Here is a 144,179-nt window from a genome sequence, read left to right on the forward strand (position 1 = left end):
AGCAAGCTGCCAGGCCAAGGGCTGTGTAGCCCTTATAGTTCGCAGGTTGACTCTGAAAGAAAATAACTGCAACTTTTGGTGAAATAAGCTCACAATAACTCTGCAGAAATTTGACAGTTACTCTTTTTCTGATGAGAAGGCAATAAACATTGTATCATTCCAGAAAGTGTGATCCAAACGCAACAGAGAATGAAAAGCAGAGGCTGCCTCGCGGAGGGGCTGTGGTAATTTGGATAAAGGGCTCTTCCGATCTGCCCTGGGTGGGTGGGGGACGCAGCTGGCCTCAGGGTGAACTGGAAGCTCTGCCTTGGCCATGGTTTGTGGTCTGCAAGGAGTGTTTAGGACCCTGGTCTTGCCAAGTACCAGTTGCTCCAGTCAGGCTTCACATGCGACAAGCAAGGGCACAGGGGTCTCTTGTCAGCATAGGGACTTGCTGCTGTGGGCAAAGCACAGAGCTGGGCAACTGCAGCTGGTGAAGACAAACTCCTCCACCTTCCAGCTGCCTTCTAGGTAGTTTTCTGTGATACGGTGTGGCAAAGCAGTCAAGAACCAGTAGGAATACACTTCAGGAGCTTATCTCAATAATTCAGAAAACTATAACAGGATTGCTACAATGATTTGGGAGTTCTTGTGTGGGCTTTCCATACAAAACATAGCAATATAAGGAGTGTAGAAGTCATCTTCCTATAATGGTTTCTAAAGCACTTTTCTCTGTAACAGCCCACAAATAAAGACCAGATTTAATAAGAGAAAGTACATCTGGCTTTTTTGCATTGCAGAAACCCAGTGGAGATCCCTGGGATTTAGACTTATGAATTAGTTTGCTGGAGCTTCTACGGAGTTTCTAACTTAGGCACCTGGAGTGCAATACCCCAGTGGAACCCTTAGGGTATGCAAGACAAAGGAAAATGGAGTGTGATGGGTAGGAAAGCAATTTCTACTGTCTTTACTTTTTCCCAGTATGTGCAAACCAGACATGCTTTAAAAATGTTTAGGGAAGGGCTGATTTGTGAAGCAAATAGCTCAAGGTCTAGTGGTTTGATTAGCCACATGTTTCTTTTGAAAACAGGGCATAGCATATGTAAAGGGCTCCTGGAATAAATTACCTTAACTCCATCAATAACTTCAGTGGAGAATCTGTCCCCCTGTGTATTTCCACATCTTCTGGGGAGTCATTTAAGATGCATGGGTATGGAAGCTTAAGACAGTGTTGCAAAATTGTACATGCCTAACCACCCAACAGTGGTATTACTTTTCATAGCAGAGTAAATTATGAGAAGTTCTTGGAGTTTTCAAATGTAAATATCACTATGAGAAATGCAGGGCATACAGCATTTGTGCTTGCTCATCACAGCTAAATAAGCAAGGGTTGAAGTAACACAAAAAGCATGGTGAGAAAACAGGTAGTTAAGTCTGATCTTAACCAAAACTGTCACCAATGAGTTGCTTAGGGCTTCTCGTACTGGGTTGTTTGGAAGGAAGGGCAATTTCTTTCTCTGTCTAAAAACCCTACTGCCAGCCATCTGTTGATAATTATTGTCCAGTCTCTGCTGAGAACTTGTGATATTTAATATTTCCTCACCACTTGAACAAATAAGCGATAATAACTGCAAGGTACTTGACCACAGGAGTAGAAAGGCATACAGCATGAAAGAGTCAGTGTACACCTTGGTTTTTGAAAACAACTCAGTTTTCTATTTGTGATTAAGATGAATCTGAGTTCTTGAGTTCTTGAGGACTTGGAAAATAGGTGAGTTGCACAGTGTCCTTGGCAAAAAAAACCCCAACAAAACAGTTATCAGAAAGTTTAAAAATTGTCCATTCCTGTTTGTGTTTCTTATAATTTTTAACTTACTTTATCGTTTTTAAAGGAAAATGTTGGGCAATCTGTTTCTTTGTGTATTGAATATTTGGGGCAGGTAAGCTGAAGACATCTCAATTTTTTGCAATGCTTAGTCTTTTAAATTGTTCACATTTTATAGTTACATTGAGCCCTGCATAGCAGGAGTGATGGAGAGCAGAGATCATTACATCTAGTTTAGAAATGGTCTCTGAAAGCATACAAGAAACTGTCAGTAATTGCTGCTCTCTTTTCTTTCTTCAATTATATTAATAATACATACAAATAAACCATGCTTTTAATCCAAGTGATTGGAGCTGTACAAATAACCGTTGTCTAAACTTCATGACATCCGTGACATAATAGCTTCTAAGCTTACTTTAAAGATGGTCTGACAGAAATATGTTTGTGTTTGAGCTTTCACAATCTGACTTTTCACTGTCTCTGGAATCACATCCCCTATTAATGGCCTCGCTCAGCATTTTCCAAGACCCAAATCCAAGATTTTCCAAGCTTTTTTTCTGGACCCACAATGTCAGAACTCTTCTGGTCCCAGTGTTTTGAAAAGCTGTTCCCTGTCAAAGCACCACAGATAGACCATACTAAGCTGACAGCAAGAAAAAAGTGCTCGTTGCTTTTGAATATGTGGCTTTGAATGATTTGCTAAAATCTCAGCAGACCTTATGCATAGAATGTATGTTTTACGATTTTTTTTTTCTTATTAGTTTTGCTTTTCTACAGAGGATTCACTAGGTACAAGACTGAATGCCCTCCCCTCTAAGCTACTGAAGTTTGTAGGAAGTCTGGGTTGCAGCTACCTCCATCTCTAAGATGGTTTCCTGAGCAGATGCTCTGGAGCCTTTCCCTGCTCGCCCTCGCCTCCACTGCCTGTGCAGAGGCTGATCTCCCTGACCCCATATACAAATGGCAGAATGAAAAAAAAAAATCACAGGAATGCTGATTTTTAATCCTTAGTTGAGTATGCATTCCATATAGTTGCCAGGTGCTAGTACTAAACCCCTTCTCCCCAATAAACCTTTAAATTTTATGGGTGTTTCATTATCAAATTGAAAATAAAACCACTGAACAGGAAATAGTAATTCTTCAAGGTTCATGCAAAATCAATTATATTATCCCTTGATAATGAAAAAGGAACCACAGGTCCCTGTTACAGGGTGAATTTCTTAACAGATACGAAAGTCAGCACTTCTTTTAAAGAAATTTATTAGCTAATGTGATCCTTGAAAGTTGTTTGCATCACTAAACATTCACTTTCCATTTGCAATTATTTTTCTTGTTGCTTTAAAAAGATGAATAAAAACCAAAGAGCCAACAAAACACCAAAACTACCTGTTGGTCATAGGTGGCCTAATGTTTTTTTATATCTCTTTTCCTTGATTGTTCTGAAGGAGCAAAAGTGAAAGATTCCTGGGACGTTATGAAAAGCAACACAATGAAATAAATAGGAATAAGATAGGTGGATGGTTAGCACATGAGAGACTGGTTTCAGTCAATGATACCTTTTCTTTTTGCTCTTGGAATGTAACAAAAATTAACTGCTACTGCTCTGCTGTACTTCATTACATAAATATTTGTGTAAATTCACACTGTGAATATATGAAGTGCTTTGATGGGCAAAGAGGAGAGTTTCCCCATGTGCTAGTTTCTTCTTTATATGAAGCAACAGCACTGAACACACTAACCTAACTTCCACACTCATGCTGTTCGGCATCAGCTTGAGTTCTCAGTTCTCTTTTTTCCTCCTTCGTAACTGGTTTACTTACCAAAAACAGCTCTGTTGCAATACACCAATTCCCAAGTAAGTGTTCCAAGCCAGCACTACGGAATTTCAACTATTTTTTCTGAAACGAGCTGCTGATCTGGAGACCTTTCTATGCCCCACCTCCTTTATAAGATTAATTAATACACCATGCAAAATGCCAAGAAACTGCATGTGTTCCAACCTGTGGCATCTCTAAGTCCTCAAAGAAGAGAGTGTTTGGATCTGGGGAGTTTTAAAAACTCCACTATGCTCTGCTTCTAGCAATGAGTGTTATTTTTTTCTCTTGCCATCAGTTTTGCAAGTGTGCTAGTGGCAATGTGCATGCAGAAATCAACAGGGACTTTTTTATTAAATAACGTATTTGATTATAGTTGTACTTTTACTGGATCTGTCCCTCTGCCCCAACAATAATGTTAGTATATCTTAGGTATTGGTGCAATAAGCAAAGTCCTTCCTCTGTTGTCTAAACATCGTAGTAGCCATGGTAGTTAAGGACATTAGAAAAGCATGGCACATAGAAAGAGGAAATATTGGCATAATAAAAAATGTCATGTTCTTCCGCAAGCTTTGCTTCTTTATTATATGCATGGACTTTTATGTGTTTTTGATTCCAGTTCCACTTGCAACATAATAATAATTACAATAAAAAAGGTATGAGTATGGAATACAGGTTTCTCTCTCAAAAAAAAAAAAAAAAGAAAAAGAAAAAGGAAAAGAAAAAAGTAGACCTGTATTGTCATTATAATGTTATCTTTCACTTGGCATTAACTCAAGTGAGCTAGTCAGTATGAAAAAGTACTTAAAAGATTTGGCCTTGCTTTCTGCTAATATATTATTTTGTTTCAGCAGTTCATAGTTATATTAACTTTATTCACTCATTTTAAGTAGGGTAGGAGACATATTAGTCATGTTCTATTAGGCAGCTCTCAGCTTTATAGCTTAATCTTTAGGCAGAGAAATAAAGAAATGTTGAAGAAATTGGTATATCAATTTATATTTTAAAACTGAGAGGATAAGAATAAAGGATCTTTGTTCTGAAATTGTTTTGCCTTGGGTTTGTAGAAGTCCATATACTGCAAAACACTATGATGTGGACTGGAGCAATTGATGTCTAGCTTTTAAAATAGTTTAACAATAAAAACAGTTGGGATCTTTTATGATTGTTAAGATATGAGTCCAATCTAATGGCTACATACTAGGCTACTGGGATTATGAGTGTATTTTAAAAATCTGTTGTGACCTTCAAAAAAAATGGGAAAATACAGAAGTGGTGACTGACAAATACTCCAGTCAGATCTAAAGAGTAATAAAAATTCAGGTTTTCTCAACAAACATTTCATGATTTTGGTTAAAATAAAACAAATGAAAAGTTTGGATGCAAATTCACCATACAAAATACCTTGCAGTACATCTCTAATGGTCTTTGTGTGGTGTCTTTGTGCTGCAGAGTAGCCAGCATTGTCAGGTTTGGTGTTTGTTATGGACCTAGAATCCAGTCTTTAATGCAATGACCTAGCTGTATCTGGGTTCAGAGATCTCAGGAGTATCAAGGAGTTCAGCTCATACAATTCACTCCTCAAATTCAGGCTAATTATATTTTGTTCCCAAGAAATCAAAAGCTTTTTTCTTTTTTTCCTTGAATTTGATTATTTGGTCAAATTGAAAGAAGCAGTATATCTGTCAAATTGGTATTGTTTTTGAAGGCATTCATAGCACTTTCTACTCACTTTCCTGGCCTTTTAATTACAATATCTCGTTTTCAGTTTATAGAGGGAAACTCAGGCAATTTGAGACAAATTGGTTGATGTCTATATTGAGAAACCTGAGGTGCTTCCACCTTCTGGTGAATGAATTCTGTCTTGTTCCCTCATGACTTAGAAGAATTGAGTTCTTGACTTCGTGGAAAGGAAAATCAAGTAGGGTGGCAAACAGAGGGTTGCTGATGTCTCCAGGGGACCCTGACAGGGTCAAGCAGGGAACAGGAAAGTAGGACATGCTGTGGGAGAAATATTACACAGGCTAGAGATTCCTGTAGTTCCTGTGGCCAGGTGTGGAGAAGTAGTCCTGTGATAACTCGTATGTCATCCAGTGTGTTTATGTGGTGGGTTGACCCTGGCCAGCACCCAAATACCCACGCAGCCACTCACTCACTCCCTACCTCCCAGCAGGATGAGTTGGGGAATACATAGAGAAAAAGTGAGAAAACTTGTGAGTCAAGATAAAGACAAGTTAGTAAGTGAAGGAAAGAGAACCCCCCCCCACACAAGTGACAGAAAGGCAATCACTCACCCACGAACAGACCAGTGCCCAAACATTCTCTGAATGATGGCTACCTCGGAAGAAAAAATCCTTCACCACCTTCTGCTCAGTTCTATTGCTGAGCATGGTAATACACAGTCTAGACTACTCCATTTGTTCATTTTGGGTCAGCATATCTGGCTGTGTCCACTTTCAGTCTCTAGTGCACACCCAGCCCACCTGCTAGACAGGGCATGGGGAGAGTGGGAAAAAGAGAAAGCCTTGGTGCTGTGCAAGCACTGTTCAGCAATAACCAAAACACCAGCATGTTATCAGCACTGCTTTAGTCATAGATCCAAAACACAGCACCATACAGGCTGCTATGAAGAAAGTTAACTCCATCTCAGCCAGACCCAGTACAGGTCACCTGGAATTCACACACCAGCTGAGACAGGTATGTCAGATTACCCAGTTCCAAGTTATTCCTGCATAACCAGGGAATACTGAAGTCACTGTGAAGTTAGGCTTAGATTTGCAAAATCCATTACAGCAAAATAAAAATCTCCTTAGATATTCCCTTGAGGGAACTAACATTCTGTGCTTTGAGCTAGGATTGAAAAGTGAGTAGCAAATAAGAAAATGATAAAATACAATTTTAAGTAGTTGTACATTTGATCTGTACCATCCAAATGTGCACTTAAAGAATTCCAGTTCTCTGAAAGAGTAGTATTCAATTAAATTAATTGGGGCAATACAACATTTATATAATCAACCTAATTCTGCATTTTCTAAATTCAAGGTGTTTGGTTTTGCAGCCTTTTCAATATTATTTCAAGATAACTTTTGTCTGTGTAATACTTATCTTTACAAGGACATCAGGTAGCTTGATATAAATTACATTTCTAAAGCATTATGATAGGCTTGGGTGAAATTAATAGTTTTAGAAAGGCAATTATTTCCATAGCATGAGATAGACATGCAGACATACATTTACATGCCAAGAGACATCTGATTAAATAGTGCAACTTTGGTGTTTTAAAAGAAATATTAATGCTTCTCAATTTCCTGCTAGAAAGACAGCCAGTGTCTTTCAGGAAACAGCAGGGAAATTATTAAGGAGTAATTCAAACATTTTACACCAACTGTGACTTTCTTTATTCCTCTGTCTGAATTATTTGGATGATGGGATGTGTCAGCTTCTCATCTTCTGATAATCTTTTAGAGACTAGTTGAAGATCTTTATCTGCCTAAATCAATTTATAAGCAAATGCCTCTAAGACGGCGTACTAGTTTCTAAAATTCCCAGATAGGAAGGGTCATTTTAACATGCATTCTAAGTAGTTCCACGTTTTAGTTAGATGGAAAATTTAAAAAATGACTCAAGAATCAATCTACTATGGAGTGTAATCAAACAGCAGGCCGGCCTCAGAGGCATCCATCAGCAGAAGCAACCAACTATCACTACTACATTCATTTTAGGAGCCAACCCACAAGTCTAGGTGTTGCTGCTGGAAAACATATAATGCAGCTTCACATCAGGATCCTAGAGCTGCCAAGTATATCTCCAGAGTAACTTTAACAGTGATTACACTTGATGAAGGAGGTAGGGGAAGTATAATCATGTGCCAGCAGCACCAGGAGGATAAGGCCAATATTGAAGTTAAAGTACGTTTATGTGAATTCGTATTTGGCCATTAAACAGCAGTTTTTCATAGGATGAGCTTTGCCTACAAAAGTCTCAGGTGTTTCCGCTTAGTGCTGGTCTCTTTTTGTAAATATATGGACTTTTAATTACAACAAGTAGGCTACCTAACAAGGAAATGTTTGAAAACACTGAAGACAGTAAATCCCATAATTGTGAATTGCCTCTATGATACCATGCTAGCCTCTGAAATTCCCAAATGAGAAGGGCTGTTTTAACATGCATTAAGTAGTTTCACATTTTTGTTTGAAAGCAAAGTCAAACTTATGACAAAGTAACAGCTTAGCTGAGGATGGACGAGGAATGTTGTATGCTGCAGTCCTAAAGATTGTGGTATTGCAACAGTCAATATTGGCCAAAGAAATGCACTTTATTCTCATATTTTATTTAAGATATCTAGTGCTTGAAGTGAACACCCAGTCCATTGCAATCACAGCCAGCAAACAGATGTCTAGCCCAGAAGAGTCTACAAAACAGTTCCATATGTTCCCACTCTTCAGAATTCACATTAAAAGAACAAGCTGGAGCTTGTTAGAGAATTTCTGTCCAATTTTAACTTTCTACTACAATATATGAAATCCATACCTGTGCGGGCAGCCAAACCAAAACCTATTCTCTTATTCATGCCTACTTTGATACCTAAGTAGCCTTCCTGCTGGTGCTCTGTGGAGAAATGCCTCTCTATCCATAGACTGCATGAGAAGCATGGGAGTTTTTGCCGAAATGCCTCTTTTTAACCTGTTCTGAATTGGCATTGAAAGACTCCTTAGTAGGAATGTAGCCCTGAACTGGGAGAAAGACACTGTCCTGGAAAGAAAGCGAGGGGGAAGCCGTCTGAGAAATGAAACTGTGCTGCTTTAATGCTGGCTACATAAACAAAAACTCATCTGAACCCGAGTAAGTTACCCAGCCTTGCAAGCAGGGTTTCTTAGAGTGAAAATGTTTTCCATTAAAAAGGATGGATCAGTGATCACAGCTAAATAATGCAGCCAAAGAATTAAGCTTTCTTCATGTCTGAATTTGTGTGGATGTAGATATAACCTCCCTTTCTCTCTCTCTCTCTCTTTTTTTTTTTTTTAAACCAGGTTTATTTTGTGGTAGGCATGGTCTTTTTCTTCTGTGCTGGATCAAACCCTAGCACAATGGAGGTGTTGAGTCATGACAAAGCCTACTGCAATACCAATAGTCTGCAATTTTTCTGGAGGAAGAGTGTAAAAATAAATCTGTAAAAATCCCATTTATGAAAAACCATTTCAGTTTGTGTATGAGAAAGGCAAAATTCAAATCATTCATAATAAACAATTCTACACAGAATTAGTAGAGACAAGTGAGATTCCTCTGTCTACTGGAGAGGAAAAAACACTGTTTCAGAGAGAGAGAAACCCCCCTGCTGCAACCAGCATTCTTACTGGGAATGCATATCCTCCATTTCAGTGCTTCAGATAGAGGAACAGCTTTGAATAAACCTGGAAATGTCTTAATCAATTTTAGTGAATTTACTCCCTTAAAGGATAATACAAAAAATAGCTGTATGACCCTACATCACCCTGCTGTCCTCCTTGGTCTGGGTAATTCTGTGGTCAAAAAAAGAAAATTTCAGAAACTACTTTAAAAGGAAAGAATAAAGAGGTTCTCAGGCTTTGAGAAGCTTGGAAACCTCCGAGTTAAACAGAGTCAGCCCACAGCTATATTTATTGATCAGTCTTCTAGCATTTTCCCAAAACACAAGAAGACTGTTCACCTCCAGTAAAGTGCTGTTATGGAGGTAATGTTCTCTTCCCAGAATGTTTCTATGGTTTCATCCAGCTGATGAAAATGTAGACATTAGAAAGTTAATATGAAACGTAAGAAACCCAAAATTTAGCAGTCTGCCTTGCATACCTGCCCAGCCCCTAATGAAGGTGGGATGATAGATCACATGTGTATGTGACAAAAAAGAATAGTAGTCATTGCTTCTTTGATCATTATTCTACTTTTATTCTAAATACTGGGCCTGAATTTGCTATATAGAGGTAAGTTCGGTGTATGGCTAGCGCATTGTAGACACATTTTGCCCCTATAGCTGGTATGATTTGTTCATTGGTGGATCAGTTATGTATGTTTAAGTAGGCTATTACAATACAGAATTAACCCTTATCCTGTACTTTTGTTAAAGCTTAGAAAACTGTTTTGGTGTGCTACATCCATCAGCAAAGGAGTTTCTTTGAAACTCAGTTTTCTGGTTCAGTGCTTTGACAGTAAATATGGAAGTAAGAAGCAAATCTTTCCCGGCTAAAACACACATGGCATGGTATTGATACAGAGCAGAAATGTATCTTCAAGTAGACATGACAGAAACCAAGGCTGTAACCAGCATTCATGGGAACTGAGACATGATGTAATCTCAGACAAGGTCATCAGTGTAAAAGTGCTCTCTCTATTTATTTTTAAGATCTTTCTATAGCTGTTGATTGTAGAAGGAAGCTGCTTCTCAGAATGCTACACATCTGAATGAGTTTCTGATACGTTGTTTGAGACTTGCTGTTTTTCTATAGTCCCTGTTTAAGCCTCTGTTCAGGAAAATATTTTATACCCCCCAAAAATATTACTGAAGGAACCAGAAGTGATTTGAATGACTCAGTTTTTATCTTTAACGGTTGGTTCTACTGAGCACAGAGAATCTGTGTTCTAGTACCCCTTATGCAATCCCAGTGTGATTAATAATTCATACTAGTGTACATCCATGAAAAACTAGCTCATAATTTATTTGGCTAATGTGTTAAAGAATTATTTTCATTAATATAGTATCTAAAGTACATTTGCACACAACATTTTCAGTGTTTTTCTGGTGTTTGTTCCATTGTTTCTGAATAATTCAATTTGCACTTCACTGTCAATAAAAATGGCTATGAGATGTGACTGGCAGCACTGGCTGATATGAGCAACTGAGGTGCTTCAGGTGTTACCAGTTTTTTCCTTTATTGTTTTCGTTTTGCAGAGAGCTACTGAACTTCCTATTTAAGCTTCTGGTGTAGATATCTTTTTGTATCATTAAGGAATTGTTTGTAAGAGCTGCTTTTGAGGAAAAGCAGTGGAGACTTTTCTCAGGGCTTGCCTCTTGCAGCTTTGATATGTTTAGTCTCTTATGTCCTCTGAGAGTGATGTAAGAGGAAGACAGCAAAGAAAAGATCTCCTTTCTTCCAGTCTGTTTTAGAGAAACAAATAGGTCTATCACAGACTGCCGGTGGGGATGGGCAGCTGGGAGAAAGAAGTGAGTGGGTGGAAGAATTCCTTGAGTGAGCAAATCGGCAATTGTAAGGATGGAAGACATGCTGTTGTGCTCAGGGAGAGTTTGGAAGAGAAAATGGAGGGTTTGGATGCAGTCTTGGTGACCACTGCCCATTTCCTTAGCCTGAGGTGGAGCCAATCTGATGTAACTCCATAAACAGGATCATACTCGAGTGTTGGACCTTAAGGTGGAACATGTCAGTGGACTGCTCTCTGATAGAAACAGGGATAAAAAGGATTTTTCCTTTGAGAGCCCATTTAACAGCAGATGCATAGCACACAGTTTGAGGAAAGTCCTATTTGGGAACCTTGGATGTGAGAAAGAAATGTGTATGTCTAGAGCATTAAGACTGTCTTCTGTGGTAGTTCAAGTTAGGAAGGAGAAAACTCAGAGTGACTGGCAGCCAGAGAGGAGAAAGGGGTTAAGAGGTGAAAGGAAAGCAGAGTCTTCTGGGAGCAATTGATTTCCTTGCATTCATTTTGTTTGTGTTTTTCCATCAGTGGGAAATAGCCATAAGTCCACCTGCAGGTTTGGTCAACTCTGCATGATTTTTCAGTCTGCATACCACAGAAGCGTACGTTTCTGATTTTCAGCAACGGAACAGAGGGAAATTCCGCATAGCCTATGCAGTATCTGAAAGTGTACGTGGTGGGAAATAGGACAAAGACTTTTGGATCTAGTTCACTTATAAATGTCATATATATGCATTGGCAAAGAGTGCTTACCTTCTCCATTGTGTGTGTGTGTGGGGGGGGGGGCGGTAGCTGAAGAGACTGAGGGTCATAAAGGTGAACACCAAAGGCTTTCTTAAAAATTAATTTTTTACCCCTTTACAGTTTGCTTTATGACACATGCAAATCTGTCATATATTTGGAGAGATTCTACCTTAATCCATAAATCTAAAACATAAGCTATCCAAGAAACAGTGATGTTTAAACACTAAGGTGTCCTGTTAGGCTATCTGTTCCCATATTGAAAACATAGTCCTCTATATTTTTCATTGTTATTACCAGTTCTTGGACTCCTTTATTTACTTAACCTCTCAAATACAACTATGGAAGTTACATCATGTTATCTTTAATATATGGGCCCAGTTACTTCATCTACTGTTTTCCGCAAGAGCCTAGTTCTTCCTAACATGTAGGCAAGATTTTAAAAGATATAGAACAAGTATATTAATTGCAAGAGTATAGAATTGCAGGTGATGTACATTTTGAATGGGAAGTTAAATCTTTTGAGATTCTCCACCCCTGACTGTTACAGAACAGAATGAAATCTGAAGTGAAATGGCAGTGAAAATGATCCACTCTGCTTATTTTTGGAGTTCTTCATATTTTCTCCTGATATTGCCTGTGGTTGAAACCAGGGTACCAGATCACATAGCCCTTGCATTTGGACCAAGCTGAACTCTCCATTTTCCCATGTTTGCATTCTGACCCTCCACAGATTTATATTTTAGTAATCCTGGCAGATTCCATCAGGATTTTTCCTTTTTATTTGATGAACTCCCCCAGAGGCATGGTTCAAAGTTGTTCTTACCAGTGACTGTTAACTCCAGAAATAATTTGCGAATGCTTCCTGAGTACTGTGAAAGTAGAATAACAAAACCTCTCTGAACTGGGTGTCTCAAATGCATTTGGTACAAAGTGCCTTTGAGGTAGCTTATCAGACAGGACCATTTATTTGAAGCTGTATGCTACCCAGAGGAGTCTACCAGGCTCCGCAGTCAATTTTAAAGGAAGTAGGGTAAGGCTATCAGTATGCTGCTGTTATCATTCTCTCTCTGTGTACATTTTCATTCTCTTTCCCCCTGACAGTTTTCTGCATGAGAATTAATATTAGTGAGGTGTAGTTACAGAATTAATGTACTCCCATTGTACATTCTTTGTCTCATTGATACCTTAATTTTGGAAAGTTTTTTGTGTGTCATGAAAAGAAAGTGTAAAGTAATTCTTCATGTGGAAAAAAACCACAGGTGAGGTAAGCAATGGTAAGGTCTTAAACTAACCATAGGCGATTAAGGTAATTTAATGAAAGAAAAAAGATTGACTTAGATTCTAGACTACCTACATTCTTGAGGCAAGTTATTTGCTTACTGTGAATGGAAAAGAATAACAGATAATGTCAGATAATGTTAGTTTGCCCTCCAAACAAAGCAGTTAGTTATAACTGGGTGCCAAACCAACATTGGTTTTGTTCTAATATTTGCCCAATGATCTAAAAATTATATATATATAAATACCATTAGCTCAAGAATATCTTCCTGACAGAAGTCTGATCCCAAGCACAATGAGCATCAAGTGGGGTTATGGTCTTTACAGAGGTGGAAGTCTTCTGAGGGACACTCTTTGAGATACAGAAGGTACACGAATGAGAGGACTTCTCAAAATGAGAGCTGGCCCACCAGGACATGCTACTTCAGAAGACTGTCAGGGAGTTATCAAAGGAAACACTTGGGAAAAATGCTACAGCAAATCACAAAGGCAGTTAGTATGCAAATGTAGGTGAGAACAGAGCTGAGGGCACTGAAGTTGAGTACTAATTATTTGCAAAAAAGTCCCGAATTGCTCAAACTTGTCTGTTTACTTTCAGACCTTGAAAAGAATTTTGTCTGAATGACAGATGCCATCCAGTGAGACTAATTTATGTAAACTTATTTTTGAATATATACTTGAATGCTTTTATCAGATATAAATGCATAATTTCTACACAATTCCCTCCCCACAATTATGGTATCATGACTGAATTACTGTAACTCTTAGCAGAGGCAAGTATTTATATTGTCAAGACTTCTAAGACTTCTCTGTTCATCAGTAGGTAGCAGTTGCCCGTTAGGTCTACAGTAGGCTTTATTGTGCTGTTTAATGGCCCATTCCATGGTGGTCTATGCTTTTCAATGACAAATGACTGCAGGTAATTTGGGTGCTATATCATTAAGACAAGGAGGGGTGTTTATGTTTTCCTCTATGTAATGTAACTGTGAGTGTGTGTTCACTTTGGGAGGATTATGTGCTTATTATGACAAATAGTGCATTTTCAAGTATTTAAAGATCTTTTTTTGGAAAGTGTCCCTCCTGTATGTATATATTGAAGGTATTGCTGTGACACAGCATGAAAACTTATGGTATAGTTATCTAAAAACACTTATCCACTCCCTATAACATGTTTAGATTGCTTTTTAGACTCTATAAAATTTTACCTAGCACTAAACATAGAACTTCATTCATCATCATGCAAGCAAAGGCTGCCAAAGGAAGCCTACTCTTCCTGAGCTAAAAGTGGCAACACTCCAGTATTGGCAGAAATCAAATGAATCATTTCCTGCTTTTAGTTTTAGATAAATAATCAAAAAAGATTGTCTAGATTCTGATCCAAAAGTAATTTTTCATAGCAAGCAATAAGACTACAGCTACAAAGATTTTAAGTGGGGAATGTTCTCCTGTTAATTACTTGGCTGGAAAGGCCCTAAGGAGCCTGTAGTCAGATCAAAATATCAAAATCCAATTTAAAATAAAATGTTAAATAGTCATATTGGCTTATAAGTACAGTAACTTGAAGTGCGCTAAAACAGAGAAGTTTGAGGATTTAATTTGCTCTTGAATTAACTTGGTCCAAGAGACTCCAAGTGGACCTGCCTTCTTTCTGGGGGAGAGAAAAGGCAGAGCTGGCAGAGCAAGGGCAGCAGGTACTTCTGCTGAGAAGTGGATGGTGGTGACTGTGGTGAAGTACACGTTATCTGTGAACTCTCTTGATCTTTCAGTTCTTCCCTTTCTAGTATCCATCATGAAGAGGGTGTCTGGACTGCTGACAGGGTGATTCTGGGCTACATTTGGGTATGTATGGTAAGGGGACACTTAATTAAAGGGGTTAGAGGAGAGAATAATGGGGTGAAGAAACTCTGGAACCACAAATGGAGACTGGGAAATAAACAGAGGGAAATGGGCGGGCCAGGGCATGAGATCAGAGGTCAGAGGAAGAGATTAGTATGGCAATTGCCAGAGGAGAAGAGTTGAGAAGGTTTGAACTGAAGGAACTACTGGAATTGTGCTGGGAAGAAGAGCAAGTGGGAGAGTGGGGAAGGGCAATGGTCAGTGACATAAAGGATGAGACTTGAGGTAGGGACAGCACAAGACCCACTGCCCATCAGAATCCCTGTAAAGCCTCATGCTTCACAGAGGCTCAAAATTCACAGATAAACCATGCATCTTGCCCATTTGTCATACTTGCATGACCTAAAGGGTGATGACCTCTTAATAAGGGTTAATTAACTGAAACATCAGAAATCTTCGCAATGGGAAGAAGTGCTCTGGACTGTAATGGAAGAGCTCATGGCTAGGTCTGTAAATCTGGAAGTGAAGATAGAAGCAGGAGCAAAAATGATGGCTGTAACCAAGATGGACAAAAAGAAGAATGGATGGGGACATCCTAAAAGGGGGAGAGAGAAATTGTCAAAAATTGTGCAAATCAGAGCACATTTCTTTGCACATTTCCAAACCTGTGATGGACCTGAAGCCTCATTATTACCCATGATATCTACTGGCAGTGTGTTTTCCCTCTCAAGCTGATGGGTACAGGGAAAACCTCCTATCACTGCTTATTCTTCTGTGTACTCGAGGGCAGAGATTTGAAGGGTGAAGTTCAGCTTTGGTCATGTGCAATGTGGGAACTCTATTCAGTTGCATAGGACGCCATTTCCTGTTTTTTATTTACTTTTAAAAAAATGTGAAACCACAGCAAAAACATCTTTTGAGCATGTAGGACCTGAGGGTTGTGAACTGGGGAGAGGAGTCCTGTAGTGGGAGTCTGTGGAAAGGTATATATATACATGCAGAAAAATGCAGCCAGAGATCTTGACTGACTTAAGGCCAAAGAACAGTTCAGTAAATGGCTTCTTTAAAAGAAAAAAAAAACCAACCAAAAAACCCCAACCCAACCCAAACAAACAAACAAAAAAGAATAGAAATAAAATACCAAAGAACTATTACAGAGTCCTAGAGTCCTAACCGTGGCCTCTCTTGCTGAATGCCTGATTAACCGTCAGCGTCAGAGTTTATAAGCTGATAGAAAGATGGTTAAATCAAATTTACAGTTCTAAGTAAATTTGGATTATCTAGATTATTAAACAGTAGAAATGGCATGGCACCTTTTCCCCCCCTCCAGGTGGCATGACATCATAACCTGCACTGAGCGCATATGAGATCCAGCCATCACCAGATCTGCTGTTTCAGCTCTATGGATGTTTCTCACAGCTCTGTGAGTTAGTCCACAGCTGTCCTATGGGAAATGTTACAGATGTCAGATGGTTACTTTGTGTGATAACTTCCCACTTCTGTGACAAAAATTCTCAGTTTTTTTTTAATGGCAGTGTATAATGGATTCCAGTTTTTCAACCAAGCCAATGTGAGCTCTGCTGGAGCTTGGGTGCACACACAATAGTAAGCCAGTTTGAATCATGTCATTTATGGTGATGAAGTCCTACGGTCCATGTTGCTCCCATCAACAGAGACAGAAAAATTACTGTGCTGCGGGGATTCTCAAGCACTTACCCAGCTTTGAAAATAAGTTTGCTCACATCTGGGAAGTCTCCCATTCCCTTACGGGAATGTCCTGGGACTAGAAACCTGAGACCCCTCAGACATAGGAAGGAGGCAAATCCAGTTATCGTGACTCTCAAGATGGGATCTGAATCATGAAATGTTTCTCCATAGTGATTGCTTCAGCAGAAGAGCAGTAATTTATGTATGTAATATACAAATTGTATATTGCAGATTTGTGGCTAAATCTAGTCAAGAATTTAAGTTTAGGATTTTGATCGTAGGACAGAAATCTATAAAATTGTCTTTTCTGGGTTTATGACTCAAACCCCCAGCATTCTTGCACAAATCACAGGATTACAAGTCTGAAGGGAATGTTTTTCTGAGATTTTGTTTGGATCCGAATGAGGCATTTTTCACTCAGTCTAGAATCCAAATCACAAGGGTATTCTTGGCATAAGGCTTGCAGTTGAAACCACTTAGAAATATGTGAGAATATTGACTTGATATGTGGTTCTGGATAATTTCAAAGAGTAAAAGGTGTGATTGGCTGTCATTTCTGGGATACAGAGTGCTATTAACCCTTTTCATATCACCAAGATAATTCACATAGTATCACCATGCATTTTGAAAACAGTGTCAATTCATGAATGCCAGTAGTTCAGGCTATAAGCGCACAACTAGTAACATTGCCAGATTTTGTGATTTTTATGGCTACTTTCGTGACATTTAGTATGCTTAATACCTGAGCTTCTAAAGACAAGTACTACATTAAAATGTCATTTCCTTCAAAAAAGTAAAACAATGCGTTAATTATTGGTGTTTGCTTTCATAGTTGCAGACAGAAGCTTAAAAATGTGACCATACTGTAGACTAAGAATAACATAACAAAAGACACTTTCTTCTTAAATCTGAAGCGTAAGCCAGTTTTGTAATTTTGGCATTTGACTCCTGACTTTTGAATGCTTGGGATTGGCAGTATTGTATTATTTTTTGTATCAAAATTTAACTTCAGAAAAACATAATTTTTACCATCTAGAAATTTGTAGGTCAAGCGGCCACAAGGTATGGCAGGAGTGGTGGTGGTGGGGAAATAAGTGTTCCCTCCCAAACCAAGACCATTTAATACCTTTTTTCCTAAGGAAATACAACCTGAAAAAGCACCTGGATTTCTAATCTCATGCCATGGGGCAAAGCTTGCTTGACAGGGTGATTATGGCTGCGCAGAGGGGTTGCTGTGTCCACACTGTGGCATCGCAGCCAGCTCCATGGGGAAGTGCCAGTTCAGAACGCCCTGAAACTACCTCCCCTCTGCGCCCAGCCCAGGGCTGTGGGTGAATACCACGTTTCTGCCCACAGCAATGAAACCTGGTGTCTTCCAAAATAAATATTGTTTCTTGGTTACTAATATAAATAAATGTATTGCACATTACATTTTTGGAGAAGAATGTGCAAGACCAACATTTCTGAAGCTGAACAGAGAGGTCCTCCCTGTTTCCCTCCTGCCCTCATACAGGCAAAGTTCCACTTGAGTCACTGGGAATTTACATGACTAAAAACTACAGAGGCACCCAAAAGTACTTCAGGTCCCACCCCCCCCAACCCCCCAATAATTATAAGATTTGGATAAAAATTTCATTTGAGAAGGTGGAACAACTCTGCTATTTCTGTTTTTTCCTAATATTATTTTTTGAAATGGTTGTCAATTCTGTAGTTTGTAGCTCTCTGAAGGGAAAAATGAATCATTTGTTCACTAAATGGAAAATTAAAGAAGACAAATAACACAGTTAAGAGTGTGATTTATTACAGTTCACATCCTACTGTATGTCCGCAAGTTCTTTTAATGCTTTTCGTAGGAAACAAAACCTGGATTCGCTTTTTTCCTAGTGAATTCAAAAATACTTTTATTTCAAGAAGTTCTACCTTTCCTTTCATTTCATTTAGACTTGCCTTAATTATATTCATCATAGTTGCATAAATGACAGTGCTGGGAAGAAAGAGAAAAGGAGAGAAGAAATATTTCCTCACATCATCAGTCTTTAAAACCAAATAATTGGTTTTGTGTAAGGAACGGGACTAAATTGTCTTCTCATATTCAAAGCTCATTCTGTGGTTTGTAAAGAATTAGTGCTAGATCAACCTTAATACTTAGCTGTTTGGACTGTGTTAAATGAGTCTTCTGAAAACATAGAAGTGCTGTCATGTTGTGTTTTAAATAATTCATGCCTCTTGTAAGTGTAGAATATAGTAAGCAATTTGATAATGGTAAGTTTTGTCTCCATGGTTGTATAAGATCACGTTGCAGATCCCTTTCTTTACTTCGTGGAAACCAATGTGGTTCCATTGTTGTTGACTTTTGTTTTATTTCTTTTCTGGTTTTCCATAAGGTGTTGATTTGGGATGTGGTATTTTGAAGCCAAAAAGCCAAATTCTTAACTGATGTCACACCTCTGGTTTCAAAGCTTGTATGTGTGTGGAGAGGCGTTAAAAAAATATTTAGGCTGAACTTTCTTCTTCCTCACTTGAAAAGAAGATTGCCTCACTGGGCAAAAACTCCCGTTAGTGCTGTCCCCCAGGCTGATCCTCAGGACTGTCTGGGAGATGCTAACGCCACGCTAGGATGGTCTATCAGAATGGATGGCAGTATACAAGGACTGAGCCTATGCTCTCTCACCAATGTTTTTACTGGCAGAGATGTAACCAGAGAAAGCAGTTTGGACCTGCTACTCTCAAACACTGTCTCTTAATAGTACCTAAAATATCTCACAATTTTGTTGTTTTCTCTACAGAGACACATACGTGATTAGGACTGCTATGGCTTAGATGGTTAGAGTCAAGTGGTAGACCTCTTCCACTCTTCAGACATAAGGATGTCTTTCAAGTGTTTAGAAGATCTGAAAAAAAAAAAAAAGTGGCTCCTATTTCCCACTTTTCCTATATTTCTTTTAATAGCAGCACATTTAAGGTATAGCCTTAAGAAGTGGGAGCTGGATGGTGATATGAACCTACCTCCTAGAGGTGCCCATTTCCTATTAGCAACAGAGGAAACGTCGTCACGTGACTTGAAGTAGTTCAAATAATTCTTCTGTGAGTGAAAGTCTAATATATAGCTGCTTGGGTGCCTAAATTTGGTGTCTACTAAAAGTAAGAAGCATTAATTCTGATGGCCTGAATTTATTAAGGACAGAGGTTGTCTACTGTTAATGTTGTGGCATTTGTTTTGGTGTTTCTGCCCATGGCTCAGATATATTCTTTCAGGCATTTCCAGTGTATGATGTTGCTTTTATTTCTACACAATTACTTCCCTAAAGAATTTTCAGAATACTAAAATAAGACACTTTATTGGCCACGTGGCTACTTTGAACTGCAACTTCAGCACCGCTCAGAAATTATGCTTTAAATGAAGAGTGATATATACTTGCTATGGTTGGTTACAAATGAAAATATGCCCTATGATGAAGTATATAACGGAAAATCTGGAAATTAAGGGCTTCTGATCTGTAATTGGTAGGCTGGAGCTATCCTGATTTTCACCTTCATATATGTTAGGTCTCGTTACGAATTCAACATCTATACAACAGCATAAATTTAGATTACGGACAAGTCTTGGTTTCCCAGAAGGTTTCTCATTTTCTTAATGTATGCTTTAAAGCCTGTACTTTTGCTAGTAAATTAGTAAATAATTGTCTAGCATTGGACACTAAATGGAGATTCACCAGAAAGCAAAAATGAATGAAAACAAACTGTGTGAGTTGGGAGCTATGTCACACAGGGAGAAATTAAAGAAAAGCATGATCAGACAAACTAGGAGAAATGGACTCAGCCACATGAGCAAAACACAGATCTAGCTCTGCTCCCTTATGTACTATTTCTTTGTAATGCGAAAATGGTAACAGGATCAATGGAATAGCATTATTCTGCTAGGATGTAAAAGCTATTGGGTATGGAAGAAAAGATAGTCTTAATAAAATATTTTTTTGAAAACTATCTTTCTGTAACTGGATATCAGATTACCAAAGACAGAAAGCATGAGACAAAGCAATTAAAGATGTGAGATGAGAATGTGGTCTCTTTCTATTTTAAGCTGTACCTAGTTCCAGAGGACAAAGTATGACACAGATAAAATCCACAGTTCCTGCCTACTAATCCATGTGAGGTGGAGCAACCATACATCTTGGGGCCCATTTTAATGTTTAGGTAGGAAATAGGTACAACAAAGCCCCAAGTTAAAGTAAAACTATTTAATTTGAGTTATAAACCTGAAACTATTGGGTGAAATTTGAGGAAAAAAGATCAAAGACCAAGTAGCTGGTGGATGCAGTGGTCAGACAGGAATCTGAGGAACACACAATACAGTACTGCTAACCTGAAAGCATTCACGAATCATCAGTCAAGTCTGGAATGTCTTGAGTTTAGGGAACTTTTAGATATAATAAATATAAGACTTGTTTTGTCTTTTAAAGGCTCAAAATCAGGGCATTTTTGAGTCACTTTTTTTTTTTTTTTTTAAATAACCAAGTTGTGAGCCATAATATTATGTTTGGAAAGAATGAAAGCTAAGAGTCTTACTTTGCTCAGGGAAAAAAGAACTTTGAGAAAACACTTGTTGGGTGACTTGCAATAAAGGTCATAAAATTTGGCAATGTAGAGATAGATTAATCTGGAAAGTACTGTAGTTGAGGAAAACTGCTGGCCGTAAGTATGTGAGAATTTGAAAATAAGGCTGTTTCATTTTTATAAAAACAGTGGTAATCATGCATAGGGCTGAAACTAAAAGCTGCAATAAGCTTAGAATTCCGATATTTGGCTAATTCACAAATGATTCCTGTTTTGTGGAAAATGTATCAGTTATTCATAAATATTTGTTTAGTTACTTAAAAATTTTCAAGAAACCAGCTGAACTTTTCATTTCAGCTGTGCTTTTTTCCTGTATGATTTGTCTTATGCTATATTTTCCTGTCCTGTTTATGAGCAGAAATAGTGGCAAGCAGTATGCTTTTAGCGTAAGATTTTTAAAGGTGAGGAAAAGGTGGTGAATACTTTTTTGCCATGAGTTGTAGAGTATCAAAAAGGTATACAAAGTAGAAATTAAATCATACAATGATGAACTGCCATTATTCTCTTAGTTCTAATTTTGTAAGATCAAAAAGCTTTTATTGGTCTGGGCTAGTATGTTTGACTGCTGAAACTAGTACTGATCTAGACAGACAATGAACATATACTATATTATACCAGCTTGAAATCTGGATCACTAATTATTTCATTTGCTTTGTGGTGGAGTCAAAAACTGCTTCAAACTCCAATCAGTAATAGCTGATATCTAAAGTTTTAATTTTTGGTTAGAAATAAAAAATGCTGAGTTTAGATTGCAGTTCAGAGTTATTATTTTTTTTTCATTAAGTCTTTTTAGCAGTCTGAGAGGTGGAATCCAAGCCACAGAGGATTTTTTGTCACTTCGTTCCTGAATGCAAGAAATGGTTGCTAAACAATTATTTTATTAATCTGTTTTTTAAAAGGAAAGAAACCCCTACCTCCTCTTTTTAGCTGGGGAATTAAATGTCAAGTTTCCTCCTTAAGGGCGCATTTTATGGAGAAGTTATAAACCCTGAAATTAAGTTTGTAATGGAAAATGTGACAAACTCAACTATGGCAATGCAAAAATACACTCTTAACACTTAAGGCATAAAAGGCCATATATATGAAATGTATTTGCAACATACTACATGTTTATTACAGATTAAACACTTAAAAATGGAGAAAACCAGCACATACCCCAAGTGTTTCTTAAATATTTGTTTAATATAGCCAGAACACATTGAAAATTGTGGGACTGAAGAGTACATGGTAAGTGTTTAAATAACATCAAATGCAATAAAAAGTTTCATTTGAAATGTTACGCAGGTGATAAAAATGTCATGAAGAATTACTATTTGGTGTGCTTTAAAATAATGTAATTAGGAGAAAATGCATAGGGAAAACTTAATTACTAAAGCAAAACCTGTGTAAATGAGGTGTATTTGCATTTGTTTGGGTATTCAGAATTTTGCAGCAGATCAGAACCTTTGCTGATGGCTGCAGCACACTGTGGTGGGACTGCCCACTTCCATCCTCATGGGCACTGGGATGTGTGGACAGTGCAGTAGCTCATGGCACATGCTCCTGCACCCTTACCAGCCAAGTCAACAGATCTAGGAAAGAAGGTAATAAAGGAAGTTTTTTCGCCCCCTTCCACCTTTCCCCTCCCTGGAGGGGACAGAAGAGGTGAACTGAAAGCAATGTGAAATTCCTGCAAGAGAAGGTAGTAAGGAGTAAGAAGGGTTGGCAGAGGAGAGGAGAAGAAGAAAGTGTCTGGCACCTTTAAGCCTTCCTCACTAAAAATAAAAAAGAAAAAAAAATGAAATGGAAGGAGACATAACTCATGGAAGGTGATGCCTTGGGTGAGTAATATAGTCTGTCCACTTGTTAGACAAATGCTGGAAAATAGTTTGCTCTACATGTGGCCTTGTAGCTATTTTTTTTAGTTTCCGAATGGACAAGTAGGCTCAAGGGGTATTTTGACCATAGATCCTTAATATCATTTAATGATTTTTATATAAATTATATCTGTAGGACAAGGATAATATTAGAAGCTAAAATAAAACCATTAGTATCATTATTGATGCAATATTCCTTCTATTGCCAGGACACTCTCTGCTGACATGCACTGTTTTTCTCCTTTAGTTGCTTGTGATAAATCATCCTTTCCATTTCAGCAGGAGCAAGAGAATCTCTTGCTCTTGTTTCCTGTCCTACCAGCATCCTCCTGAATACTTGCTCCTGTTTTCTCTCAGAATACTTATTCAGTTACCTTGTCTGTCTTTGCTGGTACCAAAGAGTTACTATGCAAGGAGAAAGGTCTTTTCTGTCCAGTAAATAATAGCCCTAGTTATTATTTTGAGAACAGGCATGAGTTGCTGCTACTTTCTCTGTGCTTTTCCTTAAGGCATAAGATGTTTTCACTGCCCTGCCATTTCTTCTTTCTCCCCAAGGTAGGTTTCATTTTCAGTGGATACACTTAGACAAGTCTTGGACTTGATTCAGTTAAAATTACTGTATGTTTGGCCTCTGTGTCATGGAAGCACAAGCAAAGCAGCTAAACACTGTGGAAAGTTGTTGTTCTCTGTTTTCCCTGGCCATGCATAAAGTTCTGCAGTGCAGGAGCTTAACCATTTTGCTTTGAATTGAGTCCCCTGGGACAATATGCTTTGTGGTCATATACTAAATTACAGACAGAATATAACCTGGCTGTTGCTTCTCAGTGTTCTTCACAGTAGTTGCTTTTTTGTTATGGTGGGATCCAGTCTATCATTCGGGCTCTGTACGTAGACCCAGGAATAAGCCCAAATTGTCTTGCCTGTATGGGGAAGAGATGCTGACAACTCTGATAGCTGGTGAAAAAACCTGAGCCTCTGTCTTACCCTATCCACAGATACTGTCAAATTTAGAATCAGATTCAATAATAACTCTATAAAATACCCAGGGAATGTCTTCCCTATCTTGCATGGGTTCAGGAGGTGCATTCCCCTTTTGCCTTTTGGCTAGTAACCAAATGGAGTATACCAAACTGGGCTGGGAGGCATTGACAGCCACTCAGCGGTATGCTACAGCTCCAACTCACTAGTCTCAATAATTTGTGAGTTGTAAAGATGTGGATACAGCAAGACTGATTAACAACTTGTCCAAGGATACATGCTGGAATTAATTAACTAATGTTCTGCATATTTTAAATTTACTCAGGCTTGCAGAACAAGGGTCTATTTTGGTGTCAAGACAGTATGGCATCATTCTGTACAGCTGTGAAAGACTGTGCTGGCTGCAAGGAGCTGGAGAACCAGACCCTGCAGGGGAAGTCTAAAGCAGAGATGGAGTTGCAGGAATTTCAGAATCAGTATCAGGTGTCTGTTAGTCAAGATCTCTCCACATTCAATGTTATCTCCTATTCATTCAGCTTTTCTTGGTGAAAAGTGAAGGCCATACTTGGGAATAGAAGTTTCACCTTTGTACTTCATGGTTTTCCTATTTCAAAATCTGATTACTATGAAACATTTCACTTGTAGCAAAAATCAGCAAATTCATTCAGTGTTTCGTGCCTTTGTTAAAATGACTGATGAGCTCAGTTATTTCACAACCAACATCTCTGTTGGTTAATGAAAAAAACTTGCGCAGCATTACAGTTTGAGTTAATTTAATTTTGGTTTAAATTACCAAAAATACAGGTGCTTGATTATCATATGCTTTAATACACTACAAGGAGAAGCAGCAGCTTTGCTGTAAATAGATAGTGAAGACTGTTAAAATTATTTAGAGTACATTTATACTAATTTTTTTGACTTTAAAATGGGATGATTTATTATTTATTACTTACAAGCAGTACATAGGCCTTCCATACATTTAATATTCTACTAGAAGAGTGCAGTTGGTTTAACTACACATAAAGCTATTTTAGAAAAGATGCCTTCACATTAATTGGACTCTCTAAACAAGCTGGTTTGATTTTTTTCTCATTATATTTCAGACTTTATCATGATGGCAATAGCTTTATAGGGGCTGGCCTATGTGTTTGTGAAACAAGCAATATCAACAAAACAGTAGGTACCCAGACTGATGTCTTTTCTGGTACAATTCAGCAGAACACAGAAGGCAGAGTGGATATTTTATTTCCTTGATGTTGTGAGGAAATTTCTGGAATTCGTAATAAACAGGGCAAAGGATTACAATGTCTCTCCTTTTCTCATAAATGGGATTGGGACTATTAGTAAATATAAATAAGAATATTGAAATTGATGTAAGAAACCTATACAAAGAAATGCAAAGCAAAGTAGAATACATTTATTCAACACTTATTTAATTGTAACTCCTTATGAAACATGCTTGCATAACAAGCTGAACAGGTTCTCTAAGATCGGATTTTATTTTCACGGCATGGGGTGAGGTATCACTAATTGGTATGAGATAGAGAAAAGTAAAGAATATAAATAGAAAAGAGGATTGTAGAAATAAACATGTTTCTTTGAGACAGCTTGCATGCTAACATTTCATGCTTTTCTGATAGTCTAGAGATGTTTCTACCCTAGCGATCAGATGGCCTGACTTCTGTTACAGACTTACTGCAGGGCTCTGAGTGCAGTGTTCAGAGCAGTCCGGCTGACAGTATGAAAACACATTCATGACAGCACTCTTCCCATCATCTGTAGCAGTGAGGAGGATTGATAAACACACAGTACAATGGAAGCACAAATCTCTGGACATTTTGAAGGTAACTCGGCATCTTTGTTTTTTTGTTTTCAAACTAGGCATGTAATATCACACGTCATTTACTAGAGCTGCACAACAAAGACAATTTATAAAATAAAAAAAAAAAATTTAAATCTTGTGCAATGTGCCCAAAGCAAAATAAGCTACCTGTGGTCAAAGTCATCTGACCATTTGAAAAAAAATAGCAGCTCCATCAAAAAGTTGCTATTCAGCCTAACACAGCAGTACAGCTCTATGGGTAGGTAAAAAAGCCTTGTATAAAAACACTCTGCGTGCTTTTATTAGCAGGTCACGTTAGTATGGTTATAATTACTCAGAGTTAACTTTGGTAGGAAAAGAGCTCAATTCCATTAAAGTTTTTAATCATATTGGGTGGGCAGAAATGAAACGTCTGTCAGCTGTGCACTTTCCTTAAAACTGAGCAGAGCGACAAAGTTCCAGGCAGCCTCATTGCAGGTTGTCTTGACATCTGTTTCCCTTAATAATTGTTTTGTGGTTCTTACAATCAATGCTTCAAGTACACATAGGCATATATATTAATGTACATTGGAGACAGGTCCAACCTTTTAGAAATTTAGGTACAACAGGGTTATAAATGTTGCTTGATACCTTATAAAGCCCAAGATACCTGACTGCATAGGTTCTGTTGCTTGATGTAGGCAGGTGATAACATATGTACACTCATGCTGCCTACTTCAGTAAGTGTCAAAAGTTCATGCTAAGTACTACATAAATTATCACCTAATTAAGCGCTGTTATGGTTTGGATTGGGAGGGAAGTGTAAACTTGATTCTCCTTAGAGAGCTATATGCAGAAATATGATGTAGAATTAATTTTACGAATAAAGGTCAAAGATCAAAGTCTGAACATATTTATTGGAAGAAGGAACTGGAAGGGAATCTTGACTTCCCTAATTAAATCCTTTTCTGCTCATGAAAGTACTAAGAAGTTAATTTGGTTTTATGCGTACTTACTTCCCCACTATATCGTAGAGATGTCAGGAGCACTGTTCTGTTGCTGGCACAGCTTATACCTTATAGGCTTTCTGAACTTCCCATTACTACTCTTACATCAGTAGTTACTGAATCACAATTTATGAATGCCAAAAATATATTCACCTAGAGGTTGGAGTTTAGGATTAAAAGATAAGGCTGTTACAGAATGATCTTATCCAAAGACATTAAACACTTATATATGTGTCTATCAATCTATTATACTCATACAAATCATCCAAATACGTTACTTGTGTGTTAGACCTGAAGATACATCTACTTCTGCTGGGCGAGTGAAGATTTTGTCCTAACGGGCTAAGAATTTTAAAATGTAGAATCTGATATCTGCATCAGCTCAAGGAAATATTTAAGATCAATAATAATTTTTGGACATTTGGGAACCAGGGAAAGACTTTAAAATAATTTTAGCTATAGTTTAATTGGATACGTCACACAAAATAATGTTTCTCTGTCCCTTTTTTTCCAGCAGTTTATGTGACTGAATTAGAACATCCATAAATGTGAAAAATGTCTGTTCTTGTGATCATACCATTGTTTCCTTCGGCTTTTGAGTTGTACCTTTTGAAGAGGCCTAATTCAATAACGCAAGCTTGTGATTTATGCAGAGATCTATACAAAGCACCTCTTGATCCTTTAGATTACAGTGTTCTTTAGGACAGGGATAGCATCTATCTATGTTTAACGTACCTAGAAAAATGTGGATTCAGTGGTGAGGGACATTTTTTGCCACTACTAGATCATAAATGAAGTAAAATCTGGTAATGTTCATGGTCCCTGGAAGAAAAGGAAACAGTCAAAGTTATGAACTAAAGTAAGAAATCTAAAGTACTTTGAGAGGGATCAAACTGTGTTTTTGAGCAATAAAGAGATTCTTCTAAAGCAGTCTGTGCCACCAAAACAAGGAAGTCAGCATTAGCAATATGACAGTTACAACATTGATTCAGAAAAGTGTATGCTAGCTTATTTTTTTCTAGACAACTAGACTCAAACTAGACAGCTACCAGCTGAAGGCAGCCAAACACCTAGGGACATATGTGTTAAAATAACACTTGCAAATGGAAAGAAAAACTAAGTGGAGGGGGCGGGGAAACAAACACAAAGCAGCAAGGTAACTGAACAGGCAGTTTCTTATCCCAAAATGCCTCTGACATTTCTCCTTCTCTGGACTTCAGGAAGATAGAGAGGGGGAAATGCCAGCAGCGTGATAGCTTTTTGTGGCAAGCAGTTTTCCACATCACAAATACCACCACTACCACAGCTGGCACCGCAGGTAATCTTTCCAAAGATGCTGAGGGCTTCACCACTGTAGAGACCAAATTACTTCCTCTTCTCCTCTCCAGGTGAAGTCTGAAGCATGTTGGCATCTCTGTGTTGGAAAATTTATACTGGCATTACCAATACCAAGAAGAGATTTCCCTTGCTGCAGTGTGTATGACCTAGTTATGCCTTCAAATTTTTGACTGAGGGAGAAAGGAGCTGTTTGAATAGCTTTTGAAGATCTTCAGCAGCACTGAACCAGGACAGTGCTGGTATAAGTAGTAATATTTTCACTGCCTTCTATGGAGTTTTGTTCTTTATGTCTGTTTTGAATGATGTGCTTTTACATATAGCATTTTACTGTAAAGTAACTAAAGACAAAAATTATACATATATATCACCACATACAAGGGAATGTGATTGACCAGTATTGCTGAGCAGATGCTGCTCAAAAAATAAGGCCAGACTAAATGGTTGTTAGATCGTTTTACATCGGTCTTTGTTGTCAACTTGTGGATGTCACAAAAAAGTGGAATACTCAATTTTTACTTTACCCTGGAACTCTATATTTTGTCCTTTATTGTAGTGCTGTAGTACCTCTACACTGCAAAAGTAGATATTCTGCTAATTTTGATATACATTAGTACCACAGAACTCAAAAGAGGAGACAGCACTTATTAAAAAAGAGAAAAGTTAATGTCACATTAATACAAACATCTCAGCATTTCTCTAATGCTGCCATGCCAGCAGTATGCCCTACAATGATCCTAGCCTTCTTCAGACAGGAGGCTGCCTCATACAACATTTAGAGACTACCTGAATTACTCAGTTTTGTGGCCTCTTCTTCATGAAATGCTGCTTGTAAGAGTGTGGGTGAGGCAATGAGAGAGCTTACCTGCCAGCTTTTCCTGGTTTCTGAAACACTTGAAGTACCGTGGCCTAATGACGCTTAGCTAACCAAGGCTTGTAAAATGAGCAGTGTTGCAGAAATGCAAAGCATTATCTTATTATTAACAGGGTTTCAGAGATGTTTCCCAAAGGCACATAGGTATGCTCGGATCTCACATTGTTCTTCAGCCCTGCAGGAGCAAAACGACAGTCAGATACAGTCCTGGGGGCATGTTTTCCAGGACTAATTGCCTGAAAATGCTCAAGAACCCTGCTTCCTTCTTATGGACCTGATTTTGTTCATCCCAGTTCAGGTAACTCTGACAGAGTGTCCAGCAGTCACTCAACAAATTTGTCATGGTTATTTGGTCAGGCTGCTCTGCTGTGTTGGTTCTCTGGGTGGTTAAAGCCTGCTGGTAGATGAAAAGCTTTCAGTTGTTACCAGGTGGGTGATGAACTCTCAAAAAGCAGGAAATCATTGGTGGCTCTGCAGCATTTGCTTCTTCCCTTCTGTACTACAGGGAGACTTAGGATACATTTCATTTAATGACATTTGGATTTCATTTACATCAGTGATTGAACAGTTAGGTTCCATCAGATGTCTACTCTCGGCTCTGCCATTTATCACCATTGTCATTGTGAACCAGGCTTACCTCTTCATGCCCCAGTTTTCTCACCTACACAGTTAAGACAAGAAGGAATTACTCTGAGGCCTGCACTTGCACAGGTTTTTTGGCCATGAAACAACAAAAACGCAGAACAAGCATGTTTTCCGGGTCTCTATTTTCTGTGTGCACAAGCCAGCCAATTGCATTAGTTGTAAATTTTGTAAAAAGGCAGACTGGATGATGCAGCAAATATGATAACATGAAAGAAACTCCATGGTCTGCTCTTTTGAGGTCTTAAGCAAAGAGGAACACATGCACTTCTGGCCTGAATTTGGTTTACTGATGTTTGAATTCCTCATCTGAATGCTTAGGATCAGTCAGTGTGCTAGAAATCCTACTGGACTCCCAGCCAATGTGTCTGCAATGCTTCTTTCAGCAAACACAAACCAATTTTAAGGGCCTGGAAAACAGTACAGCAATTCGCTGGCTCAAAAGCAAAAATAAACCCTGCACAGTATGTCACATTAGCTCTTAACTGTCTCCAGGAAGTGAAATGTTTGACAGGGAAATATATTTGCTTGTGGCCTCACTTGATTCATGTTTCAGGGAAAGAATTGAAATCATACCCCCAGCGGAGCATGTACATCCATCAAGGGGAGGATACTGCAGCCTATGGGATGTCATCTGCCTGCACCCTCCTCCTTGCTTCCCTGTGGAGGCAAAGTGCCATTCAAGTGACAGAGATTTTAGGAAAATCTGTTAGATATCCCAACACTGATAGGAGTGTTTTAGCTAGCCAAAGAACCATATTGCACCCTCTGAATTACAGCTCTGAATCATCTTGTAGGGAAGCTGGAGATACTTCCTGAATTTTTGAAGAAAAGGTGGCATGTCTTCTTAATCTCTGTTCCTCCTCCCCCTAGCATATGCCACAGCCTCCTGCTGATCACTATTGGTTCCTCCCAAGTCCTTGTGCCCAGCATGGCTAACCTGATGAGCCAGCTAGCCAGACCCCAACTGCCAGCTACTTCTAAGGTGTACAGCAAGTAGTGTGATTCTGTGTGGGATAAAATGGATAGGATCAGCATGACTTAGGTGTACAAACCTTTCCATATTGGGAAGGGATGATTTCATTGTGGTGGATCTCTTTGCACCTAATTATCCACTCCCTGTCTCCTCCCAGTAGGAAAACACGCCGAAATATTAGTAGAGGCTTCCACAGAGTTAGTATAAACATGGAACAACTCTATAAGGAAGCCTGTGGAATTACCCTAATGTAAAAAATGTCTGCTAGAAGAGACTGGGTTCAGAGAGTAGAAGGTGATTGATAAAATACAGTTGATAGAACACAATCCAATTCCTAATTTCCAGCTTGGTTCCTAATCTGTTTTCTCCATCTCACTGAAGATGTTTATATCTGTTAAGGAAGCCCTCTCAGACTAACCTTGGTGTTAGCTTCCTTGAGACAATAGTAAAATCTCATTTTAAAAGTAGAGATATAATGTTTAGAGAGAAACAGAAGGAATTTGCTAATGTTATAGTCCATGAACCATCATAACTATTATCTTCTTTTCTTTCTCACCTTCAGTCTGCGCTTTTTTCCTTTGTTCTTATTGATGTGAAGAGTATCAGGGCACTGTAAGAAGCCTATCACTGAACTCTACTTGTAAGCAGCTCTTCACACTGCTGTGATTGATGGGGAGGTAACTCTAGAGTTTCATTAAAGATGTGAATGTTTGTGTTTTTGTGCCCAAAATACTTCTTAAGCTGTTTTAAGTAGGCAAGCAGATATGCTAAACTTTAGCTAAAAATAATTATTTAAAAATAATTGACCTCAAAATACCAATCCATCAGAAGCAGAGGGTAAGAGGACCTTTAAAGGGATCTTTTCCTTGCATCCTACACAGAGCAGAACCTCAGATTTGTGGTTAAAGCACATGTAGCCTGAGCTGCCACCTCAGCTGGCATCACAGGAAGGGCCAGATATTTTTTGTGTTTCTTGTCTTTTTGCCATGGGTGTTGTGGGTCTCAGTATAGCATGGGCATTTCCAATCTGTCCTTAAGATAATACAGTTCACAAAAGCCATCTTACGGGTCATAGCCTGTGCAGAGGAGATGCTGTTGTGAGCATCACCTCTTACACAGTTGTGGGCATGGCAGGAACTGTGTTTTTGCACAATGTTAGCAAAATGGGTGCGATTTTACCACACAGAAGCACGTTCCCCCTTTTTAAAAGCAATAATCCTGCCATCAGCTGGTTCTCTTGACTTTATTTACTCCCTTTCAGCTCTTCTGTTTTTTTTCACAGCAGAGAAGGAGCCAGCCCTGTGTGGCTCACCAGTTCTCTGTGAAGTGACAGGAACTGGATCACAGCTTGGGCACCACAGCAGGCGGAGGTCCCTGCTCCTCTGAAAGGAGCATCAGAAGGAGTATTAAAGAAGGGTGTGTTCTCACAGCTGCTGAGCACTATCAACACTAACCAGCAGGATGATCTGGGTTTCTGCTGCCCCATGCCAGATGGCAGCGTTTTGATACTCCAGTCTTCATTGCTGGTCTGTGTTCTGTGGTTATGGCAAGGCTTCATCCTGAAATAGCTGCTTGGTTTTTGGAATTAGGCATGGCCCACTTATTTGGATATTTCAAGCTGCAAGTTTCTGTTGAACCCATAAGCAGCAACTGGGTTTAAGAAATAAGGAAAGATTTTCCCAGGTATTTAAAAGTTGGGCAGAATGATACAGTGTTTGCAGGCAGCTTGCTCTGTGCTGAATGAAACTCAGAGATCTGCTGCTGGGGGGGCTACAGATTGCAATGTACATTTGTAAATACATATGCCATCAGAAAAAACTTTGAATGTTTATGCCCCACATAAACCAAAATTCTTGTCTAATATAATGATAATAAAGAGAGTTCTTCAATAACAGTGAAATATTTGGATTTTAATTTGCAACTTAGTATTGCAGAGAACTAGGTCTCTTAAGCAAAGTTGATAGTCTTAAGCTCAAAGCCCAAATCTGTTTTTAAAATTTGTATTTTGGAACCTGCCAGTTCTGAAGATAAGCAGTGTTTCATTAAAAGGCAAATATCTCCATGAATACAGAATATGTAAATATATGTGAGTTTGATTTTGTCTTATGCTGAGAATTATATCCAATCTTGAAAGGTGCTGGGGCAGAAAGGAGAATTGCCAGATGTAAATAATGGCCTAAACCAGCAAAGGAGTAGTCTAACTTAAGAGCAGGCAGTGTTTGGGGATTTTGTTGGGCAAATGCATCCCTGATTCATATGGAATACACTCCTTGTTGCTGGGACATGGTTAGCTGAGTTTCTGTGGTCTTCTAGGATTGCAGGGCATTGGACTGGAGGTTCTTTTTGTTCCTCAGTGGGAAAACTTATTTATCTGTAAGTTCATTTTTTCCTTCGTCAGTGGTCTTGGTGTATTGGGGAGACCTGCTTCAACACCATGAAGCAGCAAAGCCTGAGAGCAGTAGAAACAGGGCCCATTGTATGTCTTGAATGCTGGAAATGATGAAGAAAACCAATTCACAGGTCCTCTTCAAAAGATAAGGGTTCCTTTCCCTATTGCAGAAAGGGAGAACATTGTTACAGGGAGCAAATGATCTTTAGGAATGCTTGCTTGCTACACAAAATACTTTCAATGCATGTCTCTCCATAACTCAGACACTGTTTTCAGGATGTTTTGTGACACCACAAAGCAGCTCTTTACTCTTCTGACTAAGACATTTATATTCAACTCTGACATTTTAATCTAATAATAAAAAAAAAGCTTTTTACCTCCTTGCAGTATAAACAGAGAACCTCTATATAATGGGCATCTGTGGAATATGGAATTAATCCCACTAGTGCGGAAAAACCTTCATAACTCTCTTGCGGCTTCATCACTTTTTGAGTTATGAGGTCTTCCTCTCACTTGTGGGATAAAGTCCAAATCCCACAGAAGCTTATTATGTGTCCACTATTTATTAAGACTTCATCATTTAAAACAAAACACTTAAGAAAGACACTGGGAAACATTTAAAATCAAAGAGGTTTCAGTCTGAGGAATATTTGTTGTATTTGAAGGTTTTTCAAAGCAGAGAAGAAAACATTCATTTTAGTCCTGATAACCACTGAACTTGCTGCCTCTGCTTATTTTTCTTCCCCACCCCCCCCCACCCCCCCCCCCCCTTTTTCTCCATGGAGAGATTCTGAATGTTTTTCCTTTCTTTCCTACATGATTTTCAAAATCTTTTAGTATCCTTGTGAAGTTTTCACTTTTCTTTGCCTTGCAGCCCAATGACTAGAGCCACTAGCCATGAGTGAAAGCCCTTGTTCCCTGGTTTATGGATGTGAGTATATGTACTTACTGTACTTTGACTTGCAGAAAGTCCTTTAAATGACACTCACTATTTTGCAGAAGTGTAACATAACACAAATGCACTAGCTAAAGCTTAAACCTAGTAGTTTAGCAGAGCTAAGAAGATTGGGCAGGAGGTAGGGAAGCCTGAGCTTGCTTTAAAACTCTGTTATGCACTCTGGGTGCATTTTATTCTCTTTGTCTTCCCTTGTCTTAGTTTCCACAGACAGACTGTAAGAATGCTGATTCTTTTTTTCACCTCTATTTCTTTATGGTCTCTCTGCTTCTCAGATTAAGCAGAAGCTAATGTCCACCAAATCATGTGATATAATGCAAATTAACATAGTCATTATATTAGCCATGCTGCATTGCAGTGAATTTAATTACTTCATTTTACTAATTTATGGTATAGGCTTAAGCAAGAAACTTTACAGTCATTTATTTTACGAAGTAAGCATGAGACCAGATTAAAAAATATCTTTTAATGCCTTGATGTTTTTAAAGTCATGAAATGCTATTATTGTTACTGATATACTAAAAATATTTTGTTCAATATTCCTGGATTTGTAGCACTTCTCTCCATTTCTTCCTGTTAGAAAGGAATAACTGTTATCACCTATATAATTCTTCCCTTCCCTCCCATAGAAGTAATTAATTCTCAAAACAGTTGTGAGAAATAAGGAGCTCTATCTTACAGCTGGGAAAAATAGGGCAGTAGGGTTTTAATTTCCTACTCCAGTGTCATTCTGTACATCAGTGACAGAACTGGGATGAGAAGCCAGAAGCTGCTGACTGCCAGCCCTGAGCTCATGGCATGGCTCCTATGGTAAAGTTAGTCAGTATTGCATGCTGAAATAGGCATATACTTTTTCCTCCTCTTCTGGAGAAGTAATGGTGAGGTGAGAATACTGAGATATTTGTGTGGTGTGTGTGTAGCAGATCTGGGATTGGTAACTTTCTGAATCTTGGACATTTTGGGGCTGCAGGCGCTGTGCTGCCTTTCTGCTGGTGAGGTTAGATGAAAAGTGCAGTGCAGTTAAAAGGTGTGTACCTGGAAGACTGATGGTGTTGGACCTGTTCACCCCTTAAAAAGAAATGTTAAAGTAAGAGAGCAGCCTGCCTCTGGGGACTGGGGAACAGCAGAGAATCGCTTTAGCTGTTGGAAGATTGCTAGCATGGTGTATCATTTTTTAGCTTTGGAAAACCAGATAAATATAGAAAAATTTCAGGGGACCAGTCAAATCTTGGGTGCATACTTGAACTCTGAATCTGTTCACTTGTTCATATGTTCTTCCAGTTAGTCAGTTTTCTTCCCTTACCCCTAATAGAGAAAACATGATCTGAATTTAAGGCAGACAGGGGAATAAAGAACAAACAGCCATAGCTGCTGGCTGTTTCTACCAAAGCTAAGTGCTACCTCTCGTCTGCAGCGAGAACTCAGGATGGGCCTCCTTTTATGAGAATCCATGAGATTTACAGCCAGAAATGTAGGGCCAGTCAGAGGGCTTCTACTTGATGACAGATCTTTCTGCTCAGCCTTTGCTGTTGAGTGGAATTAGCACAAAATGACCCTTTTATTCTGCCATAGCATGGATTTATATTCACAGGGACAGCTCCTCAGTAGGGGTAAATTGTCTTAACTCTTTCAAAGGACTTGAGTTCGGCCATTTGAGGTTTGATCCTGGCAAAAGGTAAGCAAACGCTTTCAAGCTCCACACTTCATCTGTGAAAGCCACTGTCACCATGGTGGCCCCTCCAACCTTTAGCTTTCTTGTAGTGCTTCGTTCAAATGATATTGAAAGAAGTTTCAGCGCATTGTAACGGATGCTGTTGTAGCCTAAGTGTAATAACAGTTCTGAAGTAATTATTTTCAGGTGTGAAAAATTTTGGGGTGTGATGAAAGCAACTGAGATAAAATTCTTTGCTTGTATTTTGGAATTACTTAGTCACATCCAGCAAATTCAGATAGCTATTTTTTATTATTTTGAAGAATTTATTATATATCCATTCATTTAAAAAGAAATCTAGGGCAATTCTGATGACAGTGCTCTATTTTTTCCTCTGCTGCATGTGTAAACATGTAATAATAATAATAAACAGAAAATGTACATAAATTCAGTTTTCAAATTAAAAGAACAGAAAAAAGCAAGCAAAGCATGGGCTGCAGAAGCAACAGGAAGTGAAAAGGTGGTGAGAGTGAAACAAGAATGTAAATCACATTTTTTTATGAGTGGCCACCCGGACGACAGAGTGCAGAAGCAGACTGGGTTGTTGTGAGAAATAACAATGGAGATTGCACATGTAATAATACAAAGTGCCTAAGAAAGGGGCAGGGACAGGGTGATGGTGAGGAAGGCTATCCTAGAGCAGAGCTTGGAGTGGACTCATTGCTTACACTGCCTCCCGCTTCCTCCTTGGTCCCCATGACCCCTCTTTTCTTTTTTCTTAAACGAGGTTGGTTTTGCTAGGGATGGTCCAGAAAAGCACCGTCTTGAACAATAAACACAAATGACTGTGGTGGTCCTGTCAGCTTTGGTTCTTTGTCAAATAACCAGTAATCCACAATACTTTCTGGAATTGATTTCACAGGCTTTCCCCCTACCTTCTCACTGACAGCTTGGAAAAAAATTTCCCCTACCACCATCGGTGAATGCTATTCATTTCCCCATTATTGTAAATTCTTACGTGCAAAGAGTCCTAAGGAGCTATCCCTTTGAAGCAAAGGTGAATTTGCTACTGAAGGAGTAACAAATCAAACTCTATGCTCACAAACGCTTTCATTTTGAAAAGAACACTTCCAAATGATTAAATAGTTATGCATGGCAAGGACTTGAAACTTTGATGATTTATTCAGACTCCATAACCTATAGTAAAATATAAATTTTTGTTAATAGTGGCATAAACCATGTTGGGGACATAGTTTAGTGGTGGACTTGGCAGTGCTGGGTTAACGATTGTACATGATGATCTTAAAGGTCTTTTCCAACCTAAACGTTTCTATGATTCTATGATAAATGTAACATTCTCTCCTCCTCCTCCCTCCTCCCCTTTTTTCCTAAGGAAAGTAGGACTTCCAAGTTTTTTGGGAAAAAAAAAGCATCTGTTTTTCTGTATGTTTGCTTTTTTTATAGACTTCATAAATCCAGCAGGCTTCTATTCGGACCACTAGGCCCTTTCAATAGAAGCATGTTTTCACTAGGATTTCCACATTCATAATTATTCCTCTCGTTTCTCTGCTGTGAGAAGACAAGCTGCTATTTCATTGCTTTGGGGAAGTTAATAATATGGTAGGCAAAACATCAGGAAAAATTATAATGAATGAACCTATACAAATTGTAGGGAAACACATGCTGCTGTTATAAAATGTTCCCATCATAAATCCCAGCAAATCACTCTGTGCACAAGTGAATAACTTTTTAACACATAAACACTCAATTAATTAAAGGTAATATACTATATACGCTCAAACTAGTGTGACACAGAAAAGACAGATCCAAATAATGGCATTCAAGATTGTGGGCCCAGTTGTGTCTGCCACAGTCCTCCTTAGAGATTTGGGAATAATAACACTCCAAAGTAACTCTCTTCTATACCTGAAGTGAAAATGAAGTTCTCAGCCTCAGCGTTGCAATGCTATATTATTGCATTCACCTAAGATGTAAGTAGGAAACTCCCTACTTTTTTTCTCACCTTATTTCATACACATAGCAAATGTTTCCTCAGTTTCATGTTGTTCACCATTCCCGCTGCCTCCTCCTCCCTACTATTTCTTAGTTACTGGTATTTTTTCCATCTTACCCAGGATTCTTGGAAGATTATTTCTTTTAACAATTGCATTTGCAAGACCAGTTAATTTATTGACATTGCCTTTTCCAACGGTGACTGTGATCCAGCTCCACTAAAATATATCTATCTATTCATTTTGAGAGCCATGCTGATTAGAATTTGCCGGAACTATTTTAAAAATACTCTTAAAATAATTTTTTCTCTCTCTAAGAAAAAAAAGAAGAGAGAGGGAAAACAAACAGACTTTGAAATGTTTTAACTTTTGATTATGTTTGTGTCACGATCAGACAGACTCACCAGCTGTAGAAAAATAACCAACTTGTACTCACATAGGAAGGTACAAAGCAAGGTTCAGTTCCCTGATGCAGGGGTTATTTAGTTTTCTTTTAAGTGGAAATAGCTCCAGCAAGAGTCACTGAGAACAACCCACCAAACACTAGGTAAAAGTAGTGACTTGAATGCAAGACTTCTGCATTCAAGAATACTTACGTTCACATGCCTGGCTGAAGTTAAGCGATATTGCTATATGATTGGGCAGGTCTTCTTATGTTTTTATGGAAAAAAAATAATTATAATAACATTTTAATATAATATTTTTAAGACAGAATGGGAACATTTTTGAATTCTTTGAAGGTTTCTGAGGTCAAGGAACATTTACCATTCATGTTTAAACTGTACCTACACTATGATCAGTTCCTATTTGTATTGCACATGATAGAGGTTATTTATTGATCATGTAACTTTGAGTGAACATAAATTAACATGTTTTCACTTCTGCTCTCCTCAGTGTTGCATAACTCAGGTAGTTATCTGTTGATCCACTTTCATATCACTTTTATGACTATTGCATCAAAAAGAACTAAACTTTCCACAAGATGAGAAAATACAGCAACTACTAGACAAATGAAACAAATGAAATAAAAAGAAAATAATGAACCCTAAGGCTATTTTCCCCCTCCCAGGGTACCAGTAGATAATAGCTGGCAGTGATAACTGGGACTATTTTGGGTACATGCTGTGCGATCACTGGTTTGGAATTGATTGATCATACCTAACCTGCCTGAGCACCGAACCAGAATGAGTATGCCACTTCCAACACTACAAACAAATAAGCATCACATGAAAGGTGCGTGTTTTCTCTTGCCAGCTATTGGCTTCTTTTCTTTTTATCTTCTAATAAAAAGTATTTTCTTTTTATCTTCTAATTTAAGTCCTAGATTTTCCTCAGTCAGTCAGTACACTCACTTGAGGCTGACCTCAATATTTTATGGAAAACGCTATCCTTTCTGCATCTTTCCCAATAAGAAGATTTGTAAAGATGACAGGATTCCTTAAGTAAGCAGACATCAATTTCAGAGACTGGCAATCACAGACTAGATTTGGCAACCCTTTTGTGAAGCCACTCAGGTTGAATAAGCTGGTGGGCCGGGCTGGAAAATGAGCCACAGCAGCACAAACATCTGTCCTCTCCTATTGCAGCATTTGTCATGGCAGCCCCTTCAAAATGCTGCCCATGAGCACTTCTGTCTCACCCAGGGCACATTAATATCTCCTGCCACCATGGGGATGTCCTACGAAGTAAACCCCACACATGGTCACAGGGAATCGATGGGGAATCCTTAGTCAACCGTGGATACGGGTGTGGATTGTCACACTACCTAACAATGGTTAATTGCCTTGATAGGCCTTACTCAGTATTCTCTTAATCTGAGTGTGCCCAGGTTAGTTTGTGAGCCATCTGGATGGATATAGGCAGGGCTTCCTGAGGCATGTGATAGAAAAAACACAGTACTGAGCACATACCTGTTGGACTCAGCAAGTGCAATTAAAGATTAGGAAATTTCATACAAAATTACTGGCGGAGACATTTCAGAGCCTAAGAATGAACCCTCATGCTTGGCCACAGCTACTTTAAATGATTCATAAGTATTTAGGCCGTTTAAAGGCTTGCTGGTTGCTATAAAACTATCCTGTTAAACCTTATCCTTCACTTACAACATTTGAAGTCCACTTCTAGAATTTATGTCTTCCATTACCCTGCCCTTATTCATCATATTTCATAATTACTCTCTCAAGAACTTCTATTTTGAGCCATGGAAGTTATCTTATATAGGCACATTACCAAATGATGGCTATTTTCATGCCAAATTTAACACTTTAGTCCCCAAAGAATCCTTTAAAATCAAAAGTATACCGATGCTGACAGTAGCTGCTAGCAAGTCCATAGGGAAAGAAATGAATATGAATTGGTCCAGTCTAGATCCTATCAGCTGATGATTACCCAAGGAATAGATCTTCTGGGAGATTGTCTCAGTCCTTTATCTCTTTTTAAATCTTTAACCTTCACAGAGCCCTGTGTTCAAAACTTCCACTGTTCAGTTCCTTGCTATGTGATTTTTGATACCTAATAAGTTGCTGGTGGTGCTCTGCTTCGTGAGTTGCACTAATAGTAATGTTCATCTGTTTCGTTCTTACCTTACAAAAGATGACTGCACAGTTGCTGTTAAAGTTATTGTAAAATTCAGCATAAAACAACAGGGAAATTCATGCTGTAATGAGTAGTTTCTAGAATTGTAGAAGCAAGTAAACCCAAACAATCAAAATGGAAATCACTCCATAATCTTTAATAGCTATTTGTTGTACATTTGAAGGAGGAATAGCTGACAAAAGCAGTACAAAAGGAAAAGCAGAGCAGGAAATATACTTTTCTGTAAAAGCCAAATGAAACTTGAAATCGTAGACTACATTTTTGTTATATTTTTCCTTTTTCATTTGTCATTAATAATATTCTGTTAATTATAAAAAGCCTTTTAGAGATTATTTTTTTTAAAGGAAGTGTTCATCTAGTAAAATTTTTGAGTTGGTTATAACATGCACTGGTAGAACTTGGTTCACCTTACTGAATTCTGCCATTTGAAAGGTAGAAAACAGCTGTCTTTTGAATAATGTTAACCAGCATTATGCATCCATTCAGGACAGAAAGAGAAAATGCTATGTTGGAAGCCACTAAAACAAAATTCTCTGAAATGAAATAACTGGGAGAATTTTTGGTAGGTGTATGGGATTATATGTTTGGAATTTATTTAAGGTTTCTGTCTGACCGTCAGGCCAGAATACATATACCGCCTCCAGTACCTGAGTTGCCTGGTCCAAGGCTGGATTGGAGCATTTTGTTATGCTGTGCAGATGACCCTGCATATGCCGTGAGTGCCTGTGTGCTTCTGGCTTTGGGTAACTGCTGAAGACAGAGGTGCTACCTATAAAAGTGAGATTTTATATGTAATACATGCATGTGCACACTCAGAGACAATAACAGTGACATTGTTATAGAACACTAGGAGGGAAAAGAAGGAAAATAAGCCACTCAAACAAGAACAAATGTGCTTGGAGTAGTCCAGACACATGCATTTGTTAAACTGAGAACAGCCCTCTGGTCCTTTCCTTGGAAAAACTCCTGATGAAGAGATGACTTGCTATAGATTTGTGAGGTAAAAGCTTCAACGGAAAAAAATAATCTGGCTTCTGCTGTCTGGGCTGAGGCTCCTTCCACTTACCCTCTGGCATGACCTCACTGGGAGCAGAGTTGAAAGTCTTCCTGGGTTGATGCAATGTGCTGCTGCTTACTTGCAGCCTTCCCTCCTGTCCTCAGAGATTACCTGCTTCTCCACCCAGCCCCAGGCAATAACTCCTGCAGGGCTGACACATCTGGGCGGTCCCTGATACCAATGACCAGGCACTGGAAACTCCTGGACAGGATCTTAGCTTGGTCCTTCCTGCCACAAAAGATCAGACTGAACTGGAGGCTGACAGTGTCCAGAGCCAGAATAAAATGTTTTAGCAATAAAATCTTCCATCAGAACATATATAAATACCATTCAAAATCCCTCCTCTGGGCACTGTAACAAATTCATCTACCCCAGACGAGTGGACGGTGAAGTATTTCCTCCTTCTGCACTCCAGGTCTCTATGGTGAGCTCAGATACCAGACTGATGGACAGTGTCTCAAAAATCTTTTACTTTGTCCCCTCCTAAATATTAAATAATTTTTCAGAGTGCAAGGTAACAACTGAGGTATTGCATTTGCCTGCATGATGACAAAATGCATATTATAAGGAAGGAAGTGCGGACTGTTATTTCCAAACAAAAGTAGTGTAGTAACAAGAACAGACCACATTAGAGCCCAACAGTTCTGTTGGAAGCAGGTTTTGTTCTTGTTGTTAATAACTTTTATAATGATTTGAACTGCTTTCTTTTTACAGTCGTCCAGCTGCTCCCAGAGGAAACTTTTTCCTTATTTAGTGCCTCCAAGGTTCCTTGAAATATTTGGATGAATGGTCCTATGTAAAAGCCAAATATTATTTTATTCACTGAACTTCAGAACATTGAAAATGTCCTGTCTGGTTAAGTAGTGGCTTGATTTTGGGTCATCGTGAAGTAATTTTTATGTAGTCTGGGGAGAAGGGCTGTTTGGATTGGGTCTGGTGTTCAGTATGCTGAGGAGTATTACTGAAATATTGAAATTGATACACTATTATGTCACAGAAAAGGTGTGTGTACATAAGCAAATGCCAATTACACCTCTATTATGAAATTAAACAGAGCCAAGGAACTTCCTGGATACTGGAACTCAGACATCTACACTGCTAAATTGCTAGAACAGTCCCTGGATGGTTTTGGTCCTGGTCAGCAAGTACTTTCCCAAGCAGTTCCTGGGTTCAACCTGGAATTTAGCAAAGGTCCAGGGCTAGCAGGGAGTGTGCATTTGGTCATTTCATTTCCAAAGGCTAGAAAGTTTAGTAGTATGGACTCAGAACAGCTATATGCATGTTTAATATACTAATGTAGACATAACACCTAGAAAAATGTACGTATTTCTTCAACACTGTTTGTCAATCAAACTTTGGAAGCAAATATTACAATTTTCGTATTCTTTGATGAGCCAACCAGCAGCTGCCATCAGGTCATTGCAGTTACCTGAAATATGGTTGAAAAACAGAATATGTTTGTCCTTACTTGAGTGTTTGTCTAATGAGGGTTATGGCGTTTGTGTAAGTGTGTGTTTGAAAGAAAGACTATCCCAAGTTCTGAGGTGGAAGCATTGTACTGATGATCGCATGTACAGTGAGCAAAGCAGTAAATATATGAAAGGTACTGACATATACTAACATTTTTTTTACAAAAGTATTCCAAGACAGACTCTATTTTTTCCATCAGGCTGTAACCACCACTACTTTTGAATAGGAAATGTTGATTGTCAAGACATAATTGTCTTTGCTGAGAAGGATCATATTTGATCCTGTTAAAGCCAAGACAGCAGAAGGAGAAGAAATGTCACTGTAATTTATACAAGCTCTGTAAAGGAAGTAAACATGTCTTGCTGCTTTACAGTCAACCAATGTCATAGCTGAATACAAGTACAAGAAGAGTATTAGCAAGCCAAACTGAGAATGTCCCTATGCAGTTACATTCCCAGTCTCCAGATGTGTGTGTCTGTGCAATACTTACAGAGATCATGGAGCACCCCTTTTCATGTAGGAATCAGATGATCTTGTATCAAAGCTGTACCTTTTGTAGACAGAAGAGTAAGAGGAGCTAAGACCATGGAAAATGATCATCATAGATGATAGTTTTCACATAAGTGGAAAGTGGTGGAAAGTAATGTAAGAAATATCTTTTTCAGAGCAAAATGTAAGATCTTTCTTAACATAATCTTAACTCCGGTTTTCTCATCGACTGTTGTGTTCTTCTTATACCCATGTAGTCATAATATTTTCTGAAGCTACTTTAGCCATAGGTCTAGCTAAATTCAGTTTTGCTTATTGGGCTAATAAGAATGTACTTAGAATCAACTTAGAGGGAATGCACTGATAAAACAGGAGATCCTGTTAAATCTGTGATTGTGTTAAATCTACAGTTTTTCATATTTCAGAAACAGACATGATACTGAGAACCAAGTTCAGTGAAGGTTCTGGAGGTAGTACTAGAGGTAACTAAATCTTTGCTCCTACCTATCAAAATGTTAATTTATGTTTTCAAAATGTAAAATTGTGAAGCAGGAGATAGGGAGGTTGGGGGAGCGGTAGACTTAAACTAGAACAAAATATTTCTTTCCGAGTGCTATGATTTAGATGCTAACATTTTTTCAGGAAAGTAAATACTCTGTGGAAAAAAAGGATGAAACCCCCATTTTCTTTTAAAAAATAAGGTTTTATCATGAGTTAGATCTTTTAGTCATGTCTCACTTGTCATCCAATATTGTAGATTGGCAATTATAATAACAACAAAATACATTATTGATTTACATCTAATCTCTATGAGATCTAGCAAAGGTGACGGTAAGGATCCTTTTGAACAAAGGAAAATAAACAAGACCCACATAGATAGATACTTGGGGTGGAATTCTGGCCTTGTGGAAGTAAATAGTAAAACTCCAGTTGACTCGAATGGGATCAGGATCTCTTCTCCTTTCCCTCCACCCCCAGTGTGTAACCACAGCTGTGCTTTTGCTAAGCAGCATGCAAGAACAACTTATGAATCACATCTGGTGACCCTGTCTGGCATCCCAGCAGAGAAAACATCAGGAATATTAACCCCTTTGTTACATAGATTAAAACAAAGAGACTTTTGGACCCCTTGGATAATGCAAAAACTATGGGAAGAAAATAAAAAGGGAATAAAAATAGTTTAGGGGAACTGAGAATCAGGGCCACTGCAAGGCTGAAAAGCTGCTGAGGCGTAATTACAAAGTTTAAGAATAAACACATTTTTCTTTCTCTTTTAGGTTCAGCTGCCAATGTAACTTGATAAATTTTTTTGGTTTGTTTCCACTTGTTCTCACTGACGCAAGCTGGCAATAGCCTTTGTAGAATTTCAGTCTCTCTTGAGTCAGTGTCTTGATCTCCAGTCAAAACCTCTTCGTTTTCCAAGAAGCTCTTAATTTTCCATTTCCTCCTTGGCAAAGCTTAAAACCATATCCAAAAGCTGTATTAGCATTTTTTCACCTGAGACATTGGAATTTCCACCATAACTGGGCTTATTTCCCTTTTCTGTCTTTGGAAGCTATCTTGTAAAAATCAAAAGTTAATAACCAGCCCTCTGGGTTTTTTTTTTTTTTCTTTTTTCTTTTTTTTTTCTTTTTGGAGTGTGTATGTATATTTTAGTCTGGGGACAAATTTCACAGTCTGAAGTTTAAATCATAGCTATCTATATCCTGGGCTGAATGAGTCTTTTGGGTGCAAACACTCCCCAAACAAGGCATTTGTTATCAGAGTCTAGAATGCAGTGCTGTACTCCCTCACTGACTAGGCCTCTAACAGTAGCTGTAACAGACAAATTCCTGCATTTTAATTTCAGTATAAGGCTTTAGGCTAGTTATTTAACATAAATGACTTGTGATACGTGGAGAATTTTAGAGGCAGTAGTAAAATGGAGTATGCAGAGCATTAAAGACCATTATATGTAAACATGTAAGTCAGCTTGGTTCTCCTGACATCATTGAAGACATTGCCTTCACATTGCCCTCATTTCTTCTATTCAAACAGGTTGTGACAGGCTGTAGAATATGTTAATTACATCTGTGAGGTGAAAGACATAGATTTAGCCCATCTGCTGGGCCATGTGAAATCACAGAGCTTAATTCTGCAGGACAGACACCGTCCTCCAGAAACTACGGAGCCCTGCAATTTACGAATGACATCATGTCAGCACATTGGACACATCTGGCTGAAGTCTAGCTCCTGTAAATGTTTGATCTTTCAGCCATCTGTTTTGAAAATGGTATCTTTGCTGTTGTTTGTGAGCATCTGGGTGCTCTCTAGTGGGACCAGAGCCAGACTCTCAAAGTTACGCAAGTGTCTAATCCCACTGAAATCAGATGCTTCAGTACAGTACCTCAATACAGAAATACTTCAGTACAGAAATAATTCTAAACAATTTAATCTCTTTAAGTCCAGTAAATAAATTTAAAATGTAATTACGGTTATGTTCCAAGTGTACAGCAAAAAACTAATAGGTTTTTCTTCTGTTTGCTAACACATTTAATGTGATATAAAAGACAAAGTAGACATATTTTCAACAAATAGAATATGAAATTAAAAAGACTATCCAGAAAGGTTAGTATAAGATGTCTGTATTTTGAACATCTGTGAATGACATTTCTTTTCATGTTAGTGTGACAAGTACTTATGGAGTGCTAAGATATCTCAACTGTAGGGAGCGCTATGTCTTATAAAGATGAAGAAATAACACTATATCGTAATAATGCAGAAGAATTCAGTGAATACAGAAGTCAATACAGGGAGAATGAATAGAATAGATGCAACAAAATATTCCTGTTTATAAGAATACTAGTGTAGCTCATAAATTACTAACCATCAAATCATTAAAATAATATTAAGCAGTGCTGTTTGAGAACTTCACACCAACATTACTTTTTTCCCTAATATTTTCAAACCTTTTGCCCTGCATAGATGTTTGATATTGAAACTCAATTCAGTATGAAAGCATACGCCACAGTTTTAATAACCTATGACAGAATTTCCTATCGTGCAAGAACATACTATTAATATTGAAGTGTGAAGTGTCAGCAGGCACAAATAGGGCAACCAAGACTAATAAATGGTTGTAATAGGGCATTTCGGCTATCTGCATAGAAATTCATCCTTTCCAATGGGCGACTTAGAGAAAGAACTTGACCTTTCAGACTATATTTTTTATAGCAGTCGGTTCTACAGCACACATGAGGGAAAGTTACTCTGTCTATGTAATATAAAAGTGTTGGTTCAAGAACTAACTATTGCTGAGCCACTAATTAATGGTGACCACAGCATAATTAAGTTCAACATTCTCAAGGGAGTGATTGAACCAAATGTGGGACTGTGACACTAAACTTTTGATAATGAAATTTTTTCAAGGGGAAAGTTAGTTAAAAAACCCTAAAGTCAAAAGTGAGGAAATTAAAATCCTTGCACTCAGCATGGAGGCTTCTTAGGCATCCCAGGAGCCACAGAGGAATGAATGCACCTTAACAAAAAAGAAAATAGAAAGCCAATTAAAAGCTAGTATGGTTAGATTGCAAGGTTCAAGATGTTATTTAAGACAAAATGGTAGCCTTCGGAAAATAGTAATCTAGTTAAAGTCATGGAAAGAAGCAGATATTCTGGAATGTGAGAATTATAGAGGTAAAAGTGTAAGGTAAGGTGTAAGATGAGGTGTCATCATAAATACAACCAAAACTACTAACAATATATTTGTATGTGTCTAAATTGGGAACTGTGTGAGAAAACTGGATGTTTCAGTTTTTTATCCTTGAGAAGTTATGGATAATATAGTTACCAGAGAAAAATTTTAAACTATGTTTGTATTAGGATTCTCTTCAGTGAGGCTGAGGTATCTATATGAAAAATTTAATAAAAGGGATTCACTGTCAATACCATAAACTGATAAACTGGAAAGCACCAGTTCACATGGCCTTCCAAGAACTCAGACAGAAAAAAGGGGCAGCCAAACTATTAGTAGGAATATACAATTTGATGTGAACTCTGATTCTAAGCTGAAATATGGAACAGCCGCAAATGTTTAAAAAGTGAGTCACTTGGGTAATTACAGGTGACGGTAAGCAGAATAGTTCATTAGAATCAGTAGGAAAAATGGTAAGAGAAAGTTGCTTTCCTAATTTTTTCCCAAATTTCTTGCTTTTCTTGAAGCTGAAACAAACCCCTTATGAGAGGCTTCTGGGGAAAAGGGGACACCCCTGGCTAAGGACTGACATGGCATGGAACAAGAGGGAAGAAATGGAACAGAAAGTGGCAAAGAGGCAGGAGCTGCTGCCTGGTGGTGGATGAACGGGTCTGACTGCATCAGATCTGAAGATGTACCCTTTCCCCTCATCCCAGCTAAGTTGGTGAGTGCTTTAGCATTGACGTGAATGCAGCAGTATCTTCCCTGCAGGCTCTGGGTTTGGGTCCAAACCCAGACATTACACTGGTCACCTTTGCTAACCTCCTGATAGCATCCACCATTTCAACAGGATTATCTGTGTCTGACAGAGACACTTCCTCTGATTATACCTGGTGCTCCTTATGCATAAGCTGAAACAAAACCTGAGTGGTGTCACGGTATTTCCTCCAAGGCCTTGGTTACATTGTGCAAATACCGTTCCCTGTTTCCAAACAGCTACAGCCATGCTCCTCAGTAAAGACTGCTGCACTGCAGTAGCCTGAGCTATTCCCACAGAACTGATACTGGGACCTAAGTTAAAGGCTGGGATGTGACTTACACCAAAGCCTTGTTAAATAAGACTGATAATGAAAAGAACGTTAATTAAAGGGTGTCTGCTGGAAGGATTTAACGATATTCTAGTGTAAACAAACATCAAGCCCTCTATTTCATACACTGATTTTTGAGATATCTAATTAACAAGAATGAGCCTTATTTCATTCTCCATCCTGAAGGATACAGATTCACGATACACTTTGAGAGAATCTGACTTTACAGAGAGAGGAACAAAAAACAGAGAGAAAGCACGTGGCCATTTTAAATTACTTATGCATTTCTAGAACAATTTTTTCTGAAAAATATGATGTCCTAAAGGAAACATGCAGTAAGTGGTGTTGATGGAAAGGGCTTACTCACACTCAGTTTGTATAACTTACATAGCTCGCTCACTTACAGCTTTGCTTTTCATGAATAATGCTGTCACTCCAAAGTCATGTCAACAATAGTGCCTTTACCCCCGTCTGTAACGTCAGGTGTTTTGCACGTACATACATGCAGTACGTGGATCTCCTATCCAGATAATAAACTGTTAGACTAGAGACTAAATTCCATTTATTTTGCACCTTGACATCCTCCCACACACTAATCCATTTCCACTGGGACTGTTTTTAACAATCTGACCCTCCCAGCAATTAAAAACAGCTGCCTTTTTTTTTTTTTTTTTAAACAAACCTGCCAGGAAAATATTTCTTGCTTTCCTCACAAACGTGGAATTCTGAGCCACCCTCCCACCCCCAAATTACATTGGACTGATTCCCAGGCCATGTAATGTTTAGTCCTGGGCTAATGACTGGTTTAAATTTCAATATACCACACTTCGTTAGGACCAGAAATAGATTATACCATGGTAGAGATGGGATTCCCCCTTTTCCAACAGGATATGACATTTTTTCTTCTGCTAGGTTTGGTAGAATATAAAATACCTGAGGTTAAAAGTCAAAGCTATGTAGGTGATGGTTAATGTTTTAAAATATTTTGTATTGGGCTGCTGCCTACAGCTGCAACTGCAACTGAGGCCCCAGTGAGAAGCTGTTGCAGAAGTGCACGGTCACAGACAGCCTCCGCCATGGGCATTTTACGTTCAAAAGAAGGAAAGAGAAGGGAGGACAAGTCAGTGAAATGAGAATACTCTAATCCTGCAAGAAGTTAGTACTGAGCTGTGATTAAACACCGTGTCCCAGCTCCTGATCTGCTTTCTCAACCTTGTGAAAGCACCAACTCCCCAACTAGAAGTATTAGTTCTAACTTTTCAATTTCCAGTTGAAGCTGAGACATGTGAATCTGTGGTCTTTAGGCAGTATGGGTTTATAGTCACTGAGAAAAGCGACTCCAGCAAAAAGCTTAAAAATCCTGCGCCATGTGTAAACTAGCTTATTTGTGTCATGATGTAAAACACCTGCTGATTTAAAGTGGCCTGAAGATTTTATTGCTGTTTTACGGTCAGCTTAACTCATGGAGTCAGATATACATGACTCTGTGCTCATCTAATTCCCACTGGCACCCAACACTTCATTTATCTGCTCTGTTAACATATGCAAAACCTCTCCATTGGGAAGAAGTGAGTGCTGATACGTTTTTATGCTTAAACTCCACTGTGTGCCTGTCACCAGTACTGAACTAGTGCCTCCTACTGAAATGTGCATGCCTTTGGTTTAAAGCACTCTCACACCAAATGATATGTCTACACTGTAGGCGCAACTTGGTTGAAAGGACAGACAGCACAACATCTCCCGTGGCAAGAAAAGGAGTAAAATGATTGTTTAACCACTGTCAGTTGAGGAAAACCTAAAAAAACGTTTTCTTCGGTAAAGCATGGATGTTTTCTTCATAAAAGGAAGGGAAACAACAATTTTCCTAGGCTATGAGGAGATCCTCTATGTATGATAGATGTGAAAGGTACTGGAAGGAGGGCCTCCTGCCCTCCACCCTTTCACTGCTTTGGAAGGATAGATCTGAATGAATCTTTGCTGTGTTTACCTCTGGCCATGGTGTCCAACTCATAATATACAAAGCTACAGCATCTTAAAAAATACGGGGAGTTGAGAACATTGCTGCAAAGGTTGCAGTAATTTGAAAATAGTGCAGAGGTGACCTTCAAACCACCTTTATGTGGAAGCCTTTAGCCTCTGCTTTTGGCATATCAGCTGCATCTCAAGATTTTCCTCGGTAAATGGAAATGAGACCAGCTTCCAGACACTATCAAATAACAGTGAACCATGCAACTTTGCATGCAGATATTTCTCCTTCATAAAAATAAATGTTTGTACATAGCTGTTTTTTGTTTCATGCTTACACGGCTTTGTTTTCAAGAAATCATTAAAAAAGTGATGACTTACTGCACTGCTTTTTTAAATCTAGTCACAAACCACAATCGCTTACAGGAAATGGAATGTTTACTTGAGTTTATTATACAAGGGTCTGGATATGAGCTGGGGGATTTTTACACCTCATAGCAACGGTATTACAATTTATTTACATCTTCATGTTGGCAGCTGCACAAACTCTTATGAAATAGGACAATCACACCTTAGGGAACAGTAATTATAGGCAAAGGTATAAATAGTATAAAGAAGTGCATGCATTTGGCACTTAAGTTGAAGAGAATAGAAACTATTCTGGCAAATCTTCAAAAACACAGTCTCTTGTTCGTTATGAGGGCATGAACTAATTAAACCGAACTTGTCAGAATCAGCTGCATGAATAAATTCTAGTCAACTCTGGCACTGTCATGCTCCAAACCCACGAAGAGCAAAGTTGTTTTAGTGATGTCATAATTTGGACGTTCAGAGTATGATATCATTTTTGACAGAATTAATACAGAATTAATACCATATGTATAAGCATTAATAGGTATTGAATTGAACACCCAGTGATAAGTCTGTGTCAGTTTCCAAAGAAACAGTCTGGTTTTTTCTTCATAACGCTTACATTAATGTACTATCAGAAGGCAAATTTAAATACATTTCAACACTTTTATAAGAAAGCATTTGTTTTATGTCTCTGCCTCTATTTCAAAAAGCTGTTTGCATAAGAAAAGCAAATAAACCTCAGTGCTACATTTTTAATAGTGACAAAATCAGTGTTGTAAGAGAAGAATTTTATGGCAAGTGTAAACTTAAAAGAAATTGTCACCATTTGATAGCTGGAAGAATTCCTCTGAGGATCTGTTACTCCATTTATAAATCATTTGGTATTTTTATACAACAAATCCTGAAGTTAAAATATTGTTGCATTTAGCAGCTTGTTAGTTCCTAGTTACTGTCAGTGACCAGGTGTTACCCTTTCCCAAATGCTTTGGCTGACTCCCACCTCCTTCCTTTCCCAGCCTTGATATATTAAATTCTTTCACTCTTATCCACGATGGTACTTAGGGTCTTCCTCTTCAGTTTTCCTTCCCCTCAGGATATAGTTATATTTTGAGGATTTACAACTGAAATGGAGATTGCACCTTTGTCTTCAGATGTAAGGGTGAGTTAAAGAGCTAGCGAACAAATGTTGAGTAAGGATATAGCAAAGTCTGCTGATGGAGCTAAGCATAAGAAGTAAAAACAAAAGTTGACCTTGGGGTGAGAGAAGCTCTCTTGATACTGAGTACTATTGTAATAAACTCAGAAAAGAAATTTAATACTGACAAATGTGAAGAGTTGCATGTGAAGGAAACAGCCTCCATTCTACACTTGTAGTGCAGGGATTTGAACTAAGTGTTGAAAAGAAGAAAAAGGTTATAGAGTTATAAGGGTATCAAAAAAGTCAGCTCCACATTCAATATTAATAGGAAGAGTAAATAAAATATTAGGAACTAGTAAGAACAAGGTAGGGAAGCAAATAAGAACTCTCCTTTTGTCCATGTGCATCCCTGGTTTCTTCTCAATGAGAGAGTAGAAGAAATGCTAAAGATAAGGGGAATGACAACATGGATGATGAAAAACAAGGAATAGCTTCTATGCAAAGAATAATTAAGTAGACTAGGATGCCTCAGCCTAGAAAAGAGGTGACTGAAGGAAGTGTGGTACAATGACTTCTGACAGACAATGTCAGCTGAGAATATTAACAGAGAACTCTCACAATACAAGAAATAGGTATTATCATATGCTACATATATCAGGTTCAAAACAAACAGGGAAGGAATAATTTAAATTAAATATTCTGTGCAATTTAACTGTAGAATTCATTGCCATGGTCTAGGTGTCACAGAAAACAAGGATACAAATTAGTTTGTATTGACACGAACTGGATTTGGGTCTTACCTAGCAAGTCTGTCTATATGTTCGATGCTACAGTGACAGCAGATGGTCCTGTTGATAGTCTTGCTTTGTGTCTGTCTGTATGTTATTATTTTTCAGGCTCTTCTGACTGGTAAGTACTTCTGGCGAGCAAGGAAATTTGAAATTAGTATGCCTCCTATTTTCAACGTGCCTGACAAAGGACAGGCATGGCCAGGAGCAGATGCGACAAACTTAGAGTGAAATGGCTTTTTGGTGATCAGGCAATAAGCAGGTTTATCCTATGCAATGGGTTTGTTCAATTTAGGCACTATGATGGAAACGGATTCAGCGCTGATTTACCAACAATCAATCTTTCCTATGTCATCCTGCATTGCTAGACATGCAGTTGTTTGCACTTCTGATCACAGCCAGAATCATAGCTCAAAGTTGAGTGATGGTCTAAAAGTGTTTATTCTGTCTCTCATCTGAGTGCTTATTGCCAGTAGTCCTCTTCAGTGCTAATTTGCTTAATGGAAACATTTTTAGTTGTCCATGGTTTTATAATGGGTATAGTATGTTCTGGAGAAATACTGGGTTTGGTTTTAAGAAAAGATAATTACAAACGAAGGCAAGATAATAAATTCTCATTTTCCTCTCTACTTTCTTGGTGATGATTAAAAAGCAAGCTGAAGTAAAGACAATTTTCAGCTTTCCTTAATACATCTCCCAGTTTTGTTTGACTCCTTTCCAGGTTCTGTAGTTTTAAACAAAGAACAAGTAATGATCTTAAAAGAAAATCAGTGTTCATTGCACTTGCACCTGCCTTGGATTCCACCCTTTTGTTTTCATATTACCCCTCCGGGTTTCTGATAAATTCATAATACGTTCCAGGCTACCTTTTCATCGTATACCACAAAAACAGAGATCCACGTGGGAGGTTTCACAGAATACATTAAGTATGCAGAATTCCTTTATTGCTTAAGTAAGAAAAGCAAACTATCATTTACAAGGAAATCAGAGCATCAAAGGGGGAAGGAGAAAGATTTAATTATACAGTAGCTTCACATTTGTTGCATTTAGTGGAAGGATTTTGATTTACTTGAATCTTAAAGATTTTAGATGCTATAATATGCAAGGAAAACCAACAAGGACACTGAGGAACAAGCATGGTTTTCCTATTTCAGCAACACCAAACCAAACTCTTATTTCTGTAGTCCATCAGACACTGATTTGCTCTAAGGAATTTAATTCAAACTACTTTTTAACTATAGCCTGGAGCTCCTGTCTTAATTAATGTACTTTAAAATTGAGTGTTAATCACAAGACCTGTGACTCCTTCCACTTCTAGTGATATTGATATGTTTAATTAAGTGTATAATACTCTGAGTGACTTTTTTCCTCACTACATAGCATTTCTGCCAAGCATAAACACCACTATGACTTCAGTTTTCACATTTCTAGTTTCCTTGCTATAGCGATTTCCACACCAAATTTTCAGAAGTCCTTTTTTTTTTTTTTTTTTTCTCCCGGCATGATTTGAAGGTTTTTGTAAAGAGGAATGTCTTGCATTTTGCTCTTAAGCTAGCGAGGTCTGAACCTGTTTTTCTTGGGGAAAGGAATAGGATGGTCAGAGCTATACGTGAAAACATTGCAAGTATCAGTATCTGTGGGTGAAACATGGCCTCAGTGAAGAAAAAAATGGGTACTCTTTATCAGATTAAGAACTTCCCCCATTACCATGAACAGAAAAAGCCAGGAAGGTCTTGAGGTAGCCAGGTCATTGCAGTGTTTCACAGAATAAAAGCAAGATCTTCTACTGGCTCAATTTCTGTGTTTTTTAGCCATGAATCTGTGTGTGAGAGGGAGAGGGGACTTAATTCTTTTTTGGAGACATAGCCCTACTGACTAGCATTATAATGAAATGTAACTGTATTATTTCCCCACAGGGTTGGTAACTGAAAGACAGTCCAGGCTGGGATTTTTAAACATGATATTCAAATATGACTTTCATATTACATTTGGTACGTCTTACCATTTATGGCTATAAAGTCCAGACTCATTTTCCACTTGGGCTTTACTTAACAAACTCTTGTGTGCTTCTTACTCAGTTTTCAGATTGTTGGAATTAATTCTTCCCTGAATTTCCACCAATCTCAACCTGTGAGAAAGGTATTGTTAGACATGAAGGACTGGGTTGAAATATCTGTGTTTAAATGTGGCTGGTTTAATTTGCATTGAGCATTACAGTAGTTAAGTGCTCCCCCACCCTCTGCAAACACATGCACACACATACACGTTCCACCACATGACAGCAAACTACTGACTTTGGTTATTAGATGTGGGGTTGTACAATTTCATGTCAGGCTCACATCAGAACACTACAATCTTCCAGATGTTCATATACAAACCAGGGAGGTGGCAGTGACCATGGGGTTTTATCCTTGTCCAACTGAAGTCACCTGGAAATGTGCCATAAGCATAATCAGTAGTATTAGACTCCTGTTAAGGAGGGTAAGATCAGTGTGAATGCATAATAATGTTATTTATCATAATTAAAATACAGATTAGTGTTCAGTGCTTCAGCAACATAAGCAACAGGTAATCCAAGATTTCACTTTCCCAGGGAAATAAAATATTTTTCCTGGCCTCGTATGATTTTCTTGCACACTTTTTACAGAGTCTCATGTATTTTAGGGGATTTTTTTAAGAGGCCTGTCTTTTTTATGATCCTTTTGATGTGTTTTGTTTAAAATGTGTACTTTTAATGGCTTTAATATGCCTAGAGAATCTGAAAGGCACCAGTAGGGAAACAAAGTCTAAACAGATAAATAAAGAATACAAATACATTGAGTATATGGTTTTACTCAGTGTCAATCCAACCATGTTAATAAGGGAGCTTTGAAGGAGACTATGTAACCTTCTTCTGACCTTCAAAAGAGATATGCCCAAACTTTGCTTAGTTGAAAATCATACATTACTTCAAATGAGTAAACTGACATCTTGGGTAATAAATTTGAGCCACATTTTATAACAAGTTAGATTTCCAGTTTAGGTCTGTTTAGCATTTCCAGACCTTTTGATACATAGCAGCTCATTATAAATGTTATGAGAGTTCTGCTGGATATTTCCATTTTTTTCCATCTTAAGAGGAAAACAATTCCAAGGCTGAGATGAAAATGGTAAGTACAACATAGGAACATAGACCCCCATAACAGAAGGCTGGCATGGATATCAAGCATCTAGTCTATATACTAAGTAACCATAAAAATCCCACTCCTGAACTGGTTAAACATCTTAAGAAAGAGAAATATTTACTGAAAATGCTGTCTGTGTTGCAAGGCTGCTGGAGATCCCCCTCTGACACATAGTGTCTGCCTTTTAATTCACAGTTAAATGAACTGGTTAGTAACTCTTTCCTTCTTGGGCTGATATTTAGTTTAAGTAGTTATTCAGCTGCTTTGGCGTTTATATCTTGTGGACTATGAAATACCATTTCATCACGGTGCGCTGGTGTAGGTTTACTGCATTAAGGTCATAGGCAGAAGAGGGGTCTGTGTTTATCATTTGGAAACACGTTGTGAGAGAGAAATGGGAGGAGGGTGTCTCTCCAGATACAGTTAGAGAATAGATACACTGCAGAATTTTTTTTTAATTTTTTCTCATTAGCTGCACGAAAAAAGCCATCCACCTGTGTTTGGCCAGATTATTTCAAAATGTTTGTGTTGGTAGCGAGACATTCATACATGCATGAACACCTGTTACTTCGTTCTGGTGTCTCTGTTGGTTTGTTCTTTTTCTTTCATGGACTGCAATTTTTTAATGATTCTCTCAAATGTTGCAGACTCTTGATTGTTCATTTGGTTTTTAATTGCCTTCGAATGTTGTGTTACTCCAGCTGTCTTCTGTGTGATCAGTTACAATTTGAAATGTGCATTCTGCACTTCTTAGAGATGCCTGCAGGAACTGTAGCTTCTGGGTGCTCTTTTTTACTCTTCCTAGAATGATGACAGAGCTTGAACTTGCCTGAGATTTTATTCAATGTACTGATTTCAGGCCACAAGGGACCGTAAGTAGTGTTTCCATGCTTAAAAAATATCAAAGCACAGCACACTAACTAATTTCTTTACTATAAAGTAATTTTTCTGTGATTGGTTACTAACAAATTCTTCTTTGCTTCTGGCATAAACCAAGGGATTTTTATCATGGCACCCCTTTTTTTTTGAACAAGCTTTTTTAAAAAAAGTGCTTTTTCTTTAAATTCTTTGCAGTGTGGCTGTGTAGGTTGGTTGAAGACAAAAGGTAGTGAAGTAGCAATTAAGTACGTCATTATAATCAGGACAGTCACTATGCCACAGAAGTATTTCCCATGCCACATTACATCACCACTTGTGGAATCACAGCCTCTTGTTTAGATGCCTTTTAATGACAGAGAAAAACAATTCCTCCACAAACAAAACCGTCCCATTAACAGCTGAAGTCACAGCTCAGCTTGCCTCTTGGCTGGGATACACATTCCATCTGGAGCTCTATCAAGACAGTGCAGGGAGGTCTGGCAGCTGAATAACGAACTCTAAGTAAATAGGTCATTACAACACATTGTTTCTGTGTTACTGGATTTCCGCAATATGTCGATTGGTTATGAGCTTGCAGCCGGGATTCTCATCTCTCTAAGTGGGTTAACTTTACATTAAAAACTCTCTTGCTTGAAAAGCTTCCAGGATTCACCTCTCCTAACTTCAGATAGCAGAGATGTCCATGTCTGAGCCATCAAGGCCATTCCAGTGTTCTTTTTTGATCAATTCCTGGCCAGGTACAATAAAGTATGTGTTAGCACATATTTAGATGTGTGCTTTAAGATCAAAAAAACATGTGCTGAAAAAAATACTACACGGGGTAAATCCCCAGAACTATAGTATTAGACTAATTAGCATCATTCAGCTTTACATAGAGGAATACAAGTGCTCTGCTAAGAAGTAGTTATTTAATACGTATAGATATTCCAAACTGGATCTGAAATACTAAACAGCATTAAAACTCATCAGTACTTGTAAGTAAAACCATCAAATTTCCGCTTCTGCTATTATTGCTATTACACATGTATGAAAGAAAACATTCTTTTAACACCTGTTCAGTATGCTTATTATACTTTAGCTCATACTTTAGCATGTATGCTTAAATAACTTTTGCTCCTGGTCTTTGAGAAGTCATTTTGTAGTCTGCAGTGTGCTGTATCTATCAGCTGGATTTTTTTCAGAACTCACAACAGACAAGTCTCTGATTGTTACTTGTCAAAATTACAGTAAGAATTGTGGTTTGTCTGCCTTTTGTTCTACCTGGAAAATTGTTTCAAGAGACAGGATCGATTCCTTACCCCTCAGTCTGAATAATTGGTGTTTGGTCAGACTTTCTGAGTCCCTGGACTGTATCTTCAGCTCAGCCTCCTAATCAGCAATCTCTCATTATTGTTTGAGATGGACCTGGGATAAGCAGAAATCTGATCTGTCCAGTTCTTATTTTTGACTAACTCGCATTTGAAGCTGTTTTGTACTTGAGGCTCATCTTTGCCACTGCGCCTTGGTTCTGCCATGAAGCTTTGGTGCTTTCCACCTGTGGCTGCCATGATTAAGTGGAAAGAGCATGCACTGTGCTATAAGACACATCTGAACTTAATGTGTTTCTTACCACCTGATGGAAGTCACTAGTTTGGTGATAGGGCAGATTATCTCCCAGCATTGCAGTCTCAGACCCCTTTTGATGGCAAACATCATTCTAGACTTCTTTCTCCATCTTCCATCCAACCCACAACAAACTTGTTTCTTCCCAAGTAATATTTGTTCCTTCTGGGTCTGATGCGTTCCTCTCTCAGCCTATAAATACAAGTGACACAAACCAGTTAAATACATGGGACACCAACTAGTTCTGTAATCGTGCTTTTAGCTTTTATTGCCTACATAAGGTTAATTGCCAGGTTTCTTCTATTTATTTCTGGGTCAGTTAAATCAAATTGCACTTCTCTAGAGACAAATATTTCAAACAAGACCATGCTCTCTCTTTCTGGAAAGAAAGACCAATATAAAGTACGAGAGTTACAGTATCCCATCTGCAGCAAGATGTGTACGGACAGACAGCCATGCCCTGGACTAAATCCTACAGATATAAACTTTATGAGGCATATGAAGTCCGCAGTCATGAAGCATTTATGACTGGATGTTTGGATATTTTTTTTTTCTTATACACTGCTTGTAATTCTTTTCTCATGCTATCTCTTCTACAGCGAGCCCTTCCCTCTCTGTATTTATCTGTTTCTTCACCACTGTTCTCTTGGAGGAAAATCTCAGCCTGGATTTTATTTTATTTCCACTTAAATCCTTGAAATGTGGAATTCTTTACTCCAGGGGTTTAAATTAGACCCTCAAGGCTACCTTGGCAGACCTCTGTGCTTTTAGAGGATAGCTTTTTCTGTTTTGTTTAAGAAGGTATTGCAAGAAACGGCTCTTTAGAACTTTAAGCATGCAGTAAAAAAAAAAAAAAAGAAAAAAAAAAGAAAAAAAAAAGAGATGACTAATAGCTATTTAGCAAGTAATGGTGGCTTAGCAATATTTACCACTCCGATTTAGCCTTTCTGGCTCCATTACTTAGGATATTTTCTTGAGTTAAATTTGCCTCTGTTCTATAGCCAGCAGCTGTCCACAGGAAAATAAAAAAAATGTCCCGAATACTCTAGAAATAATGATTTCATATTTCTAATAGGTTCCTTTAACTGCACAATCAAAACGGTCTCTTGTGCCCTCTAGCATGTGGTATGCCATAATTAAAAAAAAAAAAAAATCATGTCAAAAAGCTAGAGAAATACAGGCAGAATAAATTAAAACTTTTATCTTAATGGTTTTTCAGGGTGCTTCTTCTTTTATGTGTATGTAATAATTGATCAATAGAAGGGGGAGAATATATATCCTTCGTCTGTGGAGTTTTGCTCTGTAGCTAAAGTTGATAACCACACTGGGCCTATTTGAATGAGGATGTTCATATGAAGGCTGTGTCCGCTCCCCAGCCCCAAACAGATTGTGCTGTTTTTCCGTATATGTCTAAGTGTCACAATATTATGTTTCTAAATGGTTAGATTAGCTCATTTTGAGACCAGCTGTTCTAAAGGATTTAAAGGAATACAAGTACACGTATTCTTCATATTTTTTAAGCTCTAATAAAATTGGTGCCTTAAAATATTTAGCCTAAAGTCACGAGACAAACCTGTTTCTGGTAACTTCGGTGGAGTTGTATGCCAGCCTGCAATATACCTTTTCCCCCAGAAGCTTTGCATTATTATGATTGAAGACATTTATTGTTATGTATTTATTTTTCTGTGTGGGCAAAAAATAGTTTTCTCCTTTACTATTTTAAGTGACATCAAAATATTTGCTAAAATTCTGCTGGTGTTGTTCATGGCTTCTGAATCATTAATTTGTTTATTAAAGCAGTTGGTTTTAATTTAATAGAGGTTTCTTAAGATCCAAATGTAAATTTGAAATAGAGTATAAACGAATAAATAAACAAGCATACCCTAACTCTTAACGATCAAGTAGGGATTTTTTTCTAAAGCTTTCTTCAATATTATTTACAGGAAAGGATTATACCAGACACATATAGACAGTTCTGATATATGTAGCAATATAAAAAAAATATCAGAACTACATTTCAATTATAGTGGAATTAGTTCTTAAATTCTCTTACGCTCTCTCAAGCCACTACTAGTCGAAGCTAGTATTTTTGTACACTGCTAAGATACGCTATGAGTTATTAAGGATTCACTATCATTCAAACTGTGGCAGAATTGATGGCCATTAAAACATGGCAAATTAGACCTCCTGCTCATTCTGAACTTTAAATCATCCAAGAAAGTATATTCTGGACAAAACACATTTCTTCTGTAGTAAATATTTAGGTAAGAAATTATTAAAGATTTCTTTTTCTAAGGAATCGGAGATATTAGAACTTGAGACTTCAATAGAAAGGAGGATTCCTTTGACAACTGTAAAATCTTTGAGTCACGCTCCACTTGAGAAATCCTCTAAGAATTTATGTAAGTTATGTAAAAAAAAAGCTGTGTAAGTCATTTAAGTAGTCATTTGAAAGTTTCATGTCTTAAAGATCCGTTTGTGTTTTGTACAGCAAAGAATCTTAAAATTAATATATTGTTTCCCTAGTTCACTGAAATATAATTTATGGGTTTGACAGTCTTTTGAGATTTTATTTTGCAGAATAACCAACAGATACATAAGACATACAATTTTTGCCACACTGCGCCCCGCCCCACCCCCCCCACCCCCGCCCCCTATATAAAGTGCTTGGCTATAAAAAGGCCCAAGGAAAAGCAATTTAAAGAGGCTTGCATAAAAGCTGTAACCAGTTATTCTTCTTGAATCAGGTGCTTAGTTTATAACTGTTTAGAAGAAACCCAAAGTTCAAAGTTATAGTTGTTAAACATTTTAGACCCTTTAACCAGAAGTACTGGGCTAAACAGAGGGTGATGTTTAGCATGACTATGTAACTTTGATTTTTGTTTAAACTCATAAAACATGATTTTTCTGATTTTTCTAGTCCCACTGTACCCAATAATATGGAAAATGTTGCTCTCCCCAAACCTTAGGTCGTTTTCTCTTGTATAAAAATACGTTCTAACCCTCATGAGCATAGTAAGTTCAGCTGTAAAACCTTATAAATTTACATTTTTACAGAAAAAAATAACTAATTTTTTCTAACAAAGTTGTGCTTTAACTGTGTGAACTATTTTGTTGAGTAACCTAAGAAAAAATCCTATTCTTGTGCAGAGTTTTGGAAATACATAAAGGGATGGATGAGCACTGGAGAAAACAGCTATAACATTTCACAAAATCTGTATAGGGTTATTTTCAACTTCGTTTATGTACGTACTAGTAGAACTGAATGTTTGTTCCTGTAAATGGTAACAAAAGACAGATATTTAGGCAGAGAGTTAAAATTTGCTCAATTGTAAAACAAAATGTGTATGTTAGAATAATATGTGCAATATATTGTACTTTTTGCATAGAAGTCAGAGCATATTTAAATCACAGGAGATTTTCTAAATACAGTGCATGGGAACTATGATACTGAAACAGCTCAGTGGTCCACATAGTCTTATTTCTGACAGTGTTCAGCTGCTAGGGAGGAGTTTGTAACAGATGGACATAAAATCTGTCCTGCTTATTCTTAGGCCAGTCACATAGTGGCTGACTTCTGCTTTACAATGAGAAAATTGCTATTATAGTGATGGAATGTTCTTTCTACAAAGAAAATTTTCACTTCTGTTAAAATAATAATAAAAAAAATACTGAAAATACCTATTAATCTTTTTTTTTCAGTTTGGAAGTTTTAAATTTTTTTGTGAAAAATAGAAAATTTTGGGAAGAAGAGACTTTTAATATGATTATTTTCTGCAGGAAATTTCTGTGGAGCTTCAATGGATATTTGTTCTTGTTTCCAGTTGAACACTATAATTTAATATCTTTATTATTCCTATATTTGTAATCTTGGTAAGCCAATGTCCTCAGTGATATTTTCTGGCAATCAAATTATACAATTGTGGATTTCTTGAATAAGAATTTTCCTTATTCTGTGTGGTTTGTTCCATTTTCTTCAACTGCCATTCAGCATTTAAGTTGGGAAGAAAGAGGAATGGCAGTTGCCCATGCAGGTTCTGTGCCCTGTTCAGCATTCTTCTTTGTCAGACTCTCTCGTTTTATCCTTACATCTCTATTTCTCTCAGGAAATGGAAGTGTTCCCAAGCCTTGAAACTTGTTTCCCAGTTCTTAACCATCCTTGAACCTTCACACTGTATTTACAGCCAGCATGCTGGAGGGACTGTGTCTGGACTCAGATCACGGATGACTTTTCCAAAGCAGGAAATGGTGGAGGTAAGGAGAGGTGATGGACTGAGACCGAAGGCTTGGGAGGTGATGGAAAGAGACATCTAGCGTACAGAGAAAATGAGCTAAATAGATTTGTGAAAAGGGCAAGGAAAGGGCAATGAAATGTGTGCACAATTTAATAACTACATGCACTCCACTATTGCCTGACACCACACCCAACTCATACAGAGAGGCAGTAAAAGGAATAGCATCCCTCCATACCATGTCACCGTATCGCTTCTCTGTAGTTCTTTCAGTTTAACTACCCTCCCTGATACAGAAGCTCAGAAATAGCTGCTTTATACAGAGGTACCCACAGAGTACAGCAGAGATACAAGCTAACCTTTTTTCTTTAAGAAAATTCTCTATTTTCTTGCAAAATGCATGGTATTGCATTTTTTTTTTGAGCAGTAAGTAGGAATATTGTTTTAAAAGAAAAAGAATAAATTAAAAAAAAAAAAAAACCACGATAAAAATAAAATTAATAAAGCCCAAATTCTGGCTGGCTTTTCCTGTTCTCAGCCAACTCTGAGTAAACACTGTAGAGATGGGAGGAATGAAGGCTATCTTTGTGCTGCATGTTCCATTTACTAAGAGGCAAAAGAGTCATTCACAAATTCCATTATGTGCTCATAAATTGTAGAAGAGTTCCTTATGTCTGTTTTATAAACAATTTTCACTCTCTACTAATAAATTGAACAAACTCCACTAGATCACAGCCCTCAGGCCTCATGGCAAAAGGAAATGTGCATCTTAAGAGTTAGCTAAGCTGACCTAAATTGAGCTGGGAGAAAACAACTGCTTAAGGTCTATTCCAGCAGTGACAAGCATCAGTCATCTTCAGGCCCAGATGTGTTAGTCAGAAAGGCTACCACTATTACAACAAAAAAAGACTTCTGTGAAGCTTCCATGGATGACTTGTACTCTTCCATCTCTCCCGGCCAAGGTACAAAGCTGATCGGTTGAGCAGCAAGTCTGCTAGCTGTCTTCCTAGGGCTCTTTCACAGGTAAAACTTTTTGCATAATGCTCCCCTTCAACAAAATATTTTGCTATAACTAATCCTTTTAATATTACACTGAACAACTCAGAACCGCTACACAGAAATTCCAACTGCAGCCAGAGCTTTTGAAATCCTATGCCACAGTTTGTTTTTTAAGACAACACATAGCTGTTAACAGATATAATAAATGAATATATTAAGCACTATCCCACACACAGAATTAATTCAAATATAAAGTATCTTACAAGAAATACTCTTGAGTTCCCTCTTTGGCCTATTGTTTAATTAAATAGTTCTATAAAATTAGTGTTCTGCATCACTCTGGATTATTCTATTCATTCCACTGAACTTGCTTTATGGCCAAGGTTTCAAAAAGCATGCCTCATATTAAAAGGTCTAAGTCCTTATTTCTCTGAATGAATGTCCCAAGTTCAGGAATAACTTGACCATCAAAAAAATAGATTCCACTGCTGTTGGACGTGGCTAGTACTCAGTCTGCACATCACCCCTGTCCTTGGGCTGGTGTAGATGGTCTATGCGGCCATTCTGAGTCATTGGCTTGGGAGAATTTTGGTTTGGAGACCTACTGCCCAGATCAGGGTTTCAGTTATGTTCACTGCATCACCATGCAACCAGTTATGCTATCTCAAATGAGGCAACGATCAAAAATGGGGCACGGGGGGAAGGGCTTGTTCAAACTGGTATTATCCCAGGAAAACTCTTTTGTGAACCCATGGCCATAGAGGACATGTTTTTGTCAGCAGCGTGGTTTGGAGGAGAGCTGAAAATAATTTATTATTGGAAATCTAAAAAGTTAGTATTTTCACCTTTGAACAGAAAGAATTGAAAATGCATTTTATTTTTTGATGAAACCAGGAGCCAAGCGAGCCTCGTCTCACAGCCCCAGCTGGGCAGTGGGGCAGAACTGGGCCTCCCCTGCTGGAGGTCACAGCTGGCTCCACAGCCAAAGCCCAGGAGAGGGAGATACGTGTGGGGCCCAATCGCCTCCTCCAGAAACTGAGCAAAGGCAAAATTTTTAGCTTTCGGTTTACTTAAAATTTTAAAGCAGTATTTTATTTGGGGTTTATCCCAAGTGAATGTCCCTGCTTGCACTTCCCCTCACCCTGCCAGCCATTTTTCTGGCTGACTATACAAAGTTGACAAACCAACAAAAGACCACAGGTATTCACATGATGCTAAGTGATATTTTGGGGGATCCAAGCCCATTTTTGAGTTGCCACAATCTGAATTTTAGCAATTTCATGCTTTGAGAAAAGAAGAAATAGCTTGCAGTTGCTCTTTCAAGCCATTGTACTAGATTTTTGTTTACCTGCTCCTGCCAGCACAACTAGAGAAAATAGGTCCATGGAAGCAGACATCATTTTTTTTATGATAGTTGATTATTTTTGATGGATAAAAAATGAACAGTGAAACAAAGATATGTCTTTAGAGTTATTGAATATGTATGCATACCTATGTTTTTAAAAATCGTATGCTTGTGATGAAAAAGAAGCTTAGAACAAAAGTTCTCTCATGATTTTATTTTTAAATGTTTCTCCATAGAGAAAAAAGTTACCCTCTGTGAATTTTATGGGGTAGCAGTTTTCTCTTATAGAAATCATTGTGATAAATTTATACCATACTTTAAAAACCTAGTTTGGGAAATTAATAACAGCTTAATCAGACAAAGAAAGAATAGACTGCTTTGGCAAAAACCCCCAAAATTAATTTTAATAGCTTCAGTTATAAGTCTTCAAATTATTGCTAGCATGAACATATTATTTTTAAGAATGGCAGGTCAGGACTTTGTCACAAATGTGACAGAATGCATTAATCAGTCTCCAGTCTGGTAACATTGTCCAAGAGAAAATACGAGATAAAGACTGCTGGAGGAAGGAAGGTATGAAAGGAAACAGTGAGACAATACTGGTTAGCATCACAGCAGTTTCACTGCCTGAAAATCAGATCATTGCCAAATTCCTTCAAGCTTCATATAGTAATCAAGATTGAAAAAGTGCTGCAGTAGCTGTGTTTATATTTATGGAAAACTCCTTCAAAAAAATGTGGCATACCAAAGGAGAAAATGTAAATGTGTTTGCTGGAAAATGTAATAAATAGGTATTTATGAAAAATCATGTAGGGAGAGGAAAAGCTGTGAAAGTCTTTCAAAGTGAAGACATAAATTTTGTTTTACACAATAGTGGATAAGTTTTCAACAGGAGAATATGCAGAATTGAATGGAAGAGTAGACATGGATTCTTAGCACAGGAAAAGGACAGTTTAACTTCCTGTATTAGTATTTTCATCACTTACATTACAGTGGGGCTTGGCAGAGGTAGTCATGCTCTTGTGACAAAAAAGCTCAAAACAAGCATGTCATTCAAAAACATCTCGAACTTCTTTCACTGCTGTTTCTATATGTCTTATCTTTGTATGCCTTTGGTCAAATTTCACAATAGTTTCCCAATAGCATTAATTTTGTTTGAAGTGATTAAAATTTTTATAAGAATAATTTTGGTAATTTGAAACCTTGTTTTGCTGAAAATATGTCTCACTCAGGAGTGCTTTGAGACCCAAAGTGAAATCCTTTGACACCACCACATTTGTTTTTTTCCCACTCTGGAGGATATCTTTTTAGATGTTCTCAGTTTCTTAAATACTAATTTCCACTTTATGAATAGCATTTGCTCATTCTTCCTCAAACTAGTATTTTTTGAAAAATATCAAATACTGTGCAGAAATACCAGACTCTGAACTGTCCAGTAAGAAGCTCTACCTCCCAAGTTATCTCTGGATATCATGTCACATGTTTAAGATTCAAGAGCCTGAAATGAAGTCAGTATTTGTAAACACTGCTACTGTATTTTTTCAGCTGAAAAATCCAACCTGATAATCTAGGATCCAACTGGATTGGGATCAATGTTAGATGAAACCATGCATTATGTAGGAATTTTATGTGAAATAAGCTGTCTGAGCATAGCTTGTGGATATATACACAAGGCTCAATTCATCTGGGGAGGACTTTATTCTTATCATCCATCAGCCAAAGTGAAGTTCTCACTGTAACTCCACTGTAGATTGTATTTAATATAAACTTCCTGAGCCGAATACCATTATTTCTAAAATAACTTGAAAAATCATTTGCATATTTCCCAGAATGTCACTTTGGGATATTGGTCAGACTTTTAACCAGTATAAACCTGACAACTGTTTCTGCTCCAAATATGCACATAATTTGACTTTCCCAAAAGATTTGTAAGTTTGGTAGAAAAATGAACTTTTTAAAATAGTCCAAAATATAGGATTACCTTAAACAAAAGAGTTGTCTCTGAAAAAACACCATTAACTATCAGATCTGTATACAAAACCTGCCTTGTTTACTGGTATTGCTAAAAAATCATTGCTAAAGCCAAATATTATACTGCTCTAAATTACTGTTTTAATGTGTCTGAAACCCCTTGATTATATAATAAAATGGAAATATTACTATGCTAGTACAATAATTATATTAGAACTTCAGAAAAAAATTGCAATATGCTTGGTGATAATAGAGATTGAAACCGTTTTTTCTAACAGCAGAAACACAGTCAGTCTGTAGCTGCAGATCATGCAGAAACACAGCTCAAGGGTAATTGCACATAGATTCAGAAAAATGCCTAAAGTGGTGGACCAGACATAAGTGCCATTTTAATACTGCTGTGGTGATGGAAACAAGAGGCGGTCTTTCTAAAATGCTGGTTGAACTGATGCTGAAGAGAAGGGGTAATTTAGGGTATGATCTCTAAGAAAGATGTGTAAAGCAGCAATTTCAGTGCAGGGGTGGCTATCAGGTAATCGTCAGTCTCCCCTAAAGATATCTGTCACACTGGAAATGAGTCATCTCTGGTTTGAAGACAAGTTTTCTTTTTCTGTGTGTTTCCCGCCCCCCCCCCCCCCCCCCCATTTATTGTACTGTGGCATAATTATATAAGATTATAACTCTACTGAAAGAAAAGGAAAATGCATTTCTGTTCTTCCTTGATCCCTTGAGCACTATATTCTGGTTTTCTCTGTTCTCTCCTATCCACAACAAACCCCTAAAAAAGAACTGTAGTATTAAGGGTAAGTGAGAGGAAACCATCCTGAACTCTTTATAGCCTGATCTGTCTAAACTGGGTCCTGTACAGACTTTTAAAGTCCATCTTACACAGGCTTTATCTTTCCTTTTCTAGATAGTTCCACTAAATTTAAGAGCTGGCCTCATTAATAAGAGCTGCTGGGCGAGGTTCAAAATTTTCCAGATGGTGTGAGTGAAATTCTCCAACAGATTTATAGAGTTTTCATTACAGGTCCATGAAAACAGCACCAAAATATCAAGACTACAAACGAATCAATAACTCCAATGCCTATAAAATAGACGTGAGATATATATATATATAATTTAACGTAAGCATTACCTATATGCAGGTATTATATAAATACACATGTAAATAAATATATAATTTTATAGTGTACAGACAAGATGAAGCAGTGTGCATGTAGATACTACCTGGTCCATCAAAGAGATAATACAAAACCTAATTAATCAAGCACCAGCTTACACTTCAATGAAAGCACTGGATTAAGCTTGCCATAGTTACTTAAACTCTTCCTACAGATTCCAGGCATTGAATATCTCTTCCTGTAATAAAGGCTATCAACAAAACAGTTCAATATGACACACTTAGACAACCTCTGACACTGCACATCTTGAAAAGAATGTTTATTAGATACAGGCATTGTGAAAACATTTGCTTCAAAGGAAAAAAACTTCCTTTGTTTACAAATACTGATTTTTTTTAATTTTTGATTTTTCCACAGGTATTTTGTGATTAACAAAAGTGAACGATGAAAATATAACTGCGGCCATGGTAAATACAACTTAGCTGCTTCAGTGATGGAAGATTCAGAAGTCTTGAAATAAAAAAGAGGAAGCTGTTTGGCTGTGTGGCTCTCAGTATGTTTTATTCCTCTCACTATGTGTGCTAAAATTCTTGTATAACATTGAGCATTTAGGATTGTGTGTATAGGTGTCTTTCTTAAAACTTGCTCCTTTTAGACTTCAATCTTGGATAAGGTTTAGCTCTTTCTCACTGGTCAGCAAAGCATTTAAGACACACCAATTTTTTAAGAAAAGTACTACCTGAAGTAAATGAGACTGCATGCCTGAGGGTGATCATGGGCTTGTGCATGTTTTGCCTTGTCAGAAAAGGTGTGCAGCATTTGGTGGGACTGAGCCCTTCCACTATTTGAGAAGGTGGGCAAACAGCATGGTCAGGTACTCTGTGAAAAATGCCATGATCCAACATGGTAAGGAAAAAGGAAGAAAAAGATAGTAATTAGATAGCAATAGCTATAGCTGAAGCATGGTTCTTTATACCCTGCTCCATGCACGGGCACAGTAGAAGCCAGACCCTTCTGCTGGGAGTTTGAACCCTAAAGCTGAACCCTAATACTCTGCCCTGCGCTATTAGAGAAGCAGAGGGCAGAGCCCCCAGGCACAGCCTCCTATTTGGTCTTGACTATTCCAAGGTTTGAAATAAAACCCATTAGATGTTTCTTTCACTGGGCAAAGTTTGCAGTCCTGGCGGGGATGGCCCTACAGACTCATGTCCTGCAAGACCTGCAGGCTAAGCAAACTCGGAATCCTGCCTTCCTGGGGGGGTTCCTGCACAGGTTTGAGCAAGTTTGCTTAATCCTTTGCTCTATTCTTGCTGAAAAAATTGATCCCCAGCTAGCAAAGGGAGCTCTTGTGGTCCTTTCATGTCACTGGGATACCTCTACACGGCCTTGAAAAGATTGAATCAGTGGTAAGAATTGTGTGCAGAATACCTGACTGAATCTCTCACTGACGATAAGGCTGCTTTTATTTTTTCCCAGGCAAGACTATTACTGACTAGTGCTAGCATATTCTTTAGTGATAGTTACATCCTGACAGTTTTTTAAATATAAATAAAATGGGGGGTGGTGGTGGTGGTTGCACATTAATGTAGATTTCACCTGAAAAGTTTGGGTTTATGCATTTCTGTTTGGAAAAGTCTGTCTCATCTTTAATTCAGTGCCAGTCTCTGTGAGTTTGTGTGTGTGTGTGTACATAGATTTATGTTTTGAATATAGTTTTAAATTAATTAATCAGAAATGCTAGACAGGGTTGTCTAGCTGGGTGTTATTTACTTCTCAGAATCAGACCACTCCTTTGGAAGATAATTATAGTCTGGACATGCCTAATTATGAAAAAATGTAGTATTATCCACATCAGCATCTGCCTTCATGGCACTGTCTGCAAATACTTACACTCATGGTTTAGAGATTGCTTTCTGAGTGTCATATGGTTTGATTACAGATGAGATTTCTAAATTCTTTTCACATACTTCTTTTGCCCTCTCTTCATAAAATAGTAATATTGCTTTTTTTTATTAATGCAGGTAGCTATCTGTGTCAATCCCTATCCTGGTTTCGGCTGGGATAGAGTTAGTTTTCTTCTTAGTAGTTGGTGGAGTGCTGTGTTTTGGACTTAGTATGAGAATAAAGTTGATAACACACTGATGTTTTAGCTGTTGCTAAGTAGTGCTTACTCTAAATCAAGGACTTTGAAGTTCCCCATGGTCTGCCAGTGAGCAGGTGCACAAGAAGCTGGGAGGGAGCAGAGCCAGGGCGGTCGACCCAAACTGGCCAAAGGGATATTCCATAGCACAGGATGTCATGCTCAGTATATAAACTGGGGAAGTTGGCCGGGGCCAGCCGATCGCTGCTCGGGGACTGACTGGGCATTGGTCATCGGGTGGTGAGCAATTGTACTGTGCACCATTTGGGGTTTTTTTTTTTCTTTTGGGACTTACTCCTCTCTCTTTCTCTCTCCTTTTCATTACAACTGTTGGTTTTTTTTAATTTATTATTATAATATTTTATTTCAATTATTAAATTGTTCTTATCTCAATACATGAGTTTTACCTTTTTCCTGATTCTCTTCCCCATCCAGCTGGGGGTCAGGGCAGGACAGTAAGTGAGCAGCTGTGTGGTATTTAGTTGCTGGCTGGGGTTAAACCACAACAGTCCTTTTTACATTAAAGCAAAGATAGGAGTGCATCCTGATACTTCCAGTGTATCTTCTTCCTTGCCAATTTATTGGCACAGACTAATACTGAATTTGTCAAAATGCTTTACAGGTATATGATGAAACAGAAACTTGCATAATGATGTCAGATTTATTTCCATGAAACATGGAGTATTCACACTTTATGTTAGAAATCTGAGGCAGTCTTTTGACCAACTTAGTTAAGGGAGACTGTGTTCAGATGAATACACAGTGACCTAATGCTATTTAGTTAGCTCAGTTAGATGAACCTCTCAACCACTCAGACTTCATGATTTTTAGAATTCACCTTTAACTAGGCTATGGAGAGGATCAAAGATAACTGAAGAGCTTGTGAAAGCTAATTCTGATTTTTATATCATTCTGGAAAGACAGGATCAAGCTTTCTGCTTCCCCCCCCCACCCCCCCACCCCCCCACCCCCCCAGCATGATCAGTTCTGACTCCAACTACAGGCTAGAAGTTCAAGTAGCAATATTAAATAGAAAACTGAGGGTAAAGTTTTCATACTTCATTTGACATAATAGGACTATTATGTCAGGAATACTTTTAGAAGTGTTGGCTGGTTGGTCTCTGCCATCTTTCATTTATGCTTTTAACTGCATGGCTGCGGGGAGCAAATTAGGTAAACTGAAGTTCTGATTTGGAAAAGTCAAACTGGAAATGAGGTCCATAGGTTGACTGTAAGGAATATAGATATTATTGGCCCTTGATGGGAATGTGCACGTGTACAGCAGGTGCTCTGACGTCTGTTGCTCCTGGATACAGAAACAAAAAATAAAATGAGAAAGCCCAGAGCCAGTATAATCTCACTCATTCCAGAAGAGCTAAAACTTTGTTTTCCCATAAAGCAAATTAGATATTGTAGACTTCAAATTGCCAGATTCTCAAGCCAAGGAAAGCAGAGATCTATCCCTTATTGCTGGGGCCACCTACTTGGTTCCTCCTCCCAGCAAAGAATAAGAAAATGAAAGTGCAGCTTGCCTGCAATAATTCTTGGATGTCTAGATTTTATTCTGCTTTCAGGGTCTTCATGATGCATCTAAGCTGTAATCAGGCAAGCTGGTCTAAAGTCATCCAAGCATCATCTGTAAATATAATTTAATACAGAGATGACATTGCGAGGAAGGGTGGATAACGTCAGCTAATGCTAATGGTTTGCTGTGTCAGTGCTTACTTTTTCTTTGGAAATGCAGCTTTAAGGGTCTTTGAAATAACCTGATCAAGTATTGGGGGGAGGAGACCTGCTCACTGATGGAGCTGGCAGATTTATAAATAAGCTAACTTCTATTTGTGTAAAGTGATTAAATATTATTGAGTCAGACATATGGAAAAGGATGTGCATTCAACACCAGTAGGTAACTGAAATACAGTTGTGATCTATTTAAAATACATCATGCCTGCTAATGTTCCAGTTGTGAAAAAGTATTGTCCCTTTCGCTTTCTTACTACTTTCACTTACTGCTGTATCAATGGGATATTATTGGGAAAAAATTTATTGTTCCCAGTACTTTATTACTAGGATTTCCCTTAATTAAAACATAATTTCCATTCTGGACCACATTAAGAAAAAAGCCCGTGAAGAAATAGTGCTCTGGATTTCTCTTCTTTGCACGTCTGTTAAACCAAACTCAAATCAATCTGTGACCTGGAGTGTTGATCTCTGTAGCGGTGATCTGAAAAAAACCCACACTGGTCAACGTAGAGAATGTGATGGATGAAGTGAAAAGAAAGGGAGGAAAACCCAGAAATAACAAAACAGCCACCAAAACTTGGAAGTGTTTTATTTTATAAAAACATTCAACCAAATATCCCATGGCAACTAAATCCTACAGAAAATCTGTATTTTGGGAAATTTCCAGTGCAAAATGAAACTTTAAATGATTAACAATTGATTTTAATTAACCTTAAATCAGCCATGACAGAAGTACCTTGGTGACATTTAAATTGCTTTAACCAGGTGCTGGAGTTAACACTCCCCTGAGATGACAAACGAGCATTTACACTGTCAGACCGTTCCCTGCCAGCCTACACTTGGCTCGCATTCAGAGGTATTTTTGGGATAATTTTATATTTTCCCTATCAAAGAATGTTTAAATTATGCAACATTTCACTCAGAGGAAAAAAATCTTATTTTTTAGTCTGTGAAAAACGCGGGTTGTTTAAATCCTGCTCCCGTCACTGGAGTGGTGGACACAGGTTTGAAGTTCATTAACGCTGTAGCGGACAGCTGATCCCTGAGCTAAGATTAAAAGACAGCAGAAGGGAAAAAGTACCAACCAGCCCAGCAGCTACAGAAATATGAGAAAAAGTGTTTTTATCATTTACAGCACATATGGTTTCCTGCCTGTTTTATAATTTGCATAATTCAACACTGACAGGGGCTGGATATCTTACATTCATATATGTAACTGGAAATCTGGATTATTAGAATTGCAATCCATTGTCTGGCTGTGGGAGCACCACAGCTTTTGCCACAGGATAGAGAGCACACTCACATGGTACCTGTGGCCCAGGAGCAGGGAGCTAATCGCTAAATTAGCATCATGGAGAACTGAAGAACAGATGCAATTTGCAACGTATTCTTTTTAAAAGGTTAGAGAGTAGATAAAGCCAGAATCTTATTTTTGCTTAAAGTTTCTTTATGTTCTCTTTCTTTACAAAGATTATTTGTTCCCTCTGAATGTTCTTTATTTTGCTTCTTTTTGCTTGCTTTTCTTGCTATTTACGTTTCGACGAAGAATTTCTTCATCCCTTGAGGGGACCAATTTATATTTTGCATCCACAATATGAACCCATTAAACAGAGAACATTGTTACTTGTAAATGCAATTCCTTTAAGATTACTTTCTTTTCATTACAATTCATTTTGATCACTTTTCTTTCTTTTAATTAAACACAAATCTATCTTTTTCATTTAAATTTAATGCCTTCAGTACAGGCAGCTCCTTATTAGTTTTATCTTTTTATTTCACATCTTCCACCTTTTTACTCTTTTGTTGTGTTAGCTTGGATTAAAATGAATCATCTTTATTTCCCTACCAGTGCCGGCTGCAATTTCTTTTCCCATTGGTAGGAATGAAGTAGTGAGTAAGAACCGCGGGAACGCTGTCAGTTGTTTATTCTAGGGCCAGTGCTATCTCAGAAGGCAGCTTCCCGAAGAAGCTGTGCTTACAGCAGTGGGGGAAGCCAGCGGTGACTCACGGCTCAGCACCCCACTTATCATACCTGCTGAAAGCCGGACCATCCATCCCCTGCTGCCAGCTGGTGGGTAACACTGCCCCTTTGCCTTGCAGAGGTTTTGTCTGGAGCCAGCGTGAGCTGCCTCCCATTAACGGTGTGAAATAGCTGACTGACCTGGCTCGCCGGTACTTCCAGAGATTGTGGGCTGGCAAAGATCCACTATAATCACATTTTTGTTTAATCACTTTATCAAATCCAAGGGCTGCATGCAGCAGTTCCAGGTAGAGCAGGAACTTTAGGAAGTGACGGTGCCAGCTCCACTGCTGTGTCCATGTCGCGGGGCTCTCTCAGACCGGCTTGAGGGACCCACGCAGAAACACGAGATCTCTGGAGGGAGGATGTTCAGATCAGGGTCCAGACTCTGCAGTGTGGGTCTGGAGGGAAGGGACCCTTTCCTATTTAAAACACTTCTTTCCTGCTCCCTAAGTCTTCTATTTTACCTAAACTGCCCTACTTTATCAAAGGAAATCTGACCCCAAACACACTTTACCCAGCAATTCTTCAGGGATTGCAGCTCTGACCCAAAAGAGCTGTTACCTTCCTCAGACCTTTCCTGGCCATCCAGTGAATTATGGAAAAGCTCCTAGTTAACGCTTGCGGGACTGAATCACACTCTTTTCCCCACAAATATTCAACAGCATCAGTGGGGAGCTCCCCAATGGGAGCAACTGAAGGCGATGTATGAAAGCTGCAGGAACAGAGCAACCAGATCCCGTTGGCACAGGGAGCCAGCACTCTGGAACTGTATGTCTATTATGTACACTACATGGTAAAGTAAATGAGTATAACTGAGAACTTGGAAGTATATGGGGCATGAAGGATTGAAAACTATGGTTGTATAATTTTCAAAATATAAAGGGTGCTTTAATTTCTTTTTATTTATTTGTTTTGTATAGTACAGCAGGTACAAGGGGGAATTTTCTAAAGGAAGTGCTGGAGATAAGTAGCAAAGCGGTATGTAAATGCTGCAGCTATGAATATTGGATACAGTTACAGGGTATTTATATAGTAAACAAGGAAAGACAACACAAAATTCCAATAATAAAAACCTCAGGAGTTTCAAAGGATACATTGAACTTCAGGCTTCCAGGCCTAACTCAATTTTTAAATGACAGAGATTAGGGGAAGATATTGGCATATATATTATTTCACAGCTGCCTTTGTGTTTTGGGCAGGCTTGTCTGACTGAGTAGCAGGATCCAGTGTGGCCTATCTTATGACTTTGCCTTTCTCACTTCCCATTTTCTACGGTTTTACAGCTGTTTTTTCAGGACGCTATTTTGCATATATAACCTACATGCATATTTTTTTTCTTTAATGTAGTACACATTTTGCTCTTGCAAAGCACTTTGGGAATCTTCTTGGGAAGCTAGCAAGAGGAATTTTAATGTGATATAATAGTTTTAATATTGTGTGAAATTAGGAAGCAACACAGTGTTATTATACATAACTTTATTTGAGTCTGCAATTTTTCCTGTATGGTTTCATGCATATAAATGGAATAGCCAGGGTCTAGCCATGTGTTAACATCTCACATTTCCTTTCCTGCCACAAATGCTGCTTATTATAATAGTATGAACTGAAATATGTATTTTTATTGCTGTTGCAAATGAATAAGAAAGTAGAAACACACAAATAGAGATTTGTTTTCCAGTATTACCTATGTCTGTTTTATAGTCTGATAAAAGTTTTAGTTGACAGAGTGCTGAATAAATCTAGTCCTGTGCAGTATGTTTATTCAAATATTTAATTTGTTAATTTTTTTAAAATTAAACAGATAAGGATTAGTCAAATACAAAACCTATTAGAAATGTTCTCATAATGCAAAATTAAATTCTCAGCCATTATCAGATGTAGGAAAACCACATAAGAATCCATAAAAAAACGTTTTCAAGCTCCAATAAGTTAGATATAATAGACCTTTTTTTGTCAAACATAAAAATAAATATTATTGATTTTATGAATAAATACATTTTCTTAAATGATTTAGAAAGCTCTGTTTATTCATATACAGACAGTGTTTAGAATATGTAGTAGCCAGTATGTCTGCAGATATATTTATGTTGGACTGTTTAGATTGGCTTCACCTCTGTAATAATTTATAACAGTTTCAATGTAAACCTGCCATTGAGCAGGTCATAAAGGTCCTGCATTTTAACCATCATAATTTCAGATAAACCCACAAAACTATTTCTTGCAGGAAAGCTCTAGTTAATCCTTGAATATCTTTGGGATGGAATTTGTTTTTTTATTTAGGTAAATTTAAAGAGCAATAAAGGCTGCATTTTTACTGTGTTTGATATTTCTGTACTGGTGATAATTTAAAATATATACATTTTGTTTTGTTTTACAGCAGTAACTCTTCATTGACACTTATTAATACAAAAATTTTGCCCTTAAATTGATTTCAGGTCTTGCTTAAAAGAGAAAGCTACTGTTCATTTTTAAATGTTTCATTGTACACTAGAAACGCTAACATAAATACAGTAGTGTTTTTCCACACTAAATGAAGATAGATCAATGCCATTTGTTTTTTGCTTGATAGAAGTTTCTTAAAGGCATGGATTTTGGAAGTGTGAGAATTATTTATTTAATTTCTAACTATTTTTTTTTAAAAGCAAAACTGTTTTCTCAAAATGAGCATTTTTCTGCCAAAATTCTACCAATGTATTTACATTCAATGAAATGTTTTTGAATACTAAAAGCTAAACTTTTGTTAAAAAAGCTGCTGTATTTCAGCATATAGATATTTTAACATTTTAAACAAACAATGAAAAAGCAAAAAATGCAAATACAAAAACTGATTTGGTGGGGTTTTTTTTGTTTTGTTTTTGTTTTACTTAAGGAAAACTTCTATCTTCTTTTAAGCATCTTCCTTTTTCACCCCAACAACACCTAAGGGGGGTTGCCTCATGCTGTCTTAAACTTCAGATCTTACCGAGAAAGTTCTGCAGTTCCATGCTGATCAAAGCATGCAACCTATAGGAAAGCTCTCACTCTAAAACTGTGCCTTCTTCCATGAGAAATTCAATGAATCTCAAGCTTGCTTTCCGTAAGTACGCAAAGCTCCAGGTAAATTTATCTTTTCACACAGATTTGTCATGTTTCTCACCACTTGCCTGTTCCCTGCTCCTCTTGATTAGGGCAGCCCAGGGTTTGTGGTGATAAGCACAGAGGATGCCCACAGGATGACTGCAAAAAATTAGGTAGAGCTTTCCAATTAAAAGGAAGAAGTTAAAAGCCTGTGGCATGTTTCCTAATAAAAGACCACATAGAACTCTGTCCAGGCAATGTGACATTTTTTTTTACCCGTTTTCAGTGCCACAGTCCTTGTCTGACATCATCCCTTTAACCTCTGATGTCCAAAATGTCAGTAGAAAGATGAGTAATTGGTTGCAGTGGGGAAAATAAGGGTTTACATATCTAGGGGAAAATGTAACCTGATTTCTCCAGGTTGAAGTAAGTTTTGTATGTACTGCACTATTTAGCGTTGCAGCTGGTGTGTTATTTGGATGCTTTGCTGCTTGAATTCTAAAATGTTTGTAGATATGAGGCAAAACACTGAACAGTAGCTCCAGAACTGCAACCTGTTTTACATATATTTTCCTAGGCTTAAAATTAAATTGGACTGTTGTGGTAAACAAGTTATGTAGACTGTGTAACGTTGTTCACAGTGCTTCGCTTGCTACCATAGGGATGAGCTCTTGGGATTTTCCAATGTGCAGACATAATTCCAAAGCCATTATACCATTGATTTTCAAACTAAATTGGGGAGCTTTTCAGATGTCATTTTGTGCTAGTATAAATGCCGTGATGATAAAATGTAAAAGAAACAGTTTCACTTTTTCCTTTGTATAGTTTATAATTTATCCCCTGGTACTTCTGCCTATCGCTCAGAAGTCACTTTGATATGATGCAGCATACAAGCATGGAAGAGAGATCAGGTGGTATGGTTTCCTACATTTGAAAAATGAGGAACATTAGCACTTCTCTTTGCTAGAAGTTAAGGAGGAACTTTAGCGGCCTTTGGTAGTGGATACCTATTTTGTAAATAGCTCAGCCATCAGAGAGAGCAAACATTATTATTGACACCATGTTTTCCTCAAGAGTGGGAAAACGAAGCCTCCATTCAGAGGCTGTATATTTCTCTATACATATGTTAATATATATACTGTTAATGGACTCTGGTCCAACTAATGTAGATTACATTTCTTGTGAGACTGCTACATTACATCTGTACCTGGAGGATTATTTTGTATGACCTGTTCTCAAAAGTACATAAATCTGTTAAGCACAGCTTTCTCTCCACATTTTTATCTAATAAATTAATCTATCCTACACTGTGTTGCTAAGGTATTTATGAATGTGAGATTGGTGTTCCAAACAAATGCAGATTTTTGTGATACAGATAATGACAGGCAAAAGATAGGGATGGGCAGTGCCGTTTACCGTAACTGTAGCCCTGCACAATATAGTGAATGGCCATCACTGGTAGCATTTGTACGGGCAAGAGTTACTTGATATTTCATCGATGGAAGTGTTATACTTCTGGTCAGGGCAGCACCTGGGCAGAGGGAGGGTCCATTTCTACCTGCCCTCATATGTGTACCTATCTCCAGTGGTTACTGACTGATCAGATGTTCCTTGTTTAGTAAATCCAGGTGAAACCTGAAGACATGAATGTTACTTTGCATTGAAGCATATAATAAGTTGTATTTTAAAAGTACATTGAATAGTTCATCTTTTCCTAAGACTCTGACTCATTTTGCAAGTTAGCATCATTGGGAGTTACTTAATTATTATTGGGGGCTCAGATTCTCCGGAATGGTATAGTCTTCCCTCTGCTTCTGGCTCAGCTTCTGTAGTTGCAAGCTTTCCAGGTGTGCAAAATAATTGCTATTTCTTTTCCATGCCCCCACCTGTGATCGCTGAAGGCTACCAGGTTTTCTGCTTATAGTTTGGCTCGCATGACAACTTCCAAATAAGAACTGCAGGAATTATACAGTGGTGTTCCAGAATACAGTTTGACGGTGAGGATGGAGATGCATGGCTTGTTAATGATGATTGTCCCTTCTTCACAAACAATTGGGTGACCTTGACCAGCTACCATAGGGGAAGTTTCCTATTATTTTATCTTTTCCTGGTGCCACATTTTTATTAGATTTGCTTATAGAAATATAGCAAAACAGAAAAAGCCACACTACCTTTGCTCTGTAAATATTTAAATATAGACTGTGTGGACACATGACAGGTATAAACTAGACTCAAATGATCTCCAGGTTGGCGATGGTCTGTCTAATCTAACCTAAGTATTACTGAATATGGTACACAGTGCCTCTGAATTTATGTGTAGTCATGGCATGATTGTTTTCCTAGTTATACTGTAAAACAAATTCACATTTGGCTTAATAGAAATGCTTGGCAGGAATGCTGTTATATCGCAGTACATGAGACAATGACTGATACCTTGTGTAATTGTCTCACATTAGCAAGAAAGCCGAATCATATGTCTCCACCCACATGCACACGAAGGGACGGACAGATTATCTCAGCCTGCTATGCTTCACCGTCCTCTTTTCCCCCACTACCTACAGCCGGCCCCTTACAGAGCTATTAAACCAGATCTTCTGATATGTTTTTTTTCCTTTCACTTTCCTGAGCTTTTTGCCAGCCTGCCTCTCTCTGACTTTTGAATTTCTTTTGTGTGTAGCATTATGCTCCCTTTGCCGAGATGGTATCAGAATCTCTGCTGTGTAAATTGGCATGGCTATGCAGCAGTCAGAGGCTCTTTGCCAGTTTACACTGAGAATCTATCCCTAAACAATTATACTCAGCAGTACCAAAGCACTACTTAAAGCAACAGAAAATGTAGGAGAACTTTAGGGCCCAAATGCCGCTGCCTTCAGTTTCTTAAATTAGAGAAACTACCAGAAAACAAAGACATGGAAAGGGAGCTGGGCGAGAACTTGGGGCACGGTCAGTCTGTTCTCTCAGCAATCAGCAGAAGAAATAACAATACAAATCCCTTGCTGTCAGTTCCATCAGGAAGAAATGAATAAGAATGTGCAAATCAGCTGGCACTTAAAAATATTGCCTCTCAGTTTTTCTCTGTTTCTTACCCTGGCTGTAAATAATATAACCCTGCAGATACTGTGCTTGACAGAAAAATCAAAGAGATACTTAATCATAATTCCATAAAAAATGGTAAAAATAAAGAGTCAGAAACTACATTAATGTGCAACTGGCACAACATTCTTGAAGATGGTGAATCAGAATAGAAGATGCCATGAAAGAGGTAGGTGTGCAAATCCATTAAATGAAGGATATGACACCTGGCCTTTCGTCTCATTGCCCTGGGTTTGCTGGTTTGCAAAGCCAGAGCACAGGATATTGAGGATATGTTGTATGACAGCTTTGATTTTCTGATCATCAGTCCAGTTCTATTCGTCTCATCCATGCAAATTGCCCCACTAGCTTCAGCAGCTATATTAGTGTGGTTATTGGTAGCAAGCTTTGGCTTCAACACTAACTGGGTCTTCAGCAAAACTAGACTTTTGTAGTCATGGAACAGGAAATGTTTCTGTGCAAATATTTACCAGTGCTAGAAACTATGAATTTCACATTTACAATTACATTAACGTCTGCCTAGGGTAGAATGAATCATGTCTTTTCCTAACAGAATGATTTATCCCATAAATATTTGTTGTAAAAGCAGGAAACGCTATGCAAGGCAGCAAGGAAATAATTTCATCTCTTCAATTAGGAGGAGTACTCTAATTGACTTTTGACCCTGATAGTCATATAAAGACTAACAGAAACTCTGTTACCCACTTTACACTATGTCTGTTGTGTAATGTTTAAATAAGGCTGTAATTCAGAGAAATGCTTCCCCTTGTTAAAGTTTCAATAAAGTTCTTATTGTTTAAGGAATCTCCTGGTAGAATGTCTTGTGCTTCAGCTGTGAATGTTTCTTCTTAAAAAAAAATAAATCATCTCTCCCTCTCTTAATTTTTCCTTTTTCATTCAGTGATCTGCACAAATCTAAATTGTACCTGACTGTTGTCTGTGCATGTGTATGTGCACACTGCAGACCAAACGATCACACCACAACCAGGTTCTCCTGAGGAATATGACCTCGAGCTTACCCTATCTCTGTCTTTTGCTGTTGCTGATGAATTTTCTTTTTTTAACAGTTCCTGGTTATTCATTCCCAGTTTTTTTACCATCTTGGGGCAATGTACAAAGAAACCAGAATATATACTTTCATTTTGGTTTCATGTTTATTTAGGTTTATTTTCTTTTGAGGAAAATACACACAACAGAGACAAAGATGGGAGTGACAAAAGAGTTATAATCTATGTGGCCCAACTGAAAATAAACTGAGAACTGAACACTTGCCTGTCTCTGTAGAGAAAATCTTGATTGACAGTGGCCACTCACAGTGACCCAGTGAATCTTTTTTCCTGCCGGTTCCTGCTGTTTGAGTATCCTGAATGTGAAGAAAACACATCCAGGTTTGTTTGCCACATTTCACAAGCTGACAAGCCACTACTGGAAACCATGTGGCCCATTTTCAGTGAGTTTTGGCCAGGTAAGGAGACCCAGAGTGACAGGTTTTCTTCTCTACACATATATCTTCCCTGCCAAAAATAGTTGTGAGATTAACAAAGGGCACTTACAGATGTCTTCTGTGTTATGTTTAAATGAAGATGGTCAGAACAGTATTAATTGCAATTTTGATACAATTCTTTCTAGAAGTTAAACTATGCAGTTATACACTGTGCTGTCTTTGCCTCAGTCACAGAGATAAAGGCATCACATGGTTAGGTTTAGATGCAGTGCCTGCCAGACCAAGAAACAGGAGGAATGCTGAACCATGGAGTCTGCTGGGCTCTGCAGCAACCAGGATGAGCTGAGGGAGCTGAGCCTTTCCTGTGAGCATTCCTTGGGAATGGGCAAAATCCTTCCTTTGGTGTGTGAAGTCCAAGGGGTATCTGGAGCTCTCTAGATATGAAAAGTAAGTAGGTAAATGGCTAATGCATTCAAATCTGGACTGAAGAGAAAGGTAACAGCATTTATATGAGCTGGGTTGTGAAACGAGGTACAGAAGGAAGAGCATCACATGCCGTCAGTGATAATCTATTATGTGAAACTGCATACACTGATGAAATCAGCTGAAGAAGGGAACTTAAGACAAAATCATGAAGTTACCACTTCAGGTCAATTGCACACAGGCAAGCAGCCATCCCAGGAAGTAACTGTGTTACTGTGAGGACAAATATATTAGCCTTACGTAAAAGATAGCAGAAATAGTGCACATTTCCTTTGCTTGTGAAATAATCTTGCAACTTCTTTTTCTTATGGGGCAGTTGGGCTTCCTAAAATAACTGATTTTCATGTCTATGCATAAATTAACTTTCCATATATTTAATCCCCTTAGCTGACCCCACATTTGCATATTAATTGTTTCTGTAATTTTTTAAGTTTCAGTCCAGGATGAATTTTAGAAGAAAACCAGGGTTTTATTTTTATTTTTATTTTTTCCCCAGGCTTGCACTTTGCTTGTTTTCATATTTCTGACCAGATCTATGGATGCAGGTCTATGCAATCAATTCTGGTGTTATGTATGAGAAATTTAGGAAACAGGCTTGCAGGTAAATTGACAGAACAAACATACAGAACACTGAGTATTACACAGTCAGGTCTCTGAGGTGCATGCAGTGAACTTAATCTGAAAAAGTATAGTTTTCACTAGTTGTAAAAGATTTTCCTGAACTAATATAATAAAAATACTACAGATGAAGCATATGAACATAGGTACATCTTGCAGGGAAAGTCACCTCCAAGCTGTTGGTTTTCTATAGCCAGAGTTTTTCTGAAACCCACAGGTGAGTTCTGCCTGTAACAGTTAATCAACACTGCTGGCACCTCAACCAGTATTGACATGGATACTGAAGAAAGTCATAAAGCAGACGGGTATATCCAGAAGAAGATGATTCAAAAAGTAAAATGAGTATTTTGCATGAAATTCTACTGACTGCACAGCTTTCCTATATACGTGGGGATAGAAGTAAAAGCAGATATACAATTCTTGATTGACTTTGCTTCCATTACTAACGCAAATGAATAAGTTATTATAAAACACGATAAAATTATTTTGGAGACCTTCAGGGCAAAAACCTGCAGCAACAAGTATCAAGTCTGTGTTTTTTATTCATTAAAATAAAATATAGTAAATCTCCCTTCCTGCTATGTTTCTTGCCTGCAGGATGGAGTGGGATGGAGCCCTTTGGAACACAGGGTCATTTATGCACGTCTGGTCTGCCCGAGTCAGAGAAGTGAAAGAAACACTTACAGCAAAGCAAGATCTCCAGGTACCTATGTTTCTGGGAATTTTCTATTGTAGTTGGTTAAAAGCAGTACCCACCAACTGTGTCTGCTGCAACTGAGAAAGCTATGGAAAACCAGTGAGCAGTTTCTGATCTGCTATGCAAAAGGCAAAACCCCTGTTCTCTAGTTGGTAAGTCTGGAATCAATACAAATTTCTGATTGTGTTATGTCATGTTAAGACAAAATTAACCTGTTCGCATTTTAACCAGATTAAAAATACACTCTGAGTGAGACTGCTCACTTTTTTGGGTTGGTTTTCATTCTACCTGTTCATGGGAAGGGTAATGGAGGCTTCTAAAATAGAGTATCAGTAGTCTGACATTAGAATTAGCATGTCTTATTAATTTCATAACCAATACCTCTACCTCTTTTTTTTTTTTTTTTTTTTTTTTTTTTTTTCTGAACAAGAAAGGAAACATTCCTAGACTTGCTTTCTTGTCTGGTATATGTGCTAGGGAAGAAATGCTCTGGTTTTTAAATTTTTCGCACTGTTACTTTAAAAGGCAAAAGTAAATGCATGTTCAAAACACTTTACTGCTTGTAAAGTCCTTCTGTATTTTAATGTGCCCCAGTATGACAAAATAAGAGGATATCTTTAAGTTTAGTAAGTCTCCTTTTCCTGTGTACTTTAATTTATTTTTCAGGCATTTCAAAGTGACTGTGCGGCACTCTCTACATTGTAAAGAAATAAAAAACCCCACACACCCTCTAGAAATGCTAGTCATGTCTAAAGTGAAAATAATTGGCCTTGACAGAGAGGAAAGTAGTAATTGGAATGAGACTTGTTTAAATAACAGTTTAAATTTTCTTTCCTTACTTTTCCGATTATATGCACTATAAAGCAGGATTTCTTTGCCTTGGGCATTTCACAGAGTCGTTTCTGTATACAGCATGCCCAGTAGTATAACTTAAGTAGTAAGCCTAGTTATAATTTTGATTAGACTTTGAGTTTAGCTCCCTTACATACAAATACGCCATTCAATTGGTATTAACACTGTATCATCAAAATATTCAGTAGGCTAAAGCAGGACAGGCTTGTTGCGTCCTCTAATTCCTCTAAGTTATCATCATTCCTTCATTCTGAATGGTTAAATGGAAATTCAGATGCAACACTAGAGGAGGAAAAACATGCTTCAAAACTTGAGGCATGAATACACTTCATGTTCTGTTAAACACTCTCCTCACTGTTAGTATCCAAGGAAGAGTAAAGTTACTATGTTTTTTAGCCCTTCCTCTATTTGATTTGTGTTGTTCTTAAATATAGCTTTGCCCAGAGCTATGCAGAACAGGTGTTTTAAAAAGCTTTGGAGTATGCCAAGGAGCACATCTGTCTGCAGCAGTAGATGCAGCCCCCATCTAAATAGTAGTGGGGGTCTGTGTGGTCACATCTGCCCTCCTTCAAAATATTTATGGCAAATATAAATCAAGGAAAGGACTGACGAGAATCTGGAAGGATCAAGTGATGTTTGCAGTGGAACAAATGAAATCTAAATGTGCCCATGTTTGCAGAATAATATGTGAAAAATATTGTATGAGCTTGGTAATTTCCTACTGCAGCTTTAATGGACATGGGCAGAATTTATCAACCCTGCTAATCCCAAGGTTCAGTTGTCCTTCCAACAACCTTTAGCTAAAACCTTCAAATTGTCTTAGGTGATCTTAGTGTGGTGTCTGTTTTTCTGGGCTCTTTTTTTAGTTGGTTGGTTTGTTTGGTGGTGGTGGTTGGTTTTTTTTTTTTGTTTTGTTTGTTGTATTTGTTTAAAGGAAAAAAAGTCATAGGTGAAATTAGACTCCATTAATGTGAATTATAAGCTTCTAGTGACTTCAATAACAAAGAATTTAATTCTTCTGAAGCAGTGTCTAGTCCACTTTTTGAACGGTGGATCTGGCGTGTCTGAAATTCAGGACTCAGAATTATTTGGATTCTTGATGCTGTTTGAGCTGTAAAATAGAGACCAATAATTATAATAGCTTATGATTTATGAGGGCTGATATTTGGTTATATCTATTTGATTTAAAGAATCTGAACTCTTAGCAGACCTATCTGCATGAAAAATAAAATTACCTAGGAATTTAATAATACAGAAATAACAAGATGAGGTCAGGCTCTTCAGTTCATCAACACATATATTTTGCTCTGTCTACCTGTTGCAATATAGATGACCTTACATCAGCTATTGGTGCTTTTTCACCTGATTTTCTTTAATCTTCCCAAAGGTATTCAGGTTTTTATTTAATACTGAGTTACCTAGAAACTATTTATATGTGGAAAATGCTAATACGTGTTCAAATAAAAGTTAGAATTAGGCAGAACGTGGGGATTTTGTGGAAATTTCTGACTTCAGTAGCAAAATGAAAATTTTGGCCATAAAAATGCTTCAGTTGCATTTCAGTTTCTGCTCAGGTGTAGTAACAAAATGTCTTACAAGGAGTTTAGTTCAGCGGTTTATGTCTTTTTCTATCTGATGAACCAGGCCTCTTCTGCTGAACTACAACTCCCACGAGACACCAATGGCTTTTCAGTCTTGGAGAGCTGCAGAGTCTCTGCCCCAGGGGCCTCATCCAGAGGTGTGCTGATGGGGAAAGCAAACCAGAAAGGGCGGGCAAGCACAAGAGGCACTCGGACTACAATTACTGTGAGCATTGGCCTCTCAAGAACATTGTGATACTTTTTTGCAAGAAAGCTCTAGAGCTGGCAGTAGTTCGTGATCCCCTTCAGAGGTTTAAGGAAGTTTGGAAGCTGAAGAGCCTTTATGCACAGGGACAAAACTGGGGTTGCATCAGACTGATTCCAGTCTGGGTTATATATGCCTGGCCCTTCTGTATTGCAGATCGAGAGTTCAAGTACAAAATGATACTATGTTTTAAATGCGTATTTTCAGCGTAAGAAGCAGCTGTAAGTGCAAAAAGCAATGATACTGCCATCACACCCCTAACAGTCAAAACTGTTTGGAAATCTCATTTGTTTTTCATTAGTTACCGCAACAGTTTGAATAAAATCCTGTTCAATCTCAGCAAAGAGTACTTTGGAAATGTTAGTCTGTTATTCTTTAAACAAAGTTCAACAGCTATTAACAGAGTACTTGTTTATGATCTTCTATAAATATTATGTTTCTGTACTTCTTTGAAAATGTGGACTTTTTAATTTCATTTTTATTTTAGTAAAAACTGTAAAATTATGACTCACCAGCTGCAGAGTGCCAAGACAGGATATTTCCCAATATATGGGGCAAACAACATTTTTATGTATTTTTGTTACCAATCATATAAAACCCAGATTATTTTTATAAATGGCTCCATAGGCCTGCACCATAAAAGTTGCATATAATTTTACTCCGGTTTTGCAGGGATTTAGGTGCCCATTACCTAGGAAATGTAAACTCTCATGTTCCTGAGCAAAGTCGACATTTTAGTGACCAGTGAAACCCACTCATTTTCATGCAGAAGTGGCCACCTTTCTGCTATGTAGCCAAGATCTCACAACACAGGCAGAAAGTTGAACTGGACAAAAAAGGAGCACATGCTGCTGTGAGGTTTCAGTACAACAGCTTAAAAGGAAGTTGCAAAATTAGCAAAGGGTGAGTGGTGATATTTTTTCTAATTCCTTGAGTGCATATTCTTGTGGCATAGCCACACAGATATCACCACTTACCTGTAAATCATCCAGAAAAAATCATGTCTTAAATCAATGAAAGGACCAAGCTTCATTACATTATGACGGTTATAAAACTTGCTGTAATAATACCTATAGTGGTTTACCTCCAGAGCACTGAATGTGCCTGACAGAAAGGGGTTCTACTGAGTTATTTGTATAAGTAACGTGGGGATGTTAGTGGGTAGTTCAATCCACAGATGTATGTTTTATAATAGCTTAACCTTCTCTATTACAACTGCTTCTATTAAAAGCAGTAGATTTAGATTTAAATCCAAATTGAATGAATTGTGGCACTGCTTTCACTTTGTGCCTAAGACTTTTAGTGGCTTTTCTCAAAACTGAGATAAAATTAGATGTAGCTTTATGGTTTAGGACACACTAATGCATTCTAGTTTCAAACAACACCTTTGGTTTTATCACTACTTAAACTTTTTTAACCTAGGGCTAAATCCATGCCTCTTGATCAAAAAAACCCCAACAAACCTCAATCAAAAACAAAACCAAAAAACATGCAAGATTTTGTCTAAAAGAATAAACAATCAGTTTAATTTTTGAAAATGAGTTTATGCCTTTCATTCCAACTTGTTTCCAAGTGGTGTCAAGGCACAATGTGAGAACCCCAAATCTAACCTGAGTAGAATGCAAATGAAAGCAACATAATGTCCTGACTTTGGCCTCTTTAGGAGACTGGTTGACAGACACCCTTGGGAGGCAGTCCTGAGGGGCAGAGGGATCCAGGAAGGGTGGACATTCTTCAGGAAGGAAATCATAAAGGTGCAGGAGCAGGCCATCCCTGTGTGCAAATGACAAGCCAGTGGGGAAGAAGACTGACCTGCTTGAACAGAGAGCTTTGCCTGGAAGTCAGGGGGGAAAAGGAGAGTTTACCACCTTTGGGAGAAGGGGCAGGCAACTCTAGAGGACTATAAGGGTGTCATTAGGTTATGCAGGGAGAAAATTAAAAAGGTGAAAGTGCAGCTATAACTCAGGCTGCCCACTGCTGTAAAAGATAACAAAAAATGTTTTTACAAATACATTAGAAACAAAATGAGGGCCAAGGATAATGTGCAACCTTTATTGGATGCAGCGGGAACATTGCCACAAAGGAGAAAGAAAAGACTGAGGTACTTAATGCCTTCTTTGCCTCAGTCTTTAAAAGCAAGATCAGTTACCCTCAGGGTACTCAATTCCCTGAGCTGCAAGTCTGGGATGAGGAGCAGAATGAAGTCCCCACAGTCCAGGAGAAATGTTCAGTGACCTGCTGCTCCACTTAGATGTACACAAGTCTACGGTGCCTGATGGGATGCACCTGAGGGTACTGAGGGAGCTGGCAGAAGAGCTCACCAAGCCACTCTCCATCATTTATCAACAGGCCTGGCAAACTGGGGAAGCCCCAGAAGACTGGACATTAGCCAGTGTGATGCCCATCTACAAGAAGGGCAGGAAGGAAGGAGGATCTGGGGAACTACAGGCCTGTCAGCCTGACTGTGGCTGGGGAAAGTTATAGAGTGGATCATCCCGAGTGCCATCACATGGCACGTGCAGGACAACTAGGAGATCGGGCCCAGCCAGCATGAGTTTATGAAAGGCAGCTTCTCTTAACAAACCTGATCCCCTTCTGTGACACGGTGATCTGCCTAGTGGATGAGGGAAAGACTGTGGATGTTGTCTGCCTGGACTTCAGTAAAGCCTTTGACACAGTGTTGTCCCCCACAGCATTGTCCTGGAGAAAATGGCTGCTCATGGCTTGGATGAGTGTATTTTACTCTGGGTAAAAGGCTGGCTGGACAGCCAAGCCCAAAGAGTGGTAGTAAATGCAGTTAAATCCAGTTGGTAACTTGTCACAAGTGGTGTTCCCCCCGGCTCAGTACTGGGGCCAGTTCTCTTTAATATCTTCATCAATGATCTGGACGAGAGGGTCGAGTGCACCCTCACTAAGCTTGCAGACGCCACCAAGTTGAGTGGGAGTGCTGATCTGCTTGAGGGCAGGAGGCTCTGCAGAGGGACCTGGACAGAATGGAGCGATGGCCCGAGGCCAGCTGTGTGCGCTTCAACAAGGCTCAGTGCCGGGGCCTGCGCTGGGGTCACACCAACCCCACGCAGCGCTGCAGGCTGGGGGCAGAGCGGCTGCCAAGCTGCCCAGCAGAAAAGGGCCTGGGGCAGAAAACGGCCATCTGCATATGAGCCGGCAGCGTGCCCAGGTGGCCAGGAAGGCCAAGGGCATCCTGGCTTGTATCCAAAACCATGCGGCCAGCAGGAAAAGGGCACTGATCATCCCCCTGTACTCGGCACTGGTGAGGCTGCACCTTGAACGATAGGTTGAGTTGTGGCCCTTTCATGATGAGAAAGACATTGAGGTGCTGGAGCATGTCCAGAGAAGGGCAGCAAAGGTGCTGAAGAGTCTGGCGCACAAGTCTTATGAGGGGCAGCTGATGGAACTGGGGTTGTTTAGCCTGGAGAAAAGGAGGCTCAGGGGGGACCTTCTCACTCTCCAGAAAGGAGGTTGTAGACAGGTGGGTGTCAGTCTGCTCTGCCAGATAACAAGTGATAAGATGACAGCAAATGGCCTCAATTTGCACCATGGGAGGTTTAGATTGGATATTAGGAAAATTTTTTTCTCTGCAAGCATTATAAGCATTGGAACAGGCGGCCCAGGGAAGTGGTTGTGACCATGCCTGGAGGTGTTTTAAAAATGCATAGATGTGGTGCCTAGCAACATGTTTTAGTGGTGGACTTGGCAGTGTTGGGTTTATGGTTGGACTTGGTGATCCTAAGGGTCTTTTCCAACCTAAATGATTCTATGATTCTATGAAATCCTTAAGAAATTTCTTCTTAAATGCTAAGAAGAATCCTGAGAAATAAACAGGAAAAGCCGCAAGAGTGGTAAACAAACTCAGAAGAGAGCAGGTTAAGTAACTAAGAAGCAAAACATGCATGTAAAATTTATCTTGGGAGAAAGAAAGGAGGCTTATTTTAAAGGTTGACTGACTTTTTATTATCTTCTGTAGGGAAATCCTTTGATGACTCTGAGGAGGAGAAATTTAAGGAAAATGAGACTTTCAAATACGGTAGCATGTGCAACATAATCACATGTTTTAGAATACAGGTAGATCTTTAGCAGGTAATTAGCTGGGTCCAATGAGATGCAAAGAGTGATTTTGAAATTTACCTTGGGTATTAGCCAAAGGAATCAAGGAATCCTAGCCAGAGGAAGGTAGGATGATTGCTAATGGCTTAACCTTAGAAAGAGCCAGTATGTGATCTAAGGGACACAAAGACTAGGAAAGTGTCAGAAGATTGGGCAGGTTTAGTAAAACAAAGAAGAGTGGATTAGACTTGAAGACTCTTAACAGCAAGTCACAAAAAGTGTATGGAAAGAAAGACTAAGATCACCATTGCTTATGACCTCTGTCATTCTATGGCTGTGAACCTCCATAAACAGCCTGACTCCCTCTCTCTGATGCCATCCTCCCAGGTACTGTGTGCTGCTGTTGGGTCTCCCAGGCTGAACAAGCCCAGCTCTCTGGCCTCTCCTCTCAGGTAGAGTGCTCCAACTACTCACCGTACTGGCTGTCTTCTCCTGAACACATCCTAGGGTTTCAACACCTTTCTTGTATTAGAGAAACCATAACTGGAAGCACATCTAGGTGCAACTTCATGAGTGCTGACCTAGCAGGGATAATCCCTTCCCCCAACCTACTGGCTGTGCCCCTGTTGATAAGGTCCTGTATCTTGGCTTCTCTGTTTATGTACAACTGGTGACCCCCATGACCCCCAGGTGTTTTTTAGCAGAACTGCTCCCCAGCCAGTCTGTCTGCAACCCGTCCTGGTGTGGAGATGCCAGTCCCTCCCAAGTGCAGGATGTTGCATTTGTCCTGGCAAATGTTGTGAGTTCCCTGTTGGCCCATTCCTTCAGGCTGGCTGGGTCCCTCCCAACAGCAGCACTGCCCTTGAGCGTGCTGCCAGCTGCCCCCTCCATCCAGGGGGGTGAGGCCATCACGTTCAGCCTTCTCCTGCTCATCAACACCAGGTTCAGCAAGGGAATGGAGAAGGCAGAGAGCACTGCACATGCAGCAGTTTGGAGATTGGAACTGGGCAATTACTTTTTAAAGATCTTTTTAGACAAAATATGTTTGTAAAAGCAACATAACGTCCTGAAATTATGTGAAATTAGGTTTGATATGAGAAGCTTCTAAATACTCATGCTCAGTGGGACTGAGTGGTGAACAGGCTGTGCAGACTGTGAGCTTTTCAGCTGCAAGTACTACATTAAACAAAGTTAATTTACTTATAAGATAAAAATAATTTTGTGACATTCTTCTTGCTTTCAGGATGCAGTATTCACCTAAATCTATTAAGTCTGTCATAAACTATCTTTTCAAAAGCAACGAAGTGTTGCTGTGTCTGGCAGCCTCTCTTGTCTGACGCTGGGTTATCGTCTGCAGGCCGGGTGTGACGGAGTAAGGGGCTGTATGAAATACACAAGGTATAATTCTCCATTTTTCCTTTTGCACAGATTAGAAAAACAGGATGTGAAAGGAATGAAGTTCAGACACAAAACCAGAATCAAATTAAAAAACCTCTTTGCAGTTCATGAGGTGACCATTCGCAGGCTCTCAGTAATTTATGGTTGTTCCACAGTACTGTATAAGATTAGTTCAAGTTGCATTAGGCTACAGTGCTTGGCTCTCACCCTGGATAATCTGACAACCAGCTCTGGGACTAATCTTGGTGTGATAACAAATAAGCTTTTTTTTTTATTATTCCTTTTTTTTTTTTTTTTTCCTGTTGGATTAAGTTGTCATGTTGTCATTTTAATAATGCTCAAAATTTCTTCCTGGGCACATGATGTTACTGGAGTTTTTGACTTGGTTTTTCCCCATTTGCAAACTTCTTGCTTTGTTTCACTTTATGCATTACATATTCCTACAGTCGTCTTACTTTTTAACACCCAGTGTCAAAGGAAGATTTGAGCCAGTAGGAGCATGTAGAAGTCTGTTCACAATTAACTTTCTGAATTAGAAACCAGATTTTTATTCAGATTGCTTGAATTCATTAGTCAGACTTTGGGCAACAGCAGAAGCCAGGTAAGGTGAAATGCACTGTGCATTGGGGAGGAGATGCTTACTTAAGCAACATTTTACATCACACAGAGTACAACATGGGTTTAATTTTAATCACGTTTGTATCAGAGGAGTTTATAACAGCTATGTCCAATCAGGGAACTGAACTGTGCTGTGTGATTCAAGACATTAGTCACAAAACATGGAAAAAAATGTCTTGTGAAATAATCAGTTAAAAATAACAGGTCATAGCTCAACTCAGATGTGAAAAATAGCACTTGAGCACAGAATTTATAAATTAAGGACTAAAATTACAAGTGAAGCTTGTAGACAACATATATAAGAGACTAATAGTTTCTTTAAATAGAACTATCCAACTTTCAGGTACCATCCCCATGAAGAACCCCTCACGCAGCTGCCCTCTTACTTTACAGAACATGAAACATCTATTAATAAAAAGCCCCAATTCCTGAATTTCTGAAGAACTTTTGCACAATCACATTGGAGAGCCAAGAGTTGTTCAGTGTCCATTCTAAACATATACTCTGCCAACATCAATAGTTTTTCTCTCACCTTGCTTGCCATGTTCCCCAACTTAATAGGTATATTTGAGTGCCTCCTCAGCTTGGTGGCTGCTGAAGCACTTTGTTGTCCACATATGTTGTATGAAGGAGTCTGAAGGAGTCTATTAGGCCACAGGGTGCCTGAGGCTTTGTTACAAAACTCAGTATCTGTCTGTCTAAATGCCTGTTCTCAACCTAGTGTTTTACTTTTGTGCTTGCTTTTATACATTACTTTAAAATCCTGTTACAAGTTTCTCTGCTAATAAATGCTGAGTGGTCTACATATGGTAGGCCTCTTGTTTTTGTTTTTCTACTTAATATTTACTGAATACTTGAGGTATGTATGGTCTCAGAGATTTTTATTGTATGTGGCATAGTTTAAGCAGTAGTAGTAGTTTCCAAGTTGTTAGAGAAGGACGTTCTGTTTGATTGAGAACATCTGTTTGTTCACCAGCTGTACAGCTGTGTTCATCTAGAAACCCTGATTCAACTCATCATCTTTCTACTGACAATTAAAGGCAGAGAATCAGAAAGAGAAAGGAAGAAATACAGTATGCCTGGAGAAGATATTAGGTCTTCCAAAAAGATTTTCTTTTAAAAGATGAGGAAAATCTTATGATCATTCTAGTAATTGCCCTGCTGCTTCATGATTGGATGCTGAATCTTGCCATAAATTGAGAAGCAAGTGATTTATTTTGTGCAGTCTTACTTACCCTTCTTAATAATGTCTTCCAGGTTCAAGGAAGTGACATGTTGGTGGTTCTATCTCAGACTATAGAAACCAAATAATTTCCAGTGTAAAATGCATATTCATGAGTAGTAGCTGTTTTCCTGGCTGAGGAGCCTCTGCTTCCAATTATTTCTCCAGGCTACTCAGCAAAGCATTGCCTTCTTGGACCTATGAGCAGCACCCATGAACAAATGAATGCCTTAGGAACAAGTCTCTACACACTCATTTGAAATGCCATATTTTAAAAGTAGAATTCCTTTTGGAGTTCAGCCTTAATCCTTGAGTTAATGGTTATTCTGAGGTGGTTGTTTCTGCCCATCCATGAACTATGCATGCTTTACTCATCACTCTTAACTGTAGCTGGGTGGCCTGAAGGAAGGTATAAAAAAATGTCATATATCCATGTGGATATTGAGGTAGTATTTAATTTCTAAAGTAAAAACTTGAGTTTGAAATCCAAAAGCTGAAATGGCAGTAGATGGTCAGTAGTAGTTATTTGAATGGCTCTGCTTCTGAAGAGGCAGCTTTATGCTTGGAAATTTTTTTTGGCTACCTCCTGGTCTGAGTTGACACCTGATCTGTGAGACAATGACATCCTAAGTGGTGGAATCTACTTTATAGACTTGCACCTTCTCCAGTCACCCATTTTGTTCTCCTCAGCCTTCATTTCTGTCCTTCCTCAACAGTTTCTTATTAATTCTTTTTTTTTTTTTACTCTCTCTATATGTATGTATATTTTTATTTTGTACTGAACACAAAAAATAATTTGCCATCCCTATACTTTTTTGATGAAAATTCAGTCTAGTAAGAATCAACTATAAGAAACCAGAGCTATGTCTTCATTCTCTGCAATGAGAAAAATACTACACTGTAAATCTTCCATCATGTTTTACCACATCATGATTCTAGAAGTCCAATTTTGTCCCCAGATGATATTCCCCAGCAAATACTTCCCTTGAAATCAAAGGCAAACTAGAATGACATAAGTATTCCTGTAATATCAGAAAAAAACCGAAAATAACAATATTTTTTTCAGTTTCATGACTGCGTTTATTCTTTGTATTGTAGCTTCGAATGAGTTTTCAAGAAAGATGTCTTTTCAGTCAAGTTCTTTCACCACCATCCTTCATTGGAAGTCCTCAGAGGCCCTAATCTGCTTGTACAAATAGTCAGCAGAATTGATCAAGAAAGTGTAATATTAAGACAGTGTAATTGCATGTTTTTCAGCTTCATGGGACCTAAGAAAACACATCTCTATTAAGACAACTGTTATGGGAAGATGTTATCCATGGTTCCCTGTCAGAACTGGTTTAGGTATCAATTGGATTTCTGCACTTGCCTATTCAGGGTCCAGTGTGTTCCTTTTTTTCCTTAATGAATTGGAGGAAGAAACATACAATCATAGGGTTAGAATGAGAAAGCCACTAGGTACATTTGAAAAATGGTCTGAAAATGTACAATGAAATTCATTAAGGGCAATTAAAAATATGGGGGAAACTACCCAGAAAATTATAATATAGGGATGGACTGGGTTGACAGGGATACTGCAGAAAGAAGATGAGGACTTTAAAGAAGCTGAAAATGAGTCTACAGAATCCTCCAATTGTGGAAAAGACAAGTCCACACTGGAATAGATGACCAGAAGTGTACACAAAATCTGTGACGTAAAGCTTGTGTTACTGGCACTGGTGTGTCCTCAGCTGGAGTGTGGTGGCTTGACTTTGGCACTACAATTCAAGAAGGATGTGGACCCATTAGGAGAAGACAAAGAGCAATGAGTAGACACTTAGTACTAGGAAAGGTAAAAGGAATTAGGATTACTTGAGAGTGGGAAGATAAAGCTGAGGGTAGATATACAGGGGTATTTGAATATAAATGACAGCTATAAAGAGGAAGTGATTAAACTACTGCATATTTGGTGTGGGTAGCTTAGGAGATATATCAAGAGAAACTCTTCTGTAGTAAAGGTACTGAAATACTGAAAAAGGTTGCCTGTGGAGAAGAAGCGATATCTAATAAAAGTTTTTCTGAAAGGGTAGATAAACATCTGTCAGAAAATGGCACAGGCATAGTTGATACTACTTCCTGAAATCTCTTCCAGGTTTTTTTTTTATATGATTACAGATTGTACAGTTAGTATTGACTATATGACCTCTGCTGATATTTTAGCTTTTATAAGAGCCAGTGCTTTCCTGAGCTGAGAACCATGTTCTTTAATCAGGCATGAGGCTAATCTCCTATGTCTAGCAGAAACTACACAAGTCCACAATTTTCCTTTTTTGGTTTCAGCTGCTTATCTTAGGTTTTAGAAAATACAATTATGGATAGTGATCATTTGTTTCCTGGAAAGCATAATTCTGCTACTGTATCAGAGCTGACTCAGCAACTCACATCTGGTTTTAATATACTCGTGCTAAACAAAGTGGCCACATAACTATCTATCTTAGAGCATGCAAAGACATGCAAACTGATTATGACCTTAAGATCCTTAATCTTTTGGAAAACATTTGCTTTGACTCATTTTCCCAATATTCAGAGGAGAGTATGATTGAGAAGTATTTTCATGACACCAGAAAGAAAAAAGAAAAAAAAAAGGTAGGCATTTTCCTGTTCTCTCAGGATTATTGTTTCTTAGAAAGAGGGAATTTTTATGATGTAAAACATCGGAATGAAAAAATATTTTCATGGGAAAACCTCCAAGAAAGAACTGTCCCTTAAATAAGAATACATATGACTTCATGTATATTGTTTCAGAACTCTTCAGATCTTCCAAAGTCCATATTTCAAGAATGACAGTAGTCTGAGAAGTATCTCAGTAACAAGAGCATTATGAGTTTCTATGTTTATTGCATTCTCGTGTTTTCTTTATCTAATGTGCTCAGTTTAACTTGGCAGATAACTCTGGGAATTCAGCCTTAAATCAGGGAGTTAAACTGGCAGGGGTGAATCAGACTCACAGCGTCAGAAGTGGGAAGGGACCTTGTGAGGTCTCTAAATGCCAGGTCTCCAGTCCAACCTCCTGCTCAAAGCAGGGTCACCTCATGCTCAGGCAGACTGCTGAAGGCTGTATGAGATAGGTCTGGAAAACCTCTGAAGATAGGGACTACATAGCCTCTCTGAGCAAGCTGCTCCACTGCTTAGAAGCCCTTATGTGGAAATCTTTTTCCTTTTATCAAGTCTGAACCTGTCCTATTCCAGTTTATGACCTCTGTTGTTCCCCATCCATGCACCTCCATAAAGAGTTCAGCTCCATGCACCTCCATAAAGAGTTCAGCTCCATCTCCTTGAAGACCTCCCTGCAGGCACTGGTAGGGGATGCTCTTGGGTCCTCAGGAAGCTGTCCCTTTTCCAGGCTGATCAAACCCAGCTCCCCAGCCTCTCCTCCCAGGGCAAGTGCCCACCATTATGGCTGTCTTCTGCTGGATGTTTCTCAGGCTATTAACTTCTGCCTTATATTGGTAGGCCAAAAACTGCATGCAGCATCCAGATGCCACATAATGAGTGCCAAGTGAAAAGGGTTTTATCAGGGTAAACCCAGGAGTGGTAACAGGTAGGTAAAATAGGAAGAAAAAAATTTGTCATTGAAATAAAGAACCTGCCACTGACTAGAGACAGTGATGGTATGTGTTCAAGCAAAATAAAATTAGAGAAGCATCCCGCTGCAGGCTTGCTTTCCTATTTGACAGATTGGATATGGGCTTAATCTTTCCTTTAGCTAGGATATTTTAATGATGTTGTTAATACTTTGTTCTCTGAAGTATTTCCATGTGAACAAGGTTTGAAGGAGTATTTGAAGATAAAAGTGATGTTACTGTCACATAACTTAACTGGAAGTCTTGTAGCCATTCCCAAGAGCCAGTCAGTTAAAGCTCTAGTAAGCTGATCCCTCAAAACTGAAATAGCAAAAATGAGCCTACAGTTGGCTAGCCATTTTTAGAAGTTAACAGTAATAGAAAGAGTGAAAAGACATCTACATATTCAGGGACAAGCCCCATCTTTTTTTTTTTAATTTTTTTTATTATTATTTTTAGTGGAGCTGTCTCTGGAGCACTGTGGTTCAGAAGAGCACCTGGAGGTAGAAAGAATGTATGTTATAACTATGGTCTTTTGAGACAAATTCACTGCTAATGATTCATTTCTAAAGAAACAAGTTATCACTGTAGGAGGCAGTAAATACTTAACACTGAGAAAGAGAGGAAGTAGAAAGCAAAAATTAGTCATTGCTTGTAACCAGTTTGCTTTGGTATACCTACTGTAATTTAGACATATCTATTGGTTGTTTAGTTTAAAAATGACAGGCTCTGTGCTTTGAGATTTTGACTTAAGAGATTCAGCATTTCCTGAAAGAAGGGTGGAATGAAGTACCTGCATGAAAGGATAAGACATGATTGTGTTCATCTGTCCTGTTTTCATGTATGTAAGCGATGGGCACAGGTGCTCGGACTGCCAGAGTGGGGCTGAGAGGCTGAAGCAAAAGCAGGAGCATTTGTAAGGGCAGACTAGTTTTGTACATGAAGCTTGTGTAGGCAGCATGTTTCTTACTTTGCCATAATAAACTACGCTCATATGCTTGTGCTTGGACAAATGGTTATAAATGCTGTGTGTACAAAGTTAGAAGCTGTTTTATAAAACGCTGGTCCCAAATCGTTGTTTTAAATATACTGTATAGGTAATGGCAGCCTCACAGACCGTCAGTGATCATCACCCGCTAATGCATTTCATCTACATGCCAGCTGAACAGTAAGCAGCACCCATGACTGAAGCAGTTTTATTCCTTCCTTGCCTGCCAGTAAGCGTTTATGGGATGGAGAGAAAATAGGTAATGATCTTTACTTTGCATTTCATTTTAATGACAGAATGTTTTCTAGTGCTTTGTTCAATCAGATTTTAAAACACTCCAGAGATAAGGCTACAACCAAAAATCGAAGCCTAGCGGGTGGCTACTCCACAGCCTATTAGAACATGCTAAATTTTTTTTATTTTCTAGATTTTCAAGACTTTTTGGAATTCTCTGCAGACTTCATTAGACCTGATTGTCCCCTTCTTTCACTTGTCACTGTGGTTGAAGTATAATTCCTTTGTAACAAGAGAATCTGACCTGTATACCTGGTATGTAAATTAGAAAATATTAACTCACACCAAAACATGTCTAAAAGACTATGAACATGTGCATTACTTTATGTGTCAACTGTCGTATAAGGCTCTCATTTCCCACTCACAGTGTCAGAGGGCCATATCAATCAGTACTTCAAGTCTGTGGACAGTAGACATTTATCTAAAGATGGTGTTTCAAGAAATATTAAGTATTTAAAGGTTAAAAACTAAGAAAACAGTAGCAAAAGAGAGAGAAAAAGTTCTCCCATCAGGCCAATTGATTCTAAGGGCAGGGTCACTGAATGTAGCATTATTTCTCCTGGTCATGTTTCTTTCCTACCAGAGCTCCAAAGTAAGCTAACTGTGTAAGCAGGATTGAAATACACAACCCCCTTGTGACTGGAAGCAGTAAAGCATTCTCCACTTGCGGTTTTCTTCAAATGAGTCTGCATGGAATATGTGTTTGAAAACAGTGAAACTCTTTATTAATCAAGCACTTCACTTGCCATGCCAGCATAAAGTTTCATTTATGTCAAAACTCCCTTAAAAATGGTTTGGAGTACTGTCTTGTACACAGACCTTCAACAGAAGAAATATTTTTGGAATTGTAAATACAATAATCGAGGCAAATATTTACACCATTTGAGAAGCTGGTGTAAGATCTTCGATCATAGGTTACAATTCCAACATTTTACTTTGGTTTCCTACTGTATGGAAATAAGGACATTATATAGCAATACATCTAAAATACCATGTCAGAGAAGCTATCCTAATTACCAGAGGAGGGTTTTTGCTAACCGTATCTTGTTTCCATAAGGAATATGTCACAATAAATGAAATAACACCCTAGGTATCCCCATAAGAAGTAGTATCTAAAAGGAAACTGAGATTTTGGTATTTGCAGTGTTAACTTAAGGCTCTAAATGCACAACTGAAGATAGGTTTAAAAAGGTGTACTTTCTTGAAATAGACACCCCTAACACTCTTGAGCTAGCAGTCTCCATTCAGAACACCCCACTTTCCAGAACAAAGGCTCAGGCATAGGAACAAAGCATATACAAGTGAATGGCATTTTACTGGAGGTTTTTTGTTTTTTGTTTTTTGGTTTTTTTTGGGTGAATCTGAGAGACAAAAATCCACAGGAGAAGCTGAAGAGAGCGTAAGGAGGGTATCATGTCTATCCAACGCAAGTACACAGAACAAGGAGAAAAGCTCTGAAAAGAAAGTATTTAACAACTTTGCAAATGAGATTGCATTAAAGAGATGTCTGACCACTACCTCCTCTTTCTTCTAACTGGAAACAACCTGAATCACCTTGTACTTTTGGCTGAGCACTAGGATTAGAAATGTTATCAGCCCTAGTGATAGATAGCCCCAATAGGCTCACTACCCCAGGTTCTCCTTTCAGTAACACCACCTCCTTCCTGTCTAGTGTCTGCAAGGGAGCCTGGAGCTACCCTGCTCTATGAGACACCAGGGAGTGAACTGTAATTTGGATGGTTGCAGTCAGGACGCTTTTTGTCTAAAAGACAGCAACAGTGGATCATGTGTGTCAGCTAAGCCATGAAAGGCTGGTGCAAAAGTCATGAGCACCGAGCAGCTGTGGGGCATTCAGCTCCATAGAGGTGGAAAGGGCGCAAAAGCCCATTCAGTTCTCTGTGCACACAAAATTTCATGGTGTTTTCAGCATGTTCTCTGTGAATATCCCATAGAAGAGCCATGGCTTATATCTTCTGTAAAATGCTGTTTAGCTGGCATAAGAACAGCAAAGTCTAGCCCTGTGTTATATATATTTACTTGCATGAACTGTTTTCTTTTTTTAGTGGCTTAAAAGAGACCAGCCACTGCTCATTCATTCACTAGAAAAGACCCACTGATCCTTTGACAGGTACAGCAGAAGTTATTTTTCATCGTGACATGAATAGTTTATTTTGTTTTGCAAAAATGCACTTCACACCAAAGCACAGCCAGGAATTATCATTCTTCTTATGCTTGTACAGGTGCACTTTCTGAATTAGGCACACAGACTCCTATTAGGGCAGGCTCCTAATGGAGTGATGACACTAACACTGCAACAATAGAAGGGGCCTCCAGGGATGCTGGCTGCAGAGCGGCTGTCCAGGTAGGAATGTGCATTTTAAGAGGGCTACAACTTAAAGCATTCTGTGATGCTGACAATGCTTTATACCGCCTCTGTAGGCTTCTCACTGCACAAATAAACCTGAGTACAGTAAGCTGTATCAGACTGTGGGATTTAAATCTCAGCAGCTTGTGTGGGAAGAGCTTGCGAGAAGTCAGTTTTCAACACAGTTCACCTCAAGGTGTGTGCTGAGACATTCAATCCATGATGCAGGACTTCAGCTCATGTCCTGTATCACTGATTCTTTTGTTGTTTTTGTCTATCCATCTGTATAGCTATTTATTTATTGAAAAAGGGATCTGGACTCGACACATAAACTGTGTGTGTGTTTATGCGTGCATTGTGCTTGAACAGGGTCAAGTACAGCCATGTGAAAGAAGGAGTCATGGCAAAACTGTTTATTGCACTGTGTGACCAAAAGAACTGCAGTGTAAATAGCTGTGTGAGTGGCAGGGGCAATGAAGCCTGGTTTCCTGTAGAGTCAATGCTGAAGGCTGAGGGCCCGTGTGGATTCACTGGTGTCTAGCCGAGGATAACATTGCGTTGTGTGAGTGGGATCAATATGGTCTCTCTCGTCTACTCAGAAGCTTATTTTAACAAAACTTTCAGGAACTGGAATGCTTGGAGAAGAGGACCCCTCTGATGAATTTGTACGGCTACTGCGTTCAAATGCTGTTAGGAGGAGCCCAGCAGCAGCACCACCACATACGCCTCATTTATTTCAGAAACCAAAATAACATAATATCTAATTTAATATCACAAAAACCCACATTAATAATGACTACGAAAGTCCCTGTTAGAGTATCTGAAACTTCAGTGTTCACTGCTGATCCAGATGTTTGGGACTCATTTCTTAACTGTTTCTACTTATATTCCTGCAGAGCCAGGGGCTGTGGCTGGTGCTCAAGCCGATTGTTGCAGCAAAATGCCTCTGACACATCAGTTATTATTCATGTCTTCAGCCCACTCAGCAGCCTGATTAACAAGGTACATCTAATTCAGTGGAACTGTGTAGCCCATTTACTTGCATGGAGCCACCAACATGCCTGAATTGCAGACTTGTTTAAGTAACTTGCAGAACTGCAGCCTTAAAGTATGAGCTAGAACGATGTGGATCATACCCATTCCAGGTTCAGAGGTACTGTACAGGAAAATTTGGAGCTAGTTCAGGTTCTCCAGTGAAAATAAGGATTCATACTTTTAGGGTGAATCTTGCCTCTTGGTTTTTATCTTTGCAGAACACCCTGTAAGTTTGAACACATGGGAAAAAGTAATCTACCATATATTTACCATATATATATATATACACACCCACCCACCATATATAATATATATATATATAAAAAAATATATATATACCATCTACCAGACAGGCAGATGGAAGTTGCTGTTTACTGGTATGACTATATTCAGGTGCTGTTTCTCAGACTCTTGGTTTTTTGGGGACATTTTGCATAACATCAGTTATCAGAAAGATCTAGTTTTAAATACTGCCGAAAATACCATTGATTTCCTCTGCCACTTCTACACTGAATGTCCACTGACAATTGAGGCTAGAGGACATTAATCATACAGAATTACAATTTGGTCTCCTGTGCTTTTAATTCCAGTCCCAGCAACCTGTTTAGCAGTCAGCACTGTTGGTTGTGCTGTTGTGTGTCTCATGACAATGATTCATCTTCCTGCAGAGTAGAGATAGGAAGGAGTAGGTTTATGTGGGACTGTGATGGTCCACAGTCGGATTTCACCAGAAGTAAATGTCTTTGTTTCTTGCTGGAAAGCTGTGCCGGCAAAAGCTTGTTGTTCCATATGTATCTGTCTAGTTTCTGCATTTTTCTCTCTTTTCTTAATCCTTAATATCCTCAGTTATGGCAGAGAAGATCATTTTATTCATGTGAGTGAATGCCATTAGAGTGATGTGTTGAAAGCATGATTTGAGAGGAAGTGGCTCACAGTAGTTTTCTGGAAGAATGATTTGAAAGGTTAAAAAAAAAGATTTACAACTAATCAGCATAGCTCAGTAGATCACTGAAGTGTTACTTTGTTTTTCTGAGCTGATAGATGTCTGCAGCCAACATACTCTTTCACAATAGTTAAATGTTATGATTTGAAACATACAGCAGATCTTATTGCTAACAGGGTACTGCTGTTTTCAAGAGATAGTGCTAATGCAGTGACACAAGAAAGACTGCTTTAGAACTATCCAGCATTTTGGCCAAGAGTGGCACCATTTCATGGATCATTCATGAGCTCCTCTCCTGGAATAATCTGCATTCCTTGAGATCAAATGACAATGTAGGGTCTTCAGCCTATGCCTTCTTTGAGACACAGCACATTACCCATTCTTTCTTGTGTTGTCTGGTCACCTTAGTGCAAACTATCATGGGAAAACAAAGCAGCAAACGGTCACCAGAATTCATGCTACCATTCAGCAAGTTATAAAAATTTGAGTACTCTGCTGTGATGGCAAGGGACTTTAAATATAATCTCACAAAAGCCCAGAGGTACCTTTTGAGAGAAAGCAACTTTGCTTTTCTGGGTCATCTCAAGCTTGGGGCAGTACAAAAGCAGCAAGGGTAATTTTTTTGCTGTGAATTCTCACTTGAGGACCCAGACAAGGTATCCCATGAGATGTTGTGGTATCCTTGTCTTCCTTACATGTTCCACATATCAACGTCTTAAAAGTTAATTACATGGATTACTGTACTTCTTTTTAATTGTGTTCTGTCAATGCCCATAACTAACAGAAACCTCAGTCATTTAGTTATCAAGAAGTGTGGTGGCAAATCAATCCCAAGGCAAATTCTCTGTTAGCATCATGTATTCCTACACATCTGCCCTCTGTAAGGCAGCTCAGCAAATTGCTGGGTCACGCTCAGGTGAGGGTGCTCAGACAGTCTGAAGTGTGTGAGCCATTGTGTCACTCCATGGAGCTTCAAGGGCAGGTTTCATTTTGTGGGTTCATAGCTACAATGGCTCTCCGGAAACACTTTAGGAAGAACATCTCTTTACACCAAAAGCTGTATTTGGCACTCTGCCTGTGCTGTTTTACAGGGACAGATGTACAATGTTAGGGCTATGCTTATATTCTCAATGGTCATAAATCACTGAGAAGAATATTTTGATACAAGGGAAACACTGCAGATTTCATGTTATATGAATATGAAACATATATAACACACATATATAGATACATACAGAGATATTAATATAATGTTCATTAACGGTTAACACTAATATGCAAATATTTGGAACACATGTAAAGTAGACTTCTTGATTCTCCAAACATTCTTGTGAATATATGTTAAGATTAGATATGTTTTAGAAGAGTCTATAGGAGCAAAGTTCCTCCAGCACAAATTCAAGTCTATTTTTAGTTGAGTAGTTGAAGAATTTCCTGCAGCTGAAAAGGACCTAAAGTTTTCACAATACAAGTTTGAGGGCCTATGTGCGAGCTATTTAAAAGTGTCTGGGTGATTTTGGATTATAGATTCATTGAAAGTGACTGAGAATTTTGCTTCTGAAATGTTTTTGCACTTTTCAAAGTTCTGCCATAATTCCCTAACTCCATAGTTACAAATAAGCTGTAAATCCCTAACTCTATCATTAAACTTAAGCCGTAATATATATTTTGCAAAAATGGGTCTATGATGTCCACATTTGTTTTCTTTTGAATCTACTTACTGAATGTGTTTAAAGATGTCTTTTTTAATTGCCAGTACTGGAAGCTCATGCAGAAATCTGAGAATCAGCAAGTTTGTTTCAGCTCTGTCACCATTGAAAAAGCGCATATATCAGAATGTAATGGTTTTGTTGATGCACACAGCAAAGTATGGTAGACTCAACATAGCATCCATGTGGAATGGCTTCTCTATCTCTGCATAAGATACCACAATGGAAAGATAAGATAGAGGTCAGCAGAACTGTGAAGAACCATTTACCAAAGGCAAAATCTTAAACCAGACAAAAGTGTCCTTTTCACGCATTAGTATAATTAGCCATCAGATTCAATGCCACATGACATTACAGTGGTCAAAAGCATAAGAGAAATGAAAAAGGGGTTAGATCAGTATGGAAGATGAGCTTGTTGGTGACTGTTACACACATTGAACCTATCTTGGAATCGGTGCCCATTAAGATTCAGTTATGGCTTGCTGGATACCAAGAAAAGAAATGGTGGAGAAGGCTGACTTAGACAAGTTTTTAATACTTCTTTCTCTCAGTCTGCACTAATGTTTGCAATGAAAGAAGATTAGGTGCAGTATGGTAGTCCTTAAGTGAATACTATTTATCGTTGCATAATTGTAATTGTTATAGAAGTGGAGAATGCAGACTGTTTCCATACATTTCTGTTTCATAAATAATGACAAATGTAAATGCTATTTTGGAATCTGATACTACTGATTTCTGCAAAAGCAGAAATGTTGGCAGCATGTCTTCTTCAGGAGCTCTTGGTCCATGGGAACACAAAGAAGTAATTTGAGATTTCTATGACAAGTAGGTATGTTCCTAAGATTCACTATTGTATGACTGCCTGTTCCAAGCTCTTTGAGGTTCTTTTTTGAGTTATATAACAGGTTTGGAGAACCGCATGAGGACAGTGTGACTCACAGGAAACTTCCTCTTCTGTTCGTCATGTTATGTTTTTAAGATGAATTCTCCTTCAGTTGACAGAACCTTTCATAATAAACATGCCTTCTCAAAAAGGAAAGTGTTTCCTGAAGCTACAGTTTTATTATTATTTTTTTTAAAAAACCCACCTTTTAAACCAGTCTTCCCAACAACTGTGTTGCTCAACCAGGTGCCGTGTTTGTGGGAGAGCCATCTTTTTATTCCATTAATGGTGTTTCAGTTATCATTTACTATGCAACATTTTGGGTTCCAAGGAAAAGGAAATGTTAGATTTCCAATGCAATACACAAGCCTTATTTATATCATTATTAGATAAGAACGTCATGAGTCCTCACTCAGTTTGGATTCCTACATATCAGTCTGGATAGGTGCACATAAACATTTGCTGTGACTGTGCAGCCTAAAGCCTCTGAATATATTTGACCTACTGGTGACCTACTGAATAGGGGTCAAGCCCATTTAAGATGCGTCAAACATGTTCCTTAGGTGTCACATGTGCAGAATGATTTTGCTGCACACACAATAAGCTCAGCCTACCTGGGATGCACTGACCTTACTGCCTCTGCATGCATGGACTTGACCTGAGCATCTACACCTGTCACTTGCCCAGGAATTTGAGCTGTCAGATAATTACTGGGCTGAACAGTTAGCCATTTAAAAAGGACTTGTGCATGAAACTCACATTCACCCTATACATAACAGCAGGAAAACAGAGATCATGGCTGGCCCCATGTTCTGACATTTCTGAAGCAGTTGTGCAGACTCATCTTATTTCACCTAGCAACCTTCTTCGAAATAAATAGCATTTTCAGATAACACATGGTTTGCTAAGGCATAGTGTTCAGATGTTGAAATTAGTACTATGGACTCCTGAATTTTATTTCTCATTTGGGAAATTACAGCTTTCTTCTTCACCTCTCCGCTTCCTAATGAAGCTTATTTGATACTCATAAAGTGCTGGACATGTAACTGGCAGAACAAGGTTCAAAGTATTTCATCAACATTGGCCAAAAGGTAGCTTAGAGGAGCACTTTGTAGGTTTCTGTTGTGACCTTGAGAAGGACAGGAAGGACCCATACTCCTGGATGTCCTCAGTACCTAGGACACAACAGTCACCTCTATGATCTTGTTCTTAGCTCCTGAAACAAATTTCTGTGCTATAAAGATAAAAAAATAAGAGTGTAGGGACTGAAAATAGGATGAAACTCATTCTTTCAGTCCTAGTGAAGTGAAGAACGTTGAAGCTGAAAGTTTTCAAGTTAGCACTGATTCACTTTCCACACTTCCTAGATGAGTTGGAACAGTCTTCTGTCCAAGGACTAAGACATTTGCTAATCATAATTCCCTTTTTTCAGAGATTTTAGATGAGCTTCTCCATCCTAGCAGCTCATCCCTGTTGTAGAGGCACGATGATTCCTCTCTTGAAGCACTGGGACCTTATTATGCCAGCCTTGAGTTCCTTAATGGACATGCATTAAGGGCAACTGTTCAGTAAATTTAAGACAAGTCTTCTGGAGACTAATGTACTTTACACTTGCATAGGAAATGTCTAAAAACAGGTGCTTGAGAAATGTCTATTTTGAATGAAGTCTAGCCATCATAGATCATTACAATTCATGTTGAATGGGGTGTGTCTTTCCCCTCCAGAAAATCATGAATACACCATGGCCAGATTCATCTGCCACACAGGCTGTCTTAACTTGAATGTAAGCTCTCTAACTTGAAGTGAATTAATACTATTTCATGTCATTATGAAAGGAAGAGTGCTTTTCTAGTCATTTGTGCAATTGCTGAAATTGTCAGCTATTCCTACGTAAAAGCTATATTATGCTTTAGTATATTTGTAATATAGACTATGGTGGTTTTCACTGAGAAGATGGGAATAACATGATGTTAGCTTTTCTCCTTGGTTTGAGAACTTTAGGCAGGTTTTTTTTTTTGTTTTTTTTTTTTTTCCCCACTAGACTCTAGAATTGATTTATGTATTCCTATTTCTTCATACCCAGACACAGAGCTTATGAATGGATATACAGAAGTTAGGTGCACTCTGCATGTTTCTCCTTCCAGGCAAAAGATTTCCTCCCAGCCTCTCAGTCATACCCAAACAGAGTTTAAATTTTGCCTGTGGAGTACATCTGCATGGAACTTTAGGTGTGTAATCTACCTGGCATTCAGTCATCTTATGTTTTAAAATATTTGGCTTTTAACAGTTTGGCTCAGAAAGAGGGATTTTGATCCCTACACATTTTAAAACAGACTTCAAATACGGTCTAGGGAAAATTAAAATGTTATCCATATATGGAAGAAAGTTGTCAGTCTCGGAGCATGTTCTAGATGGTTGCTTTGCAATGTCCAGGGATAAAAGCTGGGAGTAGCTTATTTTATAGCTAAAGTGAAAAATGTGGGTTTTGTAATTTGAAGAGCCCACTGAAAGCATGATCAAATATTCCCTTTGATGATATTACATTTTAGTTTATTTCCCGTTGCCTAACATCAGGCATTTAGATAATGATGGCTGTCTTACTGGAAACTAGTTGTATGGATCAAACTTAAATTGAAAATTTTCAATAGGAAATCAAGCAGCATAATTGAAAACTGTGCATGGTGCATTTTCGTTCTTTCAAATATCCAAGTTAAAAAAAAAAAACCAAAAACCAACAGAATTTTGGAATGTTTTCTTGTAAACAGAACCTATTTGCAACCTCTTCTCAGTTGTTTAACTTAGTTTGCGTAATTAAATCATGTAATTAAAACATGACCACTTCTGCTTATGCAGCTATGGACATAATGGAAACTAACTGGTAAGTGGTTTGATTGACTCAACCTGTCATAGAAAGGTCCTTTTGAATTGGAGTCTTAACACAGAAATCTTGAATTGTTAATCTGAATTATGTGTAGGAGGGAACAATCTGGCTGAATGTTTGAACATATTTGAACACATCAGCTTCTGATAATGCATGTTGTATCATTCCACCCATATGAATTACAAGATTATTTTTTTCCCCCACTATTACTGCTATTTGGTAGTCTATCTGATTTTACTAATGCACCCACTAATATTTTGCTGACTTCTTTCTCTCCCAAGAGTAAACAAAATACCTCATGTAGTCCAGAGTTCCCAGCTGTAAAAAGATTGTTAGATTATTTTATTCAATGAAATTGTTGAATATTAATTATAATATTTAGATTTCTTGCTACAAAAGCTACACTCTCTATAGCTGAACTTTAAATCAGAAATAATCTTTACTGACTTTGTACTTAAAATGATGCTTTTTTCTTAACAGAATTGTTAATGCACCAGACCCATAGAAGCAATAAATGACGCTGATAAGAAGGAAAGTTTAGTAAAAATATAGTTTTATTGTGGAACAAATTGAAGTTGTTATCCTTATAGCTGTTTAAATAACACACACTAGGAGTACTGCTTTTTAATCTGTTTGTCGATTTTAGTGTTTGTAATGTGCCCATCAGAACAGTGTAAAAAGTGTCTCCAGGGTAAATAAATGCCTAAAAGCATTTAAAATCCAAACTCAGGAAATGAAAGACCAAACCCTCCCACTGTGATGGAGCCACTTATTTTGGTATGATTTTCTCCAGAAACTACCTGCAATGTGAATAATAAGCCTATGAAAATCAAGGTATTGACACTTCTCAAATATGCTGCAGAAGAGAGTTATTTCATCTATTTAAAAGGACTAGTGTGGTCTGAGTGTCCCCTGGACCTGGCACCCTGATGGAAGCAAGGCAGAGGCTCACACGGGGTTGCAGAGAAGGCACCATCCAGAAAGCTGTCTCGATCGATGGAGTGACTTCTTGTGCTAACATTTAACTTTTCACTTCATCTCTTCTAGAAGATTGGCTAATCCTGCATATTCTTAAAACTAAAGTATTTATCATGGAGACCAGCAGTAATATTTTCAAGGTGAGAAGCAATGGAAATTTCATGTGGTTGTGATTTTGCATGCATATTCAGCCAATAATAAATATGAACTATTCATCATATAAAACAAATTTAATAAAACTCCTCCACCTTCTTTCAGTACAACCAATAATTAACAGCTTCAATCATCTAGCATTAGTTGTTACTGAGTGATCAACACTTACTACTGTCTGTTATAATATTTACTTAGTGTTGGTAAACATCAAGTTTCATAAATTTTATTCAGTTGCATCTTGGATGAATCTGGCACAAAATGCTGCAACAAATAAAATCTCGGCTTTCGTAAGTTATGAATGTTGCATCCAAAACTTGTCATTATACCTGGCAGTAACTTGGCGTAACATAACATAGGGAGGTCTTTATTGTAGCATTAGGCAAGTTGAGAAATAGTTTGTGGCAGGATGGTTTAGGATTGTTGTCTGAGTGAGATCGGAAAATACATGAATCACTTATGGGGTGGACAAAACAGAAAATAATTAACACAGTCTTTTTTATCTTTTAAGATCAAACTAGAAAAGCATCAGATGTAATAATTATTAAAAACCCTCCAACAAGAAACCTTAAGCCCTTTGAAGTTATCCACTCTTCTGTTATGTTTGCTTGTTCCTTATGTCAACTAAAGTGATTCAAGACTGTCTGTGAAAATGTTTTAAGAACACTAGTTTGTTCTTAAAAGCTTTTTCTCCTTATTATGAAACACCTAGAAAAATTTTCAGACCAGTTTTTTAAACCACCCCAAAATATTACCACACACCTCTCTTTAGTCTTAGAACTTACCACTTATAAAAAACATTTATGCAGACATTGCAATACAATCTTCTGATTGTATTTCATGCTTCATGTGAAGGAACTCTTTCGTTAATGTCCTCATCTTGTTTCTGGGATGCCTGATATTATTGCTGTTCTCTGGATATTCTGGGCACTCAGACAGGAGGTGCTTGCAGTACACAAGCAACAGGAGGATATAGGCATGTGTTTATTTTAAAATGTAGACACATCATATCAGGAAGTCATGCACTCCAAAGTGCTTAATGACTGTGTACACTGGAACATCATGGTATAATTTATTATTGTTGTATGATTCAGTGAATTATTTACTGAGTGAGAGACAGGGGCTGCAGTTCTTAAATAAAAAACCTGTAATCTGATTAATGGAAGTCTTTCTCAGCCTGGGATCATAGCATTTTTCCCTGGGAAAACAGGAAAGAGAAGTATTTCGTTGGTTTCAACCTTTGCATTCAGAAGACAGAGGGGTAACTGAACCTATATCCCTTTTGTAAACCTTCATCAAAACCCAAAACCTATCGCAAGAGGTGTTTAGTCATGACCTAGAGGGAAAGCACAGATTCATGCACTTTGGACAGTGAGCTGAATTCTCATTTTACTCTCATATGCGCTGGGTTAAATACATAACTCTGCTTCAAGAAAATAAGTATCGAATTTTTATTTTTTTCTCTTGTTAAAAGCACAGAACACATGATTGAAAGGTAAAGCATGCATCTTCTACATTTCCTCTAAAAATCAAATTAAAAAAAAATGGATAAAAATGCAGCAAACCCACTGCGAAACGGTCTTGTTAACAGAGCAACATTTCCCTCTAGCGGTCACCCGAGGCAGTTAACGGTTCCTGCGGTTTCACCCCGGGACGAAGCGCGAGCTGCGCAGATGCTTTGCGAGGGTACGAGCGGGCCGAGGTGCCGGGGCGCTCCTGCAGCCCCTGCGGGGCGGGGCCGCGAGCTGCCCGGGGGTCGCACCCAGCCCGGCCCCCAGCCCCCGCCGCCGGCCAGCCCGGCGGGCGCTGCCCCGGGCCGCGGCACAGGGACCGGGACACCGCAGGGGGACCGCCGGCGGCTGCGGGGGTGCGGGCCGCGGCTGCGGGGCAGCGTCGGCACAGCAAGGAACTTCTGCATGAGAGAGACACGCACACGCACACGCACACGCACACGCACACGCACACAGACACACACAGACACACACAGACACACACACAGACACACACAGACGCACACGCACAGACGCACACGCACAGACGCACACGCACACGCACCCACGCGCACACACACACACAGACACACAGACACACACACGCACACGCACATGCACACACACACAGCCACACACGCACAGACACACGCACACATGCACAGACGCACACGCACACGCACACGCACCCACGCACGCACACACACACACACACACAGAGACACACAGACGCACACACAGACACACGCACACACAGACACACGCACGCACAGACACACGTGCGCACACACACACACACGCCCCCCACCCCCCCATTTGAAATTATAGGGTTTGGGGTGTGTGTACTTATTTATTTTTAGTGGTCGTTCAAGTTACTGAGGAGAAACTCCACTGCTATATTTATAAGCAGAAAAATCCAGCATGCACCCAGCTGGAAAGGGCGGAGAAGCACATAATCACATTATCAGAAGTGCTCAGGAGACAGAGGAAGCCGAAAAACAAGATGGGCACCTTGAAGTCACAGGTCACGCAATGAAGCCATCTCAGCCTAACATAGCCACGGTGGAAATAGCAGCCAACTCTAATTGCGATGAGTCCATATGGAACATTTTAGAGGTGTTAAGTTCCTAATTAGAGATATTCAGGCTTCAGCATGCCGTGGTGCACAGATGTACGGCTGCTCAGAGCAAAAATGAAGCTAGGTAATGTGGGCGGTCATGATAAAAAGTAGAGTTGATTGAAAACATTTACCAGTACTGACACCCAGGTCAAGGAGGGGCTGTGCCAAAGTAGGAAGGTTTCTTGTGTACTCTTATTTCTCTGCAGTCCTCCATTCCGTTTAGACAACTGTTGCACTCCCAGGTCTCAGGTCCTCTATGGAATTGAGAATGGTAAGTTTTATTCATGTTATTCACAATAAGTTCAGCTCTGAATTTTATGCTGAGAAGATTTTGAGTGGAAATGAGAAGTGCTGATTTTGGAGATATTTTGTTCCTGAAGGGGTAGGAAATGGTTGGAGAGATAGTGGAAAAATGTTCATGTTACCAAAGACACAGATAAATGTTCACACATTCCTACTCTGATGGGGAGAGGAAGAGCAGACAAGAGATTAAAGGAGTAAAGGAGCACAGAGGAGGAGCAGGAAGGAGATGAAAGGAGCCTGTAGATGATGGTTGGAAAAGGGGAGAAATATCTCAAGCTTGGATATCTTAGGCTTTGTAATATATCTACAATATTTGGCAAATGTGCTATGCCAGGGGTTTAGTAAAGAATTAAAAGCTTTTCAGTCCCTCCAAAACTGATACACAGACACACCTCCAGCCAGTAAGATATATTCAGCAGATGTGGGCGAAGGCCAAGTATATGTAAGATGACATGATGAAAGGAGAAATCACAAATACATTTTATCAGGCATCATTTTACAAATATTTTTTCAGGCTTTTGTCTATTTATGAATTAAGAGTTAGACAAGAATTAACAAGTTAGACTTCACTCCACCTCCTTGTTGTAGATCTGGGCGCTGAAAATAATATGTCTGGTCATGAGCCTGGAGAAGTTAGGCAATATCTAATTAAACTGAATCCTCCCTGGGAAGGGACGTAAGTTACATTGCCTGAAAAACTGAAAATTAAACACATTGAATTACTTCTTAAATCTCTGCAGTTCTCAGATAGACAGGTCCAAGCCTCAAAGCCTGGTTCCAGATCCTGTAGGGCAGTTGGTTTAGCCAATTTCAGAGCTAAGCCAGTGGGGCCTCTAAAGTTCACCAGTGGATCCACACTTCAGTGGGGTTTGGGTGGATTTTGTCAGGACATAAACATATAATGTATATACAATCTGTCATGACAGGCAGCAGATAACCATATGATTTTGTGACTCAGTGATCCATGCTGACATTTTTATATACTTTCTCTTAGCCACCGTAATTAAAAGCTACTTTCTGTTAAATGCTGCTATACACTTGTTTCATAGACCATTGGCTAGTGTCAGGCTCCTAAACTGTTATTTCTCTGTCTATTCCTCTTACTCAAATATAAGACCCCATAAATCTGTCATCTTTAATGCAGTCAGAACTTGTCGCACTTAGAGCTGCATACAGTTTTCCATATTTTTGAACAGCACTACGATGAGGCTAAGGTTATGAGATTAACTGTTCATCGTCTTGACAAGCAGCGATGCATGCTTGGCCCGCTTGCTGTAAGTACTGGGAAATCTACTGTATTTTTTGGAGGGCTGACCATGGTAGCCTGCAGTCTGTAAAGCAGGGATTTGGCTTGTAGACAGTGTCTGTGGTCTGAATTTGTTAGTTCTCAGATTTATGCCTCAGTCCTTGTGAGAAGTGCTGGGCTGGGAATCCTTGTGTATTTCTTTTTTTCTTCTCTTTATATTCTTTCCTTTTGGCATTTGAATCTTTTCATGACCCTTGAGTCATTGAATGGAGTTCACAGTTCATCATCAAAATTTAGGGCTATTCAATAAAGACTGGACATATTGAAAATCTCCAGAATATAGCACTGATTTTTCAAATTACTGGAATTATTATCATAACTGCTGACTTTAAGATGACTGTTATGAATGCATATCCCATAAATGTGAATGGTTTTATGCCTGTGAAGGTAGTGTCTTTAAATTTCTTATGTTATCTGCTTATTGTTTACAAGAGTTAAAAAGCCAGAAACAAACCGAACCCTTTCTGGATTTTTCTCCCTTTTGGTAAGTGATTTACTTTTTTACAGATTCTCCATGTTGATTCCTGCGGTGGCTGGTAAGATCTCTCGTAAGTTGTTCTTCAGGGGCTCTGTTCCCTTTAGATCTGCAGGAGAAAAGATGATACCATGTATATCTACTGCTGGAAAAACACAGTGAAAGAATGCAGAAATGTGTGGCCATCTGGCTGCTTGTCCACTTGAGCACAGGCTATAGGGGTCACTGAGACCCCTCAGAGTGCTATTGATACCGGAGCCTGACAGGAAGCACTTCAGCTGGTCCCCACAGGACAGAGGTGAAGGTGCTTAGAGGTGAGTTACGTCTTCAAATGCTGGAGCTGGTGACAAACCAAAGGAAACTTCTAGCTGTTTCTAAATGCTGTTCTCCTTCATGATAGGCTGAATGGTTCCTAGCCTCTCTTGATAACCTGCGGCCTGGGGAATAAGTCTCTCTCAGAATCTTTCTTGCCTCACCAGCATCCCTGTGTAAAAGGCACGTTAAAGCACCACTTGGGGGAATGGCATGTTCAAAATGCTGAAGTCATGATGAAGCAGAGTATGAAAAATGTGAGCAGCACAGAGATAATCTGACTGCAGGTGAAGGAGGCAGGAAAGGGACAGCACAGCTACGCCAGTACAAAACCCCTGCTTGATGTGGATCACGAGTGCTTTTGCTGTGCTTATCAGACCTGCAGGGGTAGTTTAAAGATCCTTACTCTCCTACTAGGAAACCAATTCCTAAAGGCTGATAGGCCCAAATGAAGGACAAAACAATAATCTGGAGGGCTGAGAAAAAGCATTTGCTACTACACAACTCTTTAGACTCCATTCTTGGACCTCAATTGAGTTCCAAAGAAGAGATTGTAGAAATGATAGAATGGGAGATGCTGCCTATAAGAACATAAAAGTTTCTTAAAGGTTTTCCCAGTTTTATTCTATCACAACTGTGAACTCACGTAGACCTCATAAAGGAGGTCAACAGGCTTTCAGCAGTATTATACATAGACTGCCAACAAATGCCCCGAGATACTGGTATCTAGACTGCCGCTTATGGTCTCTAAGTAATGCACATGTTCATAAAACCACAAAGGAAATACTGAATGCACATAATAGTTTGAAAAGACAAAGATGCTGAGGCAAAAGGCTCTTCTTTGTTGCAGAGTACTTTGTTTGGTTCTGCTTTTAATGTTAGTCCTTCCAAAAGGCAGTCTCTATGAACCTCATTAGTTTGCTGTCCCTGACTATGCCTCAAAATCCTATGTCCTTTCTTTTAATTCTTCTCCTTCCTGATTCTCTACTGCTTTTCTATATTCTTCTTATATATACACCTACCGTAAAAGGGACAATGGTAGGACAAATCCTCTCAAACATGACAGGATTTTGAACTACCTTTTTATTGGCTTAACTGAACCCCCAAACTTTTGCAACACTGGGTAGAAGAAAAAACCCACCACAATACTTCATTGTTTACTGGGTTTGACATTTTATATGGGTTGAAGGTTTCACATAGGTTAATTGGAAGAACATGTGACTGTCAGGTGAGGCTGTGCTACTTAATTGGTAATGGGACTGTGTTGCTATAAAGAAGGGCCCTGGGTAAGCTGAGTCTTGGGTGAAGTGGAGTTATAAGTGTTGTTGATTGTAGTAGGCTGAAGTGGGTTGCATACCTTACTGAGACAAGTAGTGGTCCGCAAAAGACTGTAGTGACTTAACCACCCTCTGCCTGTAAAGTGGCCTAGGAGCTTTTTTTTACCCCTTACCTGTACAGGGTAGGTGATTTGTGTCTTGTGGCACTCAGATGCACAATGACTTTATGAACTATGATGTATGATGAGGTAAGATGAGGCAGCTTGAACAACCTCAATCTAGAATAAAAAGAAAGGTAGCAAAGACTATGAATTTAAATTAAATAGGTTAATGTATGTAAACCTGATATCCTTATTTTTCATGATGCAATAATCAATAGATAAAGTGGGTGCAGCAGGAAGAGTCTGGATATATATGAAAAAGAATGATGTGAAAGTGTGCTATATTGAAAAGTAGTTTTGAGGAACAGTATAAAAATAGAAAGGGAAATGTAGCCTGTGTAGTAGAAGAGGCACCTTTTCTTCTGGGTGTACTTAATTGTGGAAGTTGTGTAAGTCAAAATGTAATGTTGCAAAGTTGGCAGATGCTTTTAAAACTTTCATGAGAAAAAGGTACATGGGCAAGGAGTTGAGGTAACTTTGAAGTGTTTTTTTTTCACTGTATGTTTTTTTTGTATTGATATAATAAAAGGTATCTCCTCCAAGTATTTTAAGATCTTTATACAATTCTTATTTTTAAATTTTTGAGGCTTCAGTTAGTGCTGAAAGAAACTAAAGAATTTTTTTCTTCTGGCCGAAGTATTAATGTCATTTAACAAAAGTACTCCATTTTTCAATAGCATTATATCCTAAATTAATGTGAATGCTCTAAAAATGTCATTTTCTGGTGTAATTTCATGTATGGGTTTAAATTTAAAGTATAATTCTAATATCTAATTGTAGGAAGCAACTTTTCACCACAAACATAGTGCAGCTTTTCAGGTATTAAAGATTATATCCTGAACTATAGCTGTAAGGCCTAAGCATGCAAGCCAGGAGTTCTGCATACAAAATATATAGGTGTAGTTTGTAAAACTTATTTTTCATGTAATTGCATGGTTATTACAGTAAATTATGTAATGTTCAGTGTTACAGAATGGCTTGAACCTCTCTCCCTGGCCTCTCAGCATCAGAATAGATATTTGCAAGTTAATATGTATAATAACTAAGAAGAAGAATTAAACACATGTACCAGAGTTCTCTTATTTAATTAAAAGAAGGATAACGGGAAGAAAAGCAGTAGCATGCAAGAACAATGTGGCTTCTGTGATAAGTTACATTCTGCTCAGGTTGCTACGCGTCACTAAGCATATCCCAGTCAGCCTACTGATTTGTTGAGGCAAGCTTCTCTGGCAAAGGTGATCCTAGATCCCAATCATCCCTTGTTAAAAAGGCATAAAAAGAAGATTAGCATAGAGCCAGCAGGGCTCGTGTGGTGGATTCTCTTGGCTCATCTTGAAGTGCTCCAGTGAGGTCTGGCTTGTTTTGCACTGTTCAGGATCATTTCTTTTGCCACTCATGGAAGTCTCAATGATTTAAAAATAATAATAGCACAAATAGAACACATGACCTCTAACCCATTCCTCTTTGATTAAGTCTCATTTTATAACAAAACTATGACTAATGTCTCTTCCTTTGCCTTCAATAAACTATCATATAATCTGTCTATTATTCTTAATATCCTCTTGCCCCAATAAGACATTTGTGTTTTGTTTGGATTCCCCTGAATGGGGTGAATATTATATCTATAACCTACTGGAAAGCATTTCTTCTTAGACATATTGGCAGGGCTAATTTTGTTTTTACAGGTGTTTGTACTTGGAAGGGGGTTAGCCACAGTCTTGAAGGCTCTACCGCACTGGTACATCACAGGAGCACAGTGTGCTGTGGGTCCTTGAGCTGTTAACGGGAGGCAGGGAGGGGAGGTTAAATTAATCATTTATGCTTTATTTATACTTTCTCTTACTTGTGGAGTTGGACAAGCGGATGCCAGTTTTCCTCAGCTAAGGGCTGTCTGTGTGACATGATGTTTGATATCTGGTAAAGCATAATTTATGCAATTCATATTATAAATCAAAAAGAAAGATATACACATGAATTGCTACAATGCTGCACTTCTGTCCGTCAGCTGGGCAAGCTAAATAAATCCCCAGAACTTGTCTTAAAGTTTGCATTGAATTAAACAGAAGTACTAGCTCAAGAGTGTTTCTTTGCTGAGCCTTCTCCTTTCGTTGTGCTATGAAAACTCAGTTGTGACTGAATTTAGCAGATTTCTTGTGGAATTATTGTGGAATTTCTCTGAAGGAGATCTTCTGGAATGGATGGTGCTTAACTACTTGACCCAAGCTAGCAAGTAAGAGTAGACAAAATTTTCTTCCATTTTTTCTTTTTTTTTTAGAGGGAGTTTCTGAATATATAATTTCAATTATATATTTATATATATATATCAGATTATCCTAATTTAAAGGAAGTGTACCTACTCAGCAAATTAAAAAAAAAAAATCCCATGGAAATAAAATAAATGCTTGCATTCCATCAAAGGAAATAGGCTCAATGTTTTCCTGAATGGGGAAGGATTTAAACACATGCTTAAGTATTTGCCTGCATTGTGGTCCCAGACTGATATCTCCTCCTGAAAACTCTGCACTTGAATTAACTGAGCTCACCAAACTCATGTTGAAGAGATTCATGAAGCACTGCTGGACGAATAAAGTATCAGTAAAACTTACCACAGCTGTACAAGAAATCCTTTTTTTGGGGCAGAAGGAGAGCAGAGACAAGCTGAGGCAGCAATAGGCTTAGCAACAACATTAAATTCAAAAGAAAAGTATTTGCATATCTCCTGTTAATTAAGATTTTTCTCACCTGAGGCTCTTCAACAGGGAATTTATAATGACTGGTTTTGTCTTTTACTGACCACAGTAGAATCAGCCAAAGGCATGTACCAGGCAGGGCAAGGCCAGTCAATGAAGATGAAAATCCTTTCCAAGAGGTCCTCTTTGTCATCTCAGATAAGGTCAGTGCAAAACAAGAATGACTGCCATGCAGTGTAGTGGCACTGCAAACCCAGTGATATCAAAGCCAGCAGCGCTACTCATGACTCCCAAAACAGCTCTACGTATGGAGTTAATGTAGGTCCTGGTTTTGCCTGGCAGTGCTTTGCGTAAGGTAGAAAGTACATATGTTTTAGTAAAATCATTGCTGTGAAAGAAGTATAGTTCTTTATCATAACTTTATTTTTTTTGGGGGATTTGCACTTTCCTTTGATACATCTAGCACCTAATTCAGGCATCAAATCTGACAAATGTTAGATTTGTATATAAAATCCCTTATTTCTTGGCAAGATACAGCAACAGAAAATCCTCACTTCTGTCTCGTGATTACATATGGAGGCACAAACCCACTGTATTTGCATTTATAATGACTATACTTTTAAGCTAAAACTAGTCTGTTCCATATACTCAGAAGCCAATAAATGCTGAAGCAGCCACGTATATACTTGTGTGATTTGCACAAATATTATCAGAGGCACCTAAAAGGCATTTGATAGACAAGCAGTTAGCTGAGTTTCAAGGAGTCTCATGATGAAGCTCTCTGAACTGTGATGGAAATGAGTGGTCTTTGGGGGCCAGGTGGGAGAAACATGTGGGCTTTATTGTGTAGGTGTACAGGCTGAATTTAATATTTACAAAACAATTTAATGAACGCAGTGACAAGTAATGCATAGGAATATACACCTGGGGTATGGAATATGTGGTGAACATACCTGCAGAAGGTGACTATGTTAGTGTACACTACTTTCAGAAGCAGCTTTTCCAGGATTTGTAGTTATATCCGATCCATTAGTCTCAAAATATCAATGATGGATACTTCTGAGAGATTAGATTGCATAAGAATATTGTTGCCTACCTGGAGAGCAATGGGAAATATATAAATAAAAGCAAATCCGGAATTGTTCTGAGAAATCATTTCTCAAAACCTCATTGCTTAGCTATTCTGAATCATCTCAAATTTAAGGAAAGTCTAAGAGGCAATACAATTCCAGTACACATTGACAAATGTGTGTTCCACATGACATTACTAAGAAAAATAAATGAATGATGTTAGCAAATTTAGGTTTGCCATCAAGGACAACTTCTTACAGATGCTGATATAAAATCATGGAATAATATTTCAAGATAAATAATATAATCTACCAGAATGTCAGACTTTAATATGAATGTAAATAAAAGGAATGGAGAAAGTCTTCTGAGATGTCTTTTCACTTTGGCTTGGTCAGTGATGTTTTATGTTAACTATTAAACACAGTGATATGGTACATACCATCCACCAATATGTAGAATTTGAGGGACGCAGATGGGAAACAATACTTCATGTTCATAATGACATTTCTTACACTCTTTCCTTATTTCACTGTTGCTAGCCATGGTTAGAAGTAGCATACTGCAAAGTGTGTTTTGAAATGGCTGCGTTCATGCTGTTACTGAAAAGTGCATTGTTTCTTGATGAGAAACCCAGTTTTAATGTTCTCTTTTAATTTCCTTTCAACACATGTAAATTAAACATCTCTCAAAATGTCCAAATTTACAGCAACTACAGTTAAAATATTTCTATGTAACTTTATGCTCGCAGATTTCTACTGCTGACATCCAGCTGCAAAAGAATAAGACTGCCCCGTGTTTTTCTAAAAGAAGTTACACAGGGAGCAAGAAATCTCTGTTCCATTTAAAGCTGTTTCACCTTCATACTTGTTGTCTTTTCTTTGTTGATCTGAAATGCAATCTCAGTATTTCACTGCTTTTGGTGAAACTGGTGCAACCATTAAGCATATGTCTACCACCATCGCCTTGTTCATGCCCTTGCTTATCCTACAGAGTCATGGATACACATGGAAAAATCATGGATTACAACAGTCATAGATATTTTAAAAGTAAACAAACAAGGGGATCAGGACCCCAGGACCCCAGTAACATCTGCAACACACATGCAGCCTTATTTTTATTCATCTCTTTTGACCCTACTTCCTGGATGCTCATTTGCAACACCATTCCCATTCCTCTGTTGTCATGGGGTGGTCAGACACAGATCCTGAGAGGGGTAATACCTTGGTATCTCACCTGCACTTGTTAAATGTTCATGTCAGATTTTGTCCTGTTGCACAAGTCACTAGCCGTGTGTTCTTGAACAATGTTTGGGTTTGGTTTTTACCTTGTGTATGTTAACCACATAGCAAAGAGTACCCAGGTATGGATGCTTTTTTATATAATTCAATACAATTATGCAAGAAGGTTTGACTGCTGTGCTGTGTGTCAGTCCCTTCTAGTGAATGTGGAGGGATCCCATGGAGGAGCAGTCTGTGATCATGTATTGATAGACCATGGGGTAACTGTGAGCTGCCTTTTCCTGACTTTTAAGTACTTGTTTTTTCCAGTTAAAATAAAACCCTTTCAGCATAGGTTTCTGCTTGGTAGGTATTTTTTTGTGAGTGTTTTTTTTTTTGTTTTTTTTTTTTGTCCTCTTTAATTTCCTAGTTTTGTGGTGTTTGAGATATTTTTTTAAAGAAGAAAACACAGAGCTGCAACTTTTAACATGATGTTGAGCTACAGTACAGATTTCTACCATTTACACTACAAAGCATATTACTACATCAGCTGGCAACAGATGGTCATTATCCTTAGAGTGGAAATGATCTGTTGGGGGGTATGTACAGTTTGAGAGTGGCTGAAAATGAGATGGTTATACTTTTTTTCCTGAACATTCCAAATAAAAGCAGGAAAATAGTAAATTTTTAGAAGCAATCTTTCACTGCAGTCAGAAATAGGCTGAATTTTGTCTGGTAAAGTGAAGACATCTTTAATTTAAGTTCTATCTGAGTTTTATCTCTGACAAATATCAAGAAGGAAAGGTGATGAGACCTCTTGAAAATCACTGGCAGGTATCTGACAGTGGAAAGTATCAGGCAGGCTAAAAGGTGAGGTCATCATCAGCTCTCGTATCATAATCAGCGACTTGAATTATTGTCTTGAAATCTACTTACTTGAGAAGAATGCAGAAGATTGAAAAAATGGATGCACAGTGAAACTGCTACATCCAGATGAGAAATGAGAGAAGACTATGTAAATGAGATAGGCAAAATATCCCAATAAAAAGCTTAAAAAAATAGTCATGTTTTCCTAAGGACTTCTCTTGGGAGCCCTGTGCAAATCACAAAGGAACAAAGAGGACTGTAATTTAGGAATATGAAGCAGCTTTCTTAGACTTACAGGCTTCCTTTGATGCCATGAGTTACAGAATAGCAACAGAGCATCCTCTGCATGACAAGAGATGAAAGTATGTCTGTTTATCTCACTGAACAGTTACTATTTTCCCCACTGTCTGATTATTATTGTGAATGTTCATTTTAGTGCCAGCAGATGTTTGATCCTGCATTAGACACAGCAATAAAAGGCAAAACCTATGTAATTTGCATTTTAAAAATATTCTTTTGGGTCTGTGGGAACCAGAGATGGAGAGAAATTATATAGTATGGAATTATTTGAAGTTGCAACGAAATCTCTGGGGCTCTTTATAAGAGAAAATATGTTGCTCAGACAGGTCTGAACATGAGATAAGTCTGTTATAACCTCATTTCTCGTTGTTGCAAGATGTAGTTCACATCTTGCTATTCCCAGTAGTCTCACATGAAATGCAAAATATAATAGCTATGTAGTGTAATTGCTCTGCAGTATAACACATTGTCCGTAATAATGTCCCAGACTACTTCTTTTAAAAACAACACTCAGCTTAGGGGGTCTACCAAATCAGAAATTAATTTAGTGTCCTCTCAAAATTTAAATAACGTACACTGCCCTCAACTCTGGCTACTCTGCTGGGAATGGTAGAATAACGCCGGATCTGCGCTCTCCAGAGTAAGGCCTCCTATTGCCACAGTGAAAGTTGTTATAAAGTGTGATTTTGGAGTACTTATAAAAGCCCTTAAGCTGGCCAAAACAAACTCACTAAATGAGAATGAGAATCAACTTTTCAATGTGCAAGAATTATAATCCATTACATTTAATGCCAAGATATAAAAAAAAGATGCTTGGCCAGAAACTGTGTAGTTAAGAATCTGTCAGCATGTCTGGGAAGTCCTACTAGCAATCCTTAATAGTAAATGAATGTTAAACTTTTCAGCAAAAGGGTAGCGGGTGTATGTGGACAATAGCTGGTTTTACAGCTCCAGCGTACATTACCAACCAGTTTTCTTTTCAAACAATTACAGCATGTTGTAGTATTATCCTTCATTAAATAAAACCATCTATTAACTGCAGGAGCAGAAAAAACACCATGAAAACAATAAACTGTGGCTTTTTCTACCTGCAATGAAATCGTTCCCAATTATGGTGTTACATCAATGAAAAATAAATTGCTTCTGAATTCCTGAATGCCAAGTCTCACACTGAAAGGTTTTCTATTTTTCTTCTTTTTTCCTAATGAATGATTTTAAATCTCTGAAATTAGAGAGCTATAACAGAAACTCGGGCTGATCCTTAACACCACTAGCAATAGTGGCTGAATTTCTATAAAATGTCTTGTTGCAAGGTCCTGTGCTCCAGGAAAAAAATGAGTATGGAAAGGAATAAGGACATGTTTCTGATGAGATAGAGAATGTCTGTGGGACAGATGGACAGAAGGCTGCTGGCACAGTGGTCCTGTGCTGCATGGTGGAGTCCAGCTCCAGCCATGAGCAAGGACACACAAGTGAAGGGTCATAAACAGGCAAAAGAGTGAGACGCAAGAAGGGTGAAAGCTGCCAAATGGGGTTTGGGTCTTACCCCAGCGGAGTGCTGCATATATGCCCAGGAAAGCCAGCTGTGCCTCAGTCCTGTGGCAAGGTCCTTGGGTTTTGGAAGTGGTAGGATTTCATTGCTCACATGGAGGACATGTGAGTCTTGCTGCAGAAGTCCCTGGGAAGGGCAAGGTTGCCCACGGAGCTGCTCTCAGCTCACAGGCCTCTTTGCTTGGTCCCCACTGACCCCAGACCAAGGCTTGAGCCATTTCTAGGAAAAAAGAGTAGATATCTGTCATTGTAGACTGGTGCCTCACGGCAGGATTTGAAAGCAAAGGAGAATTACTTATGGGAAGTTATATTGCTTTGGGTACGATCAGTCCCTTCATTTGCAGCCAGGTTCAAAAATCTTTCAGCTAAAGACCAATTCACATTGGCATCAGAGGAGTTGAAAATTAATTATGTCCACAGTGAGGAACTGTAGACCTAGTGGGAAGAAAACCAGTAAAGTTGTTTTCCGAGTGGCCTTGGGGAAAACAGTGGGAAGTTGCTGGTGAGTGGAGCTTTTCAAGAATCAAAAGGACACTCAAAGTCCCTAATTAACTTTAAAGTGAATAGCCCTGCCAGTGCCACAGTTCCCTGCTTAAAAAAATGAATTATCCAAACACTTTGTCAGGTACTTGCCATTGATTTTGTTAGGACAGAAAGTTTAATGCAGGAACAGATGTGCTTCAGGGAGTTTTTACATCAGGTACACCTTTAATTTGTTGATGGGAATTATTATTTACTTCCTGGGAATAAGAAGTGTAATAAAGTCTGATTTTTGCCTATAATGGGCATTGTGGCCCTTTACAGCCTGGCTCAGGCTCAGCTTTTTAATGCTCTTGGGCTGAGGCTAAACCTGAGCTCAAAGAATTGCTCTCAGGCCTTGCAGGCACTGGAGCAAGAAACATGGGGAAAGGCTTTCTCTTCTCTCCTTACTCCCACTTAGGGAAGTGAGGATGCAGTAAATATATCCAAAGGACACCATACATAAGAATTTAAAAGACATGTGTAAACTGAAGCGCTTTGCCTTCTCCTTAGCTTCAGGAAGTAATAATTTCCCATGCCATCTTGCTTTCTAGATTAGATATTGTTATTGTAAACTAATCTCATATTATACTGAAGGTCACTTCTGCACCAGCAGTGGCAGAGGAAGATGTTGATGTCTACCCTAACCTGTCTTGCTGAGAGCTGTTCCAGTTTGTGAAATCAAATTTTCCCACACGACGGGGCTTAACTGGGAAGAGGGCAGAGTACGTGTCTTTTGAATTAAGAAGCCCTTGTTGTGCTGCTAATCAGTTTTCAAACTATTTTTGTTGCATGCAGGCATTATATTTAGCCATTCAGCTTTGAACATGAGGGATGAACAAATCTATGAAAGGTTAGTTTTACAGTTATTTCATGGTTTTTCACAGTACCACTGCCAATGTTGGGTGTTACAGAGGCTACATCTTTGATCAACTGTGCAGCAGGAACAAGCTGAGCTTTTGGAAAATGTTGCCTTACTTGCCTGTGAAAATCTTAGGTTTCTAATACTGTTTGGAAATGCTACAGCATTTTCAGTAAATCTGCCATTCTGGAGATGAGATCTTACCTCAAATTCTCCAAAATATTCAAGTGGGAATTGAAATTCCAGCCAAATTTAGTGGTAATCCTCAAAACATACCCAAGTTCAGACACAGTAAAAACAGGCACCTGGTATGAGAGTAAGTCCTCAAACTTGGCTATAGCTCAGTGGGGCTGTATGTGTGCACCTGGGGTCTAGATGAATGTGTTTGTTCTTAAATAGCTCTTGCCAATTACAGAAGCCCTGGATTGAAAGTGCTGGGCTCTAGTGGTATCAAATGCCTGTGATACATTATCAAATTAATGACGCGCAATTAATGATGATGGGAGAAAGCTGCTTCAAGTATCCCCACTGGGAATTCTTATAGACTGCCAGGATCTGACAGATATAAATTGACTTTAATATAAGTCACAACAGGAGAGCTGAAACCTTAATTACCAACGTGCCAATACTCAGTGAGTTTGAAAGATTTTGGTCTGAATACAATTATTATCAGCTTTCTTATTTTTAAAAATTAAAAAAAAGGGGAAGGCGTTAAAAATAGAGAGTTTGTGTGAAAAGGAATAGAGATGAACATACATGTTTATACTTTTATGTACATTGTTTTCAATAATTGCCTGAAGAACATGACCTCTTGTGACTGCTTTTAAAGGACAAGTCTCTCTCTTCTAGTTTAGCCTCCTTTACGCAGCTTTGTATCCCTCACAAACCTGTCATGTTTCATCAATTTTATGAGATATTCCAAACAAACAGCACCTTGCATGTTCACACTTCATTGCAACCTTGATCAGCTTAGCTTTGAACATACCCATATGATACCTACGATTTTCATATTTTCATTTGTTTTTCTCCTATTGTCTGGTTACCTATTCTCAGGTTGTGCTCTCTGCATAGGAAGGGCAGGCTTCCTGAGGTGTTTGAGAAGTACTTGCCACAAATCCCGTCCTAAAAAGATATTTTTCATTACTAGTGAGGTAAGGAATCTTTTACACAAAACAACACAAGCAAGGGTTAAAGCAGTCATTCAGTACTGCATCTGCATGTATGCTAAACACATCACATATGACCCAGGGATGTGACTTGACCCAAGTTTTAGAGAGTTGTTTTTTTACTTGCTGTGGTTATTTTTAAAATTTCTTAATTGCAGAATCAGGATCTCTGAGTTACTCTAATTCTGGCTTTATAGTGTGGCATATTGCTATGAAACCTGTCTCTGTGGCTGGTAGCACCATTTCCCAAATCCTTAGCCTTATAGAGATAAGAAATCTTGGTGCAAATGTCTCGTATGGTGGGATCCTACTTCTTCAATAGATTTTTCTCCAGCTAATACAACCACATAGAAATAACACTGAGGTTTACGTTTTTAAACAAATTAATTCCTTTTATAATGAATTGGTTTCAAAAGGGCTTACAGAACTATAACATATGTGTAGCGTGACTTGGGAAAATATTTGTGGAGACAGAAGAGGTGGCGGTGATAGTCACTCTGCGCTCTGAACAGCTTCCACATCACAGTCCCAAGAAAATATGTAAAACAGAACCATGAATATAGAAACTATATTAAACAGAAAACTTCAGTCTTTTTTCATTTTGTCATTTGCAATCTACATGTGCAATTATACAACTATACCATAATCAGTCAAAAGGCTTGTGTACATAATTCATGTTAGCCATTCATGATAGGTATGTGGACACGTTTAAAAGGAGAGAAGATACTTCTGAAGGAATCCGGAGATACGAAATAGTGTGGAAAAGCACTAGAATTAATATTCATTAGAAAAGATGCTCATTTTCTATCAATTAACATCATGAACTTCTTTTATTTTCGCTAAGTTATCTCTGAACAGCTGTGTAAAAACTTCCATTTAAAAAGGCTTTAAATTGCCTGCTGCTTATACTGTAAAGCACTGCAAGTAAATTTTGGCCATGTCTTTGTGCCAAGAGTACAGACCTGTGATTAGATTTTCCTTTTTCTAGCTTGAATTGTACATTACTGCATCTATGCTGACTTCTGGTAGTCATTTTCCCCTGCTAATTTAAAGGCTCAAAGACATCTAGGAGATGTTGTATTAAAGAGAGATATTTTTTTTTCGAGGCAGCTACAGGATTTTCTTGATGAAGAGAAAAGTAAATCTGTATGTCATCAACCCAGAATAGCAATTTAATGAATGGCTTTCCCCAGAGGCAAGGTGCGCATGCTAAAAAATATACAAAGTACCAACCAACCTAGTTCAGGTCCCTTTGGGACTTCACAAAGTGTAAAGTGTAAAAGGAAAACAAGGACTCTGCCTGTATCAAAAAGTCTCTTGCAATAAATACCAGTTTTTAAAAAGTCTTGTAAGAGAGAAATTAATCTTTTCCTTTGTTTATACTCTTCTCTACTTCTCTACCCTCCCCCCCCCCAGCACTTTTATTCTGAGAGCAGGTTATACTTGTTATTGACAATGAGATAGATACTCTTTTAGGCTTTTCTTCAGAGGAGCACTGAAAATCAGCCACTGATATGTTTATTTGAGAGCTGAGGCTGGGGCAGAGAAAATAAACACTGTCAATATGTTTGGTGTTAAGGTGAATGGCATCAGGTCCTCCCAGTTTGACTTGTAAAGTCTCAGCAACTATGTTGCTGCGCACTGGTGTTTTAGCAGGCTGTAGACTGGCCTCTAAAAGGAAGGGAAAAGTACATGATGTTTGTACAGCTGAAAACAAGATGAAAAACCACAGGCCCCCTCTCACACTCCATTAGACCCTAAAGTCCATGGAGTACTGCACTCAACACATAAACACTCAGTTTGTGGAAAACTTTCTCAATGTGTGAAAGAAGGGAACAAAGCCTGGAGTCAGAACAATGAACATCTATGTATGAAGTGAGCAGCCAGTGCAAAATGCAATGGCAATGCTGAGTTAAACAAACAGCTGATACAGGAACACATTAATCACATTAATAACTCCCAATAAGAACTCTTGGGAATGTGTCTTGATATTCTGAGCTGGCTACATGTACGCAGTCTATAGATGATGCAGTTATTATTTTCTTCTCACTTTTTTATGAATGGAAATAAGACATAATGCCTCTGGTGTATGCCAGCAGACCTTGACACAGGCAACAGGGGAGCCTGGTTGCACATGTATTTTACTGGCAACTCTTCTGCTGCAGTATTTGGTAAGAATACAGTTAAAGAAAATCAATAAATAAGCATGCAAACTTGATACACAGTTGTGTATATTGAGTTTTGCTCTAAGCTGTCTTTGTTCCACTATTTTGTGGAATAGAAGAGTACTGCCCTGTGCCATTACTTTGCAATAGGAAATATAGGATATAGAGAAAGTATTGATAAACAGGACTGTTACGTCCTGCTGTAAAAAAACCCTATTTTGTAAAGAGCAGTAAGAAATTTTCCTGTCTTGCTCTTTGAATTCTCTGAGGATATCTAACTACAAATTTCCAGAACCTCTATAGGTTATGAGTCAGATGTGCCATCAACACAATGATATTAAGAATGCGCTGCACAAAGCCTTGACCTTAGGACTAGCAGGAAGGTGGCAGATGCAGTGTTTACAGCATTTGCCGCTGGATGAGCAGTCTGAACAAAATAGCTTTGCTCCTCCATATTTAAGAGAAGATTAAAATCTTTTTTCTATTCAGGCATCAGGATTGTTTCAACACCGTACTTGCCAGTATTCCAGAGCACTGTGTGGCTACAAACAAGGAAGATCTTATTCTCCCATCCAGCAAATGTATTTAGATAAGGAGGATCAGCTGTTTAACTTGCATGGTTATGTTCTGTCAGTGGACAATTTCATAATGTACAGCCTCTTGTTCAATTACAGCGCTTTGCCACTACTGTCTCGTCCTTTAATCTGGGTGTGAGAGTTAGAGCTGCAGCAAAGGCAGGGTGAAAGGGGCATGACAAAAGGGAGAAAATATGCCTAAGCCCTACCAGCTGCTGTGAAAAAAGAGGGGCTGAAGGTTAACAGGAGTAGACAGGGCAGGAAGCGCCACAGTCGGGAGGAATCTGAGAAAGAGATCCAAGGAAGAGATCACTTTGCGTTTCAAAATGCCTCTTTCCTACCCCGTGGGGCACCATTAATAACATTGCTTTTAAATTGTTAGTTTGTGGCCAATTAAAACCTATATATAGAGAAAACTGTACTTTTAAACCTGCCTGTTTGTAGATGGTTGTGGAGGAAATTGAATTGCAGATGACAAGCTGAACTTCAGTTGAGATTTTTCAAAGATCAGTGATCACTTTGCTGATATCTTGAATCAGTTTTCCAAACCTGTACAGTACCCTCTTTTAACATGATAATTTCATGAGTGGTTTATGGTTTGGTCTTCCAATTATTAGCTCCAAACACCAGACCTTTAAATATATTTTTTGACTTCCAGAAGTACTGAAATACATCTCTTGCAGTGACTTTAGTATGTTTTGCAGGGTGCTACAAACTCTAAAAATCAAGCCAATTTTCACTTGTGTGTATGGAGAAGGATTTAAACAGCCTAACTGTAGAAAATCAATGTACTTCTCTGACTCCTGGCTGTGATCTTCATGCAGCCTTTCAAATTTCCATCAAGAAAGGCTGAATTAATTTGGTTTTGACTTGATTCTGGAGACGAACTTGTCTGCACCCCTTTTTTCACTTTCAAATATAATGAACATGCAAAAATGCACATTTTTAAAATGCACAATTTTCTCTGGCTGGAAGCTCAGGTCAGTCTTTCATTAATATCGAACAGACAAATGCAAAATTATTATTGCTGTGTCCTAATGCATTACTTTAGGATTGATGTTATTGTAGCCTGGTTAGAATTATCTTTTTACAGGCACCCCTTTCTTGGGGTGCTTCAGTGAGCCATCCCCAAGGAAAATCCTCAGCATGATTCAGGGGACAGGTCACCTTAAGAATCCATCCCCAGTTAGCAGTACGGACAAGACTACATCAGGATTAGTTTCCTCCATCTCATGCATTTTTAGACACTATGCCAGCAGACTATGTACCCTAAACAGCTTCATACTTCAGGGCATATGGCACATACCCTCAGTTTTATGTTATACAAGCACCACGTGGTTGGGCTGCAGTCTGACCCTCACGTTATTTCAGATGCACTGAAATGGGACCTCCTCCCTCCTCCTGCCAAAAGAATCAAGTAAGTATGTGTAGGGCCACATAGGCCCAGAGGAACCCAAGGGCCAAATAATACTTATTGAGGACATGGCCAGTGGGGACTGGATGGATCCTGTTTAGCAACGTGAGCCTGGGCCGCTCGTGCCACCCATCACACTGGATAATGATTGCTGCCTTGGTACCCTGCACATCAAGATAGAGATGGTGCTTTATGGGCCAGTGACCGCTGAAGTGACCTTGGGACCAGAAGTGGCTTTTCCAGTCAACAAGGTCCAGCATCTTCTCCTCCCACGCTGAGCCTGCTCTGGCACAGGGATCCGCTGCACTGTCTTACAGAGCTGCCAACTTTTGTGACTTGATTGCAAGTCTAATGATATTGTTTGTTTTGTTAGTATCACAGCAATTGCAATTCCTCCAGGGTTTCTAGCGGTCAAGTTTTCAGAGAGGTTTTGAAGCATGGGTATTTAATGCTTAAAGATAAAAAACCCACATGTGAAGTGTATTTATTTTGATGCTTAAATCTAATTAGTTAAAACCCAGTCTCCCTATTTGAAGATGACTCCAGGAACAAAGCATTACAGATTTAATAACAAGAAGAATATTACAATTGTTTTTAATAGCCTTTTGTTTTTCCTCTTGCATTTAGTATTTCAAATTCATTACGTGAAGGAGAAATTAGCAGCAGACCTCTGAAAGGTTACCTTAATTTCCTAAGGTACTAAAAGTCTTGAAATAGAAATGTAAAGCAAATATTATCTGAGATAATGTACATGAATTCACATCTCAAACTATATTTTTACATTTTGCAATTTAAGATATATATTTTTATTCAAGTTCTCTTTAGAAAAAAAAAATAAAGAAATGAGTGGCATTTGCTGAATACTGTTTAAATATTTTGTAACATACCTCCCTTGCTGCACCCCCCACCACCACCCCCACCCCCCTTCTTTCCCTGATAGTATTAAGTCTGTAGCACAGAAATCCTCACATTCTCCAGATGGCAGCATAAATTTTCAGGTCAAGTTATATTAAAAATAGATAATAGCCCAGACCTCATGAGTCTCTACAGAAAGACTAAACAGTCACAATAGGGAATATCATTGTTTTGGTTTTCTTTATGAGGTTTTATGTACTCAGCTGTTTCTTCGCTGTGCTCTCAGTGCAGAGAGACCCTGATCGTTCTGAATTCCAGTTCCACCTCACTTCCTACCCTTTATACTTTCTAAGCCCCATGCCACACAAGTCAAGGGAGATATATCCACACAGCTGCACCATCAGCTCCTAATGTGCTCTCCACTGCCGATAACTCCTGCTCTGCACTTCAGAGTATTTATAACCAGCAAATGAGTTCTTGAATAACCTGCTCTTACAGCTCCTTTGGAGGAACACAGTCCACTCGGGGCATCTTGCCTTTCTGATTAATGCATGGGACCTCTCTAAAAATCCACTGATAATAAACTGTTTTAAGCACAGGAAGTTTTGAAAGTGCGTCATAATAAAATATATCTTTGGGTAATCATATTTTGTAGGCAGACAGTAGCTGCCAGCTAAGGGGCTGAACTTGTCTCAGACGGTTCCCCAGCAAGTCTATGAGGGACTATTTAGCTTCAGGGGTGACACTGAATAGCCCCACCAGCTTTTTCATCTTTTACGGCTGGTTCTACTTGGGCCAGATCTTAAATAGATGTCTCTCACATGGCCATGGCCATTTGCAGTTCAGAAAAATAGCTTTTCAACCATGAAGGCTGCTTTTCACACCCAAGTGGAACTGGCATATAGCCAAACCATGTGCATTTATATTTACAGAGTAATAACATTTTGGGAGAGAAAGAAGCTCTGTGGCTTATCAGTTTCCTTTGACCTATATGCCTAGTACTTAGATATTTTTTTGTCAGTGCACATTTGGTGCTTTTTAATTTTTCTTCAAAAGACACAAGATAATTAAGATAATGATAATTCTTCTGTAATGTTCCCTTCCAGTGGGATGGATATGTCATTCATAGCTCGACTTCAATGTCTACTTCATAGTTACAGCCACTCCAGGAGAGCAACGCTGCTGGGCCAAACACCTAAGTGCGCTCAGGAATTGCAGTGAGGAGCTATTTTTAAGAAATAGAGATAGGCTATATCTACATTAGCAACTACTGTAGCTCAGCAGGAGCAAATCCAGTGGGCAAAATGGTCAGTGCTTAGGACCTGACATCCATCTGTTCTCATTTCAGGGGGCTTATTTCAGCTTCAGTAAAGGCTCTGACCCCTGGGGCAAAAGCCTGTGAGCAGTTGGGAGGTTTGATATTGGCCTCAAGGTTTAATTTAATCTGAAAGTAATTCAGTCTTTGTGCCCTGAGGTTGTTCCACAATGTGACCCATGTGTGGTAGGTGGGGCCATTTGCTTCAAAAAAATTCTCCTGATCTAACCCGTGACGTTAATATAGGCATGGCCAGCACGTAACAGAATGGAAGCAGAGTTCCCTCCTGAAATACCGCTTTTCCAATTTCAATATTCCATGCAGAAATTTTAAAATCTCCATCTGCAGCTACCAGGGGGTGGGAGAGCACATGAAGTGCAGGTGCAGGCTTCGAACAGCAGGAAGTTATCCACAGTGCATCTAATGTGGCTGGGAAGGACAGGTCTGCTCCGGGGCAGTAGAGTACTACACCTCTGATCTGTGGCCCCGTAGGCATGGTGTGCAATTTCATGCCCAGGAGTCACACCCTGATGTCAAAATGCTCGCCGTAAGTTATGCTGTGCTCCCAGCCACAGTAATAGCTGCAGCTCGGTAGAAGCAGGATTTTCAGTATACGTTCTGTAAATTATCGACAGATAACGCTGTGTCGTCTCTGCTGAATTACCTTGTGTTCCCTTGAATTTCCCTCCATTTAAAGCTATTTGAGCGGGTATTTTCCCTTAAGTGTTTTTTGCCAGGCAGGTATTTTTTTTACTGTTGGTTTTCCTGTATCAGAGTGATGTTCCCAGTTGTAAGGGCTTGCTCCTACGCTCATGTTTTTGTTTGCTTCCTTTGTACCTACACTCAGGTTCCTGTTACAGGATGCCCAAAGCAGCATGCAGCACTCCAGGTGTGGTCACAGCAGCCCTTTGTAGCAGGACACAGTTATCTGTTAAGATTTGTGCTCTGTTCCTCTGTTTACGCTTCCTCATGTTTTGTTTGCTTTCCTAACTGCTACCAGACATCAGGTTGCTGTTTTTAAGTGTCTGTCAATAGCCATCACCAAATCCTTTCCCTGATCAGTGTTTTGCAGCCCGTGACTGCAGAACTTACTTTCTACTGTTTTTGTCAACACTCCTCTTGTTATTTTCTGTTTATTTAATAGCCTAGTTAATCTCCTTTATCCATGCCTGCCTTTTATTCCAGGTTTGATTAATCTCCTTCCCAAGGGTAGAAGCAGCCTTTCCTGTCTGCTACCTTTTTTATATGCTCACTTGTTCATCTATTCATCCTTTTAGGACATACAGAGTAGGTTTAACATTAAAATTCAATGGCAGTGACTATTCTACGATTAACTTCTGTTTTACCAATACTATTTCAATCCCCATATTCCTATGCCTACTGGTAATAATTTTGCTATCCAGTCAAAGGCATGAAATCACCTTTGGCATACTTAATGTTTTAAGCTATCTCTTGCTCTTAAGTAATGGGATTAGCAAAGGAAAATAGCTTCAGGTGAGATCTATATAGGAGTTGGGAAAAGGCATCTGAAAAAGGTTTGAAATTGGTGCTGAGGCAACAAGCTTTGGTGAGAGCTGCTGTAGCATGAAGGGGTTTTGAGACACATTACAGCTGCTTCAAGCTCCTCAGTAATTAACTTTTGCATAGATTAACACAGCAGAACTGTTTTCAAGTGGACATCAATATTTTCTCTGTGACAGAAAATCATATGCGGGAGGTAGCTGGAAATTTGTAACAGAAGTTTAACATTAGCTTAGTATGTATAACATATTCTTGTTCGAGATTTTTGTGTATTATACTTCTTGTTACATGGGAATGAATAAATCAGAATTGATCACATGGTAAACGAGCTGCTTTTAAAATTCTCTGCTAGATTTTTCCTTTAATGGCATCAGAAGTTTAGTGCATGTCTGAGAAGCTGCTGAAGGAGCAATTGCGTGAAAGAAAGAAAAATGCAGTTGTACAGTTCAGGATGGACTTTGAGTATGAACAGTAGCCAGTTTTGAAAACAGACTCCTTTATCAGTATTAAGCTCAGCATTTAGAACAATGTGGTTTCTCTACTAACCAAGCCTCACGTTTTTGTAATCTCCAGTTACTTGATTTTGTTGCATAGGAACAGAATTTTGTTTTGCAAAAGGCTTTGACATTTAGCTGTGTATTGAACTGGCACAAAACCTGGAACATTTAACATTTTCCAGAAACCAGGCTTCCCAAATGTCTTCTTGTTTTGGATTGATGGTTCTTCATTTGACAAAATGGAAACTTTTAATTTTCTTATGGTTTGTGTGGGCAGGGTTTTGATCATATGTTATATGAGTATGGAGTAAACTAAGAAAAAAATAAATGAAAAGTTATTTCAGAATAAAAATTGAAATATTAAATTGTGAGTGCAGCCTCAAGGCATGTTTTGAAATTGTCAGAACTGTTCTTTCCTTCAGAATAAAATTCCAGTAAAACAAACTGTTTCTGTCAAAACTGCATACTCTTACAACAAGGATTTGCCTCAGAGTTTTTACTAATAAGCTTTGCAAATTTAAAATAATTTCCTTTCATCCTGAACCTTAGGCAAAGAGAAGCAGTCTAGCTTTTGAGACAGCCCCTAAACACAATGCCACCCATTGCATCCTTGCATAATTATCTCTTCTGATTGAGTTGGTATCCAAATAAAATAAAAAAAAAAAGAAAAAAGAGAAATTGCTTTTCCATATGCTTGACAATTTGGTCAAACAGACTAAGTAAAATAAAGAGAAATACATAAACCCCAGAAATAACCTGATAAGGAAGGCAGGAGAAACATTCTTACGCAAAATTTTGTTTTATTTGCTCTTTTTTTTTTTTTCTGTCCCAGCCTTCCCCTTTTTGTTTATGTGTATCTCTCATAATTGATGTCACCTGTCACTTTCATATCCTATCCAAACTTCATTTCCATTCCCCTAACCATGCCCAGATTTTCCTTCTGACTTCACTAATTTATCTACAAGGTTATAGTATTCAGGCTGCTTAACTGGAAGCCTAAATACAGATTTAAAGGACTGTCTTTGAGTCAAAAACACAGACCGTAGTAAGGGGAAACACAGAAGTCATGTAGGGTTTAGGAAATACCTGCTGACCGTGACAGGTACAGCCCCACAGAGAATGTCTTATGGCATATTCACAGAGAAGTCAGATGAACATCCAGGATGTTTTGATAAATAGTAAAGGTGACAATTATTGTTTAAAGACATAAAAATGTATTTCATAAATTGATTTTAGTTGTTTAGTAAATAATAATTAATGCAAGCATTCACAGCCAGCGAGGAAAATGCTAACAGTCCTAAAAGTCTTCAAAATAAATTCTCCAAATCCTGAGGCCAGAAAGAGCCTGTGACGAGCAAAGCACAGCCTTGCAGTGATGGCACTTGGCACAGAGTGCTCCCTGCATAGCTCCTTCAGAGCACTCTGTGTAAGTCGAACTGATTTGAAAATATGTATCTGAGGACTGAGCTCCTTAGAGAGACTGTGGTTTAACTTGGAACCATTTCCACTTGGTGCTTTAGTTAGTCTAGTCAGCTCTGTTTCCTCGATGACTTTTGAGGATGGAGGGTCAAAGAGAAAGATTTAAGAGACTCTGGAGTGCAAACATCAGTTGTAGAATAGGACAGGACAAGATTTAGCACACTCACAACACCTGAAACATAACTGTGCACTAGGGGGTGACCAATCATTTAAACAGTTACTCCCTATTAAATACATGTGCATGTTTCTCAGCCTAGCTTAACATTTTAAAAGCCTTGGCTGCCATACCAAGGCAGCTATGAAGCATGTATACCTCCCTTTAAAGACAGTGAACCACAGGCCATGTATTATTCCATATGCACATGATCTAAATACTTACCTCTGGTTAAAAAAAAAAAAAAAAAAAAAGGCTGTGGTACAAGCAAATACCACCTACAATATATACACGGAAAAAGTTTTCATCTGCTTTATGTTTTGATACGATAGTCTATATTTTGACTCCAGAGTGTGATGACTGTATAACTTTTCACATGAATTTCATTTTTCCTGTCAAGGTACATTATTTTAAGGGTGACAATAACTTGGCTTCAAATGAGGTGAAACCATCACCGTGATAAATGAGTTTCTTGAGGAGGGAGGTTATACCCTGGGAATACACTTTGAAAGACCACACACCTCTGCTTAACCAAGCTTGTTAGCTTTACAACACATTACAAATATTCCTTCTAATGCACATGGCCGTGAAGAGACCTGAACACTTGACTTTTGAAAATACAGTGTATGTTGCATGGGGAGATTAGTCTTGGTTTTCACACTGGTCTTTTGTGCAAGTCTGCTGTTTAACAGCTGAATGCTGCCTTTGGTCCCTTCTTTGTTCTGTGGATTTTTTTTTTTTAATGTCAGCTTCAAAAAAGACAGGTCAGGCTTTGACATGCAACTTCTAGCTGCAGCCATGAGGGACAGCCTCACTTAATTGCTGTGTACTTCAATACAGGGGGGAAAAAGTCATGCCAAATAGTATCAATTTTTTAGAAGCATTTCTAAGGATCTTTTTAATAGTTAATGAAACAAGCTGCTGAACTTCACAGGGCATGTGTTGCCTTGCTAAGTCATTTTTGCATGTATTGCTACCCTGACGTTGTATGTAACATAACTGAAACATGGAGAAAAAGATCCCTGGCGTAACCTCTATATGTTCAAGGACACAACTGCCATCCACCATGGAAAATATGCATCATGCTGCAAAGTTTACTTCTGCTCTCTCTCAGCATTTTTGCACTTGTCGAAATAATGGCTTGGTGAATCTCTGAGAGTTGCATCAAAGAATACCTGTGTCATATTTACTCCATTATATGCTTCACGCAATGACTCTAAATAAGTCAATAGCACAGCCGAAGGATAGCTTTTTTTCTTTTTTAACATTTGTTTTCTTCTACAAGGAGTTGCCTGAGGGACAAACAAACTTGATTTTTCTCGTGATTAGATGTTGAAAGGACAGCAGAGCTGGTGTGCTTGGTAATGTACTTTCCGTAGTGTTCTTCTGGACAGAAATACCAAGTTAAGTGGCAGATTTAACTGAGATACCCAAATCCCTATTCCCACAGTGCAACCTCTGATAAATATCTTTCTCCTTTGCTTGTTCACTTACTCTCCTCTATTTTCATGTTTTAGGAGAGTACTTTCAGGGCTTAAGCAGACCTAAATATAATGCAAATGGAACTCAACTGTCAGCTGTTTTTTAGTGAAAGTCTCTGGAGCGGCTCAAAAAACTTTTCCAAATATTAAATACAGTGAAGTCTGAGAGCCTCACGGGTCTTGGCTCCTCCATGGAAGGGCATGTGTTGGCCCAGTGCGGAGGCACTGGAGCTGCCTCGGTGCTAGCCAGCGAGCCCAGGAGGACTCACCTGCTGCAGCACGTGGCGTTGGGGCCCTGGACACACAACTGGCGTGTGACGGGGGCTGCGGGTGCGCCCCGTACTTGCATGGCAGAGCTGCGAAGCCTGTCTGGGAGCATCGGGAGTCAGCTGGGATCTGGGGGCAGCACCATCACTGGAGGTTTGTCTCTGTGTGGGCCCAGTCCCCCACTATACTGGATAGCAGCAAATTGGTCATATCTGGAGCCAGGGGTCCTGCTCTCAGGAAAGCTTTGGAGATGAGGAGGGGCAGGTTTCTCAGTGAGACCTCTCCCTTCGAAAGTGCAGGGTGTCACCGCTTCCAGGAGTGGATGCAAACCGTGGAATGTAAAAAGCGCATGCTGTGCAGGTCACCCCAAACCCTTTCCATGCGCTGGGAAACTGCTGGCACTGACAGAAGGGGAAGGAAAGGCAACAGATCTGCCCCAGAATCTTGGGCCGAAAGAGATCACCTTCCCGCGCGCGTCTCCCCGCGGTACGGCCCTCGCTGCGACCCCGGAGGCGGGTGTGGGGCGGGCCGGTGCCGCCGGGCGCTCGGAGCAGGGCACGGGGCGGCGGGCACGGCGGAACGGCGCTGCCGGCCTGCCCAGCCCTGCCGTGCCCTGCTCTGCCCTGCCCGGCCCTGCCGTGCCCTGCCCTGCCCGGCCCGGCCCTGCGCGGCCCTGCGCGGCCCTGCCCTGCGCGGCCCTGCCCGGTGGCCGGGCGGCTCCCCCCGCTCTCCCTGCCCCGCGGCTCGGGCCCGCCGCCGCCCCGGGCGGGTTGGCCGGGCGCAGCGGCAGTGGCGGGCGGTGGGAGGCGCTTTCGGGCAGGCAGGAGTGGGAAATCAGAATTAGCCCAAACGCTCTCTTCGCCTTTTACACAAGCTTTATGTATATATATGTAAAAATATAAAAGCCTACATGACTTTTTTAATTTATTTTTTTCCCCCCATGAGAGATGGGGCCTAGCCGCGGCGACACGTGCCAGATACAACACAGGCAGGTGCTGTGCAAACTTCGCACTGCAGCGCAGTCAATGCCCCTCAGTCTGGGCCGGCCGTGATCGCGGGGCTGCTGTGATGGACGCAGTGGTGTTTTTATGAAGTGCGTAATGCCGGCTGCCGCTCACGCCCCTGGCCATGCGCTGGGAGGTGGGGAGCCGAACACTGCGCCATTCTGCCCGCAGCGCCTGCACTAACTCCCATCAATTAGCACCTGCTTTTTGGGGCCCAGCCTCTGTCGCTGCCCAGACGTCCCCACGCAAGCACTTCTGGGCCACTCACACCTGCTAATGCGAGCCCCTGAGTGCCACACACAGGCGGCGGGTGAAGCCGGGTTGAAAGTTAATTGTAAATCATGCCCTTATTTTACCTAGTTTCATCCCACTCTTGCTGAATAACAGTTTTTGCATTGGCATGAAACCTGGGCTTGATGTCTGCCAATATTTGGTGTGAAAGTGGCATTCATAAGGCCTGAGCGCCTGGCTGGGGAAGGCTGCTGCGAGGGAAATGCTGCCTCCTGTGCCAGGATGCACTGGGCGCAAAATGAAAGCTGAAATCTATAGCTGCTTTGCAACTATTTGCTCATGAAGTGTTGGGTTTTCTTGTGAAGATGTGACAGGTGCCGGTTTTTAGAGAGCTGCCACCAATATGGACTCGAAAACATCCAGATGTTTTCGGGGTGAGGATTTTTCCAGGCATTAGCTCTCATGTGTCTTGTGATAGCAAGTCCCCCGGTGCAGCTGTGCCTGGAGCACTGATTCCTGATGACAGTGGTGCTAAAGACTGTTTCTGCAGGGCTTTCTGAGCCTGTGATAGTCTAACAAAAAGCCTGACTTCTCTGGCATCACCTCATTGAGGTGGAGTCCAAGCTGGTTTAGCACTTGCAGGATCAGACCCAGAGGCTTCTATGCCATTAGCTTCAAAGCACTGCAGCATATGTTCAGTTAGTTCATCTAAAAGAAATGCAGTTTGTGTGCTCCGAGGCTGCTCCATAATGTGAACCGAAGTGCAGTTAAGTGGGCATCACCAAAGATTCGCTTCAAAACCATGCATTCCTGACCTGAACTAAACCACCCTTTGCAAAATCTCTAAGGCTATTAGGAAGATTAACTTTCTATATTTAGGCCATGTTGACAACCCCATCTGTGCCTTGGTTTGGCCTATTTGTGCTTTGGGCATCTTGAGCTTTCCACTACAGCCTAAAAATTCTTAATTGTATATGACGTGCTCTTTATCCAGCCTTCAGTGGCAGTGCCAGCACTCCATCCTCCTTTGGTGGGATGACTTTGTTACTCTATTCATCTTTCTTTTTTTCCCTCTCTGATCTACATCTTTTCCCTCCCATTCCACATTTTCTTTATTTCTCCCTTTCCATTCTCTTGATCACTTTTTTCCTTGTCCTTCCTGATCTTCAATCTAATCCCTTGTTCAGGACTGACCTTTCCAGGTACATAAAGGATTTATACATGCCTGGTATAAGTAGCCTTAATAGTACCCTCCTACTATTCATCATAGCTGCTTTTTTGGAGGTGTTCTTTATGGTTTTTAACTATGCTTAAATAATCTGACTTTTTAACAGAGCTGTAATTTTATTTTGTCTTTAATGTGCTTGTGTTGATAATAAATGCAAAATACCATGCTGACAGTAATATACCTGATATGGTAAGTCTGTATTTGAAAGTCTAGTTCAAGAGAACATTTAGAAATATTGAATGAAGACACTTATTTGTGTCTGGTCAGGAAATATTTTTTTTCCTCTTTCAGGAGAGAGCTAAAAGCAATAAGTTTTTTTAATCATCTAAGTACTTCTTTGGTTATGTTGGAAAAAAAGAATCAAGACCTCTTCAAAACAAAATGTTAGCATTTACAGGTGTTGTTTTCATAGAGAACTTCCTCAGTAATTTTGCCAAAATGGATACTCTTAATGGAGTTTTCCATTTCAGAAAAAAGCTCCTTTCTGTTAAAACCTCTGATGGAAATTGTTGACCAGCTTGAGTCAAAAAGTTCAGCTTTTTTGACACAGCTGCTAATGTGCTTCTTGGTCATTGTGATTTTACAATTTGGTCATTAGATGGTGCTCAAGAGATTAAATTCACGCTTTAGTTTGTCTTTCCAGTTTTTGTTTTAAGACACTGAAGACACAGTTTCTGGTGTTTTTTTTTCTTCACAAAATATATGTAGTGTATAGCTCAGTACCAAGTAGCAGAAGATTTACTATTCGTTTTGATGGGAGCAAGGTCTTTACTGACTACCTGGTATGATGGAGACCAGGTACTGAGAATTACTATATTGCTAGACACAAATGTAGCCACTGTTGTGGCAATATGTTTAATCTGTAAACTTTCAGTGTTATCACTAGTGGACTTTTGACAAATACTTAGCAAGTACTTTTGTAATTACGTAATTAAAGTTGTGAGACACATCTGAGGTTGCTTCTACTGGTTGAAAAAATTTATAAAAATCTGATAAACAGGGTTTATAAAAAAAATTCTGCCCTTATAGGATGTATAAATGTGTTTAATGATAAGAAGCTTTCCAATGTGAAATAATCACTTCCATGATGTTTTTTATTGGAAGTAAGACTGGAAAAATGGGTTATTTTTGAAAATCTACCATATTGATAATTAACAAACGAAAGTGAATACCTGTGAAGATGGGTCCCTTTGCATATTGTAACTAAGTGCTGATATGTGGTGTTTATTACTATATATATGTGAGTGAATGATTGTTTTCGCTACCTTTGTTTTCAGTGCTGCTTATAGCCATGTTGTAGTCTGTTGCATGCAGACCTTTGATCTTGTTATGGTGCTGCCTTGAGCTGGAGAATCCCAAGGTGGGAGTGCACCATCTGCCACATAGACTCTGAAGTACAAGGTAACACAGATGGAGAGCATTAGAGTGGTGCCACAAGGAACTATGTGACCTCAGAATGATTTGAGCTGGAGATGCTGAGCAGGGAAATGTATGCTGCTTATGTCCTCTTCACATCTTGATTAAGCCATTCTTGCAAAAAAGGGCATTTTTCCCCATAGTATATTATATCATTTTCACTGTTTAGAACTGTGTCCATGAGGAGGAAAGTCAAATTCACCCGTTCTTTAATTCCCTGTATCTGTACCCGGGAAGTCTGAGCTCTAGGCTGTACATTTGAGCAGTACAATGCTGGAAGACATCCCTATATGCATTTGTTTTTTCATGCAGTTTGGTTTTGTTGAAAGTGTCAGTGCGTTCATGCTGAATCAGCAGTGATTTGACATTTGCTAGGAATCTCACACAGCAAATATTTTAGCAGTTGCCCATTACCATTACTTTGTCAGGGTATTTTTTTTTTTCTCTTTCATTGTTTCATGTTATAGACCCAAAAGAATGTTTGTATCAAAGTACCAATGATGTAGTTGTCTTCGCAGTTGCCATGAAAAGGTGTAGAGGGGATATTGCCTATCGTCTTTTGTTAGCACCAAAATCCATGAAAGAACAAGTTATCTGGTAAGGACCTTTCATGGCACTAAACAAAGACTAGAAGGTAATTAGCATTTGGTGGGGGGATATTTTTCTCTACTGACCAGCTTAATTTACTGGCAGAAAGATTAACAAGTCTTGAATGTGCTTTCATGCTGAACTGTTGAACATAAACCTATCCAGCTAAAACCTCAAAAATACATTTAAGGTAGAGTAGTAGGAATGTATTACTGATTCTATGGAGGATATATCTAACATCTCAATAAGCAAATATTCAATACTGAAGCTTATCCTGAAACCATATCTGAAGATTTCCAGTTAAAGCAATCAGTAAGTTGGCTGTTCTCTGTGGTGGTGCAAATGTAATGTTGGTACAAATTTTGGTTTGTAATTTGGTTGCAAATGTAATGTTGGTACATACTTGCATTTTTATTATGCTGCTTATCACCACTCTAGCTGAGGAACTTTTAGGTAAAAATCAACGGAAGAAGGTTGTGGCACGTTTCTTTAACTGGGAGCTAGAGCTAAGATCATGTTTGAGGGCGGGGGACAGAGGTCTGACAGACATTTGTCAATGTTCATCTCATGTCTATTCATATTGTAAACATCAGTTATGACAAAAAGGTTTTCCAAAAGGCGTTAACTCTGAAACACTTCCTAAAGATGTTTAGATTCTCAACTAACCTTATTCCCTTCTGGAGACTGATTATGAGCATGAATTTCATTATGTGCATATGTATGTTACTGGTGCTTCGTCCATTAATGGCCTTGAAACTTAGGACAAAAGCCTGAAGAAAATGTGTTCATGGTTCCTGTTTGTGGTTAACCCATGGCAAAGGCAGGCAGATGTACTGCATATTAGCTAGAACCTGCAGCTCCTTTTCATGTTCAACATCAACTAGTGTGAATAACTGTAATCCAGCCTGGCAATGATAAATCTAAGAGTTATATTGACTTGTCCTTGCTTGGAAACGAAGATGAATGTTTCTTAGCAGTCTAAGGGTGAAATGCTTTTCCATCCCGATCAGCACTCATCTCCACCTACTGGTGGTTTATCTAGAAGAATATGTAGATGTTCAGAGATCTGAAGAGTAACAGCTGCATAAATTGAGAATAAAATATGTAACTGAGTGCAGAAGACATGTTTAGCAACTGAATCCACACTCTTTCATTCCTTTTCTCATTAGTATTCTTGGATATTAAAGACCAAAAGGTGCAATGAGGATCTCTGTGGGAACTCTACAGATGAAGACACTTGTAAGAGAGGATTTGTAATTCATTTCTGCACTCAGCTCTGTTGGGGAAAGGGAAGGAAAGACTGCTCGCTAAGGGGCCTGTCCTGATCCCTCAGTCACTCCCACTGCAACACATGAGCCTGTTAGCAAAACCTTATGGCTCACTATCAAACGATACAGAGAGGGCAGGAGTTCTGGACTCATGTTCCTCTCCAAGTTTAGCCTCTTATCTGAATTGTCTGCTTCCCCAAGGCTGCCCAAGTAATTCAAAGGAACAGTTACCTCCAGGTGGCATTTCAGAGGACAGATATATCTTCAGGCAAATTAACCCAAAACAAATCAGTGCCTGCTTCTATCCATGGTGCAAGATGGTTGCTGTTGAATATCATTACTTAGTGCCAAACCCCATTATGCCTACAGCCCATTATACCAAGAACAAGTTATTAAACTAAAGGCTTAGGGAAAGGACTGTGTTTGTGTAGATGTGAGTGAAAGACCACAGTTCCAATATACACAAGAATAGGAAAATACTCAAAAATATTAAAGGGAAGGTGGCTGTGTTTTGTTTGCAGTCTTCACAAGGAAATTAAAGTAAAATTTCAAGGTAATGAGGATGTCAATAAGAGTTTTACCATAGTTGTTACTGTTGAGGGGATGACATATATTTGTGTTGCCAGGTATGGATTTACCAGAAGGTGTAAGGAAAAATTAAAGCTGTTGCCTTTTCTTTTTTTTCTCCTCTCCTGCACTTCCATTGTTTAATTTGCACTGTCTTTTGTGGGGCATAAAGCCTGTCACAGTTGCAGCTACACTTGTGCAGTAAGCACAGCTGTGTGTGACCCTATGTTTCAAGGTCATTCACACAAGTAATTAGAATATCATATTGACAGAACTTTTCTTCTTTTTTCTGGAGGGTAAGGAAGGAATAGAATAACTGGAGAAAGTCCAATTGCATAAATCATCAGTACCAGCAACTCTCATTTAAGGATTTTGGAGGAAATGTAATGCAAAGGAAAAGAAATAGTGGTGAGAACTTGCAATAAATAATTGAAAGTAGAAAGTTTTTCTGTAGTCTAGAAAGATAGCAAGCTGAGCAAATATAAAATAATACTACGGGAAATTTTGGAAGTTGCAGGCTGAATGCCTTACTGCTGTATATGTAGTACACAGATGTTATAAGGTCAAAGTAATGCCAAGACAAATCCAGCCATGAAAGCTTTTACAATTTTCACATCATAAGAGAACAGCATTAGTTTCAATTTCCAAAAAATATTCCTGTTCTCATTTGCTGACAGACAGTGTGCAAACTCTCTTGTGGTTCATATTCCGCCATTCCTGTAAAATACTCACAGGCAGGAATGACCTTTCCTAGATGTAAATGTAATTGACATGTGTAGCTAGCACACAACAGCAAAAAAACCCACAGCCAACCACCACTTGGAAAGACAGTAGTGTCAATTCCACATCTATCTACAATGTCTTCATGTTAAACCACTTCCAGACTTGGATTCTCTTTATTAAATGATAACTCAGGAGTAAATTACTTAGATTATTTCACAGTAGACTAT

This window comes from Falco rusticolus, chromosome 1 (assembly GCF_015220075.1).
Source record: "Falco rusticolus isolate bFalRus1 chromosome 1, bFalRus1.pri, whole genome shotgun sequence".
NCBI classification, from domain to species: Eukaryota; Metazoa; Chordata; class Aves; order Falconiformes; family Falconidae; genus Falco; species Falco rusticolus.